Source organism: Pinus tabuliformis, chromosome 2_2 (assembly GCF_031772625.1).
Source record: "Pinus tabuliformis cultivar Carrire ecotype Pingquan chromosome 2_2, CPIR1, whole genome shotgun sequence".
NCBI lineage: Eukaryota > Viridiplantae > Streptophyta > Pinopsida > Pinales > Pinaceae > Pinus > Pinus tabuliformis.
In genome coordinates, this window is record NC_142300.1 from 17,836,816 (window position 1) to 17,980,994 (window position 144,179).

At 37.1% G+C, this 144,179-nt stretch overlaps 3 pseudogenes; all 3 read left to right on the forward strand.

The window, feature by feature from the left end:
* The first annotated feature begins 21,268 nt into the window (after positions 1 to 21,268).
* On the forward strand, positions 21,269 to 38,964 carry LOC149191322 (asparagine synthetase [glutamine-hydrolyzing] 1-like; annotated as a pseudogene).
* A 5,052-nt stretch (positions 38,965 to 44,016) lies between these two features.
* On the forward strand, positions 44,017 to 93,258 carry LOC149191323 (asparagine synthetase [glutamine-hydrolyzing] 1-like; annotated as a pseudogene).
* A 2,144-nt stretch (positions 93,259 to 95,402) lies between these two features.
* Positions 95,403 to 104,406, forward strand: LOC149191324 (asparagine synthetase [glutamine-hydrolyzing] 1-like; annotated as a pseudogene).
* The last annotated feature ends 39,773 nt before the right edge of the window (positions 104,407 to 144,179 follow it).

The following is a 144,179-nucleotide window of genomic DNA, read 5'->3' on the forward strand; positions in this document are numbered from 1 at the left end:
AGTTTTCTAGTTGGTAAGGGCTTTTTTGTCTTTGTTTTTTATTCGATAGAAGACATAAATCTCATTTTTAGGAATGGACCATATTTCATGGGCCCTTAGGGTCTGTATTTAAACTCATGGTCACCAAACTTTAATCCGACACAAGATGTTCCGTCAGCAGTTCTAGTGTGGGTGCGCCTCCCGCATTTACCACTGCACTGATGGAACCTGAAGTCACTAGAATTGATTGGCAACACCCTGGAAAAATACATAGACCAAGCAAAGAGAAAGGATTAGTACTCATGTGCAAGAATATGCGTCGAAGTCGACTTGGAAATAGGGTTACCTAAAGCCATAAAGTTAACAATAGCAGACTGGTCTTATATTCAAGAGTTAGACTACGAGCAGCTTCCATTCAAATGCAGACATTGCCATGACTATGGGCATTTCACAAGATACTCCAAAAAAAAGGCGGAGGAAGACCTAGAGAAGTCGAAAGGAGAAAAATGGACCCAGGTACAGAAAGTAGTCCCGGCCAAGGCGAGTAACAGAAATAAAGGGAAAGAGGTACCATCGAAGTCTGGTGCTCCCTTAACAGGAATGGTACAAGCGGAAGGAAGAGGAGAACAGCCAAGGACAACAGCTTCAATAAACCCATTCAAAACCCTCAACACATCAATAGAAATTCCAGAATCAGTGATAGAGGAGATTGAACACCAAGTTCCTCCACCTGAAGTAGAAAAGGATAACGTAGAAGTAACCCATCTTGACTCCCCAGCAGGAACCTCCTCCTCACCTACCTATGCAGAAATGACAAGGAAAAAACCTCCGGAAACCTCTGGGTCATCGGAAGATGAGACATTCGAGAGACCCTCGAAAAGAGTTGGGAGGAAATCTCATAAGGAAGCCAGGGAAGAAGAAGCGGAGAGGCAAAAAATGCAAGGCAGCCAATCCACCATTGAAATGTCCATCGGGAGAAACACCAGAGCAAGGCCCCCTAAGGGGGGCCCAACCCACTCCACTCCCGTTAAATAATGAGATTAGTCTCTTGGAATTGTAGAGGCTTGGGGAACCCTGCGAAGGCTGAAGCAGTTAAAGACCTTCTGAAAATAGAAACTCCCGAGATCCTCATGCTCCAAGAGACTAAGATTGAAGGGGAAACCCTTCTTGAGATCAGCAAATTAAAATGGAAAAAAAATGCAGGAAAGGCCATTAGTGCAAGAGGTTCCTCTGGTGGCCTAGCAACATTGTGGTCAGAGGACAAGTTTCAGTTAGAAAGTTCCTTTGAGACCCAACACTGGATTTACACCGAACTCCGACACCTCTCTAGTAAGCTCACCATCTCTCTCTTCAACCTTTATGTTCCAGTCCTCCTTACCGAGAAGAAAGAATGTTGGCAGACCTTGTCTGATTTCTTAGACATTTACTCCCCTCATAATATAATAGTGGTTGGAGATCTCAACCTCATCTTTGATCCAAAAGAAAAGAGAGGTGGCAATAGTGGTAGGGACCAAATGCTTCCATTTGTAGAGGAGCTAATACTTCATTGGGATCTTCTTGACTTCAAACCTATGAAAGGTCTTTACACTTGGACAAATAATAGAGTTGGGGCAGATCACATCTCTGCTCGCCTAGATCAATTCCTAGCATAGAGCTCTTTGTTGCTAGAAAAAAGGTTGATCTCCTCGAAAATTCTCCCAAAGCTGGCCTCAGACCACAAACCTATCCTCTTACAGCTAGAAGAGGAAGAAAATTTGGGCCCTATCCCTTTTAGATTCAACCCGCTTTGGTCAAGGAAAGAAGGGTTCATGGAAATTGTTCTGGGGGCATGGTCCACACCTATGACAGGATCTCCCAGCTTCGTGTGGGAGCAGAAACTGAAAGCAACCAAGAGAGCTTTGAAAAAATGGATTAAAAAACCCTCAAAATCTCCTACCAACAACAGAAAGGAGACAGTTCAACTTTTATCAAATCTGCAAATGGATTTGGAAAGTAAGGAGATCTCTTCTTCAGATTTAGAAAAAGAACAAGCTACCCAAATCAAATCATTCCACGCTTTTCGCCAAGAAGAAGAGTTTTGGAGGCTTAAGTCTCATAGCTTGTGGCTAAAAGCTGGAGACCGAAACACCTCATTCTTCCACAGGCAATATAGAGCTCGTCTATCCCGAAATCATATCTCTGAAATCACTTCTTCAGATGGGACTGTTCTCAAAGGTCAAGAACAGCTTAAAGAGGTAGCAAAAGATCATTTTCAGAATCTTTATAAAGAGGGTGGGAATGGCTGTGAAGAAGTCATCTCTGACTTTCTCTCTCATATTCCATCTTTGGTAAGCAAGGAGGACAACACTGGTCTCTTGAAACCTTTCTCTGAGGAAGAAATCTGCAAAGTAATTTGGTCCATGGAGCCAGACAAGGCACCAGGACCAGATGGCTTCTCAATTCATTTTTATAGAATCTGCTGGGAAATAATAAAAATTGATTTACTGAGGATGATTAAATCTTTTCACCAAAAAGCTAAAGTGGGAGGTAGTACTAATTCTACCTTTCTTGCATTAATACCAAAAGAAGTGAATCCGGGCACTTTTGACAGGTTTAGGCCAATCTTGCTCTGCAATGCATCATACAAAATCCTGACAAAACTGCTGGAAAACAGAATCAAGCCATTGCTTGGGAAACTCATTTCTCCCACCCAAGGTGGCTTTGTCAAAGGGAGACATATCCTGGACAATGTAATACAGGTGCAAGAAGTCATACACTCTAGTTATCTTCGGTAGGAGCAAGGTATGCTCATAAAGCTAGACATGGCAAACGCATTCGACCGAGTAAATCTTTCTTTCCTGTACAAAGTCCTCCTTTCCTTTGGTTTCAGCTCTAACTTTGTCAATTTGATTAAAGCTTGTACTGAAAAGCCATGGATAGCTCCATTAGTTAATGGCAGGCCAGCAAACTATTTTCAAGCCTCGAGGGGAATAAGGCAAGGCTACCCTCTTTCCCCTTTCTTGTACATCCTGATGGCAGACTCGTTAAGTAGAAAACTAACAGCTGAAAAGAAAGTAGGGACAGCTCCAGGCATCAGGCTGATGAAGGGGCTAGAGCCTCTCAACCATGCCTTATTTGCAGATGACTCTCTTCTTCTGGGTGGAGCCTCCATCAAGATAGCCAAAGTCTACAGTGGAATTCTCCAAAAATTTTGCAGCATATCAGGAGCTCTTATAAATAAAAGGAAAAGTGCAATATACAAGTGGAATGTGGATCAACATTCAATCCAGAGAATAGCCCTCTTCTTAGGCTTCTTGGGTTTCTCTTCTTGGGATAAAATCAAATACCTCAGGTTACCAATAACCCTGGGTTCTAACAAATCTTCGTTGTGGACAGATGTAATAAGCAAAATTAAGTCCAAGATTATAGCTTGGGGAGGGCAATGGCTCACCAACACTGGCAAACTCATCCTTATTAAATCTGTTTTATCCTCCCTGCCAATTTATCAGGCTTCCTTTCTTCTGGCTCCAAAGAAGATCATGGACCAGATCTCCAAACTGATCAGGGATTTTCTGTGGAGAGGAGGAAGAGGAAATCAAAGAAAATTTCACTTAGTGAACTGGGACACAGTCAAGCGCCCTATCTCTGAAGGAGGCCTGCAGATAAGAGACCCAGGCCTTGCCAATCTGGCTCTGGGAGGAAAAATCCTCTGGACCCTCTTCTCAAACAGCAAACACCCTGTCAGTCAGGTTCTAAAGAAAAAATATCTAAATGGCTCCACGCTAAGAAACCTTCATATCGATAACAACATCAAAGGGACGATGATATGGCATCTCTGTCGTTGTGGGATCGATTTCTTCCAAAAGCACTTGTATCGTATCCCTGGCAATGGAAAAAACACGATGTTGTGGCAAGACAGTATAATGGGTCAGTCACCTCTTGGCAATTCTGAAGTAATCAAAGAAGTCAGGAATTGGCTCATGCAACAAGGAATTCTCACCCTAGCAGACATTTCAACATGGGACGACTCTGGAAACTGGAGAGATTGGAATATTCCACGAGCTCCAGAGCAGCTGCGCATTCAAAAGACACTCCTGGAAGAAGCTTTAACGGGCCTGGCACTGGTCCACTTGCATTCGACGGACAAATGGGGATGGGGAAAGACTGGAATCTACAAGGTAGCGCATGGATTCGCCTCTCTTCAAGCTCACCAAGCTTCGATCCACACTGCAGCGTTGTGGAAACAGGTCTGGGACCCTCTTGGTCTCCCCAAAATAAACTTCTTCACCTAGGTTTTAATGCATAGGAAAGTGCTAACTAGCGACAATATGAGTAAAAGAGGTATTTACGAGCCACATTGGTGTTCTCTTTGCTACAAAGCCCAAGAAACCATGGAGCACTTGTTCGTGGATTGCTCATTTGCTCAAGAAGTTTGGGATTGCATCCTTCAAGGCCTCAATGTCTCTGCCCCATCACAAGTCACAATAGTAACCCTCTTCAGCACCTGGAGAATGTGATACCCCCACATGACCCAAAGAAAGACAGCATGGAACAAAATCTGGAAAGCATTACCTAAATACATCTGCTGGAAAATATGGCTCACCAAAAATGATCAGATCTTCAACAGCATTTTGAATTCCCCTTTGAAGGTGGCAGCAAAAGCAAAAGCACTACTCCTCGAGACTGTGGCCAATCACCCCTTTAAAAACGATAACTCGCTCCTCCCTGAAGAAAAGAAATGGTTGGGAACTTATATATTCCGAGACAGGATAAAGGACACTACTCGCCCCAGTAAAACTCTTGTATGGAGATTATGAGATACAGACACAGATTTTCAAGCTTGGTGGAGGAAACAGGGTAAAACAACAATCTTTTTTTATGGTGCCTCCAAAGGCAATCCAGGGACAACAGGAGCAGGCAGAGTGATCTACTCCCCGGATGGTATCCGAGAAGATAGCTTCAGCTGGGGTCTTGGACAGAGAACCAACAACCAGGCAGAAATCCTTGGGCTGCTAAAAGCCTGTCAGATAGCACGTGAAAAAGGCAATAAGGAAATACAAGTCTTCGGGGATTCAGAAATTCTGATAAAGATATTAAATTCGGAGGACCACTTCAGCAATCCGACGCTTAACAAGACACTTCAAAGGTTGTGATACGTGCTTCAAGATTTCTCCTCCTACCTTCTTTTCCATATCCTACGTGGTTCAAATAAGGAAGCAGACGCAAAAGAAAACCTGGCATGCCTCCTACCTCAAGGAGCATTTAGCAAGAATGATGAAGAACCTACATGGATCCTGATCCCATAATCTAGAGTATATCTACACCTTTGTAAGGAAAAGGATAGCGGCAACTAAAAGTACTTCTGAATATTGTAATGATGGTTGTTTTGGTTTCGGCCCAACCGGTTTTTAAATAATTAATATAACCATTATATATATATATATATATATATATATATATATATATATATATATATATATATATATATATATATATCACACCTTTGAAAAGTCTTAAAATTCCAACAATTTTTAGGCATGGTGTTAAAGAAAAAATACTTATAATTGTTTTCAACCATAGCATTAAAGATAAAATATCATGACTTAGAGAAACATTAAAATTTTGACAAATTTTCAACCATGAAATTAAAACCAAAGATTATGACTACAAAAAAAACTTAAGTTTTCAAAATATTTCAAGCATAGCATTATGGAATAAAGTTATGACTAAAAAATCTTAAAAATCAACACATGAATGAAAAAGTGATTATACCAAGAGTAACTTGTTTTTAAAATGCTAAATGTATAACGATTTTAAAATCTTACCCTAAGACAACTTGATACATTGCATCAAAAATTTAAAAATCAACTATCAAATTGACATGTAGTGGAGGTGAACTCGACCCATTGTAATGAAAACTTAAAGACCAACCATGAAATTGACACATTGTGGGGGCAGACTCAACTCATTATAACGAAAATTTTAAAATCAACTATCAAATTGCACATAATGGGACAGAGTTGATAGACGAGCATCGACACAAACCCTGCAAACAATAATAATAAAATCAAAATCAAAATAATAAATAAATAAAAATGAAAAATACAAAAGAAAACAAAAATTCAAATATTGAGAAAAAAAAACAATAAAAAAACACAAAGAAATTAAAAATAATAACAAATAAGAAAACATAAAAATTAAATTAAAAACATGACAAAAAAATCAAATATAAAAAAAATGAAAAAAATTATAAAATGTAAAAAAATCAAAATTAACTCGTAAAAAAATATGCGGAAAATATTTCAAAAATACACATAATCTAAGAAAAATAAATAAACAAAAAGCAAAAAATCAAAAACAATTTTTTTAAGTTAAAAAAAAATAAAATAAAAACAAATAATAAAAAATTAAAAATTAATATAAAACATTAAAAAAACAAAAAAAATCCATCCTCGCCTACCCCACAGTCCAACCGGCCAGAGGTGGCAGACGCTGATTTTTATGGCCCAACCTGCCTGGGGTGGCAGGGGCCAATTTCGGGAATCGGCCCCTACAACAATCGATCGTCGGCAAGGCAGGGTCCTGGGGACCACCCCAGTGCTGACTCAGCTAGCCTCCAGGCTGCTCGGCCGGCCGTCAAGCCCCTGCCTAGTTGAGGGCCAATTTCCGAAATTGGCCCTTGGCCAGGCGGGGGCCTGAGGGCCGACCGAACGACTTAATTTAATTTTTATTTTTTTATTTTTAAATATTTTTGTTTTATTTTAATATTTTTTTTTTGTAATTATTTTATTTTTTTTACTGAAGGGATGCTTATATTTCTTTTTGAACGTTTGGAATTTATCATTGCATCTCTAGTATAAATTCATGGTTTGTTGATCTTGCTCCTCATCCTTGTCTTGATGATGAACCTAGATAAAGGTTCGAAACATGTCAACCCTAAATTTGCTACATGATTTCTCTAGAAGATCTTAGCTTATATCATGAATCACAAAAGCATCCAATCTGAGGTTTTTTTTTTTTTTAAATGCTGAAGATTATTTAATTTTTTGTTATTTTTTATTAATTTGCCCTTAAATTATATATATATTTGAAATATTTTCCTTTTTTTAATTTATTTTTTGATATTTTTTATTTGTTTGTTTGTTTGTTTCTTTTTGTTTATTTTTGTTTTTATTTATTTATTTTTTTTTAATAAATTAATTTTTGTTTTTGTTTTTTATTTTATTTTTTATGTTTTATTACCAATATGAAAATCACCAACATTTAAAAAAAAATATCCACACTTAATACATTAGAAAATTTAAAGTGTAAAAAACAAGCCCTCTAAACAAAAGGGTTGAGGTTGCATCAGCACTTTTCAGAATCAAGATGAAAATCACTAAAAAGAATGTTCATACTTGATACATAAGGCCCTCTAAAAAAATGTGTTGATGCTGCATCAACACTTTTCAAAATCAGCATGAAAATCACTAACATTTAAAAAAAATTGTTCATACTTGATATGTAAGAAAATTTAAAGTGCCAAAAATATGCCAAAAAAAGTGTATTTGAATCACCACTTCTCAAAATCGAGTGATTTTTTGCTACCTCAAAAAAACGGGTACTAGGTAATTTTCTCGTTTGATCGGTAACTATGTTTTTTCTCTTTTTGACACAAAGATCCCAATAAGGGTCTCTTACATTATGACTTAGATTTTTACTTAAGACATAACCCTATGGTCCAACCGACCTAAGGTGGCAGACACTAATTATCATGGCCCAACTCGCCCGGGTGGCAGGGGCCAATTCTGGGAATCGACCCCTACCACAATCGGCCGTCGGCAAAGTAGGGTCCTAGGGGCCGCCCTAGTGCTGATTGAGCTAGCCTCCAAGCTGCTCGGCCGGCCATCAGGCCCCTGCCTAGTTGAGGGCCAACCAAACGACTTAATTTAATTTTTATTTTTTTAATTTAATTCTTTAATTTTTAATTTTTAGTTTTTAAATATTTTTATTTTATATTAAAATTTATTATTTTTTTTTGTAATTATTATTTTTTTTTTCACTGAAGGGATGCTTATATTTCTTTTTGAGCGTTGTAAATTTATCGTTGCATCTCTAGTATACATTCATGGTTTGTTGATCTTGCTCCTCATCCTTGTCTTGATGATGAACCTAGATAAAGGTTCGAAACATGTCGACCCTAAATTTGCTATCTGATTTCTTTAGAAGATCTTAGCTTATATCATGAATCACAGAAGCATCCAATTTGAGGGTTTTTTTTTTTTTTTTTTTTTTAAGATTATTTATTTTTTTGTTATTTTTTATTAATTTGCCCTTAAATTATATATATTTTTGAAATATTTTCTTTTTTTTAATTTATTTTTTGATATTTTTTATTTGTTTGTTTGTTTGTTTTTTTTTTTTAATAAATTGATTTTTGTTTTTGTTTTTGATTTTTTTTTTTATGTTTTATTACCAATATGAAAATCACCAACATTTAAAAAAAATATCCACACTTAATACATTAGAAAATTTAAAGTGTAAAAAACAAGCCCTCTAAACAAAAAGGGTTGATGTTGCATCAGCACTTTTCAAAATCAAGATGAAAATCACTAAAAAAAGAATGTTCATACTTGATACATAAGGCCCTCTAAAAAAATGTATTGATATTGCATCAACACTTTTCAAAATCAGCATGAAAATCACTAACATTTAAAAAAATTGTTCATACTTGATACATAAGAAAATTTAAAGTGTCAAAAATATGCCAAAAAAAAGTGTATTTGAATCACCACTTCTCAAAATTGAGTGATTTTTTGCTACCTCAAAAAAACGGGTACTAGGTAATTTTCTCATTTGATCGGTAACTATGTTTTTTCTCTTTTTGACACAAAGATCCCAATAAGGGTCTCTTACATCATGACTTAGATTTTTACTTAAGACATAACCCTAGAGCACTCAATGGGTGCTTTTGACCTAAATAAAATAAACAAAGCATGAAATATCATGACTCAAGTACAACAATGAAGACCGATACTAGTTACATTTCTCAACATATTCATGGTAGTTGAGAGGTTCAACAAGATGTGCATTCTCATGCCCTATAAGATATATTATTAGTGGGAAAGAAGTAACAAACTTGTTCTTTGCACTAGTTTGGGTGTGTTTTGGGATACCAAGGACCATTGTTTCAAAGAGGGACAATAAATTTCTTAGTGAATTTTGGACTACATTGTGCAAGAGGATGGACACAAAGTTGAAGAGGTCTACAACACTCCATCCACGGACAGATGAGAAAGTAGAAGTAGTCAACAAGGCATTGGTGCAACTTTTTAGGAGTTACAATCATAAGCATCTTGAAGGTTTGGGAAGAAAATTGGTATATAAATAACACTCTTATAATATAATAGTCCACACTTCTACTAATAAGTCCTTATTTGAAACTTATTTTGGATATTTTGCACCTTCACCTTTGGACATTACATATGGACAACAAGGAGGAATGAAGGAGAGTCTCACATGGATGCTTTAAGGGAACATAAATTTTTTGAGAAAATCAAGAAGGTCCATCTACAAGTATAGGATACATTGAAGAAGTAACATAAAATGTACAAGGCTAGGAATTATCAACATAGAATAGAGAATTTATTTAGAGTGGCAGACAGAGTATGGTTACAATTGAACAAGGGGAGGCTATATGGTCCTAGTAAGAGAATCAAGGCTCTACGATATGGTCCTTTTGAAATATTGGAAAAGGTGGGAGATAATTCCCATTGATTCAGTGTATCCCTATACATACACATTCACTCAGAAGTGAATCTGAAAAATCTAAAACTCTATGAGCCATCCATGTTGGATAAGGAAGAGGAGAAGCATGTACTTTCCATAGAGGACTTAGCTTCATATGATCACGTAGAGTAGACATAGGATACCGTTTTGTAGAAGAGGTACCAAAATTCAAGACAGGTTAGCATGACCTTTGGCTAATTAGGTTGAAAGGATAACTTATGGGCAAGGATAAAAGGTACTTGAGGGAGAAGGTAGAGGAAAATTTTCCTTACTTTAGTCAATAAAATATTTTTGGGACCAAAAGCCTTCGAAAATGGGGAGGCGTGATCAAGATTATATCACTATATAAATTTCCATCCATCCCAATGCTTTAGAAGTGGAAAAATTGAAGGAATCTACTTATGGGAGCAATTTTGGAGGTGGGACCTAGTTTGGAGAATTGGGGTCTGAAACCTTATAGGGCTAATTTGAAGCTTTAAGTTTTGTTTTTTTGGGATAAAACTTTGTTGATTAAGTGTAGCACTCTGTGGCGCTATTCTACACACAAAAACCTTTCCAACAATCCAAGAATGATGTCAATCAAAATTTAGATACAAAGCTTATGCTCCCTAGAAGTTGACCTATCACGATTGACCAATATGATTTGAGAGGATGCCATGTCAACCGCCATTACTTATGGAAAATGGGTTAGCCACATGGAGACTATGAAGAGGAATCTAGAAGGGTGAATATTATAACTCTATTTTATAGTTGAAGGAGTCAAGATTAACCCCTAGTTAGCTATCGAGGTGTGTATGATAATTGGGTTACTATGAGGAAAAGGGGTTCCATTCTATTTGAGTGCATTTTATTCCATAGTAATGCAAAGTAGTTGAAAGTGGATAGAGAGAAAGCAAAATAGAGGGGGTTTGCATCAAGTAGCAACATATCGACCACTAGTGTGAGGTAACTTCATAGAGAGTGCCTTCTCATTTGTATTTGCATAATTTCCATTTAGACAAAAGAGAGTAGAGTACCCTCACCTTCCAACCGGGTTTTCTCTCGAAAGGGTTTCCTAGATCATATTTTGGTGTGCATTATGATTGGTGTGTGTTTGTATTTCATCTTTCTCTATTTTTTGCATTTTATCAATTGCATGCATAAGCAAAAAAAACAACTAAGGAAAAGTAACCCTCATACTATATATTTTAGATTTTGGTCTATTTTTATCATATTTATTGTGACGAACTATCTAGTGGAATATCCACAATAGTTTAAAAATAAGATGAGGCATCCTGAGGCACACCAAAGTGGACCTCTATCCTAGGGGGTGTCTACCCCTCTATCCTTATCACAGTAGGCCAAGATGTCACTCGTGAGAATTGAACCTAGGTTGGAAGGAAAACAAATAATTCACCCAACCACCCTAGCTATGAACCTTGGACAATATATAAAATTGAAAGACAGAGGAGCATGTAGCTATTACTGACATCTTGTAATCTAGTACTAGACTTGTGACTTGGAAAATGGTCAAGACCTCTGAAGACACTTCCATATGGGGGTCCCACTATAGGGTGGTACCTACTCTTCAAGTCTCATCATAGCATACCAATATTAATCATTCAACATGTACAAATTCTACCCTCTCTAATTTTGAACCCATGATTTCTAAGGAGAAGACACGTGTTCCTAACCATTAGATCCACTCAAACTATATATTCTTGATAAGTAACTTGCTTAACTAAACACTTTACATCCCTTATACAACTATACTATCATAGAACCTAATGATTAATCTATTATCATATTTTTAAAATAAAAGTATTGGGTTTTATTTTTCTTAAATGATCTAACAAAATTTATAGATTTTAAATTAAGATTTGAAAAACTATATATGAGTTGTAAATATAAACTCATTATTATTATATGAAAACCAATATATTAATTTATAGAATATTTTTTTCCAAACGAATATTCTAAAACATATTTCCAAGTTTAATAAATATGTCCAAATATGTTGAAAATTTTAACTATCTTTAGTGAAATAAAACTAACATATATTAATAAAATTCAAGTAAATTAATTAAACATTCCAAACATCAAAATAATTAATTAAATTAATCCTTAATTTTATAAGACAATTTGAAATTAATAATTTAAATTTAAATATTTGTTAGAATGGCGGGTACACACCATCACAAAATAATTAATGAAATTAATCCTTAATTTTATCAAAAACTTACTTATTAGATAAGTCAATTTGAAATTAATAATTAAAATTTAAATATTTGTTACAATGGCGGGTACACACCATCACAATTTTGTTTCATTTTTATAAGTTTCTTCCTAAGGCGTGTCGTGGTGAGGTAATGACGTTTACCTAATTCTTGGTCACTTTTGAGCGGTAAACTCAGAGTCCTTTTGGCGAGGATGGTTGGTTAGGTATCTTCTGTTAATTACAATAACTTTTATGGTTTGAATTTGGGGGATTCTCAACATTAATGCGAGTAAATTATCTACTTTAACTATATCACGAGTTATGTACATGGCTTCTCCACGTAAGTAAGTCGACAGACGTAACTAAATGCAATAATATTATTTATGGTAGTTCATATAAAATTTTTGCATAGTTGGGGTGGTTAGAGTTAGGTTGTTATTAGAGCAGGGAGGAAGGACATTTGTTGTTGGATGAATAGGGAGAGTAGAACCTAATTGTTATTAGATAAGATTCTAGTAATTGATTTGTTTTGAACTATTAATTAGTTGAGTTTTCACCAATATATTCTAATATATATATATATATTATTGAAAAAATTAATTTGTAATTATCCCATTTGTTTATATTTTGAAGGTCTTATTTGACGCTTACATTGGAACATAATGACTTAATCATTCTTTCAAATGAATTTTATGCCACCCCAGAGTTTTGTGTAACTTCCATCAATATCATGACTCCTAGTTGTTCTTTCTTGCCAATTCTAAGGAAGAAGTTGACATTTATTCTGGAGGGATGAGATATGCTATTATCAATTCCTTCTCTCTCCACAATAATAAATTTGGGTTTCTTTTTCCTTTCCTTCCTCGTTCTTTGGTTAGTTTATTTAGTTTGTGAGGTTGCATGATCAAATGCAAAAAAAATCTTTGAAAATTATTTCTAGAGTATAAGGAGCATTATTATTCAAATCCATGGAAGGTTGAACCTCTACTCGTTGGGACTTGTATCCTATTAATGAAAATTTTACAGTATGAGGCCTACTATTGTGAGAATGCAATCATGGTTTCTCAATGAAAAAGTCTAAAATCGGGGTAGAGATGATTTCGGGGTAAAAAAGTGTTGGTTGAAAATTCCTAAATATTTTGAAAAGAATTTTTTTTATGTGATTTTAACTTAGTTCTTTTTAGTCAAATTTCTAAAATTAACAAATTGGTTGCAGATGCATTTTCAAGGTCTGTAGTGAATTTCAATGCAAGATATAAAACAACATTCTCAACAATAATAATGGCCATTATCGTAATGATAACTCTTATGTTTCTAAATTTTCTCTTCTATTACACTTCTACTAAGGTATTTTCATCCATAGTCATCTCGACCATGTTCGGCTTGATCGACATCCATAGTGCTTATAATCTATGGAATGTATTGAACAACTATTGCAATAATTGTTTGGTTTGCATCGAAGATGAAATCTTTGCATGATGATTATGAACGTTTTGAGACCTTTCCCTCTGGGCATATATACTCTAGCAAACAAGGTAAATAAAGGTTACTTCTTAACACTGAAGTTATGTGAGTTAGTCATTTGAGTTCTGCAACGAATATAATAAAGTTTGTTTCAAACTCTTTTGTTGTTAATTGATTGTATTAGGAGATGGTATAGCCCGCCTTGGTATTCAGAAAATCTTATACCGTCCACTCCATATGGCCCTTTGGTTTTAAGAAGAGCATTCGAGAAAGTATAGTCATTTTCATCCTCGTGTTGCTTTCTCATATCAATTCTAACGTTGGTGTGGTCGCATAAAAAAAATATATCACAATTTTTATCCATGTGAAAATAGTGATATGATATGTTTGAATGATTCAAGTAGTCATAAAATAGTTGATGACCGATGTTCCATTTGGAGTAAGCTTATCAGGAGGGCTTGATACATCCTTAGTTATGGTTGTTGCGGCTCACCATTTGGCTGCTACCAATGTTGCAAAACAGTGGGGAGAGAAACTACACTATTTCTATGTTAGATTACAGGGATCTTCATTAACCAACTTTGGGTGAACCCTTGTTTGGAAAACAGATATGTGTTGAAGCAACTCGGATGATCATTGACACTTAGTCCCTTATTAATATACTGAAAGATCATGAGTGTATGTTTTTACACAAGTATATCAAATAGGAAAAAAAATCCATGAAGAGGAATCATCTCATGTTAATATAATCACCATTGGAATAGTTGAAACAAACCTCTTTTATACTTTGTTTCTTTGTGTCTGAGTAGGGTTCTCTAGATTTAATGTTTGCAAAAGAGGTAGCAGAGTATCTTGGTAATTTTCATCATGAATTCCATTTCGTTGTGTAGGTATTTGTTTGGACATTGTTGTAGCGGCTACAACCACCCTCCAAAATTTTGCATATGCTTCGATTTTGGAGCCTTTATTCTTAACCACAACAACTCATCTCGCACTAATCCAGGTATTTGTGCTTCAATTGGGACTCATTATTTTCATTTTATCTTGTGTTTGCTTGCTTAGTTGATTTTCTAACTCACAAGTTGATCTCCTAACTTGGTCCCACAACAGTTCTGGGTTTGCCCCAAGAAACTATGCAATCCTTTAGGGCAACCAACCTTGCTAATGGGAATTGCACAGTCCTGACTGCTAGTGATACTTAAGCTCAAAAAATGTGCAGTCAAGAGGAGGCAGCCTAGCACTAAGCCCAGAAATTGTGCAACCCTCACTGAGCTCAGAAACTGTGCAGTGAACTGAGTCGAAAATTTGTCGAGTTCCTAGAACTGCGTTGTCTTTCCCGATAGTGTGCATGACAAGTTTCCCCGAAAAAGCAAAAAACAAAAAGCATCCCTAAAAATAGGGATCTATTTTTAGTATCCTGAAGGAGGCACTTTTGCCAAGTGTTGCTTTTTCTTGATTTTAGGCATGCATGTCGTAAACCCTAATTTGTCCAAATCTATTTAATTGACACTACTAAAGCTCATTTGTACATTCGATCTTGGATCTCTAGCAATCCCGAGGAGATCAAAGAACCTTCGGTGCGATTGTCATCGCTTTTCTGGGTGAGTTTTTCTTTTGTCATCTTTTGCCACTTTTTCTATTTCTTTTGTGATTGTTGTTTCACTTGTTTCTCTGCATGGTTGCTGCCATTTTATCTTGTAGAAGTGTTGTTTCAAGTTATAGATTTCCTTTCCCAAGTGTCGCATGAGTTTTCATGTTTTTGCACCAACAGTCGTTGTTGCAGCAACTCTCCTCAGATACTTCATTTTCCTTTTGTTTAATCAATTGTTGCACTTGATTCACATTCATGAATCTACACTTAGTCAAATTTTCACTCAACTTCACACTATCTCTCAGATCTTCTTGTTTTCACACTTCCCTTGGGCAGATCTGGGTTTCCATTGCCTCGATATCACTTTGGACAGCTTGCACTGCGCAATCTGGAGGCTCAAGCCACAATATTGGCCTTTGGAATTGCGCAAAGTATAGCCTAAGCTAGCTCCAACTATAGACTACGCAGTTCCAGGAGCCAACCTCCTAGCTCGGCAAATGAGACTGTGCGATGCACAGTCTCTCCCAGGCCTTTTCTCAAGATGAACTGCGCATTATGTAGTTCCAATCATCAGGATTCCACCTTGACTGCTAGGATTTCATAGTGCGTAGTTCCCACAATCATCCTTTCACTCCTGTTAATAAAAAAATGCTCAATCCCTCACATCTAGTACCTGGCTTGCTGCTTGAACTTTCCTTGAAGTTGTTTTGGTTTTAAACTAACATCTTCTCTCCATGAGTGTCCTCTTTGTCCCATGGGTATAACAGTTGTTGAGCATCTCACTAACAGTCACTGTTAACATGGCATCAAAGGAAACCATTGAGATCGGTATTTGGGAAGCAATTGAGTAGAAATTAGTTGATTTACTAGTATATGTTGATACTCAGTTGTTTATTGAGAAGGGAACAACACCGACATGGCAACAGATCAAAGATACTTTTGCAAAGGACTTTGATGAAAATTTGGAGGACCAACACGTTTATCTTAGCATCCGACAGTTAGGGTTATACAAGGTTGCATGCAACACTCTGCCTTCACGTGTGCGTACATCATCAGCTCGATTGTCTCATATATGAATGAATAGACTATGACATTGAGAAGTACCAACGGGCATAAGATTGCCACCTTCAAGGAAGAATACTTTCAGCAGATGTGTCGTTTTCCCGAGTGGGTGAAGCACATGGACTCACTCTTCTATGCCACCCACAACTATTTGAACACAAGAGACATTTTCAAGCGTTAGGTGAAAGAGCCATTGAAGTTTAAACGGACACCCACCCATGTGTACAAGACAAAGTCCCTTAGGAAGGCTTACCAGTTCTTGATCATCTTTGCTTGCAGAATATATGGTCAAGAGAGCACATAAACCTTTCTTGAAGGGTGGGCAGTCTTATTGGACCAGTTGGTAAGTGATGGGAGGCCATTCAACTGGTCAAATATGTTGGCTCAATAATTGAAGTCCCATGTAGCACAACCTCAGAATCTGCCCAAGGATGAGAGAGAAAGGATTTCTATGTCTACATACTTACTAGATGCAATCTGTGCACAACAACAGTTCCCTGGCATGAACTGGATATGGACACCACAAGATACTATCATGAACATCTATTGCAAGTTTCTTTCCAACTACAGTTATCGAGGAGTGATGGCAAGGCTAACTGGCCACTTTATCATCCCATTATACAAGCTTATATTTGAAGAAGATCCACCTTCCATGTCCCGAGAAGAAATGGAGACGATAATAGACATTGCAAATTGGCATGCCTCACCAGGTGGCATATTCATCAGAGTGTTTGGTGGAGATAAGCCTTCGCATGTCTTAACAAGCTATGCAACTGACAAGTTGATAATGCAACAAGTATCTTACCACCTCGCTACAGGGTTGGCAACAATACTCCATAGGAATACGAAAGCACCATGACCCACACTTCCTTTGTGGATCAGAGTATACAAGATTAAGAACCTCAAAGATGAAAATGTCGAGGCTAAGGATATAGTGAAGTTCAAGTTCCGCACAAAGGACTTTAATCCGTATGATCCCCGTAGTATTTGCAAGGACCACTATACAGGAGTCTACTTTATGTGGATCAATGGGGCATTTCATTGGCCAGAGGAGGATCCTTGGAGGTACTGGCATAATTCCTCTAGACTCAATGATTCGGTAAGTATAGAAAGGACTTTGAAGACTACGCCATAAACAACAACAACTCCAGAAGCAACAACAAAAGAAGGCAGCAATCCTATGCAGGACAACTAAAAGAGGAAGATTGATGACACTCAAGAGGGAGAGAAAAATTGCAAAATGATGGCGGATCCCATTATCGTGAAGGCATCTTTAGCAGCAGAAGAAAAGAGGGATAAAAGGATGAAGAGTGCATAGCGGAGGAAGAGAGAAAACCAAAGGTTGCAGGAAGCAGAACTGAAGCTATAGGAGATAGAGAAGAAGTTGAAGGACGAATAGGAGTTGAGGAGGAGAGAACAAGAAGAGAAGAAGAATCAAGAAGAAGAACAAAGGCAAGGTGTAACGATGGTGGAAACAATGTCGATACAGGTTGAAGAGCCAGAACAATCAGCAGCTGATGAGGAAGGTGAACAGATGTAGGATCAGGAGATTTCTCAGCATATTAAGCAATTGATCCAAGTGACAAACATGGAGTTGGGATAGGAGTCGTAGCATGAACATGTTGACCTGATTCCGAGACCACCACAGGTCATCCCTTAGTCTCCACCACCTCCAGTAGCAGAGCCAACACTGAGCGAGCAAGGAGATGTTGTTATCCTTTATGATGATCGCGTCATGGATGTGTACAATCTATCATTCGATGAGTTGCATAAGAGGATTGTACAGGCGTGGAGGAATCACTTTCTGGATGATCACACATCACCTGCATTCATCAAAGAAAGGGTGATAGTGTCGAACACCAAGAAGCATCCAACTGCCATTGTCGAAGCCAGCTTGGCCTATGCAGGAGCAACAAGCTCAAATGTTCAGTATCTGACGGCCGAGAATGAGCAACTGGAAAAGAACTTGTAGGCTACCAGGAAAGAGGCAGAACAACTCCGAACAATAGCACATAATGCAGTTTCCGCATTGGGGGAGATGAGGACAACAATACTTGCTGAAGTATCAACACTTGGAGAAACCATGCAGAAGCTCTATGATGGATTTTTCACCATGCATAAAGAATTTGTGGGTGTACATGTCCTACAACAGCGGAGCAAAGAGTTTGTTAAAACTCTAAAAAACATACATGCTACCATTGCCTATGTACAAGAGTGAACAATGCGGTACAAAGGGGCCCCACTTGACTTAGTGAAGAAGATGAAACCACATGCCAAGCTATAGAAAGCAAAGGTTCAAATGTTGATTCAGAACAATGAGAAGCTCACCTCATTCATCGGCAGCATACAAGCATCATATGTGTGGTTGTATAGTAGTTTGGATGTCTTGGTGAGAACACACCAGATCCCATCAATCGATTCCCTCACCAATGCTAAACCCAAGAACCACGTCTAGCAGGAGGTCGAAAAGTACTTGGAGCAGTTAAGATAAGAAGCCACCAGGGAATACTTGGAGCTGAACACACACAACATGTAGAAGTTCATCGGTGGTCCTGCCAAGGTCAAGACAATGCTTCTCATGCTTCAAAATGAGTCGGATATAGGTTCCAAGACGGTGTACCTAGATGCCATGGAGGTTAGAATCTACTTCCAGAAAGACAGAGTTAAGAAGTTTGGGGACACCATCACACAGTACCAAGCTTGGCACCAATATGTGACCAAGAAGTAGCAAGTGGAGGTTGTTGAGCTGGACTTCCCCCAAACTTCAGAATCATAGTGTTGTGTCTTGTTAGGCTATCTCTACCCTATTTTGTCTTATATGGGTACGAGTGGAAAATGTAATATTGTTTGTAATTAGGTTGTAAGTGAAATTCCAAGTGTGAATATTGGAATATAAAAATCACCTTGTAATGTAATGTGTCATTTAGTGAAGAAGTTGAAGAGTCACAAGGGTAGTCCAAAGGTCAAAAAGGGGAGTTGAAGATTCACCCCCTCTTGTTATAAATATAACCTCATAACTCATGTACCTGGCTTTTGGGAGCCAAACGTTTGGCTAGGCTTAGGCTTAGGAAGAGCATGGGAGTATTGTGAAGAGCCTTGGCTTCTTCATAGCATAGAGAAAGTATAATTCTTTGGAGCAGCAGGTGTTGTTGACTATAATGTTCCACTATTGGGGCTAGTGGTTGTCAATGGTGTATGTATGGATGGAACTTTCACTTATAATATTAAAATCAAATCTGTAGAATTTCCCACTATAGATCAACAGATTATGCAATATACTAAAGCAAAATACAAGTTCTACAACAAGCTTGCGGAAGCTTAATCGAATATGAGCAAGATCAAATAGAACACATATAACTTAGAATGATAAATCAATCACCCATGAATACAGAAGAATACTCTGGGGAAAGCCTCAGCTAAAAACCTCGATCTCTATATTATCATACAAGTGGAAATATGTTCATATTACAAAAAGAATTAGCTTACAAGCTATCTTGCTCTCTCTGCAATCAAACAATACAGCTCACAGATTGAATAGACACAAGATATGCCTTCCCTCAGCCCTCCAAGCCTCCTATTTCCTTGCGCAGTTTTCCTTGGGGTCCAGTGATGCCACCTGTGTGAATTGACCTCATCACACACTCACTAAACTAAAGAAGTAACTCCACAATCTCCAAGGAATGAATTCCTTCTGCATGCAAGAGATATTCAAAATGGAATATTCCTACAACTGATAGTACACTATCCCTCCATCTGATCTCAACTGGGTCTCTGACTGAACTGACATGCATGAGTTATTTATGAGAGAATATTCAGTTATCTGAAGTGCAGCAGTTACATGCATGCATGCATTAACTAACTGAACTCACAATTAGTTCAACAAAATATTTGAACTAATCTAATTGGACTTAACTCAGTTAACTGATTTAACTAATTACAACTCATCCTTATCTCTTTAACTAAGGGATAAATTCCTCAATCAATGGGATAATTGTTGCATGTCCTCACATAGACTTCATGTTTGATTTTCTACAACTAATTAACTCAAGATGAATTAATTAATTATTTTACAAACAGCTGCTAAGATCAAATTCGAATTTTACTTCTCTATTTTAGTTCAGGGACTAACTAAAATAGGAAGGTATCCCGAAATGCTATTTATAGCAGTGCTATTTTTAGCACTTCTATATTTAGCATTTCCTGTTGCTATTTTCAACAAGATCCAACACGCTTGCATGCATATGTTGTTAATATAGTAGGACTATTCTTGTTATATTGTAAATGTATGTTATTTAACTTACGCATCTTCTTATGAACTAATTTGTTTGAATTTGTACGAATCATGTTGAATGTGTGTGGTTGGATTAACTCATCACTTTAATTTATGGACTATTCTGCATTTTATCTTGTGATGTCATTTCGCTCGTGTGTTACTTTCACGATGCATAATATTATAGGCTTCCAAGGGGCGCACTTCCTTTTCCCTTCGTGTGTTGAAACCTTCATGCAACGCACTTAACTATCCGCGGGGTCACACAATTGCTCTCACCCAAAGATATCATACTTTCCTCTATGTGTTTCTGCGGTCAAGGGACAACATTACCATGCATTGTTGGGACTCCTACTCCAAACAGTGTGAGGTCTAGTTGGGACTTCATATCGGGGAGATCCCCTTAATGTTGGCGGGTCTAGCAGCATCAACAGATACCCATCTCTGTGTGTGAATTTGAGACTAAACGGAAGTTTTTATTTTAATGTATTGAACATTTTCTTGTGTTTGAGGTGATCGTAACATGATGGTATAGGTGTAATCAAGGATGTTATATACCACGTCGAAACATACGACGTGACAACTATCAGAGAGAGCATGCCCATGTTCTTAATGTCCCTTGAAATGAAGACTCTAGGAGTGAAGATTGTTCTTTCTAGAGAAGGATCAGATGAGATATTTGGGGCCTATTTGTGTTTCCGCAAGGCTCCTAACAAAGAAGAATTCCATTAGGAAAACTGTCGTAAGGTGGCTAACTAGCAACTCTATTTTCATGGATTGTAGATAATATAATCTTCTAATTTAGGGACTATTGATTTCATCATCTATTTGGGAGGCTACTTGGTCATTGTTCTTGCCAATGTTAAAGTTGGCCTTGTAATTGTGGTACTTTATAGACACAAGAATTTCTCAAATGATATCATAAATTAATTAAACCATTGAAATCCGGTATGTTTCAATGGACGAATATGATGATTATTATCTTGCAGATATCCATGTCATTGGTAATATTATTGATGCACATCATGAGGCCTCATACCATATCTATGGAAACATTTTAGATCATATATGTACCGAAGCATTGATCAATACCCTCATTCAACTAGAGTTCTGGGCATTCTCATATTGTGCATCGATTCTCCAAGTTTGTTCGCCAACTCTACTTATTTGAAGGACATGTTTGTCCATGGCTATGGGTTTTGATAGAAATCCATTTTAAATAAATAAATTAGTATTAAGCCAAAACCAGAACTTCAAAGGATAACTTTTTTTTAGTAAGAAAATAAAAATAACAATGGTTTCTAGTAGTGTTCTAAATTAAAATAAAAATAATAATGAATGATGGTAGTGAAATGAAATAGTATGTAAATTTATGAGAGGGATGTATTTAACACCCATAGAATTAGAACCAATAACCAATCTCAAGGAGTGTCTTAACAATACACCTATTCATCATCAATCCAAAATCCCATAGAGTTCATTTAAACAATTTTAATGTTTCATATTTTTTCAAATATTAAATACATTTATACATTCACAAATATATTTTAAATGACAAAAGTTGCATTCTCTTGAAAATTTACTTTTTAAAACAATGTATAATTTTTTTTATGTACAAATTCAAAGAAAATAAAAAACACCATAATTTATTAACAATTTAAAATAATTGTCACCTCATTGATAGTTATGATAATGGAAGTTGTGTATTAAAATACGCAAAAATAAATTTCTTTATTATCGGGTATGGTGTATATTAAAATAGGCAAAGATAGTTATTAATAAGGTAGGCATGTTTATTTTGGAAAAGGGACTTCCAAAATTTTAATTTTGTTATTAACAATTATGCGGCAAATGGTTGGGATTTAACCTCCATGAAAGATTCTAGAATATTCATAGTAGTATACGCAAATCAATGGTTGAGATTTATCTTCAAAGTATTAAGGCTCTTTTTACCTTTTTAATTAAATTGATTAATTAAAAAGAATGCAATATAAAAATGTGATATGGAGTGACTTATGATTTTTTAGACATGTGGTATGGATAAGCCATGGTATTGTAATAAAGTGAGATGTGAAATGATCTAATTGTTTGATGCTTATTAGTCCCTGCGAAGGTCGGGCTCAAGTTACTGTGGAATAAATGGCATTCATTTCACTTAGCTTTTCTATGTACATTTTGTGTTGAATTTGGTCTCAACTATTTCTAAAGTTAAAATTATCAAAATTTATCTCCAAGATTTGAATATTTTTACAATATTCTAAATTTCAAGAATTTATTTGGTTAAAGTTAACAAAACAAATAGGACTTTAATAAAGCAGGGCTGGCCTGAAATGCCCCTAACAGATGTTTCTCATGGGCAACAAACAATCAACAAAAGAAACTAGAAACTATTGAGTAATTTCTTATTTGGAAAACATTCATTTTGGATGATTATTAGTAATTATAAAAAGTAGGACTATAGTAATGAATTTGTTCTTAACCATTATTGATTTGCATTTCAATCATTTTCAATGGTGGGGACTAACATTGCCTTCAGCACTTAAGTGACCAAATGTTGGAGATGGAGGTAAGAAAGGTTAAAGTAGGTGATTTTCTATTAAGATTAAATATGTGGAAGATGGTACATCAATAAAACATGATCACCTCTTCTAATTTTATAATCATCTAACATTGTTCTGCAATCAAGAGCTAGACATTTAACATGTGAAATAGTGCCCTTGATGCCTTCACATTTTCTTTTGCATTTCTTTATGTAGTATTTGAAGACATTGGATTTCCTTTTCCAAAAAATGGTGGTAACAAGTATGAATTGTAGAAATGGCAATGTGTGCATACACAAGGAGGAAGCATCACAACAGTTTTTTTACACCAATGTTAGGAGCGACAAAGAGATCACTCAGAGATGGAGGAGACAAATGATGTGAAGGAGAGTGTAAAGGGAAAAGAAAATAAAGGGTTGGTGGAAGACAACATTGACTCTCCCTTCAACCTTATCCATGCAAAGGGATGGTCGAGTTGGCAAGATGATGTGTAATAAAGCCCGCCTTTGCTCTTTTACATGATGTGATTTGGTAGGAAGAATACCTCCCTTTGAAATCTTTCATATGTTACCCATCCAAGAGAGGTCATGGATCAGGATAAATGCAAAAATGCACTAGGTCATTTTCATTGGCGACGACTCGACATTTGTTTATCATGAGGCCCTAGTTGACCATTTCATCTCCAATGAAATCGTTTCCGTAAAGAACATTAAAGAAGGATACTTTATTCAAATTTCTTGATAAGAAATTAGGGTCATTGTGTAATGTGTGAAAGGATGGAGAGGAGGTTGCATTAATTCATTTCCATGTAATGATGACAAGCATAGAGTTCCCTAAAATAGACATTCCCTCATGAATTCAAGAATTGAGAAGAGGAAGACCCTGTCGGAGTGTCGAAACTTCTACTTTATTGTTTGAAACTATGTTCACCACCTATATATATATATATATATTTCATCGATGTTAATGATGACCCTTTCATACTCCTAGCATTACATAAACACATCTTGAAAGAGGAAAAAAATTAAAAATTTGGAAATGACCTTAAAAAAATCCATAGATAAATGGAATACGGGATACTAAAATAATATTCATTTTCAAAAAATAATATTTATAGATTATGTCTCACAAGTTTTTGTATACTATAAATACCCAAAACCTCTTATATATATGATTGGATTCCAACATCATTCAAGGTTAGAGTATCATTTGCATATATATATTTTTGGGCATTTAAGTGTATGAGTTTTTTTTTGAAAATGGTAAAATCTATATTAACTTAATTCGGAGTGAGTATAATGAATAGAATATTGGTTGTTATCCATCAATATTCACTAACCCATCATTTTTATTTAAGAAAATCATATCATTTAAAATGATTACTTTTTGTATGTATACAATTTTTTTTTCATTTAAAATGTAACTTGTCTTTTGAAAATGGAAAAGATCTATTGTAATTGAATTTTTAATTGGTAGTAAGCAAAATAATTATCAGTTACTATTCACAAATACCCACTAACTCATTATATTATATTATTTAAGAAAACCATATTATTTAAAATCATCACTTGGGAATTAATATGTATGTAAATTTTCATTCTTACCAAGTATTTCTATCACTTGGTAATTAATATGTATGTAAATTTTCATTCTTACCAAGTATTTCTATTAATATGTATGTAAATTTTCATTCTTACCAAGTATTTCTAATTTCGAGTTGTTTTACTTTCAAGAAAGACAAAATTTTAATAAATAAATAAATCCAATTTATTTTAAAACAAAATTAGCGAAGGAACAACTTTCCATATCGTCAACATTAAAATTATAATAATGAAATTAATCATTCTTTCAAATGAATTTTATGCCACCCCAGAGTTTTGTGTAACTTCCATCAATATCATGACTCCTAGTTGTTCTTTCTTGCCAATTCTAAGGAAGAAGTTGACATTTATTCTGGAGGGATGAGATATGCTATTATCAATTCCTTCTCTCTCCACAATAATAAATTTGGGTTTCTTTTTCCTTTCCTTCCTCGTTCTTTGGTTAGTTTATTTCGTTAGTATGTATGTGATGTTGCATGATCAAATGCAAAAAAAATCTTTGACTATTATTTCAAGAGTATAAGGAGCATTATTATTCAAATCCATGGAAGGTTGAACCTCTGCTAGTTGGGACTTGTATCCTATTAATTAAAATTTTACAGTATGAGACCTACTGTTGTGAGAATGCAATAATGGTTTCTCAATGAAAAAGTCTAAAATCGGGGTAGAGATGATTTCGGGGTAAAAAAGTGTTTGTTGAAAATTCCTAAATATTTTGAAAAGAAATTTTTTTTGTGATTTTAACTTAGTTCCTTTTAGTCAAATTTCTAAAATTAACAAATTGGTTGCAGATGCGTTTTCAAGGTCTGCAATGAATTTCAATGCAAGATGTAAAACAACATTCTCAATGATAATAATGGCCATTGTTGTAATGATAACTCTTATGTTTCTGAATTTTCTCTTCTATTACACTTCTACTAAGGTATTTTCATCCATAGTCATCTTGATCATGTTTGGCTTGATCGACATCCATAGTGCCTATAATCTATGGAATGTATTGAACAACTATTGCAAGAATTGTTTGGTTTGCATCGAAGATGAAATCTTTGCATGATGATTATGAACATTTTGAGACTTTTCCCCCTGGGCATATATACTCTAGCAAACAAGGTAAATAAAGGTTACTTCTTAACACTGAAGTTATGTGAGTTAGTCATTTGAGTTCTGCAACGAATATAATAAAGTTTGTTTCAAACTCTTTTGTTGTTAATTGATTGTATTAGGAGATGGTATAGCCCGCCTTAGTATTCAGAAAATCTTATACCGTCCACTCCATATGGCCCTTTGGTTTTAAGAAGAGAATTCGAGAAAGTATAGTCATTTTCATCCTCGTGCTGCTTTCTCATATCAATTCTAACCTTGGTGTGGTCGCATAAAAAAAATATAGCACAATTTTTATCCATGTGAAAATAGTGATATGATATGTTTGAATGATTCGGGTAGTCATAAAATAGTTGATGACCGATGTTCCATTTGGAGTAAGCTTATCAGGAGGGCTTGATACATCCTTAGTTATGGTTGTTGCAGCTCACCATTTGGCTGCTACCAATGCTGCAAAACAGTGGGGAGAGAAGCTACACTATTTCTGTGTTAGATTACAGGGATCTTCATTAACCAACTTTGGGTGAACCCTTGTTTGGAAAACGGATATGTGTTGAAGCAACTCAGATGATCATTGACACTTAGTCCCTTATTAATATATTGAAAGATCATGAGTGTATATTTTTACACAAGTATATCAAATAGGACAAAAATCCATGAAGAGGAATCATCTCATGTTAATATAATCACCATTGGAATAGTTGAAACAAACCTCTTTTATACTTTGTTTCTTTGTGTCTGAGTAGGGTTCTCTAGATTTAATGTTTGCAAAAGAGGTAGCAAAGTATCTTGGTAATTTTCATCATGAATTCCATTTCGTTGTGTAGGTATTTGCTTGGACATTGTTGTAGCGGCTACAACCACCCTCCAAAATTTTGCATATGCTTCAATTTCGGAGCCTTTATTCTTAACTACAACAACTCATCTCGCACTAATCCAGGTATTTTTGCTTCAATTGAGACTTATTATTTTCATTTTATCTTGTGTTTTCTTGATTAGTTGATTTTCTAACTCACAAGTTGATCTCCTAATTTGGTCCCACAACAGTTCTGGGTTTACCCCAAGAAACTATGCAATCCTTTAGGGCAACCAACCTTACTGGCGGGAATTACACAGTCTTGACTACTAGTGATACTTGAGCTCAAAAAATGCATAGTCAAGAGGAGGCAGCCCAACACTGAGCCCAGAAATTGTGCAACCCTCACTGAGCTCAGAAACTGTGTAGTGAACTGAGTAGAAAATTTGTTGAGTTCCTAGAACTGTGTTGTCTTTCCCGGTAGTGTGCGTGACAAGCTTCCCTGAAAAAGCAAAAAACAAAAAGCATCCCTAAAAATAGTGATCTATTTTTAGTGTCCTGAAGGAGGCACTTCTGCCAAGTGTCGCTTTTTCTTGATTTTAAGCATGCATGTCATAAACCCTAATTTGTCCAAATCTATTTAATTGAAACTACTAAAGCTCATTTGTAGAGTCGATCTTGGATCTATAGCAATCCTGAGGAGATCAAAGAACCCTCGGTGTGATCGTCATCGCTTTTCCGGGTGAGTTTTTCTTTTGTCGTCTTTTGCCACTTTTTCTATTTCTTTTGTTGTTTGGCTTGTGTGATTGTTTTGCACTTGTTTCTCTGCATGGTTTCTGTTGTTTTAACTTGTAGAAGTGTTGTTTCAAGTTATAGATTTCCTTTCCTAAGTGTCGCATGAGTTTTCCTATTTTTGCACCAACAGTCATCGTTGCAGAAACTCTCCTCAGATACTTCATTTTCCTTTTGTTTAATCAATTGTTGCACTTGATTCACATTCATGAATCTACACTTAGTCAAATTTTCACTCAACTTCACACTATCTCTCAAATCTTCTTGTTTTCACACTTCCCTTGGGCAGATCTGGGTTTCCCTTGCCTTGATATCACTTTGAAAAGCTTGCACTGCGCAATCTGGAGGCTCAAGCCACAATATTGGCCTTTGGAATTGCGCAAAGTGTAGCTTAAGCTGGCTCCAACTACAGACTACGCAGTTCTAGGAGCCAACATCCTAGCTCAACAAATGAGACTGTGCAATGCGCAGTCACTCCCAGGCCTTTTCTCAAGATGAACTGTGCATTGTGTAGTTCAATTCATCAGGATTCCACCTTGACTGCTAGGATTTCATAGTGCGTAGTTCCCACAACCATCCTTTCACCCCTGTTAATAAAAAATGTGCAATCCCTCACATCTAGTACCTGGCTTGCTACTTGAACTTTCCTTGAAGTTGTTTTGGTTTTAAACTAACATCTTCTCTCCATGAGTGTCCTCTTTGTCCCACGGGTATAACAGTTGTTGAGAATCTCACTAACAGTCACTGTTAACATGGCGTCAAAGAGAGTTGCATCAAAGGAAACCACTGAGATCGGTATTTGGGAAGCAATTGAGTATAAATTAGTTGATTTACTAGTATATGTTGATACTCAGTTGTTTATTGAGAAGGGAACAACACTGACATGGCAACAGATCAAAGATACTTTTGCAAAGGACTTTGATGCAAATTTGGAGGACCGACAGGTCTATCTTAGTATCGGACAGTTAGGGTTATACAAGGTTGCATGCAGTACCCTGCCTTCACATGTGCATACATCATCAGCTCGATTGTCTCATATACAAATGAACAGACTATGACATTGAGCAGTACCAACAGGCATAAGATTGCCACCTTTATGGAAGAATACTTTCAGCAGATGTATCATTTTCCCGAGTGGGTGAAGCACATGGACTCACTCTTCTATGCCACCCACAACTATGTGAACACAAGAGACATTTTCAAGCGTTAGGTGAAAGATCCATTGAAGTTTAAACGGACACCGACCCATGTGTACAAGACAAAGTACCTTAGGAAGGCTTACCAGTTCTTGATCATCTTTGCTTGCAGAATATATGGTAAAGAGAGCACATAAACCTTTCTTGAATGGTGGACAATCTTATTGGACCAGTTGGTAAGTGATGGGAGGCCATTGAATTGGTCAAATATGTTGGCTCAATAATTCAAGTCCCATGTAGCACAACCTCAGAATCTGCCCAAGGATAAGAGAGAAAGGTTTTATATGTCTACATACTTACTAGATGCAATCTGTGCACAACAACAGTTCCCTGGCATGAACTGGATATGGACACCACGAGATACTATCGTGAACATCTATTGCAAGTTTCTTTCCAACTACAATTATCGAGGAGTGATGGCAAGTCTAATTGACCACTTTATCATCCCATTATACAAGCTTATATTTGAAGAAGATCCACCTTGCATGTCCCGAGAAGTAATGGAGACGATACTAGACATTGCAAATTGGTATGCCTCACCAGGTGGCATCTTCATCAGAGTGTTTGGTGGAGATAAGCCTCCGCATGTCTTACCAAGCTATGCCACTGACAAGTTGATAACTCAACAAGTATCTTACCACCTCGCTACAGGGTTGTCAACAACACTCCATAGGAACAAGAAAGCACCATGGCCCACACTTCCTTTGCGAATCAGATTATATGAGATTAAGAACCTCAAAGATGCAAATGTCGAGGCTAATGATATAGTGAAGTTCGAGTTCGGCACCAAGGACTTTAATCCGTATGATCCCCATAGTATTTTCAAGGATCACTATACAAGAGTCTAATTTATGTGGGTCAATGGGGCATTTCATTGGCCAGAGGAGGATCCTTGGAGGTATTGCCATAATTCCTCTAGACTCAATGATTCAGTAAGTATAGAAAGGACTTTGAAGACTATGCCATAAACAACAACAACTCCGGAAGAAACAACAACAGAAGGCAGCAATCCTATACAGGACAACGATTCATTTTGGATGATTATTAGTAATTATAAAAAGTAGGGCTATAGTAATGAATTTGTTCTTAACCATTATTGATTTGCATTTCAATCATTTTCAATGGTGGGGACTAACATTGCCTTCAGCACTTAAGTGACCAAATGTTGGAGATGGAGGTAAGAAAGGTTAAAGCAGGTGATTTTCTATTAATATTAAATATGTGGAAGATGGTACATCAATAAAACATGTTCACCTCTTTGAATTTTATAATCATCTAACATTGTTCGGCAATAAAGAGCTAGACATTTAACATGTGAAATAGTGCCCTTGATGCCTTCACATTTTCTTTTGCATTTCTTTATGTAGTATTTGAAGACATTGGATTTCATTTTCCAAACAATGGTGGTAACAAGTATGAATTGTAGAAATGACAATGTGTGCATACACAAGGAGGAAGCATCACAACAGTTTTTTTACACCAAAGTTAGGAGCGACAAAGAGATCACTCAGAGATGGAGGAGACAAATGATGTGAAGGAGAGTGTAAATGGAAAAGAAAATAAGGGGTTGGTGGAAGACAACATTGACTCTCCCTTCAACCTTATCCATGCAAAGGGATGGTCGAGTTGGCAAGATGATGTTTAATAAAGCCCGCCTTTGCTCTTTTACATGATGTGATTTGGTAGGAAGAATTCCTCCCTTTGAAACCTTTCATATGTTACCCATCCAAGAGAGGTCATGGATCAGGATAAATGCAAAAATGCACTAGGTCATTTTCATTGGCGACGACTCGACATTTGTTTATCATGAGGCCCTAGTTGACCATTTCATCTCCAATGAAATCGTTTCTGTAAAGAACATTAAAGAAGGATACTTTATTCAAATTTCTTGATAAGCAATTAGGGTCATTGTGTAATGTGTGAAAGGATGGAGAAGAGGTTGCATTAATTCATTTCCATGCAATGATGACAAGCATAGAGTTCCCTAAAATAGACATTCCCTCATGGATTCAAGAATTTAGAAGAGTAAGACCCTGTCGGAGTATCGAAACTTCTACTTTATTGTTTGAAACTATGTTCACCACCTATATATATATATATATATATATATATATATATTTCATCGACGTTAATGATGACCCTTTCATATATATAAATATATATATATATATATATATATATATATAGATATATATATATATATATATATATATTTCATCGACGTTAATGATGACCCTTTCATACTCCTAGCATTACATAAACACATTTTGAAAGAGGAAAAAAATTAAAAATTTGGAAATGACCTTAAAAAAATCCATAGATAAATGGAATACGGGACACTAAAATAATATTCATTTTCAAAAAATAATATTTATAGATTATGTCTCACAAGTTTTTGCATATTATAAATACCCAAAACCTCTTATATATATGATTGGATTCTAACATCATTCAAGGTTAGAGTATCATTTGCATATATATATTTTTGGGCATTTAAGTGTATGAGTTTTTTTTTAAATGGTATAATCTATGTTAACTTAATTCTTAATTGGGAGTGAGTATAATGAATAAAATATTGGTTGTTATCCATCAATATTCACTAACCCATCATTTTTATTTAAGAAAATCATACTATTTAAAATGATTACTTTTTGTATGTATACATTTTTTTTTCATTTAAAATGTAACTTTTCTTTTGAAAATGGAAAAGATCTATTCTAATTGAATTTCTAATTGGTAGTAAGCAAAATAACTATTAGTTACTATTCACAAATACCCACTAACTCATTATATTATATTATTTAAGAAAACCATATTATTTAAAATCATCACTTGGGAATTAATATGTATGTAAATTTTCATTCTTACCAAGTATTTCTATCACTTGGTAATTAATATGTATGTAAATTTTCATTCTTACCAAGTATTTCTAATAATATGTATGTAAATTTTCATTCTTACCAAGTATTTCTAATTTCGAGTTGTTTTACTTTCAAGAAAGACAAATTTTTAATAAATAAATAAATAAATAAAAATCCAATTTATTTTAAAACAAAATTAGCGAAGGAACAACTTTCCATATCGTCAACATTAAAATTATAATAATGAAATTAATCATTCTTTCAAATGAATTTTATGCCACCCCAGAGTTTTGTGTAACTTCCATCAATATCATGACTCCTAGTCGTTCTTTCTTGCCAATTCTAAGGAAGAAGTTGACATTTATTCTGGAGGGATGAGATATGCTATTATCAATTCCTTCCCTCTCCACAATAATAAATTTGGGTTTCTTTTTCCTTTCCTTCCTCGTTCTTTGGTTAGCTTATTTCATTAGTATGTATGTGATGTTGCATGATCAAATGCAAAAAAAATCTTTGAAAATTATTTCAAGAGTATAAGGAGCATTATTATTCAAATCCATGGAAGGTTGAACCTCTGCTGGTTGGGACTTGTATCCTATTAACGAAAATTTTACAGTATGAGACCTACTGTTGTGAGAATGCAATAATGGTTTCTCAATGAAAAAGTCTAAAATCGAGGTAGAGATGATTTCGGGGTAAAAAAGTGTTGGTTGAAAATTCCTAAATATTTTGAAAAGAATTTTTTTTTGTGATTTTAACTTAGTTCCTTTTAGTCAAATTTCTAAAATTAACAAATTGGTTGCAGATGCATTTTCAAGGTCTGCATTGAATTTCAATGCAAGATGTAAAACAACATTCTCAACGATAATAATGGCCATTGTCGTAATGATAACTCTTATGTTTCTGAATTTTCTCTTCTGTTACACTTCTACTAAGATATTTTCATCCATAGTCATCTTGACCATGTTTGGCTTGATCGACATCCATAGTGCCTATAATCTATGGAATGTGTTGAACAACTATTGCAAGAATTGTTTGGTTTGCATCGAAGATGAAATCTTTGCATGATGATTATGAACGTTTTGAGACTTTTCCCCCTGGGCATATATACTCTAGAAAACAAGGTAAATAAAGGTTACTTCTTAACACTGAAGTTATGTGAGTTAGTCATTTGAGTTCTGCAACGAATATAATAAAGTTTGTTTCAAACTCTTTTGTTGTTAATTGATTGTATTAGGAGATGGTATAGCCCACCTTGGTATTCAGAAAATCTTATACCGTCCAACCATATGGCCCTTTGGTTTTAAGAAGAGAATTCGAGAAGGTATAGTCATTTTCATCCTCGTGCTGCTTTCTCATATCAATTCTAACCTTGGTGTGGTCGCATAAAAAAAATATAGCACAATTTTTATCCATGTGAAAATAGTGATATGATATGTTTGAATGATTCGGGTAGTCATAAAATAGTTGATGACCGATGTTCCATTTGGAGTAAGCTTATCAGGAGGGCTTGATACATCCTTAGTTATGGTTGTTGCAGCTCACCATTTGGCTGCTACCAATGCTGCAAAACAGTGGGGAGAGAAACTACACTATTTCTGTGTTAGATTACAGGGCTCTTCATTAACCAACTTTGGGTGAACCCTTGTTTGGAAAACGGATATGTGTTGAAGCAACTCAGATGATCATTGACACTTAGTCCCTTATTAATATATTGAAAGATCATGAGTGTATAATTTTACACAAGTATATCAAATAGGAAAAAAATCCATGAAGAGGAATCATCTCATGTTAATATAATCACCATTGGAATAGTTGAAACAAACCTCTTTTATACTTTGTTTCTTTGTGTCTGAGTAGGGTTCTCTAGATTTAATGTTTGCAAAAGAGGTAGCAGAGTATCTTCGTAATTTTCATCATGAATTCCATTTCGTTGTGTAGGTATTTGCTTGGACATTGTTATAGCGGCTACAACCACCCTCCAAAATTTTGCATATGCTTCGATTTTGGAGCCTTTATTCTTAACTACAACAACTCATCTCGCACTAATCCAGGTATTTGTGCTTCAATTGAGACTTATTATTTTCATTTTATCTTGTATTTTCTTGCTTAGTTGATTTTCTAACTCACAAGTTGATCTCCTAATTTGGTCCCACAACAGTTCTGGGTTTGCCCCAAGAAACTATGCAATCCTTTAGGGCAACCAACCTTGCTGATGGGAATTGCACAGTCCTGACTGCTAGTGATACTTGAGCTCAAAAAATGCGTAGTCAAGAGGAGGCAGCCCAGCACTGAGCCCAAAAATTGTGCAACCCTCACTGAGCTCAGAAACTGTGTAGTGAACTGAGTCGAAAATTTGCCGAGTTCCTAGAACTGTGTTGTCTTTCCCGGTAGTGTGCATGACACGTTTCCCCGAAAAGCAAAAAAACAAAAAGCATCCCTAAAAATAGGGATCTATTTTTAGTATCTTGAAGGTGACACTTCCGCTAAGTGTCACTTTTTATTTTTATTTTAAGCATGCATGTCATAAACCCTAATTTGTCCAAATCTATTTAATTGACACTACAAAAGCTCATTTGTACATTCGATCTTGGATCTCTAGCAATCCTGAGGAGATCAAAGAACCTTCGGTGTGATCGTCATAGCTTTTCCGGGTGAGTTTTTCTTTTGTCGTCTTTTGCCACTTTTTCTATTTCTTTTGTTGTTTGGCTTGTGTGGTTGTTGTTTCACTTGTTTCTCTGCACGGTTGCTTCTTTTTTAACTTGTAGAAGTGTTGTTTCAAGTTATAGATTTCCTTTCCCAAGTGTCGCATGAGTTTTCCTATTTTTGCACCAACAGTGGTAATTGCAGAAACTCTCCTCAGATACTTCATTTTCCTTTTGTTTAATCAATTGTTGCACTTGATTCACATTCATGAATCTACACTTAGTCAAATTTTCACTCAACTTGACACTATCTCTCAGATCTTCTTGTTTTCACACTTCCCTTGGGCAGATCTGGGTTTCCCTTGCCTCGATATCATTTTGCACAGCTTGCACTGCGCAATCTGGAGGCTCAAGCCACAATATTGGCCTTTGGAATTACGCAGAGTATAGCCTAAGCTAGCTCCAACTGTAGACTACGCAATTCCAAGAGCCAACCTCCTAGCTCGGCAAATGAGACTGTGCAATGTGCAGTCTCTCCCAGGCCTTTTCTCAAGATGAACTACGCATTATGTAGTTCCAATCATTAGGATTCCACCTTGAATGCTAGGATTTCATATTGCGTAGTTCCCACATTCATCCTTTCACCCCTGTTAATAAAAAATGCGCAATCCCTCACATATAGTACTTGGCTTGCTGCTTGAACTTTCCTTGAAGTTGTTTTGGTTTTAAACTAACATCTTCTCTCCATGAGTGTCCTCTTTGTCCCACGGGTATAACAGTTGTTGAGCATCTCACTAACAGTCACTGTTAACATGGCATCAAAGAGAGTTGCATCAAAGGAAACCACTGAGATCAATATTTGGGAAGCAATTGAGTAGAAATTAGTTGATTTACTAGTATATGTTGATATTCAGTTGTTTATTGAGAAGGGAACAACACTGACATGGCAACAGATCAAAGATACTTTTGCAAAGGGCTTTGATGCAAATTTGGAGGACCGACAGGTCTATCTTAGTATCTGACAGTTAGGGTTATACAAGGTTGTATGCAGGTACCCTGCCTTCGTGTGTGCGTACATCATCAACTTAATTGTCTCATATACGAATGAACAAACTATGACATTGAGCGGTACCAATGGGCATAAGATTGCCACCTTCAGGGAAGAATACTTTCAACAGATGTATCATTTTCCCGAGCGGGTGAAGCACATGGACTCACTCTTCTATGCCACCCACAACTATCTGAACACAAGAGACATTTTCAAGCATTGGGTGAAAGAGCCATTGAGGTTTAAACGGACACCCACCCATGTGTACAAGAAAAGTCCCTTAGGAAGGCTTACTAGTTCTTGATCATCTTTGCTTGCAGAATATATGGTAAAGAGAGCACATAAACCTTTCTTGAAGGGTGGACAGTCTTATTGGACCAGTTGGTAAGTGATGGGAGGCCATTCAACTGGTCAAATATGTTGGTTCAATAATTGAAGTCCCATGTATCACAACCTCAGAATCTTCCCAAGGATGAGAGAGAAAGGTTTTATATGTCTGCATACTTACTAGATGCAATCTGTGCACAACAACAGTTCCCTGGCATGAACTAGATATGGACACCACGAGATACTATCTTGAACATCTATTGCAAGTTTCTTTCCAACTACAGTTATCGAGGAGTGATGGCAAGTCTAATTGACCACTTTATCATCCCATTATATAGGCTTATATTTGAAGAAGATCCACCTTGCATGTCCCGAGAAGTAATGGAGATGATACTAGACATTGCAAATTGGTATGCCTCACCAGGTGGCATCTTCATCAGAGTGTTTGGTGGAGATAAGCCTTCGCATGTCTTACCAAGCTATGCCACTGACAAGTTGATAATTCAACAAGTATCTTACCACCTCGCTACAGGGTTGTCAACAACACTCCATAGGAACAAGAAAGCACCATGGCCCACACTTCCTTTGCGAATCAGATTATACGAGATTAAGAACCTCAAAGATGCAAATGTCGAGGCTAAGGATATAGTGAAGTTCGAGTTCGGCACCAAGGACTTTAATCCATATGATCCCCATAGTATTTTCAAGGACCACTATACAAGAGTCTAATTTATGTGGGTCAATGGGGCATTTCATTGGCCAGAGGAGGATCCTTGGAGGCATTGCCATAATTCCTCTAGACTCAATGATTCGGTAAGTATAGAAAGGACTTTGAAGACTATGCCATAAACAACAACAACTCCGGAAGAAACAACAACAGAAGGCAGCAATCCTATACAGGACAACGAAAAGAGGAAGATTGATGACACTCAAGAGGGAGAGAAAAGTTGCAAAATGATGGCAGATCCCATTGTCGCAAAGGCATCTTTAGCAGCAGAAGCAAAGAGGGAGAAAAGGATGAAGAGTGCAGAGCAGAGGAAGAGAGAAAAGCAAAGGTTTTAGGAAGCAGAACTGAAGCTATAGGAGACAAAGAAGAAGCTGAAGGACGAATAGGAGTTGAGGAGGAGAGAACAAGAAGAGAAGCAGAATCAAGAAGAAGAACAAGGCAAGGCGTAATGTCGGAGGAAACAATGTCGATACAGGTTGAAGAGCCAAAACAATCAGCAGTTGAGGGGGAAGGTGAACAGATGTAGGATCGGGAGCTTTCTCAGCATATTGAGCAATTGATCCAAGTGATAGACATGGAGATGGGATAGGAGTCGTAGCATGAAGATGTTGACCTGATGCCGAGACCACCACAGGTCATCCCTCAGTATCCACCACCTCTAGTAACAGAGCCAACACTGAGCGAGCAAGGAGATGTTGTTCTCCTTTATGATTATCTCGTCATGGATGTGTACAATCTATTATTCGATGAGTTCCAAAAGAGGATGGTACAGGCGTGGAGGAATCACTTTCCGGATGATCACACATCACCTACATTCATCAAAGAAAGCGTGATAGTGTCGAACACCAGGAAGCATCCAACTGCCATTGTCGAAGCCAGCTTAGCCTATGCAGCAACAACAAGCTCAAATGTTCAGTATCTGACAGCCGAGAATGAGAAACTGGAAAAGAACTTGCAGGCTACCAAGAAAGAGGCAGAACAACTCCGAACAATAGCGCATAATGAAGTTTCCGCATTAGGGAGATGAGGACAACAATACTTGCTGAAGTATCAACACTTGGAGAAACCATGCAGAAGCTCTATGATGGATTTGTCACCATGCATAAAGAATTTGTTGGTGTGTTGTCCTACAACAGCGGAGCAAAGAGTTTATTAAAACTCTAAAAAACATACATGCTACCATTGCCTATGTACAAGAGTGAATAATGCGGTACAAAGGGGCCGCACTTGACTTAGTGAAGAAGATGAAGCCACAGACAAAGCTATAGAAAGAAAAGGTTGGAATGTTGATTCGGAACAACGAGAAGCTCACCTCATTCATCAGCAGCATACAAGCATCATATGTGTGGTTGTGTAGTAGTTTGGATGTCTTGGTGAGAACACACCATATCCCATCAATCGATTCCCTCACCGATGCTAAACCTAATAACCACGCCTGGCAGGAGGTCGAAAAGTACTTGGAGCAGTTAAGATAAGAAGCCACCAGGGAATACTTGGAGCTGAACACACACAACATGTAGAAGTTCATTGGTGGTCCTACCAAGGTCAAGACAATGCTTCTCATGATTCAAAACAAGTTGGATATAGGTTCCAAGATGGTGTACCTAGATGCCATGGAGGTTAGAGTCTAATTCTAGAAAGACACAGTTAAGCAATTTGGGGACACCATCACACAGTACCAAGCTTGGCACAAATATGTGATCGAGAAGTAGCAAGTGGAGTTTGTTGAGATGGACTTCCCCCAAACTTCAAAATCATAGTGTTGTGCCTTGTTAGGCTATCTCTACCATATTTTGTCTTATATGGGTACGAGTGGAAAATGTAATATTGTTTGTAATTATGTTGTATGTGAAATTCCAAGTGTGGATATTGGAATATAAAAAATCACCTTGTAATGTAATGTGTCATTTAGTGAAGAAGTTGAAGAGTCACGAGGGTAGTCCAAAGGTCAAAAAGGGGAGTTGAAGAGTCACCCCCTCTTGTTATAAATAGAACCTCATAACTCATGTACCTGGCTTTTGGGAGCCAAACTTTTGGCTAGGCTTAGGCTTAGGAAGAGCTTAGGAGTATTGTGAAGAGCCTTGGCTTCTTCATAGCATAGAGCGAGTATACTTCTTTGGAGGAGCAGGTGTTGTTGACTATAATGTTCCATTATTGGGGCTAGTGGTTGTCAATGGTGTATGTATGGATGGAACTTTCACTTATAATAATAAAATCAAATCCAACACGCTTTCATGCATATGTTGTCAATATAGTAGGACTATTCTTGTTGTATTGTAAATGTATGTTATTTAACTTACACATCTTCTTATGAACTAATTTGTTTGAATTTGTACGAATCATGTTGAATCTGTGTTGTTGGATTAACTCATCACTTTAATTTATGGATTGTTCTGCATTTTAGCTTGTGATGTCATTTCGCTCGTGTGTTACTTTCACGATGCATACTATTACAAGCTTCCAAGGGGTGCGCTTCCTTTTCCCTTCGTGTGTTGGAACCTTCATGCATCGCACTTAACTATCCGCGGGGTCACACACTTGCTCTCACCCAAAGTTTTCCTCTATGCATTTCCGCAGTCAAGGCACAACATTACCACGCACTGTTGGGACTCCTACTCCAAACGGTGTGAGGTCTAGTTGGGACTTCATATCGGGGAGATCCCCTTAATGTTGGCGGGTCCAGTACCGTCAACAGATACCCATCTGTGTGTGTGAATTTGAGACTAACTGGAAGTTTTTCTTTTAATGTATTGAACATTTTCTTGTGTTTGAGGTGATTGTAACATGATGGTATAGATGTAATCAAGGATGTTATATACCACGTCGAAACATATGACGTGACAACTATCAGAGAGAGCATGCCCATGTTCTTAATGTCCTGTAAAATCAAGTCTCTAGGAGTGAAGATTGTTCTTTCTAGAGAAGGATCAGATGAGATATTTGAGGCCTATTTGTGTTTCCGCAAGGCTCCTAACAAAGAAGAATTCCATTAGGAAACCTGTCGTAAGGTGACTAACTAGCAGCTCTATTTTCATGGATTGTAGATCATATAATCTTCTGATTTAGGGACTATCGATTTCATCATCTGTTTGGGAGGCTACTTGGTCATTGTTCTTTCCAATGTTAAAGTTGGCCTTGTAATTGTGGTACTTTATAGACACTAGAATTTCTTGAATGATATCAAAAATTAATTAAACCATTGAAATCCAGTAATGTTTCAATGGACGAATATGATGATTATTATCTTGCAGATATCCATGTCATTGGTACAATTATTGATGCACATCATGAGGCCTCATACCATATCTATGGAAACATTCTAGATCATATATATACCGAAGCATTGATCAATACCCTCATTCAACTAGAGTTCTGGGCATTCTCACATTATGCATCGATTCTCCAAGTTTGTTCGCCAACTCTACTTATTTGAAGGACATGTTTGTCCATGGTTATGGGTTTTGATAGAAATCCATTTTAAATAAATAAATTAGTATTAAGCCAAAACCATAACTTCAAAGGAGAACATTTTTTTAGTAAGCAAATAAAAATAACAATGGTTGCTAGTAGTGTTCTAAATTAAAATAAAAATAATAATGAATGATGGTATTGAAACGAAATAGTATGTAAATTTATGAGAGAGATGTATTTAACACCCATACAATTAGAACCATTAACCAATCTCAGGAGTGTCTTAACAATACACCTATTCATCATCAATCCAAAATCCCATAGAGTTCATTTAAACAATTTTAATGTTTCATATTTTTTCAAATATTAAATACATTTATACATTCACAAATATATTTTAAATGACAAAAGTTACAATCTCTTGAAAATTTACTTTTTAAAACAATGTATAATTTTTTTATGTACAAATTCAAAGAAAATAAAAAACACCATAATTTATTAACAATTTAAAATAATTGTCACCTCATTGATAGTAATGATAATGGAAGTTGTGTATTAAAATATGCAAAAATAAATTTCTTTATTATCGGGTATGGTGTATATTAAAATAGACAAAGATAGTTATTAATAAGGTAGGCATGTTTATTTTGGAAAAGGGGCTTCCAAAATTTTAATTTTGTTATTAACAATTATGCGGCGGATGGTTGGGATTTAACCTCCTCCATGAAAGATTTTAGAATATTCATAGTAGTATACGCAAATCAATGGTTGAGATTTATCTTCAAAGTATTAAGGCTCTTTTTACCTTTTTAATTAAATTGATTAATTAAAAAGAATGCAATATAAAAATGTGATATGGAGTGACTTATGATTTTTTAGACATGTGGTATGGATAAGCCGTGGTATTGTAATAAAGTGAGATGTGAAATGATCTAATTGTTTTGATGCTTATTAGTCCTTGTGAAGGTCAGGCTCAAGTTACTGTGGAATAAATGGCATTCATTTCACTTAGCTTTTCTATGTACATTTTGTGTTGAATTTGGTCTCAACTATTTCTAAAGTTAAAATTATCAAAATTTATCTCCAAGATTTGAATATTTTTACAATATTCTAAATTTCAAGAATTTATCTGGTTAAAGTAAATAAAACAAATAGGACTTTAATAAAGCAGAGGTAGCCTGAAATGCCCCTAACAGATGTTTCTCATGGGCAAAAAACAATCAACAAAAGCAACTGGAAACTATTGAGTAATTTCTTATTTGGAAAACATTCATTTTAGATGATTATTAGTAATTATAAAAAGTAGGACTATAGTAATGAATTTGTTCTTAACCATTATTGCTTTGCATTTCAATCATTTTCAATGGTGGGGACTAACATTTCCTTGAGCGCCTAAGTGACCAAATGTTGGAGATGGAGGTAAGAAAGGTTAAAGTAGGTGATTTTCTATTAAGATTAAATATGTGGAAGATGGTACATCAATAAAAAATGTTCACCTCTTCTAATTTTATAATCATCTAACATTGTTCTGCAACCAAGAGCTAGACATTTAACATGTGAAATAGTGCCCTTGATGCCTTCACATTTTCTTTTGCATTTCTTTATGTAGCATTTGAAGACATTGGTTTCCTTTTCCAAACAATGGTGGTAACAAGTATGAATTGTAGAAATGGGAATGTGTGCATACGCAAGGAGGAAGCATCACAACATTTTTTTTGCACCAAAGTTAGGAGAGACAAAGAGATCACTCAGAGATGGAGGAGAAAAATGATGTGAAGGAGAGTGTAAAGGGCAAAGAAAATAAGGGGTTGGTGGAAGACAACATTGACTCTCCCTTCAACCTTATCCATGCAGAGGGATGGTCGTGTTGGCAAGATGATGTGTAATAAAGCTTGCTTGTGCTCTTTTACATGATGTGATTTGGTAGGAAGAATCCCTCCCTTTGAAACCTTTCATATATTATTCATCCAAGATAGGTAATGGATCAGGATAAACGGAAAAATGCACCAGGTAATTTTCATTGGCGACGACTCAACATTTGTTTATCATGAGGCCCTAGTTGACCATTTCATCTCCAATGAAATCGTTTCCGTAAAGAATATTAAAGAATGATACTTTATTCAAATTTCTTGATAACCAATTAGGGTCATTGTGTAATGTGTGAAAGGATGGAGAGGACGTTGCATTAATTCATTTCCATGCAATGATGACAAACATAGAGTTCCCTAAAATAGACATTCCCTCATGAATTCAAGAGTTGAGAAGAGTAAGACCCTATTGGAGTGTCGAAACTTCTACTTTATTGTTTGAAACTATGTTCACCACCTATGCAAAAGCATATATATATATATATATATATATATATATATATATATATATATTCCATCAACGTTAATGATGACCCTTTCATACTCCTAGCATTACATAAACACATTTTGAAAGAGGAAAAAAATTAAAAATTTGGAAATGAACTTAAAAAAATCCATAGACAAATGGAATATGGGATACTAAAATAATATCCACTTTCAAAAAATAATATTTATAGATTATGTCTCACAAGTTTTTGTATGCTATAAATACCCAAAACCTCTTATATATATGATTGGATTCCAACATCATTCAAGGTTAGAGTATCATTTGCATATATATATTTTTGGGCATATAAGTGAGAGTTTTTTTTGAAAATGGTAAAATCTATGTTAACTTAATTCTTAATTGGGAGTGAGTATAATGAATAGAATATTGGTTGTTATCCATCAATATTCACTAACCTATCATTTTTATTTAAGAAAATCATACCATTTAAAATGATTACTTTTTGTATGTATACTTTTTTTCATTTAAGATGTAACTTTTCTTTTGAAAATGGAAAAGATCTATTGTAATTGAATTTTTAATTGGTAGTAAGCAAAATAATTATCAGTTACTATTCACAAATAGCCACTAACTCATTATATTATATTATTTAAGAAAACCATATTCTTTAAAATCATCACTTGCGAATTAATATGTATGTAAATTTTCATTTTTACCCAGTATTTCTATCACTTGGTAATTAATATATATGTAAATTTTCATTCTTACCCAGTATTTCTAATAATATGTATGTAAATTTTCATTCTTACCCAGTATTTCTAATTTCGAGTTGTTTTACTTTCAAGAAAGACGAATTTTTAATAAATAAAAAATATAATCCAATTTATTTTAAAACAAAATTAGCGAAGGAATAACTTTCCATATCGTCAATATTAAAATTATAATAATGAAATTAAATGTTATCAAATATCATATAACCTCGACACCAGACAATCCCATTGGAATTTAATTTTGTTATCTAAAAAAATCAAAACATGGAAGTTGCTCATATAGCCTCAAGACCATACAATCCCATTGCAATTTAATTTTGTTATCTAAAAAAATCAAACATGGAAGTTGCTCGGCCACGAGTGATGTCTATCCCGAAGGAATTAATAAAAATAAATAAAATTAAAGAATCCATATCTGCGAGGAAGAAAAAAAAATAGAATCCATTTGGAAAGCAGACTATTCCAACGAGTGGTGAAAGAGTCGGTAATCTCGAATTGCTTGCACGACTCATTCCACCAATTACCAGAACCCACGTCTCCTCCGCAATCAGTCGGCGCGTCTGTCTGGTATTAATAATGTTTCGCAGTCCACCACAGATAACTGAATGACCCCATAACACAGAAATTGGGAATGGCTCGATTGAAGCTGAACCTCCGCTCCCACCAATGGCGCCGCCTGTCCGCGGATACTTCCGGCAAAAGCAAAATTGAAGTCGCAGAGGTCCAGGAAAAATCAAATGAAGAGACTGCAACAACCGATAAGTTCTGCCTTTCGCTTTTGAATGACAAAAGCTTCGAAATTGCTTACCCATCAAAGAATCAACAACAGGGGAAATCGCGTGCCACCAGAGAGGCTGAGGTTGTGTCGGACGTCGGCTGCAGATGCCGAAGACCATCCAGCAATTCGCACCGGCTCCGCACAGAAGAAGAAGAAAAACCAGTCAGGGTTAATAAAAGCCGCGCTCGGAAAAAAGAAAATACCAAGGGGGAAGGCACTGCGGATCATGGTAATAATAATTCAGTGCCTTCGTTTGTTTCTTCCCCCATGAATTCTCGTTTTTCTAGCGCTGCAGCTAATTCGCCTGCGCCTAAACCCCCAATTTCAAATGGTAAAAAATCCAGCGGTTCCGCCGCCGGTTTCGAACCAGGGACCTGCGGTGCACTGGATAATAAGAATTATAATATTAATTCAGCAGCTCGCAGCAGGGAGAACGCTGAAAATGAGACTGAGAATGATTTAGTAAATTGTAATTGGTGGGCGCGAAAATGCGAAGAATGTGCATGCAGTCATGATGTTGGAGGGAATCTTGGGATATTGCAGGGACGTTGCTGCAGCGTCCATGGTAAAGCTTGCCAAAGCTTTGCAGAGGTGAAAAGGTCAGAGGATCCATACTCTGATTTCAGGTGTTCCATGGTTCAGATGATTCTTGAAAAGAATATCTATCAGCCCTCCGAATTGAGAGGGCTTCTGGAATGCTTCCTGTCCTTGAATTCTCCAGAGCACCATGGGATTATCGTGGAGGCTTTCACGGAAGTTTGTGTCAATATTTCGTGTATTCTGTCGGAAGGAACTTGATGGATGGACTGCCATTGCCAAGCGCGGCAGTAATTGGTCATATGTATATTGTGGATCACTGTGTTTTTGGTTTTGTCAAAAGAGCATCAATGTCAGATTTGCATAACAACTCTGGGAAGGAGGAGGTTGGTCTTTCGCTATTAAATTTTCTCAGAAGTCAGAACATCATGAGTGTAAGTTATTGACATTATCTTCTACTTTGAATGGCAAACATGAATTGCGGAGGAAAAAAATATATATATAATAGATGGTGATGTGTTATCTGCATCTGTACGAGCGGCCATTGGTGATGGTGTTATCTGCATCTGAAGAAGCGGTCATCTTTTCTCTCTGTTGTAGATTCAGAGCATATCTCAGAATCCAACTAACAGTGGCATTCAGAGCATATCTCAGAATCCAACTAACAAGGGCAAGGTTGGTATGATTCCACGATATTTTTGGAATCTGCAATGCTATAAATTCAGTTCATGTTCATTGAGTTTAGAGTTTAATAATAACATATTTATTTTGAAAGGATAGGTCACTTACCTGTTATAATTTTTGAATTTTATAAGAACATCAGAGAGGAAAGTTGACAAAGTTTCAATTTCTTTAAAGTATGGAGTGCTGGAAGATACAACAATATGAAAGCATGTTTCATCACCAATTTTGCTTTTAGAAATTTCATGTTTTAAATAGATTTGCAGGAGCTTCATTGATTAGATATAAGTTTACACAAAAAAAATTATATTTTGAAAAAAATTAATAATTTCCTTAAAGATCAAAATAAATCTGATCTTTAATAAAATGAGTGTTTAGAATTTGATTTAATATATTTATTTTGTAAGAGGTGTAATAAAATTATCATGTATTTATTTTAATTTTTGTAGGAGAGGGTTCCAATTTGTTTTTGGATGTAAATATATTTTTTGGATTTAAATATTTTGATACTACATAAATATAAAAAATAAAAAATATATGTTTTGAAAAAGTTAATTATTTTATTAAAAGATTAAGGATCAAAATATCTTTATAAATCTTGGATTCCAAAATAATAAATTTAAATTTATCACAATCATCTTATAAATTAATCGAAGTCAACTATATAATAATTGAGTATTTATATTTATCTATTTATTTATATAAAATAATAATTGAATAAATTATATTAATAAAAATGCTATAGTGCAGAAGAATCTCTCAAGAGACAACTAGAAGAATGGTTGAGTGCAGAAGAATCTCTCAAGAGACAACTAGAAGAATGGTTGAGGCAAGAGGAAATTTTATATGAGCAAAAATCTAGAGTGAAAAAAATCTAAAGTGAAATGGTTGAAAGAAGGAGAGCGCAACTCAAAATTCTTTCACAAGTCCATGATCAACTATAGATAGCAAACCCTATAACTCATCTACGCAATGAGCCACATCAACCAATGGAGGACCACAAGGACATCTCTTGACTTCTCACTCAACATTTTGGCGCTCTCCTAACAGAGTTAATCCATGACAAGAGAATCAATATACAAAAGGTAACTCAACACATCCCTTGTTTGGTCTCTCCATAACAAAATGCTTTACTTCTCAAAGAAATTTCATTTCAAGAAGTAGACCAACTTAAATCCATCTAACACCGGATCTATCATGCGCCGAGAGGGATCAAATCCCTCGAGGTGCAAACCTTCTTTTTGGTGTGTAGAACTTGAGGAAAGGTTTGCACCTCAAGGGATTTGATCCCTCTCGGCGCATGATAGATCCGGTGTTAGATGGATCTAAGCTGGTTCCAATTGAGGGCAACAATGTCACATTTTTAGATTATCATTATTATGTATATGTTTGAGATAAAATTCAAAATTCACATTATGTTTTCTTTTCTTGGCATGACCATATCATTCTCTTCTTTATTTTGGTTTGTGTTGCTTTCCTTGAATGATTTGTACGTCTGTGTTTGGATACTTTGAGTGGTTTGTGTGTTTATGTGTTTGGATTTGGATGGTAATGTTTGTGAATGTTACAGTTGTTGTGTTATATTTTTATGTGTATGTAATTTTTTATTAGTAATTAGTTGGTGATGAAGAAGGGAGACAATCTTGTCAATAGTTTGCAGGAGGATTGATATTGCACATCTATTTCATTTAATTTTAGGTATCACAACTTTTGAAAACTAATTAATTCTAAATAGTGTTCCTCCAAATATTACAAAATGTATCTTGAAGAGTAGTTTTAATAATTTACTGTATCAAGATTACTCTTGAAAGAATTTTTTTTTTGTTTATGTTGGAAATAATTTATTTCCTTCAAGAATATTTTGATGATTTTTTTTATCTATAGTCTATTTTGCAAAGTCAAGAAATAATGTATTTTTGAATTTTTTTTAATGAGTGGCCATATTTATAAAATCTTTACATTATTTGTTTCTCCAAACAATTATCACATCTCCTTCAAGAATATTTTGATTTGTTTTGATGTTTATAAATATACATTTTCTTCTTATAAATATTTTGAATACATTGTTGTATGCAATTACTCTATTAGTAATTTTGAATATATATAATTGTCTATTAGTAATTAGTTGGTGATGAAAAAGGGACACGATCTTGTCAAGGATTAATTTTCACTTTGCTAGAGGATTGATTACGCACATCTTTTTCATTTTAAGGTGATGAAAAAGGGACACGATCTTGTCAAGGATTAATTTTCACTCTGCTAGAGGATTGATTATGCACATCTTTTTCATTTTAATTCTAGGTACCGCAACTTTTGACAGCCAATTATTTCTTAATAGTGTCCCTTTACGTATTACTAAATATATATTGATTTTTTTTTAATAATCTACAACCTCAAGATTAACAACATTTAATGCATCTAATGCAAACAATCAAATAGGATTAGAAAACAACGTCTACACTGAAATCAATGCATCTAATGCAAACAATCAAATGAGATTAGAAATCAACATATACACTGAAATCAATGCATCTAGTGCAAGAAATCAAATAGGATTAGAAATTCACATCTACACTAAAATCCATGCATCTAATGCAAGTAATCAAATATGATTAGAAATCCACATCTACATTGAAATCCATGCATCTAGTGCAAGCAATGAAATAGGATTAGCAATCCACATCTACACTGAAATCAATGCATCTAGTGCATACAATCAAATATAATTAGAAACCAACATCTACACTGAAATCATTGCATCTAGTGTAAGCAATTAGATAGGATTAGAAATCATCATCTACACTGAAATCAATGCATCTTATGCAAGAAATTTTCTTCCCTCTCTCCCCCATCCATCTAATCTTGAAAAATATTTTTAATAATTTACAGTCTCAAGATTAACAACACCTAATCCATCTAATGCGGGCAATCAAATAGGATTAGCAAATAACATCTACGTTGAAATCAATGCATATAATGCAAGCAATCAAATAAGATTAGAAACCAACATCTACACTGAAAGCAATACATCTAGTGAAAGAAATCAAATATAATTAGAAATCAACATCTACACTAAAATCAATGCGTCTAGCGCAAGCAACCAACGAAGATTAGAAATCACCATCTACGTTGAAATAAATGCATCTAGAGAAAGCCATCAAATAGGATTGGAAATCAACATCTAAACTGAAATCAATGCATCTAGTGCAAGCAATCAAATATAATAAAAAATCAACATCTACATTGAAATCAATGCATCTAGTGCAAGCAATCAAATAGGATTAGAAATCATCATCTATGTTGAAATCAATGCATATAGTACAAGAAATATTCTTCCCTATCTCTCCCCTCCATCTATATCTATATCTCCCTCCATCTCTCCTTTGTATCTCTATCTCACCCCCCAAACACACACACACTCTTTCTCCATATCTATCTCTCCCTCCCTCTCCCTATCTCTCTATTCTTCCCTCTCTTCACCTCCCATCTATATCTCTATCTCCCTTTGCCTCTCCTTTGTCTCTCTATATCACCCCCAAAACATACACACCCTTTCTCCATATCTATATATATCTCCCTCCCTCTTCCTCTCCCTCTCTCTTCCCCTTCACTCTCTCTCTCCCTCATCTATCTCTCTTCCCTCCTACTCTCCTCTCTCCCTCTCTCTCTATCTCCCTTATCACTCCCTCTCTCTCTATCTCCCTTATCACCCCCCCTCTCTCTCTCTCCACCTTTCTCTCTCTCTGTATTTATTCTTACCTCCCTCTCTCTTTCCCTACAACTCCATCTCTCTCTCTCCCTCCCTCTCTCCTTCTATCTCTCACGTTCTCTCTCTCTCTTTTCCTTCCTCTCTCCCCCTTTCTCTCTCACCTCCCTCTATCTCTTTCCTCCCCCTCTCTCTTCACCCTCCAACCCCGTCACTATCTCCCTCCCTCTCTTCTTCTCTCCCCTTCTCTTCCCCCTTCCTTCCATCTCTCCTTCTTTGTCTCTGTATCTCACCCCAAAACATACACACTCTCTCTCCATCTCTCCCTTGTCACTCTCTCTCTGTCTCTCTCTCTCTCCACTCTTCTCTCTCTATGTCTTTCTTCTTCATTTTATCTCCATATCTCCCTTGTCACTCCCTCTATCTCTCCACCTCTATCACTTTATGTCTTTGTTCATCCCTCCATATATATGTCTAGAGTCAATATATATCATGATATATTAATATATATTATAATACAACAAATTGAATATCATAGTAAATTTATTATTGTATTAGTAATCCAAAGTTATTAAGTTTAATAATATTAATATTAGATTTAATAATGTTTTTTATGGCATGATAACAAAAATTATAATAAAACTACATCAAATTAATATTTTCAAATATTAGAACTTTGATGTGGAAATATTTATGTCTTTAAAGACTTTAATATATCCATAGGATATGGTTTTTCCCTTTAAAGATTCATTTTACAAATATTTAATCAAAAAAATATTAAAATATTTTGGAGCAAGATTTTCGATTCTTTGTGTTGAATTAACTTTATTCTTTGATTTAAGAGATGTTATTAGCTTTAGTAAATCTGAGTAAAGATGTTTAATATTTTACCTAATTTGAAATTTTAATGTGGTAATTTTTTTTGTTAAAAGTAAATTTATGATCCATTCAAATTCATGTATATGATAAAGGAACTATTAAATGCATGAGATAATTTATTATCCATTCAAATTGTATATAATAATACGTAGTTATATTTTAATAATTAATCTTTGTCCGTTAATAAGATTAAAAAGTTATATATAATTTAAGATTCAAGCTAATGTTTTGGCCTACATTAGTAAAAAATATTTTTATTGTCTTTTTTAGGGTGTGACATTCTTACACATCAGGGTCATACTGGGTTGTAGAAGGTGCCTCTCGACTCAAAGAAGTAGTCATGGGTATGCCAAGAAATAAAGCTCCTTGTCGGGATGGCTTCACAACTAAGTTTTTCAAGCGTGCTAGGCTATTGTGGGAAGAGATGTATGGAAAGTAGTAGAGGACTCTTGTTGTTCTACCTCTTTGCTCTCTGCCTTCGATGCCATCTTTATATACCTTATGCCTAAGTCCTCAACTGCTTATTCCCCTGCTGATTATAGACGCATTGCCCTGTGTAACGTCATTTATAAGATCATCTCCAAAATAGTTTCCAATAGACTCAAGCTTCTCCTTCCCACACTAATATCCCCTAATCAAACCGGCTATGTAGAGGGAAGGAAAATCCTTGATAGCATTATCCTTACTCAAGAGCACATCCATTCCCTTCGTTCCTCCAAGCAACCTGGGATGATTCTAAAACTTTACATGTCAAAAGCCTTTGATAAAGTGAGATAGCAATTTATCTATCATATTCTTGTGCCCTTTGGCTTCCATGAAAAATGGATCTCTTTGGTAATGGCCCTTATCTCCAAAGAATTTTTCTCCATCCTAGTCAATGGCTCTCCCTCTCCAACCTTTACTACCTCAAGAGTTATTAGGCAAGGAGACCCATCTCTCCCTATATAGTTTTGTTGGTAGTTACAGGTTTGAGCCCTTCCATTAAATCTACACCCTCACAACAACGTCTTAAAGGTTTTCCCCCTTGAACCAATCATCAACGCTCTATGCATCAAAAATACATAGATGATACCTTTCTTTTAGTTCATCCTTCTATTCAGGAAGCTCTGGAGTTCAAAATCATTCTTGATGACTTTGTTTCAACCCCTCGCATGGATATCAACATAAGCAAATCCCAAATCTTCTTCTTTAACACCTCGCAAGCCATCCAAATCCATATCTCCCATCTACTAGGTTTTAAGAAGAGCTCCATTCCATCCAAATACTTAGGGGCCCCGTTAACCTCCAACCCTCTTCACTAATTAGTGTGGGAAGACTTGTTGCTTAAAATTGAGGCAAAACTCTCAAGCTAGATTTTAAAGCCCTGAATCTTGTTGGTCGTTTTACCCTTCTAAAATCAGTGCTTCAGTCCATGCCTACCTACCTCCTCTCTACCCTTGCTTCTCCTAAATCCATTCTTAACAAGCTTTGAAACCTTTAGCATTCTTTTCTCTGGGATGGAGCCAAATTGGATCGAAAATGGACGTTGGTAGCCTGGGACAAGCTTTGTCTTCCCAAGTCTATAGGGAGTATGGGATTAACAAACCTGGTGATTCTAAGTAAAGATCTAAGTGCAAAAATATGGTGGAGGTGGCTAAAAACCCCTGAACTTTGTGGTGCCAAATGTTGACTAAACAATATGAACTCGGCATGCACTATCCTCAGCTGGCTAGAATGTCAGAAAATACTTCCAGATCTCATATATGGAATGCAACTTGGTGAAGTAAACCCTTAATCCAAGACCATTTCTTTTGCGAAGTACGTAGTAGAAATTCAGCCCTGTTTTGGGAAGACTCATGGAATCAGTGACCTAAACTTTCTTTTGAGACCAACCTTCATCAAATTAGAGATAGTCACCATCAAAGAGGTTTAAATCTGGTCACTCAGTATTGGGACAACCCTTTTGTTGATTCACCATAGCGCCCATAGAAGCTTCAATCATTGGCACACATAGACACTCATGCAGAGGAGAAACTACTTTTAAAACCCATCTTGGACACTTGCAACATAGTTTTGCAGTCAGATGATGACGTCTTATGATGGGGATTGGTCCATTAGGGAATTTTAATCTAAAGGAAGCTTGCATAATTCTACAACACACTCAGCTCATTGATCCAAATCAAACATAGAAACATCTCTGGAAGTTTAAGCACTTGCCAAAAATCACCCTTTTCCTCTTGCTACTTCTTAAAAATAAAACCCTCACTTGGGATAAGTTGCAAAAGCATGGATTCTTGGGTCCCTCTATTTGTATTATGTGTTCTGCTGAATTAGAGGACCACAACCATTTATTCCTTTCCTATTCCTTCTCTCACCTTCTTTGGGAATGGATGGTTATTTCCTTTGCCAGATCAAACTTAGTTACTCCCTTTGTCGTTGCCTCTCTAAAGGATTGGTTTGACCCCTCTTTTCACAACCCTATACTCAATTGAGCCTAGCTCCTGATGTTGGGGTTCATCACTTGGAATATTTGGAAAGAAAGTAATAAACGTATCTTTAGCAACGCCACATCTACCCTGGATGTAGTATGGAGCCTCATCCTTTCACAAATCAAAGGGACTATTAAATATATGCATTGGTCCCCTCAGGATTGGGATTTCCCTCTTGTTGAGCAGAACATCTTGCGTCTTCTTGGTATCAAATCTAGCTTCTCACTTTCCTCTAATTTATCTCTCTCTTCCAGGTCTATTAGTCCTTCTTCTTAGTCCCCCCCTACCCCATTCTTTATAAATCTTAACTTTGATGGGGCTTCCTGAGGAAAAGCTTCGAAGGAGCCTTCAATGATAACTCTGGTCAAATGGGTTCACTAACAACAATGAAGCCGAGCTGTGGGGTTTGGAAATGGGCCTGGCCATTTCTTTAAGCCATAACCATCATTAGCTACTCATTGAAGGGGATTCATTGATTATTATCTCCATTCTAAAGAAACTTCAATGTGGCTCGCCCCTCTCCAAAATTTTAGGCAGTTGGCACATCGAGTCCCACATCTCCAAAGGTTCCTCACTTATTAGGTCCATTCAAGCTCCCCTGCTCTCTCATGTTTGTCGAATGGGTAACAAATTAGCTGATTACTTATCCAATCACACATTGGATTCAGAAGGCCCCTCTCCAAAATTTGAGGCAGTTGGCACATTGAGTCCCACATATTGAAAGGTTCCTCACTTCTTAGGTCCATTCAAGCTCCCATGCTCTCTCATGTTTATCGAACGAGTAACAAATTAGCTGATTACTTATCCAATCATACAGTGGATTCAGAAGGCACCTTACTAAATGTAGAATGGTCCCAATCACTTCTGAATCAACTAAAAATGCTTGTCTCTCCATCGCATATCAGGACTTCCCCGGCACGACGGGTGAATGATTTAGACGTCTGTCACGACAATGATCATGATCTTTATAACAATTTGCCACCTAGTTAGACCCGTGCTCCAAGCCCACTATAGTTGTCTTGGTTTAAATGCTTGAGTGAGGTGATGTTTTATGTACTCCCAACTATCATACACCATTCTCTCCTACTTCCCTCATTGCACTATGATCTCATCCTTCCCTGGTAGTATTATGATTTCCTACGATAATTATTTGGGTGAGATTCTTATTTCCATGACTGGGCATGGTGTCATAGCACGCACGCTCCCTCATTTAGGTATCTCCTTGATCTCCGCAAGCTACTTTCAAAATAATTCTGTTTCTTAAGATATGCCTTCTCATCATCATCATTCCTACCTTCTTGCTTACTATGGCGCATACCCACATCAGCCTGACCTTGGGTTTGTAACTTTGTACTACCTCTCTCAAAGGTGGTGTATTTGTTTTTCAATTCATACCTTCTTGCTTATTATGGCGCATACCCACATCAGCCTGACCTTGGGTTTGTACTACCTCTCTCAAAGGTGGCGTATTTGTTTTTCAATTCACGTTGCATTAGGCACTGCCCCATTCCCAGTCTTTCCTTTGTGGCTTGGAGTAGGTCGATGGCCTTCATGACTTACGCTCATGTTACACCTCTCCCATCGAGTTTCATGCATCCTTTCGATACGCAGACTTCTATGAGGCGATCTCATGCTTGTTTCAAATCCCTACTGGAAAAGATCTGGTCTCTCTCCTCTTGTCGCGCATTCAATTGCACTCTTGGGCACCCTATTTTGTTTCATTTGTGGTCATTTCTTAAGAGGTTATTTCCCCATAATTAGCTTAAAGTAAGCCCCCAAAAGGTCGTTGCATTAGGTCATTGCATTTGGTTTGTCATTGTTCGGGGGTGGTCGTTGTTCGTGGCTTAGTGTAACCAATGGCTCGTTGGGGCTATGGGTGGCTCGTTCAAGAATTTCGTCATCGGTGCACATGGCTTTATGTTTTACTAGGTCCCTTTGTCATAACAATTGTGTTTAGGAAGAAAGAAAGAAAGAAATTATTTTAACGTCCACGAGGCTAAAGATAGCTTATGGGACAGATTTTTTCTTCATCTGCTTGATGTATTTGGCCCTTTTTTTGTGAAGATTCACTCTAAATGCTCCCAGCTTCTCGACAAACCCCTCGCTAAATAGATTATCCCAAGAGCTCGCTGCCAGCATATCTGCATAACTTTCCATGTTGACTTTGAAGGCCTCACATTCTAAAATGAAATGTTTTTTTTTTTTTCTTTTTTTTTTCTTTTTCCACTTTTCTGGAAGAACAAAAAATGCATACCCTTTCCTCCCACACTTCCTTTGGCCTTTTCTAGCGCCTAGTTTCACAACGGAGTTGATGAGAATTAGTCCTTAACTGAGCAATAAGAATTTTGGCTCTCCAAGAGATATTTGCCTCTATGTATGCTTTTGGTTGATGATTATGAGTGGGATTAAACACTTCAATATAGTAATTTTTCTTTCTGCCTAGCTCCTTATCCCAAATACGTTTGTGGAACTTTTCCATAACAAAAGCTTTTATCTCTTTGTTGTTTATGGGACACGCATTCAAGCAAATACCCCATTTACTAAACCATTTGTTATTTTGCTGCATCCAAGTTTTTTTTCTCTTGCACAATTTATCATTAAAGACAACCTTAGGCCATCTACCATCTTCCATTTGCTCAATTTTTTTTAAATACCTTATGACTCGCACCATAGCAATTTCTTCAATAGGAGCAATCCCTATTTCACTTAACAAGATATCATAAGGAACTGCACTTTTCATCTTAAATTTGTTTGTAATCAAATGCTTATGAATATTCTCAATTTGTCTCCATTGCATGTCGGAGGTACTGCTAGCCCATAGTTCACAACCATAGAGAATCACTGGAATCACTAGAAGCCCAAAAAGAGTTTGAGTGGTTTTCCAATCCCATAACTCTACCTCTCTACACCTATTTTGAAAAGCATAAAATGCTTTCCAACCCCCCAAAGTTCTTTTCTTTCAACAACCATTCCAGCTTAGATTTTTGTTGAAGTCAATCCCGAGGTATTTGTAATCCGCAACTTCTTCCAGAAGGTGCCTTCAAAGTTGAACTGATGCTGGTTATGTTTTCTTTTCTTAGAGAAGACCACCACTTTCGTTTTGTTGATATTGACTTGCATCCCCACACTTCTACAAAAACTCTCAAGGGATAGTAAGTGCTCTTGCAAACCAAGAGCCAATTTAGCAATCAGAATAAGGTCATCTACATACAAAAGAAGCCTTATAACAAAATTGCACAAATAGATACCATCACCCACTTGCGAATTTAACCACTCCTCAAGCTTGTCGATATATAAACCAAAAAGGGTAGGAGACAGTGGGCAACCTTGCTTGACCCCGATATCACTTCTAAAACTTTCAGAAATGCCTGCTGAAGTTCTAATTTTGACTTTCACATCTTCATACAACCTATGCACAGCTGCTCTCAAATGTTTAGGAACCCCAAGTTCCTCCATTCTCTACTAAATTTTATCCCTAGGAACCGAGTCAAACGCTTTTCTGAAATCAACAAAGCAACAAAAGGCTTCTTCCTTTTTCACCCAAACTTTTTCAATGATGTGCCTTAAAGTTATGCAATGATCATCTGTGGAATGTTTAGGTCTAAAACCTGCTTTCCCTTTAGCACGCTTATCTCTTTCTTCTGCCCACTTGCTAATTTTTTTTTCTAGCATGTTTCCAAATAGCTTTGCAAACAAAGGGTTTATCATGATGGTCCTATAATTGGAGGGATTATTGACGTCACCACTCTTGAAAAGAGGTATTGCCAGACTAGTTGACCAATCTGTGGGGAGCCCTTGTTGTATGATGTGTTGAAGATTTTTGTAATGCGAGGTGCAAGAATCTTTGAGCCCCACTTTAGATATTCTGCTTGGAGTTCAGCTATGTCTTTTGCTTTTCCAACGCCCAACTTCTTGATACCCGTCTCTACCTCTTGTACCATGAAGAGTTCAGTATCAGTGTTGACCAAGGGGGGAGGGTTAACCTTGGGAACCTGCTCATAGAGTTGTCTTGCATAATCAAACCATTTAGAAGCTGTAATATTATTTCCAATTTCTATCTTTTTCGGTTGGAGCTCCTTCCAAAATAATTTGGGATTATTTTTCCCAAGGAAGATTAGTTCTTTCCTCCTTGAAACCATGAAATCGGCCTTTTTCTTGCTTAATAACTACGTGTACAATTTGAGCTTTATGTTATCCTTGTTTGACTCTTTCCACATTCTCCTTGCCTTTTTGCATTCCTCGTCAAACCAAGCATTAACCGGAAAGCAATTTGTTTCAGACTTCTTAATTTTTGTTCTTTTGCACTTTGCAAGTGTGCATTGAATTAAATGTGTTAATTCATGACTATGAAGGCTGTGAATTGTAATTTTCTCATTCTCAAAGAGCCTCTCTAGCGTCATTTTGAAGGTATTACAATTTTCTGGCGTCAAAAGAATTCTGCCCTGTGGGAGATTTTGTTGGACATGCTGAATTTTTTACTCTAATTGTTTTTTTCCAATCCAAGAGAAACATAAATAAATTGGCTTGTGATCTTATTTCAAATCCCACAGCTAATCTCCAACCAAAACTTCTTCCATTTTCTCACACAAACCATGCGAGCAAATTACATAATCTACCACACTTGCTCCATTGTAAGCATTGCAAGTGAAATTATCGGACTTTGCCCATCTAGTCAAGCCATTACAAATGACTAAATCAAAGGCCCCACATAGAGTAAGCAATTGTTCACCAAAGAGATTGTAGCCCTTGTCCTCTGAAATTGTTTCCCACTGATGATTACTTTTTTCTGTAAGCCAAATAGGGTCACAATCATCTTTACAACAAAGAATGCTAGCTTGCTCACTTGCAGTCCTAGCATTGAAATCACCCACTATAAGGATTTCACCTAGCTATGAATATGTTGCAATATCCACTTTTAAAGCTGCAAATGGATCTTTGTGGTCAAGCCCTCTACCTTTGTAGACTTTTGAAACCTATGGTGCAAAATAGCATGCTGCAATTCTGATGTGGTTTCCATTTTCTGATATTTTAAACCAAATGAATTGCTTATTTGAGTCTTGTTTTTCTAACTGAATAAGATGACCTTCTTTCTCCCTTACTAAAACCATGATACCCCCATGCCCTTTGCCATTCCCTGTTGCCTTGTTCCACACTGCCATCTTCCAGTATCCTTCAAACAAAGGTGTCTTGCACCCTTCATGCTCATTTGTTTCTATGAGGCAAATTATGTCTCTATTTTCCGCAATAGTCCCTAACCAAGGTCCTCATCTCCATGGGTAACCTTTGCAGTTCCAACAAACTAATCTTAAGGAAACCTGGGTATGACTTGATTGCTATTTATTTTGACATGCAAGACTCACATTTGAGTCTTTGTCCCTATTTTCCCATGCCAACCTTTCTTTCTGATTTCCTATTGAAGAGTTTGTTGTGTCTTCTTTATCCATCTTGCTGCTCTGTTCTGGAAGGAAGTCCAAATTGCGCTATCACAGCTTTGCCTTTATAAATCCACGCTCTCTTTCCTTCATCTCTTGTTGCCCTAACCTTTAAAATTTCCTCCCTTCTTTCCTCCTGTTGTTTTACAGTTAAATCTTCTTCTAGGAAAAAACGAGAACCCCTCAAGAGATGTTTCTTGCTTAGAATAATATATTTATCACGCAAGCTAGGCATAATGACTTTTATGGGCCTGGCTCCCTCCCCGTTAAACTTACCCACCCTCCATGCTTGACATATTTGTCCTTGCCATAGCAACTTGTCTTTCAAGAAGTCCCTTGCAAGGTCAACAGTGCATTCATTTTTCCCATAGTCTTTCACCTCTTTAATAATTATGTTTGCTGCCCTATTTTGTCTTTCCTTGCCTTCACTATCTTGCATGTTGTCAACCTAAATATTTGTTTCTCCTTCCTTATTAGCAGAATTGCTAATAATTGGAGCCCAAGTTTTGGAAACTTTGGTGGAATCTCCTTTCGTTTCTTCTCTTGTGTTCTCTTCATAGTTGTTTATTTGGGCAATCATTTTCCCTTTATCCTGGGATGATTTCACATTCACCACCTCTGTACTTTCCACTACAGATTTATTTATGTTTTGCACATCCGCCTTCATGTGTTGCCATTCTGTCTTCCCTATCAAGGGAGCTTCCTGTAGCAATGTCACTTGTTCTTTTAAAATTTTATTGCTTTCTTCTAACGCATTGTTCTCAGCCGTTATTATATGATCTCTTTCCTGCCCTTTATCTTCTAAAACCTCCAACCTTTGTTTTGCATTTAACAATTCTTTCACATAAAGATCAGATGACCAGGTGAGAGGTGTGGATGTGGGACTATATAAGACAAAATCATCAATGACTTTTCCTTTGGACTTCTTGTTGCCACGTGCTTGTGGAGGAGACTTGTTTGAGTGCTTTTTGAGAAGGGCTCGATTACTTTTCTTTTGAGACCGTTTCTTCCTTGCTTGCTCCCATTTTAGACGGGCTATTCTTCATTTTAAAATGCCCCGATATTGTTTGGCATTGACCCAAACCCACTTCCCAGCTTTGGCGGATGAGGCAATTTTCACTTGTCCTAAATCATTTGTCTCCACATGTTCTGAAATTTCTGGTTCCTTTGTCATGTTTGAATGCATTTGCTACTGCTTGCTCGCTGCTCGATACTTCTGCTGCATAAAAACTCCATGCTCTCACACTGCTCACACTACTCTGCTCTGCTCATACTATTGACCACACTGCTCGCACTGCTCACCACGCTGCTCAATGGTTGGACAAAAACCTCCAGCCAATTCAAACCCAACTGCTCAATAATTCTTCCATTGTTTTCTTGGAATTTTTTATGGTTTAGCGATGTCCTTTGCACTGCTTGCGAATAGTTAATTCCGTTGTCATTTATGTACACAGTGTGTATGTAAGAGTAATGCTATTCACCGTGTTATATGACTTTCGATGTCAAAACTGGGTAAGTAAAAACAAAGTCGTTTACAAAGTTTCAGCACGCAGAATCCCTCCAAAATCCATGCATATATCATTGCTCTGGATATGAAGTGAGTGATCAAAAGTACTACACTACTCTGTGTTTATAAAAACAAGAAGCCACAAATATGCGTTTAACCCCTTCAATCAATTTATCTCTCAACTCTCACCAGTTTTTTAAGTGGAGTACCCAATTATGCCCGGGCCAGCATCAAATATTGCAAGGTGTTTCTCGGTCCATTCCATTTATACTGACTTTGTGTTTAGATGGTTTGGAAAGTTTTTTTTAAAATAGATGTGGCTCTATAGAATAAGCACTTGGTTTTGTAATTAGGAAAACTAGGGTATAGTCCTCTTTTTATCAGTGGCTCTGATAAGATATAGTATTTGTAATCTTAAGTTGCTTGACTTGTGTTTCTGGTCTGGTTTCCTGACGGACATACCAACTGTAAAACAGACTACCACTTGTATTGGCTCTCTTAGATAATGAAAGGTAGAACTCCACCAAAAAAAAGAAGCTATATTAAATAATGTAATGGAAGTTACATTGTTGTATAATTTTTAAAAGTTAAATAACAAGATCACAATTCAAGAAAAGTAAAATTACAAGCTAAAAACAGAGGTTCACTTTTTCTTTATATAAAAATACTAATGCTCCTTCATGCTATACATTCTATAATATATACTTAATATTTTAATAAGTAGCACAGTAACAAGTGTCATCATCTAGAATGGTACTTGTTAGCATAATCCTTTCCTACTTTAAATCTCCCCTAGATGAGTGTAGCCATGGATTAGTTTCCCCTTATGCAGATTGAATGCTAAATTTCAAAGAAGATTACATCATCATCCAAAACTACAACCATTGCTTCAATTCCAATGTTAAATTTCAAAGAAGATTACATCAACTTCCAAAACTACAACCATTGCTTAATTCCATGAAATCCCATGATTATTACTCTATGGATTGTAATTTAACATTTAATTTCATGAATTTTAAAGCAATATTAAAGCTTAAAAAATGTTGCAGTGAATTTGTTCCTCATGGCTTCTAAGAAAACTGTGTATTTCTTCTAATATTTTATAATGCAAATATCCTTTACAAACATGAAATATTAGACGCTTCATGGTTTCGTTTTTCTAAGAATAGGAAGTTGGTAACACTTCCCAAAGCTCATATTCAAATACCACCAAATCCTAAGAGCCATGTGCTAGTTTGTGCTAGTTTAGCCAATTGTTTCTAATGTTGATATTGTAGTGCAAACTTCTAATTCACTTTGAATTAATATCCAACATGGAGGTGCTAACCTTAGAAGTTCCATGGCATAAAGAAATGGTCCAAACACCAACCAAAAAGTAATGAAATTTGTTACTAATGAATAGGATTGGCATACCCATATAGACGTTGAACCACAATACCATTATCCTAAAGTGATTGGGAGAAATAAGAGATTTAATAATAAGCATGCAAGTTCAAATACAAATGAGTGACTCTCGTACCTTTTTATTAATATTCATATATTTGATAAAGCGATTTACATCTTGCAAGATATGATAGATATTGATATTGGAAATAAAGTTTTTTTTTTTTTTACTTCCCTTCATAATTGGAGAAAGAAGATTGTCTTCCAAACTCTACATTATTATTATAGTTTTGGAGTTCCTTATTACTTTAATTATTTTTTGTTATCTTGAATCCTATTTTTTATTATCTTAAATCTTTACTATATTTTTATTATGTTATTGAAAATAATTTTATAATATTTCACAATTACTATCTCTTCTTTATATAGATATTAATTATAATTTTATAATTAATAACTTTATAATTAATATACAGCTTGAGTAGCCTAATGGTTAAGAGCATGTGTTTTCTCCTAAGACGTTACAGGTTCAAAACCAGAGGGGGTAGAGTATGTATGTCTTTGTAGACTTAGCAGTCAAATCGCTGCGCGGAGGTGGTTCCCTTGTCCCACAAACAAGGGGGTCTCATACACCAATTTGGTGTCAAACTTAAAATTTAAAATTTAATTAAGTATAATTTAAAACCAAAATAATTACATTATACATTATGTATGCCTTTGTAGACTTAACAGTGAAATCGCTACGCGGAGGTAAGTCCCTTGTCCCACAAACAAAAGGGTCTCATACACCAATTTGATGTCAAACTTAAAATTTAAAATTTAATTAAATATAATTTAAAACCAAAATAATCACATTGTAATTTCAAATCAAAGCTATAATACTATTTGAATTTGTTAATAATCTAAACCATTACGTATAATTGAATCAAACTTAAAAACCAAAACAATGGCGGTGTATGTGACAACATTTTATATGTTTTCATGCGGATTCAAATCAAAGTAAAAAACGAAATTTCAATTAAAAATATATTAATTAATATATACTTTAATTTTAAATTTATTAATGTTTTTCGGTAAAAAAACATATAAATATTTATATTTATAAAAATAAAAATAAAAATAATTTTTTATATATATTAAAGATTAAAAAAAAAAAAATTAATTTATTAATTTTTTTTTTAATTTGTCTATGTAATTAATTTATGATTTAATAGAATATAATTTAGAGGTATTTAAGTTGTTTAAACTATTTAGGGATCATATAATTAATTTATGATTTAATAGAATATAATTTAGGGGTATTTAAATTGTTTATATTATTTACGGATTATATTTTTTTGGATCACATCAATATTATTATTATTGGAATTTTTTTGGTGTCTTTTACTTATTTCTATGGGTTTTGAATTTTCATTATTTTATAGAACAAAATTCTCATAATATAATCACCCTAACAAGATTTGACAAATCTTAAAGGCATGGGGTGGAATGTGATCCACTTATATGTGGATGGGTCATAAGACCATTAATATAATTTCTTTGGGTGCAACCACATGTTTGACCACTATTTTAAGTTGTCTCTTGGTTTTAGGGTGAGTAGCCATTATAAAAATTAAACCTTACCAATGATGAAAAAGTTCTCGTTTTTCACCATTAAATCTAATCTATTTAAACTAAGACTTTAAACTTAACTTATATATAAATTAAATCTTCACACAAATATTACATGATCATTAATCAAAATTGCAAAATATAATGGTCAAACATGAGCCGAGACAAAAAAAATTATATAGGTATAGTCTAACTAATAAAAATGACTTTTTTTTCTAGTGAGTTTGTGATTTTTAGTTGTTTAAAATACACTTTTAAATGCATAAAAGGATTCAACTCCTTGAAAAATCATGAGACACTCCATATTTGTAAATTAAACAACTTAAATTATGATTTTTAAAATTATGTATCAGATTTTGAACAAAATTGACCAAAAAAATATTTAAAAAGGGTCATTTCATCTATTAAATAAACCATTATATATATATAATGGAAAAAGTCATAATACGATGACATCACTACTAATGATTATGCATTTAAGTTTCATTGATCCCAAGGTTATAGATATAGATGATAATTTATATTACTAGTTAAGCCCCGTAGATATAATTAGGCATAGTAAAAAAATATAATTAGGCATTAGATTTGTATTCTTTGAATTATATATATATATATATATATATATATATATATATATATATATATATATATATACACACACACTTTCAAAAAATAAAATTAAATTGTTTAATTAAATTTTGCAGATGTATAGGTTTAATAAGATATTTTATATTTAATTTTAAAAACCATATTTTTTTTTCCCTTGGAAAAAAGTCGTAATTTCTATTAATATATAAGAAATTACATTTTGTAGATGCTTAAGCATATGCATGTGGAGGCATGTTGCCTATCAAGTTCAAAAGAACAAAAAGATCCAAATATGTATTCTCCACGCAGGGAACATTTGGTATCAATTCATCTAATTTCCAGTGTCTGTTCTCTACAAGAGAATCTGTATCAAAATTGTTTCTGTCTCTTCTCAGAGAGAGAAATAAACATCAAAATTGGTGACTAAACGTCTCAAACAGTTGTTCAAGTGCTGTAAAAATAAAATAGCATAATATATACAAGTGTTCATGCAAAAAAGATGGGCCTATAGCCCATAAACTTGGAGATCAATGAAAGGTCTATGATAATGCTGATAGTATGTCCCATCGATCTCTTCCTGAATTAACCAGATTAAAAACCATATATATATATATATATTAAAAAATGGATATCAAAATAAAAAATGTATTATCAAAATCAATTTTAAAATAATTTCATCTTTATGAGCAAATATTTTTGGAGGAAAAAAAAGAAAATTGTCTTTTTTAATCATATTTTAGAGTTACATATTTACAGGTTTACTTAAATGTTAAGTGCAAATACTCACTTTTTGGATGAAAATTTTAATTCCACATATAACAAGATCTTGTACTTGATATTTGAGTAAACTTAAGGAGACAAGTAAAAAATTCAATAAAAAGGTAGTGTTTTCTTTTTTCCTTTCTTTTTTTTCACAATTCTAATTTATTATTTTAATTATTATTTTGTTATTTTCCTTTGCATGTGCATTTTATGCTTCAAAATTCTACTAATAAAAATGAAATGTAAGAAATCTAACTAACCTATGGATTTATATAAATTTTATTTATGAAAATAGACTTAAACACATAAAATTATTTTTTTTAAACAATGATTTTACTTTTTGCTAGAAAAATATAACGTACATGTTAATATTGTTCCATGATGGGTTTGAAATTAATACTGAAAAAATGAAGAAAGTCATGATAATTAAATCTGACACATTTGGCACTTTTGTAAATGAAAACAACAACTTAGAAGAAGTGTCTTACTACAAATATCTCAGAATTGATATCCATCACAATCTCAACTAGGATTATAACATTGATAAAAGGATCAATAGAGGGTGGAAGCTTATTATGGAATTCAAAACAATTGTAAATAAATATATCTTTGTATATGGGATAAAAATAAACTCATCTTTGAATATCTCATTCTCCTATTATCTTATGTGGATATGAGGTTTGGGGATGCAGTATCTCTATAGAGTCATCGAGAAAGATAGAATATATCCAAAATTAATGCATAGCCCGTAATCTCAAAATTAAATAAAATACACCATATCATATCCTCCTCACTAAAGCAAGTCTTTCCTCCATTGAGAGCATGGTTATAACTAGATATCTAAAGTATAAGAAGAGGTTGAATGACATGGAAAAAAAAAAGGATTTCTAAAAATGCTTCAAACTCTAACAAAAACCACCTTCGAATCAAGGGGGTTGGCATAAGGACGTGTAACACCCTCCTCCCAATTCTACCCAAGCAACCGACTAGCCAGGATAAACATGCAACGAGAGGTCACTATGATATGATTTGACCTCCTAAGTCACGTTAAGGAAGTGGAACCGATGGAAACACACCATACAAACATTAATCATCAGCTACAGGACCCTCAGGAACCAATCCAATAATTTAGACAACTTACCTTGGGGTCCCACTGAACTTTTGGACAACTTAAGCCTCAATCACTCCCATGTTATAGGCATGAGGGCGACCAAAAACCCAAAGTCACTCTCACAGGCTTGCCTGCCAGCGACCAGAGAACAAAAATGCTAGTGCTATGTCAGTGACTTTGGGATTTGAGCCACTTTTTCAGGCCCATAGCCCAGGTCACTACCCAGAATTGAACCATCTCTTCAAATCAGTAAAATAACATGGAAATGATAGTACTAAAGAAAATACTTGTTCAAGACCTTGACTGGACCCCTACTAGCCATGAAAGGAATTTCTTCAAACATATCGCGAATATGTAATCTACAGGTGTAAATAACAATTCTGAGCATAGGGGTCTCATACTTCGTTGAGAATCGCTAAGAACCATTGATGCCTCAACACATCAACTTCCATTCCATCCATTCCATCCATTAGGTCATAGATACATTGATCATTCAATTACAAGTACAAACATGATGAGAGCCACACGTGGTTGCTGTCATAAAACATATACATAACCAACATAATAGGGATAGAAATATTAATGAAACCAAAACCATATACACCACATATAATCCACCATAATACTCATAGAAATACCAGGAGAAATAACCTTTCATTAATGATGCAAAATCCAAACCCGGGATGGGACTTCCACGTTGCACACAACCGTAGAATGGTTGAGCTAAATCTCTCTTCAATCATTCACCCCCGTTCCATATTCCAAGCATGAATGTGGGATCTCATAGAACACATCAATAAAAAACCATCCAAGGCTTCCAAAGGCCATCCACCTCAACTCATCAAATAATGATTCTACCTCACGGTCAGACATCACAAAACCATCATCGGATCGGTCTCTATCCCAACCATCTAGGGCTCTAGAGCGTTTGTTCCAACCAAGGCTCTAGGACTAGTAAATCAACCCACAGTTGTCGCCAGGCTCCAGAGAGTTTGTCCAACCAAGGCTCTAGGACTAATAACTCAACTCACCAAGGGCTCCAGGGTGTTTGTCCAACCAAGGCTACGGGACTAGTAACTCAACCCAAGCTGTTACAGGGCTCTAGAGCGTTTGTCCAACCAAGGCTCCAGGAACTAGTAACTCAACCCAAGCTAAGGAAACATGAGAACCAACCAAAAACAAACAATAAAAGTAAACCCACAATCACCATGGATATCCAGGAAATAACAAGGCTAGGTAATCAACTGTCAATCCAGGCGATCCTTCATGCCAATGACAGATCACAACCAAGAAACCACATGCATGTGCTATGTATGCCAAAACTAGTCAAGGAAACATACATGCAACTAGGTACCTGCAAGCAAATATGATGTAGTTGTTGATCCTGATGCCTTCTTGTGCTTTCCTTCTCTTCCTTTGCATTCTTGCTTCAAGAAGCCAAGTATGCCACACCCATGAAGAGTGCTCCAAGAAAACTCTAAGTCTCCAAGAGTATGAGAGATAGAGAGAATAATGAGAGAGCTCCAAAACTGAACTGACAAAAGGTTACCAACTGATCCTCATAATCCTTTTTATGAATGAGGCCTCTACTTTCTTCATTTTCCATTATTTTTCTTGATTTTCCTCCTCACATGCAACCTGTGACATTTCACCTCCCTTTTCTCCTAATTTCCATTATTTTCATAAATAATTGTGCCAAAATGCCATTTTGCCTTTCCAATGCCTTAACCATTTCATTTGCCAATTTTCTTAGCCATAAACAATCACAAGTGATCCCCATCACTAGGATTTTTCCCAGCATTCAGCTTGGAATAAGTGTCCCATCATCCATGGTTATTAGTTTTCCTTTATTTACTTTTGTTACATGGAATTTTCACCAAGGCTATTACAGAACTTTCCCCTTTAGGGGAACACCGTCCTCGGTGTTCAAAACACCTATAAACACAAAACTGTTGTAGAAAAATATATATTGTCATTGGAGCTCTATAACTTATATCGATGCAGTATTTACAATGATCACTCTGCTGAAAAGAAAACCAACATAACAACATAATAACATGACATCATAACAACATACTACATATTGGAGCTTTATAACACAGCTCATGGTGGTATTTAGATCCATATACATATGTAAATAAACCAACATCATCAAACATACACCAAATCATATCCCACAAGATATACCAAAATCACACTAAAACACCAAGCCAAAACTGCTTTGCCTCATCTTGAAAACAAGGATACATAGCCTGCATCTGATCTGCCATCTCCTATGTAGCTTCATCGGGCCCAAAGTGCTTCCACTGCACCTTAGCTTTCTCAATTGCTCGGTTCCAGAGCATGAGCACCTTTTTATGCAATATACACCGAGGCTCCAGCTGGAATTCTCCATCTGCTTCCACCTGCAATACAGACCAATCAATCACATCATCAACATCATTAACATACTTCTTAAGCAAAGATGCATGGAATACATCATGGACTTTCACTGTCGTAGGTAATGCAAGTCAATGGGCTATGGGCCCAATCCTCTCAATGATACTGAAGGGTCCACAAAACTGTGGTGCCAACTTGGCACATGATCTAATCCGAAAGGAGCTCTTCTTCGGTTTGATGCGCAAGTACACATGTTCCCCAACCTGGAACTCCTTGAACAACTTGTTCTAATATGCATAGCTCTTCTTCCTATCCTGTGTTGCCTTTAGATTCCTCTTTATAACCTGCATTTCCTATTCCATGTCTGCCAACATATCTGGTCCAATCAACACCCTGCTAACCAGATCACTCCAACTAATGGGAGTGTTACAACTCCGCCCATACAATGCCTCAAAAGGACTCATTCTCAATGATTCCTGATACCCATTATTGTACGCGAACTCTACCAAGGGGAGATACTCTTCCCATTTCCATTGTTGATGCATCATGTACATCCTCAACGTGTCCTCTGATATCCTGTTGACCCTTTGTCTGTCCATCTGTCTGCGGATGGTAAGTCGTATTGAAGGCCAACTCTGTGACCAAACCTGCAAATAATTCCTTCCAAAACTTGGAAGTGAACTTCTCTCCCTGTCTGACATAATATTCTTTGGAACATCATGCAATTTGACTAGATCTGATGAATACCTATGCTACATCGCTAGCTGAGAATGTAGACTTAACTGGAATGAAGTGTGCAACCTTTGTCAACCTGTCCATAATAACCATGATGGAATCATGATGTCTCATTGTATTTGGAAAACCTGTGATGAAGTCCATGAAAATTAGCTCCCATTTCCATTTTGGAATCGCAATTGGCTGTAACAGTCCACCTGGATGCTTACATTCTACTTTCACTCGCTGACAATAAAAGCATCTAGACACAAACTCTACTACATCCCTCTTCAAATTCAACCAATAATAAAATTTCTTCATTGTTGTCATTTTCTTTTGATACCCTAGGTGACCCGAATACGGTTTTGCATGAAACTCCCTAAAGATCACCTTCTTGAGCTCACTGCTATTTGACACGTATATCCTGTCTTAGAACCTGACCAATCCATCTACCGTAAGACAATAATCCATATCCTGTGCACCTACACCTGTACCTGTATCATCACATGTACCTGTACCTGTACTATCACCTGTACATTACCATCACCTGTACCTATACCTGTGCTCTGCTGCAACCTATGCGCAATATCCATATATATGACATTATGCTGACCTGCCCACAAGGTCCTATCCTGTAAATTTGTCCCATAGGAGTTGATAGTTGCTAAGTAATTTACCTATATCCGCCTGCTAAGAGCATCAACCACTTTGTTCTCTTTACCTTTGATATATCAGATCTCAAAATCAAACTCACTGATCGTGGCCAACCATCTAGCCTACCTAGTGTTCAAATTCAGCCAGTCAAACAAATACCTCAATCCAATATGATCACTCATAAGTAAAAATCTACTTCCAAGAAGATGGTGTCTCCACATCTTCAATGCATGTATGATCACTACTAACTCCAAATCATGTGTGGGATATGTTATCCTCCACAATGTCCCAAGCTGAGAGGAATCGACAGAGGTAACCACAGACCAAGCTTTCATTTTAGTAGTTAGCCCTACCAAACCAGAGATGGCTCTCTCTATGAGGTCATAGCCAAAGAATTGATTGGAATATAAAAGGATTTTAGGCTAGATATGCTAGGTTCATATAGGTTTTGAAAATTTAAGCTTTTGATGTTGGAAAAGGGATGAAAACTAGGTAACTAGGTCAAAAGATCAAAAGGGTAACAACAACAAAGATATAAAGGAGCAAGGTAGCAATAGTTTTGTGCTGGATTAGGGTTTGTCAGTGTAGTGTAGTGTTCAAAAGAAACAAGAGGTCTTAATGATCATATATATCATGAATTCATTAAGCAAGAAAGAAAATAACACATAATAATATTCACATCAAAACAGAGCTTTATGAAAAGAATTTTTCTTATAAACTTTAAGGAAAACCACTGAAGAACTGATGAATGGAAAGAGAAGATGAATTTCTTTCATATAAAACTATAGCAGGGAAAATACAACATCACAAGCTCACTACACATGAATTCCTAGATAATAGTTGCAACTCTTCCTTTGATTTCCTGAAAATGCTCAGGCACAACCTACAAGAGTTCACTCCTCAAATGTCCAACCCCTCTCTCTGACTAAGAAAATGATACATATAGACCAAAATAAATAGTTTTCCCACTCTCAAGGGTCAAATCTATGAGTGGTGGAATAGTTCCCAAGAATATCTCAACCAACAAGTGAGAATGAGAAGGTTGAATACAAACTCTTCATTTAGACTTTGATTTGAGTTTTTCCTCATTAATAGAGGAAAAACTCAAATCAAAGTCTAAACTTTAATACATTAGAAAATTTAAAGTGTAAAAAGCAAGCCCTCTAAACAAAAAGGGTTGATGTTGCATCAACACTTTTCAAAATCAAGATGAAAATCACTAAAAAAAGAATGTTCATACTTGATACATAAGGCCCTCTAAAAAAATGTGTTGATGCTGCATCAACATCTTTCAAAATCAGCATGAAAATCACTAACATTTAAAAAAATTGTTCATACTTGATACGTAAGAAAATTTAAAGTGCCAAAAATATGCCAAAAAAAAGTGTATTTGAATCAAAACTTCTCAAAATCGAGTGATTTTTTGCTACCTCAAAAAAACGAGTACTAGGTAATTTTCTCGTTTGATTGGTAACTATGTTTTTTCTCTTTTTGACACAAAGATCCCAATAAGGGTCTTTTACATCATGACTTCGATTTTTGCTTAAGACATAACCCTAGAGCACTCAATGGGTGCTTTTGACCTAAATAAAATAAACAAAACATGAAATATCATGACTCAACTACAACTATGAAGACTGATACTAGTTACATTTCTCAACATATTCATGGTAGTTGAGAGGTTCAACAAGATGTTCATTCTCATGCCCTATAAGATATATTATCAGTGGGAAAGAAGTAACAAACTTGTTCTTTGCACTAGTTTGGGTGTGTTTTGGGATACCAAGGACCATTGTTTCAAAGAGGGATGATAAATTTCTTAGTGAATTTTGGACTACATTGTGCAAGAGGATGGACACAAAGTTGAAGAGGTCTACAACACTCCATCCACGGACAAATGAGAAAGTAGAAGTAGTCAACAAGGCATTGGTGCAACTTTTGAGGAGTTACAATCATAAGCATCTTGAAGGCTTGGGAAGAAAATTGGTATATAAATAACACTCTTATAATATAATAGTTCACACTTCTACTAATAAGTCCTTATTTGAAACTTATTTTGGATATTTTTCACCTTCACCTTTGGACATTACATATGGACAACAAGGAGGAATGAAGGAGAGCCTCACATGGATGCTTTAAGGGAACATAAATTTTTTGAGAAGATCAAGAATGTCCATCTGCAAGTATAAGATACATTGAAGAAGTAACATAAAATGTACAAGGCTAGGAATTATCAACATAGAATAGAGAATTTATTTAGAGTGGCAGACAGAGTATGGTTACAATTGAACAAGGGGAGGCTATATGGTCCTAGTAAGAGAATCAAGTCTCTACGATATGGTCCTTTTGAAATATTGGAAAAGGTGGGAGATAATTCCCATTGATTCAGTCTATCCCTATACATACACATTCACTCGGAAGTGAATGTGAAAAATCTAAAACTCTATAAGCCATCCACGTTGGATAAGGAAGAGGAGAAGCACGTACCTTCCATAGAGGACTTAGCTTCACATGATCATGTAGAGTAGACATAGATACCGTTTTGTAGAAGAGGTACCAAAATTCAAGACAGGTTAGCATGACCTTTGGCTGATTAGGTTGAAAGGATAACTTAGGGGCAAGGATAAAAGGTACTTGAGGGAGAAGGTAGAGGAAAATTTTCCCTACTTTAGTCAATAAAATATTTTTGGGACCAAAAGCCTTCGAAAATGGGGAGGCGTGATCAAGATTATATCACTATATAAATTTCCATCCATCCCAATGCTTTAAAAGTGGAAAAATTGAAGGAATCTACTTATGGGAGCAATTTTGGAGGTGGGACCTAGTTTGGAGAATTGGGGTCTGAAACCTTCTAGGGCTAATTTGAAGCTTTGAGTTTTGTTTTTTTGGGATAAAACTTTGTTGATTAAGTGTAGCACTCCGTGGCGCTATTCTACACAGAAAAACCTTTCCAACAATCCAAGAATGATGTCAATCAAAATTTAGATAAAAAGCTTATGCTTCCTGGAAGTTGACCTATCACGATTGACCAATATGATTTGAGAGGATGCCACGTCAACCCCAATTACTTATGGAAAATGGGTTAGCCACATGGAGACTATGAAGAGGAATCTAGAAGGGTGAATATTGTAACTCTATTTTATAGTTGAAGGAGTCAAGATTAACCCCTAGTTAGCTGTCGCGGTGTGTATGATAGTTGGGTTACTATGAGGAAAAGGGGTTCCATTCTATTTGAGTGCATTTTATTCCATAGTAATGCAAAGTAGTTGAAAGTGGATAGAGAGAAAGCAAAATAGAGGGGGTTTGCATCAAGTAGCAACACATCGACCACTAGTGTGAGGTAACTTCATAGAGAGTGCCTTCTCATTTGTATTTGCATAATTTCCATTCAGACAAAAGAGAGTAGAGTAGCCTCACCTTCCAACCGGGTTTTCTCTCGAAAGGGTTTCCTAGATCATATTTTGGTGTGCATTATGATTGATGTGTGTTTGTATTTCATCTTTCTCTATTTTTTGCATTTTATCAATTGCATGCATAAGCAAAAAAACAACTAAGGAAAAGTAACCCTCATACTATATATTTTAGATTTTGGTCTATTTTTATCATATTTATTGTGACGAACTATCTAGTGGAATATCCACAATAGTTTAAAAATAAGTTGAGGCATCTTGAGGCACACCAAAGTGGACCTCTATCCTAGGGGGTGTCTACCCCTCTATCCTTATCACAGTAGGCCAAGATGTCACTCGTGAGAATTGAACCTAGGTTGGAAGGAAAACAAATAATTCACCCAACCACCCTAGCTATGAACCTTGGACAATATATAAAATTGAAAGACAGGGGAGCATGTAGCTATTACTGACATCTTGTAATCTAGTACTAGACTTGTGACTTGGAAATGGTCAAGACATCTGAAGACACTTCCATATGGGGGTCCCACTGTAGGGTGGTACCTACTCTTCAAGTCTCATCATAGCAGACCAATATTAATCATTCAACATGTACAAATTCTACCCTCTCTAATTTTGAACCCATGATTTCTAAGGAGAAGACACGTGTTCCTAACCATTAGATCCACTCAAACTATATATTCTTGATAAGTAACTTGCTTAACTAAACACTTTACATCCCTTTTTACAACTATACTATCATAGAACCTAATGATTAATCTATTATCATATTTTTAAAATAAAAGTATTGGGTTTTATTTTTCTTAAATAATTAACAAAATTTATAGATTTTAAATTAAGATTTGAAAAATTATATGTGAGTTGTAAATATAAACTCATTATTATTATATGAAAACCAATGTATTAATTTATAGAATATTTTTTCCCAAACGAATATTCTAAAACATATTTCCAAGTTTAATAAATATGTCCAAATATGTTGAAAATTTCAACTATCTTTAGTGAAATAAAACTAACATAATATTAATTCACTATCTTTAGTGAAATAAAACTAACATAATATTAATAAAATTCAAGTAAATTAATAAAACATTCCAAACATCAAAATAATTAATTAAATTAATCCTTAATTTTATCAAAAACTTACTTATTAGATAAGTCAATTTGAAATTAATAATTTAAATTTAAATATTTGTTAGAATGGCGGGTACACACCATCACAAAATAATTAAATAAATTAATCCTTAATTTTATCAAAAACTTACTTATTAGATAAGTCAATTTGAAGTTAATAATTAAAATTTAAATATTTGTTAGAATGGCGGGTACACACCATCACAATTTTGTTTCATTTTTATAAGTTTCTTCCTAAGGCGTGTCGTGGTGAGGTAATGACGTTTACCTAATTCTTGGTCACTTTTGAGCGGTAAACTCAGAGTCCTTGTGGCGAGGATGGTTGGTTAGGTATCTTCTGTTAATTACAATAACTCTTATGGTTTGAATTTGGGGGATTCTCAACATTAATGTGAGTAAATTATCTACTTTAACTATATCACGAGTTATGTACATGGCTTCTCCACGTAAGTAAGTCGACAGACGTAACTAAATGCAATAATATTATTTATGGTAGTTCATATTAATTTTTGCATAGTTGGGGTGGTTAGAGTTAGGTTGTTATTAGAGCAGGGAGGAAGGACATTTGTTGTTGGATGAATAGGGAGAGTAGAACCTAATTGTTATTAGTCCTCGTTAAGATAGGATTCTAGTAATTGATTTGTTTTGAACTATTAATTAGTTGAGCTTTGACCAATATATTCTATTTTATATATATATATTCTTGAGAAAATTAATTTGTAATTATCTCATTTGTTTATATTTTGAAGGTCTTATTTGAGGCTTACATTAGAACATAATGAATTAATCATTCTTTCAAATGAATTTTATGCCACCCCAGAGTTTTGTGTAACTTCCATCAATATCATGACTCCTAGTCGTTCTTTCTTGCCAATTCTAAGGAAGAAGTTGACATTTATTCTGGAGGGATGAGATATGCTATTATCAATTCCTTCTCTCTCCACAATAATAATTTTGGGTTTCTTTTTCCTTTCCTTCCTCGTTCTTCGGTTAGTTTATTTCGTTAGTATGTTTGTGAGGTTGCATGATCAAATGCAAAAAAAATCTTTGAAAATTATTTCAAGAGTATAAGGAGCATTATTATTCAAGTCCATGGAAGGTTGAACCTCTGCTCGTTGGGACTTGTATCCTATTAATGAAAATTTTACAGTATGAGGCCTAATATTGTGAGAATGCAATCATGGTTTCTCAATGAAAAAGTCTAAAATCGGGGTAGAGATGATTTCGGGGTAAAAAAGTGTTGGTTGAAAATTCCTAAATATTTTGAAAAGAATTTTTTTTTATGTGATTTTAACTTAGTTCTTTTTAGTCAAATTTCTAAAATTAACAAATTGGTTGCAGATGCGTTTTCAAGGTCTGCAGTGAATTTCAATGCAAGATGTAAAACAACATTCTCAACAATAATAATGGCCATTATCGTAATGATAACTCTTATGTTTATGAATTTTCTCTTCTATTACACTTCTACTAAGGTATTTTCATCCATAGTCATCTCGACCATGTTCGGCTTGATCGACATCCATAGTGCTTATAATCTATGCAATGTATTAAACAACTATTGCAATAATTGTTTGGTTTGCATCGAAGATGAAATCTTTGCATGATGATTATGAACGTTTTGAGACCTTTCCCTCTGGGCATATATACTCTAGCAAACAAGGTAAATAAAGGTTACTTCTTAACACTGAAGTTATGTGAGTTAGTCATTTGAGTTCTGCAACGAATATAATAAAGTTTGTTTCAAACTCTTTTGTTGTTAATTGATTGTATTAGGAGATGGTATAGCCCGCCTTGGTATTCAGAAAATCTTATACCGTCCACTCCATATGGCCCTTTGGTTTTAAGAAGAGCATTCGAGAAAGTATAGTCATTTTCATCCTCATGCTGCTTTCTCATATCAATTCTAACGTTGGTCTGGTCGCATAAAAAAAATATATCACAATTTTTATCCATGTGAAAATAGTGATATGATATGTTTGAATGATTCAAGTAGTCATAAAATAGTTGATGACCGATGTTCCATTTGGAGTAAGCTTATCAGAAGGGCTTGATACATCCTTAGTTATGGTTGTTGCGGCTCACCATTTGGCTGCTACCAATGCTGCAAAACAGTGGGGAGAGAAACTACACTATTTCTGTGTTAGATTACAGGGATCTTCATTAACCAACTTTGGGTGAACCCTTGTTTGGAAAACAGATATGTGTTGAAGCAACTCGGATGATCATTGACACTTAGTCCCTTATTAATATACTAAAAGATCATGAGTGTATGTTTTTACACAAGTATATCAAATAGGAAAAAAATCCATGAAGAGGAATCATCTCATGTTAATATAATCACCATTCGAATAGTTGAAACAAACCTCTTTTATACTTTGTTTCTTTGTGTCTGAGTAGGGTTCTCTAGATTTAATGTTTGCAAAAGAGGTAGCAGAGTATCTTGGTAATTTTCATCATGAATTCCATTTCGTTGTGTAGGTATTTGTTTGGACATTGTTGTAGCGGCTACAACCACCCTCCAAAATTTTGCATATGCTTCGATTTTGGAGCCTTTATTCTTAACCACAACAACTCATCTCGCACTAATCTAGGTATTTGTGCTTCAATTGGGACTCATTATTTTCATTTTATCTTGTGTTTGCTTGCTTAGTTGATTTTCTAACTCACAAGTTGATCTCCTAACTTGGTCCCACAACAGTTCTGGGTTTGCCCCAAGAAACTATGCAATCCTTTAGGGCAACCAACCTTGCTAATGGGAATTGCACAGTCCTGACTGCTAGTGATACTTAAGCTCAAAAAATTGGCAGTCAAGAGGAGGCAGCCTAGCACTAAGCCCAGAAATTGTGCAACCCTCACTGAGCTCAGAAACTGTGCAGTGAACTGAGTCGAAAATTTGCCGGGTTCCTAGAACTGCGTTGTCTTTCCCGGTAGTGTGCATGACAAGTTTCCCCGAAAAAGAAAAAAACAAAAAGCATCCCTAAAAATAGGGATCTATTTTTAGTATCCTGAAGGAGGCACTTTTTCCAAGTGTTGCTTTTTCTTGATTTTAGGCATGCATGTCGTAAACCCTAATTTGTCCAAATCTATTTAATTGACACTACTAAAGCTCATTTGTACATTCGATCTTGGATCTCTAGCAATCCCGAGGAGATCAAAGAACCTTCGGTGCGATCGTCATCGCTTTTCTGGGTGAGTTTTTCTTTTGTCGTCTTTTGCCACTTTTTCTATTTCTTTTGTGATTTTTGTTTCACTTGTTTCTCTGCATGGTTGCTGCCATTTTAACTTGTAGAAGTGTTGTTTCAAGTTATAGATTTCCTTTCCCAAGTGTCGCATGAGTTTTCATGTTTTTGCACCAACAGTCGTCGTTGCAGCAACTCTCCTCAGATACTTCATTTTCCTTTTGTTTAATCAATTGTTGCACTTGATTCACATTCATGAATCTACACTTAGTCAAATTTTCACTCAACTTCACACTATCTCTCAGATCTTCTTGTTTTCACATTTCCCTTGGGCAGATCTGGGTTTCCCTTGCCTCGATATCACTTTGCACAGCTTGCACTCTGCAATCTGGAGGCTCAAGCCACAATATTGGCCTTTGGAATTGCGCAAAGTATAGCCTAAGCTAGCTCCAACTATAGACTACGTAGTTCCAGGAGCCAACCTCCTAGCTCGGCAAATGAGACTGTGCGATGCACAGTCTCTCCCAGGTCTTTTTTCAAGATGAACTGCGCATTATGTAGTTCCAATCATCAGGATTCCACCTTGACTGCTAGGATTTCATAGTGCGTAGTTCCCACAATCATCCTTTCACTCATGTTAATAAAAAAATGCTCAATCCCTCACATCTAGTACCTGGCTTGCTGCTTGAACTTTCCTTGAAGTTGTTTTGGTTTTAAACTAACATCTTCTCTCCATGAGTGTCCTCTTTGTCCCATGGGTATAACAGTTGTTGAGCATCTCACTAACAGTCACTGTTAACATGGCATCAAAGAGAGTTGCATCAAAGGAAACCATTGAGATCGGTATTTGGGAAGCAATTGAGTAGAAATTAGTTGATTTACTAGTATATGTTGATACTCAGTTGTTTATTGAGAAGGGAACAACACCGACATGGCAACAGATCAAAGATACTTTTGCAAAGGACTTTGATGCAAATTTGGAGGACCAACACGTTTATCTTAGCATCCGACAGTTAGGGTTATACAAGGTTGCATGCAACACTCTGCCTTCACGTGTGCGTACATCATCACCTCGATTGTCTCATATATGAATGAATAGACTATGACATTGAGAAGTACCAACGGGCATAAGATTGCCACCTTCAGGGAAGAATACTTTCAGCAGATGTGTCGTTTTCCCGAGTGGGTGAAGCACATGGACTCACTCTTCTATGCCACCCACAACTATTTGAACACAAGAGACATTTTCAAGCGTTAGGTGAAAGAGCCATTGAGGTTTAAACGGACACCCACCCATGTGTACAAGACAAAGTCCCTTAGGAAGGCTTACCAGTTCTTGATCATCTTTGCTTGCAGAATATATGGTAAAGAGAGCACATAAACCTTTCTTGAAGGGTGGACAGTCTTATTGGACCAGTTGGTAAGTGATGGGAGGCCATTCAACTGGTCAAATATGTTGGTTCAATAATTCAAGTCCCATGTAGCACAACCTCAGAATCTGCCCAAGGATGAGAGAGAAAGGATTTCTATGTCTACATACTTACTAGATGCAATCTGTGCACAACAACAGTTCCTGGCATGAACTGGATATGGACACCACAAGATACTATCATGAACATCTATTGCAAGTTTCTTTCCAACTACAGTTATCGAGGAGTGATGGCAAGGCTAACTGGCCACTTTATCATCCCATTATACAAGCTTATATTTGAAGAAGATCCACCTTCCATGTCCCAAGAAGAAATGGAGACGATAATAGACATTGCAAATTGGCATGCCTCACCAGGTGGCATATTCATCAGAGTGTTTGGTGGAGATAAGCCTTCGCATGTCTTAACAAGCTATGCCACTGACAAGTTGATAATGCAACAAGTATCTTACCACCTCGCTACAGGGTTGGCAACAATACTCCATAGGAATACGAAAGCACCATGACCCACACTTCCTTTGTGGATCAGAGTATACGAGATTAAGAACCTCAAAGATGAAAATGTCGAGGCTAAGGATATAGTGAAGTTCAAGTTCCGCACAAAGGACTTTAATCCGTATGATCCCCGTAGTATTTGCAAGGACCACTATATAGGAGTCTACTTTATGTGGATCAATGGGGCATTTCATTGGCCAGAGGAGGATCCTTGGAGGTACTGGCATAATTCCTTTAGACTCAATGATTCGGTAAGTATAGAAAGGACTTTGAAGACTACGCCATAAACAACAACAACTCCAGAAGCAACAACAATAGAAGGCAGCAATCCTATGCAGGACAACTAAAAGAGGAAGATTGATGACACTCAAGAGGGAGAGAAAAATTGCAAAATGATGGCGGATCCCATTATCGTGAAGGCATCTTTAGCAGCAGAAGAAAAGAGGGAGAAAAGGATGAAGAGTGCATAGCGAAGGAAGAGAGAAAACCAAAGGTTGCAAGAAGCAGAACTGAAGCTATAGGAGATAGAGAAGAAGTTGAAGGACGAATAGGAGTTGAGGAGGAGAGAACAAGAAGAGAAGAAGAATCAAGAAGAAGAATAAAGGCAAGGTGTAACGATGGTGGAAACAATGTCGATACAGGTTGAAGAGCCAGAACAATCAGCAGCTGATGAGGAAGGTGAACAGATGTAGGATCAGGAGATTTCTCAGCATATTAAGCAATTGATCCAAGTGACAGACATGGAGTTGGGATAGGAGTCGTAGCATGAACATGTTGACCTGATTCCGAGACCACCACAGGTCATCCCTTAGTCTCCACCACCTCCAGTAGCAGAGCCAACACTGAGCGAGCAAGGAGATGTTGTTATCCTTTATGATGATCTCGTCATGGATGTGTACAATCTATCATTCGATGAGTTGCATAAGAGGATTGTACAGGCGTGGAGGAATCACTTTCTGGATGATCACACATCACCTGCATTCATCAAAGAAAGGGTGATAGTGTCGAACACCAAGAAGCATCCAACTGCCATTGTCGAAGCCAGCTTGGCCTATGCAGGAGCAACAAGCTCAAATGTTCAGTATCTGACGGCCGAGAATGAGCAACTGGAAAAGAACTTGTAGGCTACCAGGAAAGAGACAGAACAACTTTGAACAATAGCACATAATGCAGTTTCCGCATTGGGGGAGATGAGGACAACAATACTTGCTGAAGTATCAACACTTGGAGAAACCATGCAGAAGCTCTATGATGGATTTTTCACCATGCATAAAGAATTTGTGGGTGTGCATGTCCTACAACAGCGGAGCAAAGAGTTTGTTAAAACTCTAAAAAACATACATGCTACCATTGCCTATGTACAAGAGTGAACAATGCGGTACAAAGGGGCCCCACTTGACTTAGTGAAGAAGATGAAACCACATGCCAAGCTATAGAAAGCAAAGGTTCGAATGTTGATTCAGAACAATGAGAAGCTCACCTCATTCATTGGCAGCATACAAGCATCATATGTGTGGTTGTATAGTAGTTTGGATGTCTTGGTGAGAACACACCAGATCCCATCAATTGATTCCCTCACCAATGCTAAACCCAAGAACCAAGTCTAGCAGGAGGTCGAAGAGTACTTGGAGCAGCTAAGATAAGAAGCCACCAGGGAATACTTGGAGCTGAACACACACAACATGTAGAAGTTCATCGGTGGTCCTGCCAAGGTCAAGACAATGCTTCTCATGCTTCAAAATGAGTTGGATATAGGTTCCAAGACGGTGTACCTAGATGCCATGGAGGTTAGAATCTACTTCCAGAAAGACACAGTTAAGCAGTTTGGGGACACCATCACACAGTACCAAGCTTGGCACCAATATGTGACCGAGAAGTAGCAAGTGGAGTTTGTTGAGCTGGACTTCCCCCAAACTTCAGAATCATAGTGTTGTGTCTTGTTAGGCTATCTCTACCCTATTTTGTGTTATATGGGTACGAGTGGAAAATGTAATATTGTTTGTAATTAGGTTGTAAGTGAAATTCCAAGTGTGAATATTGGAATATAAAAATCACCTTGTAATGTAATGTGTCATTTAGTGAAGAAGTTGAAGAGTCACAAGGGTAGTCCAAAGGTCAAAAAGGGGAGTTGAAGATTCACCCCCTCTTGTTATAAATATAACCTCATAACTCATGTACCTGGCTTTTGGGAGCCAAACGTTTGGCTAGGCTTAGGCTTAGGAAGAGCATGGGAGTATTGTGAAGAGCCTTGGCTTCTTCATAGCATAGAGAAAGTATAATTCTTTGGAGGAGCAGGTGTTGTTGACTATAATGTTCCACTATTGGGGCTAGTGGTTGTCAATGGTGTATGTATGGATGGAACTTTCACTTATAATATTAAAATCAAATCTGTAGAATTTCCCACTATAGATCAACAGATTATGCAATATACTAAAGCAAAATACAAGTTCTACAACAAGCTTGCGGAAGCTTAATCGAATATGAGCAAGATCAAATAGAACACATATAACTTAGAATGATAAATCAATCACCCATGAATACAGAAGAATACTCTGGGGAAAGCCTCAGCTAAAAACCCCGATCTCTATATTATCATACAAGTGGAAATATGTTCAGATTACAAAAAGAATTAGCTTACAAGCTATCCTGCTCTCTCTGCAATCAAACAATACAGCTCACATATTGAATAGACACAAGATATGCCTTCCCTCAGCCCTCCAAGCCTCCTATTTCCTTGCACAATTTTCCTCGGGGTCCAGTGATGCCACCTGTGTGAATTGGCCTCATCACACACTCACTAAACTAAAGAAGTAACTGCACAATCTCCAAGGAATGAATTCCTTCTACATGCAAGAGATATTCATAATGGAATATTCCTACAACTGATAGTACATTGTCCCTCCATCTGATCACAACTGGGTCTCTGACTGAACTGACATGCATGAGTTATTTATGATAGAATATTCAGTTATCTGAAGTGCAGCAGTTACATGCATGCATGCATTAACTAGCTGAACTCACAATTAGTTCAACAAACTATTTGAACTAATCTAACTGGAATTAACTCAGTTAACTGAGCTAACTAATTACAACTCATCCTTATCTCTTTAACTAAGGGATAAATTCCTCAATCAATGGGATAACTGTTGCATGTCCTCACATAGACTTCATGTTTGATTTTCTACAACTAATTAACTCAAGATGAATTAATTAATTATTTTACAAATAGTTGCTAAGATCAAATTCGAATTTTACTTCTCTATTTTAGTTCAGGGACTAACTAAAACAGGAAGGTATCCTGAAATGCTATTTATAGCAGTGTTATTTTTAGCACTTCTATATTTAGCATTTCTTGTTGCTATTTTCAACACTCTCTCTCAACAAGAAAGGGATTATCAGTAACTCCAATCCTGTCTCTGTGGAACTCGAACTTGCATTTTGACAATGCCTTCGTAAAAATATCTGCATCCTGTTCCGCGGTCAAAACATACAGCAACAACATCATCCTCTTGACCACACAGTCTCGAAGATGGTGATACCGGATATCAATGTGCTTGGACCTGTCATGAAAAACTGGATTCTCGGAGAGTTTTATACAACTCTGATTATCACAGTAGATCACAGTTGGATCCATCCTCTGACCAAAAAATCCCACTAGAATCTTCCACATCCAAATGGCCTCACATGCAGCCTGACTAGCAGCCATGTATTCAGTCTCTGCTGAGCTAAGTGCAACTAACCTCTGTTTCTTGCTGTACCAGGAAACTGCAGCTGAACCAAGGTTGAAGATTCCTCCAGAAGTGCTCTTCTAGTCTGGTGGACTCCCTGCCCAATCCGCATCTGTGAAGCTCTGAAGCTTCACTCCCTCTGTTCGTCTGTACCACAATCCATACTGAGATGTGCCTCTTAGGTATCTCAGCACATGCTTCGTTGCCTTCCAAAATAGCTTGGTAGGATGAACCATAGCTTGACTCAGTTGGTTCACCGCAAAGCATAAGTCTGGCCGTGAGTTCACCAGATACATAAGTGAACCCACAAGTTGGCGAGAAACAATAGCAGCTACTACCTCACCTGAAGTAGCATCCTCCTTCCTCTAATTCCCATCTAGAGGAGTCTGCATGGGCATGCACTTGTTGAGCATCTCACTAACAGTCACTGTTAACATGGCATCAAAGAGAGTTGCATCAAAGGAAACCACTAAGATCGGTATTTGGGAAGCAATTGAGTAGAAATTAGTTGATTTACTAGTATATGTTGATACTCAGTTGTTTATTGAGAAGGGAACAACACTGACATGGCAACAGATCAAAGATACTTTTGCAAAGGACTTTGATGCAAATTTGGAGGACCGACAGGTCTATCTTAGTATCGGACAGTTAGGGTTATACAAGGTTGCATGCAGTACCCTGCCTTCACATGTGCATACATCATCAGCTCGATTGTCTCATATACAAATGAACAGACTATGACATTGAGCAGTACCAACAGGCATAAGATTGCCACCTTTATGGAAGAATACTTTCAGCAGATGTATCATTTTCCCGAGTGGGTGAAGCACATGGACTCACTCTTCTATGCCACCCACAACTATGTGAACACAAGAGACATTTTCAAGCGTTAGGTGAAAGATCCATTGAAGTTTAAACGGACACCGACCCATGTGTACAAGACAAAGTACCTTAGGAAGGCTTACCAGTTCTTGATCATCTTTGCTTGTAGAATATATGGTAAAGAGAGCACATAAACCTTTCTTGAATGGTGGACAATCTTATTGGACCAGTTGGTAAGTGATGGGAGGCCATTGAATTGGTCAAATATGTTGGCTCAATAATTGAAGTCCCATGTAGCACAACCTCAGAATCTGCCCAAGGATAAGAGAGAAAGGTTTTATATGTCTACATACTTACTAGATGCAATCTGTGCACAACAACAGTTCCCTGGCATGAACTGGATATGGACACCACGAGATACTATCGTGAACATCTATTGCAAGTTTCTTTCCAACTACAATTATCGTGGAGTGATGGCAAGGCTAACTGACCACTTTATCATCCCATTATACAAGCTTATATTTGAAGAAGATCCACTTTGCATATCCCGAGAAGAAATGGAGACGATAATAGACATTGCAAATTGGTATGCCTCACCGGGTGGCATCTTCATTAGAGTGTTTGGTGGAGATAAGCCTTCCCATGTCTTACCAAGCTATGCCACTAACAAGTTGATAATGCAACAAGTATCTTACCACCTCGCTACATGGTTGTCAGCAACACTCCATAGGAATAAGAAAGCACCATGGCCCACACTTCCTTTGCGGATCAGATTATATGAGATTAAGAACCTCAAAGATGCAATGTCGAGGCTAAGGATATAGTGAAGTTCGAGTTCGACACCAAGGACTTTAATCCCTATGATCCCCGTAGTATTTGCAAGGACCACTATACAAGAGTCTACTTTATGTGGATCAATGGGGCATTTCATTGGCCAGAGGAGGATCCTTGGAGGTATTGCCATAATTCCTCTAGACTCAATGATTTGGTAAATATAGAAAGGACTTTGAAGACTAAGCCATAAACAACAACAACTCTGGAAGCAACAACAACAGAAGGCAACAATCCTATGCAGGACAACGAAAAGAGGAAGATTGATGACACTCAAGAGGGAGAGAAAAGTTGCAAAATGATGGCAGATCACATTATCACAAAGGCATCTTTAGCAGCAGAAGCAAAGAGGGAGAAAAGGATGAAGAGTGAATAATGGAGGAAGAGAGAAAAGCAAAGGTTGCAGGAAGAAAAACTGAAGCTATAGGAGACAAAGAAGAAGCTGAAGGACGAATAGGAGTTGGGGAGGAGAGAACAAGAAGAGAAGAAGAATCAAGAAGAAGAACAAAGGCAAGGTGTAATGACGGAGGAAACAATGTCGATACAGGTTGAAGAGCCGGAACAATCAGCAGCTGAGGAGGAAGGTGAACAGATGTAGGATCAGGAGCTTTCTCAGCATATTGAGCAATTGATTCAAGTGATAGACATGGAGTTGGGATAGGAGTCGTAGCATGAAGATGTTGACCTGATGCCGAGACCACCATAGGTCATCCCTCAGTCTCCACCACCTCCAATAGTAGAGCCAACACCGAGCGAGCAAGGAGATGTTGTTCTCCTTTATGATGATCTCGTCATGGATGTGTACAATCTACCATTCAATGACTTCCATAAGAGGATTGTATAGGCGTGCAAGAATCACTTTCTGGATGATCACACATCACCTACATTCATCAAAGAAAGGGTGATAGTGTCGAACACCAGGAAGCATCCAACTGCCATTGTCGAAGCTAGCTTGGCCTATGCAGGAGCAACAAGCTCAAATGTTCAGTATCTGACGGCCGAGAATGAGCTACTGCAAAAGAACTCACATGCTACCAGGAAAGAGGCAAAACAACTCCGAACAATAGCGCATAATGCAGTTTCCGCATTGGGGGAGATGAGGACAACAATACTTGCTGAATTATTAACACTTGGAGAAACCATGCAGAAGCTCTATGATGGATTTGTCACCATGCATAAAGAATTTGTTGGTGTGCATGTCCTACAACAACGAAGCAAAGAGTTTGTTAAAACTCTAAAAAACATACATGCTACCATTGCCTATGTACGAGAGTGAACAATGTGGTACAAAGGGGCCCTACTTGACTTAGTGAAGAAGATGAAGCCACAGGCAAAGCTATAGAAAGCAAAGGTTCGAATGTTGATTCAGAACAATGAGAAGCTCACCTCAATCATCGGCAGCATACAAGCATCATATGTGTGATTGTATAGTAGTTTGGATGTCTTGGTGAGTGTTATCACCCCAAGAAACTCACCTAGGTTGTAAATCAGTGATGCTCAGGAACATTACAAATTCAACAATTATGGTTGGATAAGATGATGGATAAATGGAGATATGCTGCACATTTAAGCCAGATAACCACTCCTACTATGACTATCCCCAGACATGGGTGAAGACCCCCAAACTACAAGGCTTTCAACTACCAACTACTCACAGTTTAAGGTAAAGGTGATGATGGAGAAGACTAATTACACCAGCAGATACACAGGACCCTGTGATGGCCAGCTGCAACCAGTTAGAAGATCTGTAGAACTATTGTTTAATACACAGACAGGATGACAGCTCCCTGATGTTAAACAACAACAATCTGCAAGCAATTTTAATGAACCACTAAATTATAATACAGAGGTGGGATGACAGCCCCTCTGATATTAAACATTCACAGCACATCAAATAAATGCCAGCAGGCACAGCCTAGAACAAGAAAGAGAAGTGGAAAGTGAGCAGGTGACAGCAAAAGAAGCTTGTATTAGTTGAAAATCAAGACCAGAAGCTACAGGTCTCATAGTATTTACAGTCTCCAGAAGTTAAAGGCAACAACAAAACTATCATTCATCAAACACTCATCCCTCCCACTACATCGGTTTTTTCAGTATATATGGTGTCTCATTACACAATCTCCCTGTTAGCTATGCGTGGAGGAGCCCATAAATGGCCACCAACCACATTTACATTCAGAAATGGGGCTGCTGATACAACTCTGGCTGTGTTGTAAATGGATTTGACCCTCTCTGGTGCTCTGCGGTCCTGCTTGGGCAGGTGGCGTGAAATACAAATGAAACCATAACCATTGAATGCTCTGAACTCCCCAGAGGTGTCCTGCTTCCTCCTCGGCCATACTGCTGATTAATTTCTGCTGCTGATCATTAAAAACGGCTCCATTATGACTGTGCTACTTTAAAACAGTGAAACGCTGCCCAAACTGTTCATTCCCGCCCATCATTGCTTCAATTTTGGCTTTGAAAAGGTTCAGGCATGGTTTATTTACTATCGGGTCCGCCTCTCGGGTCGCAATACATATTTAAACAGGCCAATCCTTTGTTTTTTAATATTTGAGAAATACACGCAAAACTGCTGCAAAATCATGAAAAATGGCTTTGGCGGATTTGAATCATATATATATTTTGTTTCTGAACCCTTTCTGAACCCTTTCGGACCCGAAAACCCATCGCAATCGGCACTTGCCCAAGCCTCCTTTGTATTTTCTTTTTACATTGAAAATACACAAAAAACATTGAAAACGCGACGGGAGCGGACTTGAAATTTTATAAAATGGAGCGTTGTACATCCATCGGGTCCCGCCCATCCCATCGCAACATAACTTATGTTAAAGCCCCGCCCCTTTAATATCGCCGATAGTGATACGCCGATGCGATATCGGCGATCGCTGCGGACCTGATAATCTATCAGAAATAACTTATAACGCCATCGGGTCCAGCTTATCAGGTCGGAAATATATATATGCGCGAAAGGCCCTGCCCTCTTTGAAAGCGCCGATGCGATATCGGCGATCGCTCATCGGCGATGTCTTGTGCCCCAATCCTTGGTGAAGCGCCGATAGCGATATTGTTGCGGACCCGAACATCTTATCAAAAGGAATTAATAACGCCATCGGGTCCGGCCCATCGGCGATCGCTCATATATATGCAAAAGGCCATGCTCCATTGGAAACGCCGATAGCGATACGCCGATGCGATATCAGCGATCGCTCATCGCACAATAATAAAGCCCCTATTGTAAGTCCTCCATTGCGATACGCCGATGCGATATCGGCGATCGCTCATCGGCGATGTCTCATGTCGCTGCTGCTACCTCCCCCGACTTGCGATATGCCGACGCGATCTGGACCGTTGATCAGCCAGATCCAACGGCTGATATGAATTCAGACCTTTAAGCCTGCGATTTTGATTTTTGCATGGTTTTGGAGTGTTTTTGCCTCCCGATAATGTATTTCCGCCCTCCCAAGGGCTTTTCCTTTGCAACCATTTCGATCGGTGGAGGCCTTAAGAGGATTTTGAAGGCTTTTGGGGCACTTTGTATCCATTTTTGGGCATCCTTCTGTGCGCAAACAACCCAATCAGGACTACATTTGATCCTCAAATGTTGGATTATGTAGCAGAGCTAACACTGGCTCCTTCTGGGGATGAGATCCTCCCTGTGAGGTCTCAAGAACCTGCAGACCAATGCCTTCATACAAAAACAGCTATAAAAACACTTGCCTAGTGTCCATTGGGCATGGAGTCAACTAAGCATACAACATAAAACTGTAAAAGAACTTAATTACAAACATAAAAGCCTGAAAACTTAAACTTCAAAATTTGCCCATTTGCAGGGCAACCAAACTGTTTCTCCTGCTCTCAGCCCGGTTCATCATAGATCAGCAGGACTGGATTGATTTGATCCTCTACCTCAAAGAGTTTAGGACATTTGAGCTTGACAGGTAGGTAGGGATCAAATTTCACTCCCTTTCTGTGTATTTTCCTCCTTGGATGTTCTTCATGGGAGCCTTTGTATACCAGCTGAATATTCGTTTCTGGTGTATACTTGTCTGTGTTATCTGTGGTCTGCACAACTAATATGAATGGTGAACCACAGTGTTCTTGTGCAGGGGACACAAAGACATCATCTGCTCCAGCATCTTTCATAGAACAATCCTCATCCAAGGAGGAGTCCCATGACTGCGCATTTTCTTCCTCTGTTAACTGATAAGCTGCCTCTTCAGTCTGTGTGGAGGCCATCTGAGAAGGTTTCATAATATCAAGACTAAGATGATCAGCTTCAGCCTCGATCATTGAACTATTTCCTGCCTCAGTGTTTAAGGGGCAACTGAGAGGGATTTTCACTTGAGCAGACAGAGAAGCAAAAGATGATGGGGAGCTTTCCTCCCCCTTTTTAATCACTGAACTGGGGACAATAGCAGGCTGGAAAATTTGCAGATCTGCATAGCCATGGAGAGGTGTGCTGACTTCGGGCTCAAATTGCTGGAAGGGGCAGGTGCTTGCTGCAAGCTGCCACTGCTGGTCAACTTGTTGTTCTGCAGCTACAACAAATTGTCGAGCAGCGCTCTTGGCCAATGCCTCTTCATAGGCAGCTCTGGTTAGGAAAGGAGCACCTTCCAAACCAGAGACCTCCTCCTCCTCAGGATACACTTCTTTCATGACTATATTCTGTAAAAGGGGCCTCTCCCCTTTATCTTCATTTGTATCTCTTTTTCTCTCCAAGATCTGCATATGCTCATTGGCTTCTCTATACTGATTTGGAGCTGAAAAAGAAATGGAACAATGAGCTCCTGCTTCTACAAAATGCTGCTAAGCTTTTAACTTGGAAACTTTAGAGGCCAAAAACTCAATCATCATGGCTAACTCTTCAATCTCATGCTCTGAGGATGATGAGAGACCACCCTTATGAAATTTCCCAGACTAAGTATGATCATAGAGTAGATCTTCCTTATCTCCCCAGTGCTTTAAAAACACATCATCTAGGGCCTCAATGTCTGCAATAGTCTTAGGGGGTAATTCATTGAACCATTTTCTAGCGTCCCCATCTAGGCTTTGGACAAAAACCCTCATCCATACATCCTCTTCATAGATATCCAGGTTATCAGCAAAGTTATAAAAGGATTCGAGGTGCTCCTCAGCTGATACTCCTTCTGTACCAGTAAACTTTGGCATGTATTCCTGATAATCGCCTGCAGGCATGGCATTTAGAGGAACAAGAAAGACCAGAGGTCTATACCTAGCAGCAATGATTCTTTCTATTTTTGTGGGAGCTTGCTGGCTTGCCATGACTGAGGTATATGAAAGAATACTGGTAGACTGAGAGGAATTAATCAATGAAAAGCATGACAGAAACAGAGGAATACGAAGGACAGCATGGAAATCTTCTTTCAACTGAGGTCCGAAAGGGAACTGAATGGGTAAGGAGCTAAATGAATCTATGAAGGTGACATTCACTAACAGAGACACATGGAAATTTTAAGGCTTACCTAACCCTGATGCTCCCTACTGCAAAATTTTCTTCTACTGAACGATCTTCTCAGGATCAGGCAATGATTCAGCTAATATTCTGAAGATATCTTCATGCATGTTTCAGCAGCTGCGCCAGAACTTCAATGTGGATTCGCCAAAGGATGGCCTTCCTCCAATGGAGTCGCCAGACAGATGATTACAACCAAAATCTGTGCTCAAACCTTGTCTGTCATCAAAGCTTGAAGCTGTGTCGTCTCCCAGGGAAGCTGAGCTTTGATTCTCTTCTCCCCGGCAACGGCGCCAATTAATGTTATCACCCCAAGAAACTCACCTAGGTTGTAAATCAGTGATGCTCAGGAACATTACAAATTCAACAATTATGGTTGGATAAGATGATGGATAAATGGAGATATGCTGCACATTTAAGCCAGATAACCACTCCTACTATGACTATCCCCAGACATGGGTGAAGACCCCCAAACTACAAGGCTTTCAACTACCAACTACTCACAGTTTAAGGTAAAGGTGATGATGGAGAAGACTAATTACACCAGCAGATACACAGGACCCTGTGATGGCCAGCTGCAACCAGTTAGAAGATCTGTAGAACTATTGTTTAATATACAGACAGGATGATAGCTCCCTGATGTTAAACAACAGCAATCTGCAAGCAATTTTAATGAACCACTAAATTATAATACAGAGGTGGGATGACAGCCCCTCTGATATTAAACATTCACAACACATCAAATAAATGCCAGCAGGCACAGCCTAGAACAAGAAAGAGAAGTGGAAAGTGAGCAGGTGACAGCAAAAGAAGCTTGTATTAGTTGAAAATCAAGACCAGAAGCTGCAGGTCTCATAGTATTTACAGTCTCCAGAAGTTAAAGGCAACAACAAAACTATCATTCATCAAACACTCATCCCTCCCACTACATCGGTTTTTTCAGTATATATGGTGTCTCATTACACAATCTCCCTGTTAGCTATGCGTGGAGCCCATAAATGGCCACCAACCACATTTACATTCAGAAATGGGGCTGCTGATACAACTCTGGCTGTGTTGTAAATGGATTTGACCCTCTCTGGTGCTCTGCGGTCCTGCTTGGGCAGGTGGCGGGAAATACAAATGAAACCATAACCATTGAATGCTCTGAACTCCCCAGAGGTGTCGTGCTTCCTCCTCGGCCATACTGCTGATTAATTTCTGCTGCTGATCATTAAAAACGGCTCCATTATGACTGTGCTACTTTAAAACAGTGAAACGCTGCCCAAACTGCTCATTCCCGCCCATCATTGCTTTAATTTTTGCTTTGAAAAGGTTCAGGCATGGTTTATTTACTATCGGGTCCACCTATCGAGTCGCAATACATATTTAAACAGGCCAATCCTTTGTTTTTTAATATTTGAGAAATACACGCAAAACTGCTGCAAAACCATGAAAAATGGCTTTGGCGGATTTGAATCACATATATATTTTGTTTCTGAACCCTTTCGGATCCGAAAACCCATCGCAATCGGCACTTTCCCAAGGCCTCCTTTGTATTTTCTTTATACATTGAAAATACACAAAAAACATTGAAAACGTGACGGGCGCGGACTTGAAATTTTATAAAATGGAGCGTTGTACATCCATTGGGTCCGGCCCATCGCATCGCAACATAACTTATGTTAAATCCCCGCCCCTTTGAAATCGCCGATAGCGATACGCCGATGCGATATCGGCGATCGCTGCGGACCCGATAATATATCAGAAATAACTTATAACGCCATCGGGTCCGGCTTATCAGGTCGGAAATATATATATGCGCGAAAGGCCCTGCCCTCTTTGAAAGCGCCGATGCGATATCGGTGATCGCTCATCGGCGATGTCTTGTGCCCCAATCCTTGGTGAAGCGCCGATAGCGATATTGCTGCAGACCCGAACATCTTATCAAAAGGAATTAATAACGCCATCGGGTCTGGCCCATTGGCGATCGCTCATATATATGCAAAAGGCCATGCTCCATTGGAAATGCCGATAGTGATACGCCGATGCGATATCAGCGATCGCTCATCACACAATAATAAAGCCCCTATTGTAAGTCCTCCATTGCGATACGCCGATGCGATATCAGTGATCGCTCATCGGCGATGTCTCATGTCGCTGCCGCTGCCTCCCCCGACTTGCGATATGCCGATGTGATCTGGACCGTTGATCAGCCAAATCCAACGGCTGATATGAATTCGGACCTTTAAGCCTGCGATTTTGATTTTTTCATGGTTTTGGAGTGTTTTTGCCTCCCGATAATGTATTTCCGCCCTCCCAAGGGCTTTTCCTTTGCAACCATTTCGATCGCTGGAGGCCTTAAGAGGATTTTGAAGGCTTTTGGGGCACTTTGTATCTGTTTTTGGGCATCCTTTTGTGCACAAACAACCCAATTAGGACTACATTTGATCCTCAAATGTTGGATTATGTAGCAGAGCTAACATTGAGAACACACCAGATCCCATAAATCGATTCCCTCACCGATGCTAAACCCAAGAACCACGTCTGGCAGGAGGTCAAAAAGTACTTGGAGCAGTTAAGATAAGAAGCCACCAGGGAATACTTGGAGCTGAATACACACAACATGTAGAAGTTCATCGGTGGTCCTGCCAAGGTCAAGACAATGCTTCTCATGCTTCAAAACGAGTTGGATATAGGTTCCAAGACGGTGTACCTAGATGCCATGGAGGTTAGAGTCTACTTCCAGAAAGACACAGTTAAGCAGTTTGGGGACACTATCACACAGTACCAAGCTTGGTACCAATATGTGACCGAGAAGTAGCAAGTCGATTTTGTTGAGCTGGACTTCCCCCAAACTTCAGAATCATAGTGTTATGTCTTGTTAGGCTATCTCTACCCTATTTTGTCTTATATGGGTACGAGTGGAAAATGTAATATTGTTTGTAATTAGGTTGTAAGTGAAATTCCAAGTGCGAATATTGGAATATAAAAATCACCATGTAATGTAATGTGTCATTTAGTGAAGAAGTTGAAGAGTCACGAGGGTAGTCCAAAGGTCAAAAAGGGGAGTTGAAGAGTCACAAGGGTAGTCCATCAAAAAGGAGACTTGTTATAAATATAACCTCATAACTCATGTACCTGGCTTTTGGGAGCCAAACTTTTGGCTATGCTTAGGCTTAGGAAGAGCTTGGGAGTATTGTGAAAAGCCTTGGGTTCTTCATAGCATAGAGCGAGTATACTTCTTTGGAGGAGCAGGTGTTGTTGACTATAATGTTCCACTATTGGGGCTAGTGGTTGTCAATGGTGTATGTATGGATGGAACTTTCACTTATAATAATAAAATCAAATTTGTAGAATTTCCCACTATAGATCAACAGATTATGCAATATACTAAAGCAAAATACAAGTTCTACAACAAGCTTGCGGAAGCTTAATCGAATATGAGCAAGATCAAATTGAACACATATAACTTAGAATGAGAAATCAATCACCCATGAATACATAAGAATACTCTAGGGAAAGCCTCAGCTAAAAACCTCGATCTCTATATTATCATACAAGTGGAAATATGTTCAGATTACAAAAAGAATAAGCTTACAAGCTATCTTGCTCTCTCTGCAATCAAACAATACAGCTCACAGATTGAATAGACACAAGATATGCCTTCCCTCAACCCTCCAAGCCTCCTATTTCCTTGCGCAGTTTTCCTTGGGGTCCAGTGATGCCACCTGTGTGAATTGACCTCATCACACACTCACTAAACTAAAGAAGTAACTGCGTAATCTCCAAGGAATGAATTCCTTTTGCATGCAAGAGATATTCACAATGGAATATTCCTGCAACTAATAGTGCATTGTCCCTCCATATGATCGCAACTGGGTCTCTGACTGAACTGACATGCATGAGTTGTTTATGAGAGAATATTCAGTTATCTGAAGTGCAACAGTTACATGCATGCATGCATTAACTAACTGAACTCACAATTAGTTCAACAAACTATTTGAACTAATCTAACTGGACTTAACTCAGTTAACTGAGCTAACTAATTACAACTCATCCTTATCTCTTTAACTAAGGGATAAATTCCTCAATCAATGGGATAACTGTTGCATGTCCTCACATAGACTTCATGTTTGATTTTCTACAACTAATTAACTCAAGATGAATTAATTAATTATTTTACAAACAGCTGCTAAGATCAAATTCGAATTTTACTTCTCTATTTTAGTTCAAGGACTAACTAAAATAGGAAGGTATCCCGAAATGCTATTTATAGTAGTGCTATTTTTAGCACTTCTATATTTAGCATTTCTTGTTGCTATTTTCAACAAGATCCAACACGCTTTCATGCATATGTTGTTAATATAGTAGGACTATTCTTGTTATATTGTAAATGTATGTTATTTAACTTACGCATCTTCTTATGAACTAATTTGTTTGAATTTGTACGAATCATGTTGAATGTGTGTGGTTGGATTAACTCATCACTTTAATTTATGGACTATTCTGCATTTTATCTAGTGATGTCATTTCGCTCATGTGTTACTTTCACGATGCATACTATTATAGGCTTCCAAGGGGTGCACTTCCTTTTCCCTTCGTGTGTTGAAACCTTCATGCATCACACTTAACTATCCGCGGGGTCACACACTTGCTCTCACCCAAAGATATCATACTTTCCTCTATGTGTTTCTGCGGTCAAGGGACAACATTACCACGCATTGTTGGGACTCCTACTCCAAACAGTGTGAGGTCTAGTTGGGACTTCATATCGGGGAGATCCCCTTAATGTTGGCGGGTCCAGCACCGTCAACAGATACCCATCTCTGTGTGTGAATTTGAGACTAAATGGAAGTTTTTCTTTTAATGTATTGAACATTTTCTTGTGTTTGAGGTGATCGTAACATGATGGTATAGGTGTAATCAAGGATGTTATATACCACGTCGAAACATACGACGTGACAACTATCAGAGAGAGCATGCCCATGTTCTTAATGTCCCTTAAAATCAAGACTCTAGGAGTGAAGATTGTTCTTTCTAGAGAAGGATCAGATGAGATATTTGGGGCCTATTTGTGTTTCCACAAGGCTCCTAACAAAGAAGAATTCCATTAGGAAACCTGTCGTAAGGTGGCTAACTAGCAGCTCTATTTTCATGGATTGTAGATCATATAATCTTCTAATATAGGGACTATTGATTTCATCATCTATTTGGGAGGCTACTTGGTCGTTGTTCTTGCCAATGTTAAAGTTGGCCTTGTAATTGTGGTACTTTATAGACACAAGAATTTCTTGAATGATATCATAAATTAATTAAACCATTGAAATCCGGTAATGTTTCAATGGACGAATATGATGATTATTATCTTGCAGATATCCATGTCATTGGAAATATTATTGATGCACATCATGAGGCCTCATACCATATCTATGGAAACATTTTAGATCATATATGTACTGAAGCATTGATCAATACCCTCATTCAACTAGAGTTCTGGGCATTCTCATATTGTGCATCGATTCTCCAAGTTTGTTCGCCAACTCTACTTATTTGAAGGACATGTTTGTCCATGGCTATGGGTTTTGATAGAAATCCATTTTAAATAGATAAATTAGTATTAAGCCAAAACCAGAGCTTCGAAGGAGAACTTTTTTTTAGTAAGAAAATAAAAATAACAATGGTTTCTAGTAGTGTTCTAAATTAAAATTAAAATAATAATGAATGATGGTAGTGAAATGAAATAGTATGTAAATTTATGAGAGGGATGTATTTAACACCCATAGAATTAGAACCAGTAACCAATCTCAAGGAGTGTCTTAACAATACACCTATTCATCATCAATCCAAAATCCCATAAAGTTCATTTAAACAATTTTAATGTTTCATATTTTTTCAAATATTAAATACATTTATACATTCACAAATATATTTTAAATGACAAAAGTTACAATCTCTTGAAAATTTACGTTTTAAAACAATGTATAATTTTTTTATGTACAAATTCAAAGAAAATAAAAAACACCATAATTTATTAACAATTTAAAATAATTGTCACCTCATTGATAGTTATGATAATGGAAGTTGTGTATTAAAATACGCAAAAATAAATTTCTTTATTATCGGGTATGGTGTATATTAAAATAGGCAAAGATAGTTATTAATAAGGTAGGCATGTTTATTTTGGAAAAGGGGCTTCCAAAATTTTAATTTTGTTATTAACAATTATGCGGCGGATGGTTGGGATTTAACCTCCATGAAAGATTCTAGAATATTCATAGCAGTATACACAAATCAATGGTTGAGATTTGTCTTCAAAGTATTAAGGCTCTTTTTACCTTTTTAATTAAATTGATTAATTAAAATGAATGCAATATAAAAATGTGATATGGAGTGACTTATGATTTTTTAGACATGTGGTATGGATAAGCCATGGTATTGTAATAAAGTGAGATGTGAAATGATATAATTGTTTTGATGCTTATTAGTCCCTGCGAAGGTCAGGCTCAAGTTACTGTGGAATAAATGGCATTCATTTCACTTAGCTTTTCTATGTACATTTTGTGTTGAATTTGGTCTCAACTATTTCTAAAGTTAAAATTATCAAAATTTATCTCCAAGATTTGAATATTTTTACAATATTCTAAATTTCAAGAATTTATTTGGTTAAAGTTAACAAAACAAATAGGACTTTAATAAAGCAGGGCTGGCCTGAAATGCCCCTAACAGATGTTTCTCATGGGCAACAAACAATCAACAAAAGCAACTGGAAACTATTGAGTAATTCCTTATTTGGAAAACATTCATTTTGGATGATTATTAGTAATTATAAAAAGTAGGGCTATAGTAATGAATTTGTTCTTAACCATTATTGATTTGCATTTCAATCATTTTCAATGGTGGGGACTAACACCGCCTTGAGCACTTAAGTGATCAAATGTTGGAGATGGAGGTAAGAAAGGTTAAAGTAGGTGATTTTCTATTAATATTAAATATGTGGAAGATGGTACATCAAAAAAACATGTTCACCTCTTTGAATTTTATAATCATCTAACATTGTTCTGCAATCAAGAGCTAGACATTTAACATGTGAAATAGTGCCCTTGATGCCTTCACATTTTCTTTTGCATTTCTTTATGTAGTATTTGAAGACATTGGATTTCATTTTCCAAACAATGGTGGTAACAAGTATGAATTGTAGAAATGGAAATGTGTGCATACACAAGGAGGAAGCATCACAACAATTTTTTTACACCAAAGTTAGGAGCGACAAAGAGATCACTCAGAGATGGAGGAGACAAATGATGTGAAGGAGAGTGTAAAGGGAAAAGAAAATAAGGGGTTGGTGGAAGACAACATTGACTCTCCCTTCAACCTTATCCATGCAAAGGGATGGTCGAGTTGGCAAGATGATGTGTAATAAAGCCCGCCTTTGCTCTTTTACATGATGTGATTTGGTAGGAAGAATTCCTCCCTTTGAAACCTTTCATATGTTACCCATCCAAGAGAGGTCATGGATCAGGATAAATGCAAAAATGCACTAGGTCATTTTCATTGGCGACGACTCGACATTTGTTTATCATGAGGCCCTAGTTGACCATTACAACTCCAATGAAATCGTTTCTGTAAAGAACATTAAAGAAGGATACTTTATTCAAATTTCTTGATAAGCAATTAGGGTCACTGTGTAATGTGCGAAAGGATGGAGAAGAGGTTGCATTAATTCATTTCCATGCAATGATGACAAGCATAGAGTTCCCTAAAATAGACATTCCCTCATGGATTCAAGAATTTAGAAGAGTAAGACCCTATCGGAGTGTCGAAACTTCTACTTTATTGTTTGAAACTATGTTCACCACCTATATATATATATATTTCATCGACGTTAATGATGACCCTTTCATACTCCTAGCATTACATAAACACATTTTGAAAGAGGAAAAAAATTAAAAATTTGGAAATGACCTTAAAAAAATCCATAGATAAATGGAATACGGGACACTAAAATAATATTCATTTTCAAAAAATAATATTTATAGATTATGTCTCACAAGTTTTTGCATACTATAAATACCCAAAACCTCTTATATATATGATTGGATTCTAACATCATTCAAGGTTAGAGTATCATTTGCATATATATATTTTTGGGCATTTAAGTGTATGAGTTTTTTTTTAAATGGTATAATCTATGTTAACTTAATTCTTAATTGGGAGTGAGTATAATGAATAGAATATTGGTTGTTATCCATCAATATTCACTAACCCATCATTTTTATTTAAGAAAATCATACTATTTAAAATGATTACTTTTTGTATGTATACATTTTTTTTTCATTTAAAATGTAACTTTTCTTTTGAAAATGGAAAAGATCTATTCTAATTGAATTTTTAATTGGTAGTAAGAAAAATAACTATCAGTTACTATTCACAAATACCCACTAACTCATTATATTATATTATTTAAGAAAACCATATTATTTAAAATCATCACTTGGGAATTAATATGTATGTAAATTTTCATTCTTACCAAGTATTTCTATCACTTGGTAATTAATATGTATGTAAATTTTCATTCTTACCAAGTATTTCTAATAATATGTATGTAAATTTTCATTCTTACCAAGTATTTCTAATTTCGAGTTGTTTTACTTTCAAGAAAGACAAATTTTTAATAAATAAATTTAAAAAAAAAAAATCCAATTTATTTTAAAACAAAATTAGCGAAGGAACAACTTTCCATATCGTCAACATTAAAATTATAATAATGAAATTAATCATTCTTTCAAATGAATTTTATGCCACCCCAGAGTTTTGTGTAACTTCCATCAATATCATGACTCCTAGTCGTTCTTTCTTGCCAATTCTAAGGAAGAAGTTGACATTTATTCTGGAGGGATGAGATATGCTATTATCAATTCCTTCTCTCTCCACAATAATAAATTTGGGTTTCTTTTTCCTTTCCTTCCTCGTTCTTTGGTTAGTTTATTTCATTAGTATGTATGTGATGTTACATGATCAAATGCAAAAAAAATCTTTGAAAATTATTTCAAGAGTATAAGGAGCATTAGTATTCAAATCCATGGAAGGTTGAACCTCTACTGGTTGGGACTTGTATCCTATTAATGAAAATTTTACAGTATGAGACCTACTGTTGTGAGAATGCAATAATGGTTTCTCAATGAAAAAGTCTAAAATCGGGGTAGAGATGATTTCGGGGTAAAAAAGTGTTGGTTGAAAATTCCTAAATATTTTGAAAAGAATTTTTTTTTGTGATTTTAACTTAGTTCCTTTTAGTCAAATTTCTAAAATTAACAAATTGGTTGCAGATGCGTTTTCAAGGTCTACATTGAATTTCAATGCAAGATGTAAAACAACATTCTCAACGATAATAATGGCCATTGTCGTAATGATAACTCTTATGTTTCTGAATTTTCTCTTCTGTTACACTTCGACTAAGGTATTTTCATCCATAGTCATCTTGACCATGTTCGGCTTGATCGACATCCATAGTGCCTATAATCTATGGAATGTGTTGAACAACTATTGCAAGAATTGTTTGGTTTGCATCGAAGATGAAATCTTTGCATGATGATTATGAACGTTTTGAGACTTTTCCCCCTGGGCATATATACTCTAGCAAACAAGGTAAATAAAGGTTACTTCTTAACACTGAAGTTATGTGAGCTAGTCATTTGAGTTCTGCAACAAATATAATAAAGTTTGTTTCAAACTCTTTTGTTGTTAATTGATTGTATTAGGAGATGGTATAGCCCACCTTGGTATTCAGAAAATCTTATACCGTCCAACCATATGGCCCTTTGGTTTTAAGAAGAGAATTTGAGAAGGTATAGTCATTTTCATCCTCGCGCTGCTTTCTCATATCAATTCTAACCTTGGTGTGTTCGCATAAAAAAAATATAGCACAATTTTTATCCATGTGAAAATAGTGATATGATATGTTTGAATGATTCGGGTAGTCATAAAATAGTTGATGACCGATGTTCCATTTGGAGTAAGCTTATCAGGAGGGCTTGATACATCCTTAGTTATGGTTGTTGCAGCTCACCATTTGGCTGCTACCAATGCTGCAAAACAGTGGGGAGAGAAACTACACTATTTCTGTGTTAGATTACAGGGCTCTTCATTAACCAACTTTGGGTGAACCCCTGTTTGGAAAACGGATATGTGTTGAAGCAACTCAGATGATCATTGACACTTAGTCCCTTATTAATATATTGAAAGATCATGAGTGTATAATTTTACACAAGTATATCAAATAGGAAAAAAATCCATGAAGAGGAATCATCTCATGTTAATATAATCACCATTGGAATAGTTGAAACAAACCTCTTTTATACTTTGTTTCTTTGTGTCTGAGTAGGGTTCTCTAGATTTAATGTTTGCAAAAGAGGTAGCAGAGTATCTTGGTAATTTTCATCATGAATTCCATTTCGTTGTGTAGGTATTTGCTTGGACATTGTTATAGCGGCTACAACCACCCTCCAAAATTTTGCATATGCTTTGATTTTGGAGCCTTTATTCTTAACTACAACAACTCATCTCGCACTAATCCAGGTATTTGTGCTTCGATTGAGACTTATCATTTTCATTTTATCTTGTGTTTTCTTGCTTAGTTGATTTTCTAACTCACAAGTTGATCTCCTAATTTGGTCCCACAACAGTTCTGGGTTTGCCCCAAGAAACTATGCAATCCTTTAGGGCAACCAACCTTGCTGACGGGAATTGCACAGTCCTGACTGCTAGTGATACTTGAGCTCAAAAAATGCGTAGTCAAGAGGAGGCAGCCCAACACTGAGCCCAAAAATTGTGCAACCCTCACTGAGCTCAGAAACTGTGTAGTGAACTGAGTCGAAAATTTGCCGAGTTCCTAGAACTGCGTTGTCTTTCCTGGTAGTGTGCATGACAAGTTTCCCCGAAAAGCAAAAAAACAAAAAGCATCCCTAAAAATAGGGATCTATTTTTAGTATCCTGAAGGAGGCACTTCCACTAAGTGTCACTTTTTATTTTTATTTTAAGCATGCATGTCATAAACCCTAATTTGTCCAAATCTATTTAATTGACACTACTAAAGCTCATTTGTACATTAGATCTTGGATCTCTAGCAATCCTGAGGAGATCAAAGAACCTTCGGTGTGATCGTCATCGCTTTTCCGGGTGAGTTTTTCTTTTGTCATCTTTTGCCACTTTTTCTATTTCTTTTGTTGTTTGGCTTGTGTGATTGTTGTTTCACTTGTTTCTCTGCACGGTTGCTTCTTTTTTAACTTGTAGAAGTGTTGTTTTAGGTTATAGATTTCCTTTCCCAAGTGTCGCATGAGTTTTCCTATTTTTGCACCAACAATCGTAATTGCAGAAACTCTCCTCAGATACTTCATTTTCCTTTTGTTTAATCAATTGTTGCACTTGATTCACATTCGTGAATCTACACTTAGTCAAATTTTCACTCAACTTCACACTATCTCTCAGATCTTCTTGTTTTCACACTTCCCTTGGGCAGATCTAGGTTTCCCTTGCCTCGATATCACTTTGCACAACTTGCACTGCGCAATCTGGAGGCTCAAGCCACAATATTGGCCTTTGGAATTACGCAGAGTATAGCCTAAGCTAGCTCCAACTGTAGACTACGCAATTCCAAGAGCCAACCTCCTAGCTCGACAAATGAGACTGTGCAATGTGCAGTCTCTCCCAGGCCTTTTCTCAAGATGAACTGCGCATTATGTAGTTCCAATCATCAGGATTCCACCTTGACTGCTAGGATTTCATATTGCGTAGTTCCCACATTCATCCTTTCACCCCTGTTAATAAAAAATGCGCAATCCCTCACATCTAGTACCTGGCTTGCTGCTTGAACTTTCCTTGAAGTTGTTTTGGTTTTAAACTAACATCTTCTCTCCATGAGTGTCCTCTTTGTCCCACGGGTATAACAGTTGTTGAGCATCTCACTAACAGTAACTGTTAACATGGCATCAAAGAGAGTTGCATCAGAGGAAACCATTGAGATCAATATTTGGGAAGCAATTGAGTAGAAATTAGTTGATTTACTAGTATATGTTGATACTCAGTTGTTTATTGAGAAGGGAACAACACTGACATGGCAACAGATCAAAGATACTTTTGCAAAGGGCTTTGATGCAAATTTGGAGGACCGGCAGGTCTATCTTAGTATCTGACAGTTAGGGTTATACAAGGTTGCATGCAGGTACCCTGCCTTCGCATGTGCGTACATCATCAGCTTAATTGTCTCATATACGAATGAACAAACTATGACATTGAGCGGTACCAATGGGCATAAGATTGCCACCTTCAAGGAAGAATACTTTCAACAGATGTATCATTTTCCCGAGCGGGTGAAGCACATGGACTCACTCTTCTATGCCACCCACAACTATGTGAACACAAGAGACATTTTCAAGCATCGGGTGAAAGAGCCATTGAGGTTTAAACGGACACCCACCCATGTGTACAAGAAAAGTCCCTTAGGAAGGCTTACTAGTTCTTAATCATCTTTGCTTGTAGAATATATGGTAAAGAGAGCACATAAACCTTTCTTGAAGGGTGGACAGTCTTATTGGACCAGTTGGTAAGTGATGGGAGGCCATTCAACTGGTCAAATATGTTGGTTCAATAATTGAAGTCCCATGTATCACAACCTCAGAATCTTCCCAAGGATGAGAGAGAAAGGTTTTATATGTCTGCATACTTACTAGATGCAATCTGTGCACAACAACAGTTCCCTGGCATGAACTAGATATGGACACCACGAGATACTATCTTGAACATCTATTGCAAGTTTCTTTCCAACTACAGTTATCGAGGAGTGATGGCAAGTCTAACTGACCACTTTATCATCCCATTATACAAGCTTATATTTGAAGAAGATCCACCTTGCATGTCCCGAGAAGTAATGGAGACGATACTAGACATTGCAAATTGGTATGCCTCACCAGGTGGCATCTTCATCAGAGTGTTTGGTGGAGATAAGCCTTCACATGTCTTACCAAGCTATGCCACTGACAAGTTGATAATTCAACAAGTATCTTACCACCTCGCTACAGGGTTGTCAACAACACTCCATAGGAACAAGAAAGCACCATGGCCCACACTTCCTTTGCGAATCAGATTATACGAGATTAAGAACCTCAAAGATGCAAATGTCGAGGCTAAGGATATAGTGAAGTTTGAGTTCGGCACCAAGGACTTTAATCCGTATGATCCCCATAGTATTTTCAAGGACCACTATACAAGAGTCTAATTTATGTGGGTCAATGGGGCATTTCATTGGCCAGAGGAGGATCCTTGGAGGTATTGCCATAATTCCTCTAGACTCAATGATTCGGTAAGTATAGAAAGGACTTTGAAGACTATGCCATAAACAACAACAACTCCGGAAGAAACAACAACAGAAGGCAGCAATCCTATACAGGACAACGAAAAGAGGAAGATTGATGACACTCAAGAGGGAGAGAAAAGTTGCAAAATGATGGCAGATCCCATTGTCGCGAAGGCATCTTTAGCAGCAGAAGCAAAGAGGGAGCAAAGGATGAAGAGTGCAGAGCAGAGGAAGAGAGAAAAGCAAAGGTTTTAGGAAGCAGAACTGAAGCTATAGGAGGCAAAGAAGAAGCTGAAGGACGAATAGGAGTTGAGGAGGAGAGAACAAGAAGAGAAGCAGAATCAAAAAGAAGAACAAAGGCAAGGCGTAATGTCGGAGGAAACAATGTCGATACAGGTTGAAGAGCCAAAACAATCAGCAGCTGAGGGGGAAGGTGAACAAATGTAGGATTGGGAGCTTTCTCAGCATATTGAGCAATTGATCCAAGTGATAGACATGGAGTTGGGATAGGAGTCGTAGCATGAAGATGTTGACCTGATGCCGAGACCACCACAGGTCATCCCTCAGTCTCCACCACCTCCAGTAACAGAGCCAACACTGAGCGAGCAAGGAGATGTTGTTCTCCTTTATGATTATCTCGTCATGGATGTGTACAATCTATTATTCGATGAGTTCCAAAAGAGGATGGTACAGGCGTGGAGGAATCACTTTCCGGATGATCACACATCACCTACATTCATCAAAGAAAGGGTGATAGTGTCGAACACCAGGAAGCATCCAACTGCCATTGTCGAAGCCAGCTTGGCCTATGCAGCAGCAACAAGCTCAAATGTTCAGTATCTGACAGCCGAGAATGAGCAACTGGAAAAGAACTTGCAGGCTACCAAGAAAGAGGCAGAACAACTCCGAACAATAGCGCATAATGAAGTTTCCGCATTAGGGAGATGAGGACAACAATACTTGCTGAAGTATCAACACTTGGAGAAACCATGCAGAAGCTCTATGATGGATTTGTCACCATGCATAAAGAATTTGTTGGTGTGTTGTCCTACAACAGCGGAGCAAAGAGTTTGTTAAAACTCTAAAAAACATACATGCTACCATTGCCTATGTACAAGAGTGAACAATGCGGTACAAAGGGGCCGCACTTGACTTAGTGAAGAAGATGAAGCCACAAACAAAGCTATAGAAAGAAAAGGTTGGAATGTTGATTCGGAACAACGAGAAGCTCACCTCATTCATCGGCAGCATACAAGCATCATATGTGTGGTTGTGTAGTAGTTTGGATGTCTTGGTGAGAACACACCAAATCCCATCAATCGATTCCCTCACCGATGCTAAACCTAAGAACCATGTCTGGCAGGAGGTCAAAAAGTACTTGGAGCAGTTAAGATAAGAAGCCACCAGGGAATACTTGGAGCTGAACACACACAACATGTAGAAGTTCATTGGTGGTCCTACCAAGGTCAAGACAATGCTGCTCATGATTCAAAACAAGTTGGATATAGGTTCCAAGATGGTGTACCTAGATGCCATGGAGGTTAGAGTCTAATTCTAGAAAGACACAGTTAAGCAATTTGGGGACACCATCACACAGTACCAAGCTTGGCACAAATATGTGATCGAGAAGTAGCAAGTGGAGTTTGTTGAGATGGACTTCCCCCAAACTTCAAAATCATAGTGTTGTGCCTTGTTAGGCTATCTCTACCATATTTTGTCTTATATGGGTACGAGTGGAAAATGTAATATTGTTTGTAATTATGTTGTATGTGAAATTCCAAGTGTGGATATTGGAATATAAAAAATCACCTTGTAATGTAATGTGTCATTTAGTGAAGAAGTTGAAGAGTCACGAGGGTAGTCCAAAGGTCAAAAAGGGGAGTTGAAGAGTCACCCCCTCTTGTTATAAATAGAACCTCATAACTCATGTACCTGGCTTTTGGGAGCCAAACTTTTGGCTAGGCTTAGGCTTAGGAAGAGCTTAGGAGTATTGTGAAGAGCCTTGGCTTCTTCATAGCATAGAGCGAGTATACTTCTTTGGAGGAGCAGGTGTTGTTGACTATAATGTTCCATTATTGGGGCTAGTGGTTGTCAATGGTGTATGTATGGATGGAACTTTCACTTATAATAATAAAATCAAATCCAACACGCTTTCATGCATATGTTGTCAATATAGTAGGACTATTCTTGTTGTATTGTAAATGTATGTTATTTAACTTACACATCTTCTTATGAACTAATTTGTTTGAATTTGTACGAATCATGTTGAATCTGTGTTGTTGGATTAACTCATCACTTTAATTTATGGATTGTTCTGCATTTTAGCTTGTGATGTCATTTCGCTCGTGTGTTACTTTCACGATGCATACTATTACAAGCTTCCAAGGGGTGCGCTTCCTTTTCCCTTCGTGTGTTGGAACCTTCATGCATCGCACTTAACTATCCGCGGGGTCACACACTTGCTCTCACCCAAAGTTTTCCTCTATGCATTTCCGCAGTCAAGGCACAACATTACCACGCACTGTTGGGACTCCTACTCCAAACGGTGTGAGGTCTAGTTGGGACTTCATATCGGGGAGATCCCCTTAATGTTGGCGGGTCCAGTACCGTCAACAGATACCCATCTGTGTGTGTGAATTTGAGACTAAATGGAAGTTTTTCTTTTAATGTATTGAACATTTTCTTGTGTTTGAGGTGATTGTAACATGATGGTATAGATGTAATCAAGGATGTTATATACCACGTCGAAACATATGACGTGACAACTATCAGAGAGAGCATGCCCATGTTCTTAATGTCCTGTAAAATCAAGTCTCTAGGAGTGAAGATTGTTCTTTCTAGAGAAGGATCAGATGAGATATTTGAGGCCTATTTGTGTTTCCGCAAGGCTCCTAACAAAGAAGAATTCCATTAGGAAACCTGTCGTAAGGTGACTAACTAGCAGCTCTATTTTCATGGATTGTAGATCATATAATCTTCTGATTTAGGGACTATCGATTTCATCATCTGTTTGGGAGGCTACTTGGTCATTGTTCTTTCCAATGTTAAAGTTGGCCTTGTAATTGTGGTACTTTATAGACACTAGAATTTCTTGAATGATATCAAAAATTAATTAAACCATTGAAATCCAGTAATGTTTCAATGGACGAATATGATGATTATTATCTTGCAGATATCCATGTCATTGGTACAATTATTGATGCACATCATGAGGCCTCATACCATATCTATGGAAACATTCTAGATCATATATATACCGAAGCATTGATCAATACCCTCATTCAACTAGAGTTCTGGGCATTCTCACATTATGCATCGATTCTCCAAGTTTGTTCGCCAACTCTACTTATTTGAAGGACATGTTTGTCCATGGTTATGGGTTTTGATAGAAATCCATTTTAAATAAATAAATTAGTATTAAGCCAAAACCATAACTTCAAAGGAGAACATTTTTTTAGTAAGCAAATAAAAATAACAATGGTTGCTAGTAGTGTTCTAAATTAAAATAAAAATAACAATGAATGATGGTATTGAAACGAAATAGTATGTAAATTTATGAGAGAGATGTATTTAACACCCATACAATTAGAACCATTAACCAATCTCAGGAGTGTCTTAACAATACACCTATTCATCATCAATCCAAAATCCCATAGAGTTCATTTAAACAATTTTAATGTTTCATATTTTTTCAAATATTAAATACATTTATACATTCACAAATATATTTTAAATGACAAAAGTTACAATCTCTTGAAAATTTACTTTTTAAAACAATGTATAATTTTTTTATGTACAAATTCAAAGAAAATAAAAAACACCATAATTTATTAACAATTTAAAATAATTGTCACCTCATTGATAGTAATGATAATGGAAGTTGTGTATTAAAATATGCAAAAATAAATTTCTTTATTATCGGGTATGGTGTATATTAAAATAGACAAAGATAGTTATTAATAAGGTAGGCATGTTTATTTTGGAAAAGGGGCTTCCAAAATTTTAATTTTGTTATTAACAATTATGCGGCGGATGGTTGGGATTTAACCTCCTCCATGAAAGATTTTAGAATATTCATAGTAGTATACGCAAATCAATGGTTGAGATTTATCTTCAAAGTATTAAGGCTCTTTTTACCTTTTTAATTAAATTGATTAATTAAAAAGAATGCAATATAAAAATGTGATATGGAGTGACTTATGATTTTTTAGACATGTGGTATGGATAAGCCGTGGTATTGTAATAAAGTGAGATGTGAAATGATCTAATTGTTTTGATGCTTATTAGTCCTTGTGAAGGTCAGGCTCAAGTTACTGTGGAATAAATGGCATTCATTTCACTTAGCTTTTCTATGTACATTTTGTGTTGAATTTGGTCTCAACTATTTCTAAAGTTAAAATTATCAAAATTTATCTCCAAGATTTGAATATTTTTACAATATTCTAAATTTCAAGAATTTATCTGGTTAAAGTAAATAAAACAAATAGGACTTTAATAAAGCAGAGGTAGCCTGAAATGCCCCTAACAGATGTTTCTCATGGGCAAAAAACAATCAACAAAAGCAACTGGAAACTATTGAGTAATTTCTTATTTGGAAAACATTCATTTTAGATGATTATTAGTAATTATAAAAAGTAGGACTATAGTAATGAATTTGTTCTTAACCATTATTGCTTTGCATTTCAATCATTTTCAATGGTGGGGACTAACATTTCCTTGAGCGCCTAAGTGACCAAATGTTGGAGATGGAGGTAAGAAAGGTTAAAGTAGGTGATTTTCTATTAAGATTAAATATGTGGAAGATGGTACATCAATAAAAAATGTTCACCTCTTCTAATTTTATAATCATCTAACATTGTTCTGCAACCAAGAGCTAGACATTTAACATGTGAAATAGTGCCCTTGATGCCTTCACATTTTCTTTTGCATTTCTTTATGTAGCATTTGAAGACATTGGTTTCCTTTTCCAAACAATGGTGGTAACAAGTATGAATTGTAGAAATGGGAATGTGTGCATACGCAAGGAGGAAGCATCACAACATTTTTTTTGCACCAAAGTTAGGAGAGACAAAGAGATCACTCAGAGATGGAGGAGAAAAATGATGTGAAGGAGAGTGTAAAGGGCAAAGAAAATAAGGGGTTGGTGGAAGACAACATTGACTCTCCCTTCAACCTTATCCATGCAGAGGGATGGTCGTGTTGGCAAGATGATGTGTAATAAAGCTTGCTTGTGCTCTTTTACATGATGTGATTTGGTAGGAAGAATCCCTCCCTTTGAAACCTTTCATATATTATTCATCCAAGATAGGTAATGGATCAGGATAAACGGAAAAATGCACCAGGTAATTTTCATTGGCGACGACTCAACATTTGTTTATCATGAGGCCCTAGTTGACCATTTCATCTCCAATGAAATCGTTTCCGTAAAGAATATTAAAGAATGATACTTTATTCAAATTTCTTGATAACCAATTAGGGTCATTGTGTAATGTGTGAAAGGATGGAGAGGACGTTGCATTAATTCATTTCCATGCAATGATGACAAACATAGAGTTCCCTAAAATAGACATTCCCTCATGAATTCAAGAGTTGAGAAGAGTAAGACCCTATTGGAGTGTCGAAACTTCTACTTTATTGTTTGAAACTATGTTCACCACCTATGCAAAAGCATATATATATATATATATATATATATATATATATATATATATATATTCCATCAACGTTAATGATGACCCTTTCATACTCCTAGCATTACATAAACACATTTTGAAAGAGGAAAAAAATTAAAAATTTGGAAATGAACTTAAAAAAATCCATAGACAAATGGAATATGGGATACTAAAATAATATCCACTTTCAAAAAATAATATTTATAGATTATGTCTCACAAGTTTTTGTATGCTATAAATACCCAAAACCTCTTATATATATGATTGGATTCCAACATCATTCAAGGTTAGAGTATCATTTGCATATATATATTTTTGGGCATATAAGTGAGAGTTTTTTTTGAAAATGGTAAAATCTATGTTAACTTAATTCTTAATTGGGAGTGAGTATAATGAATAGAATATTGGTTGTTATCCATCAATATTCACTAACCTATCATTTTTATTTAAGAAAATCATACCATTTAAAATGATTACTTTTTGTATGTATACTTTTTTTCATTTAAGATGTAACTTTTCTTTTGAAAATGGAAAAGATCTATTGTAATTGAATTTTTAATTGGTAGTAAGCAAAATAATTATCAGTTACTATTCACAAATAGCCACTAACTCATTATATTATATTATTTAAGAAAACCATATTCTTTAAAATCATCACTTGCGAATTAATATGTATGTAAATTTTCATTTTTACCCAGTATTTCTATCACTTGGTAATTAATATATATGTAAATTTTCATTCTTACCCAGTATTTCTAATAATATGTATGTAAATTTTCATTCTTACCCAGTATTTCTAATTTCGAGTTGTTTTACTTTCAAGAAAGACGAATTTTTAATAAATAAAAAATATAATCCAATTTATTTTAAAACAAAATTAGCGAAGGAATAACTTTCCATATCGTCAATATTAAAATTATAATAATGAAATTAAATGTTATCAAATATCATATAACCTCGACACCAGACAATCCCATTGGAATTTAATTTTGTTATCTAAAAAAATCAAAACATGGAAGTTGCTCATATAGCCTCAAGACCATACAATCCCATTGCAATTTAATTTTGTTATCTAAAAAAATCAAACATGGAAGTTGCTCGGCCACGAGTGATGTCTATCCCGAAGGAATTAATAAAAATAAATAAAATTAAAGAATCCATATCTGCGAGGAAGAAAAAAAAATAGAATCCATTTGGAAAGCAGACTATTCCAACGAGTGGTGAAAGAGTCGGTAATCTCGAATTGCTTGCACGACTCATTCCACCAATTACCAGAACCCACGTCTCCTCCGCAATCAGTCGGCGCGTCTGTCTGGTATTAATAATGTTTCGCAGTCCACCACAGATAACTGAATGACCCCATAACACAGAAATTGGGAATGGCTCGATTGAAGCTGAACCTCCGCTCCCACCAATGGCGCCGCCTGTCCGCGGATACTTCCGGCAAAAGCAAAATTGAAGTCGCAGAGGTCCAGGAAAAATCAAATGAAGAGACTGCAACAACCGATAAGTTCTGCCTTTCGCTTTTGAATGACAAAAGCTTCGAAATTGCTTACCCATCAAAGAATCAACAACAGGGGAAATCGCGTGCCACCAGAGAGGCTGAGGTTGTGTCGGACGTCGGCTGCAGATGCCGAAGACCATCCAGCAATTCGCACCGGCTCCGCACAGAAGAAGAAGAAAAACCAGTCAGGGTTAATAAAAGCCGCGCTCGGAAAAAAGAAAATACCAAGGGGGAAGGCACTGCGGATCATGGTAATAATAATTCAGTGCCTTCGTTTGTTTCTTCCCCCATGAATTCTCGTTTTTCTAGCGCTGCAGCTAATTCGCCTGCGCCTAAACCCCCAAGTTCAAATGGTAAAACTTCCAGCGGTTCCGCTGCTGGTTTCGAACCAGGGACCTGCGGTGCACTGGATAATAAGAATTATAATATTTATTCAGCAGCTCGCAGCAGGGAGAACGATGAAAATGAGGCTGAGAATGATTTAGTAAATTGTAATTGGTGGGCGCGAAAATGCGAAGAATGTGCATGCAGTCATGATGTTGGAGGGAATCTTGAGATATTGCAGGGACGTTGCTGCAGCGTCCATGGTAAAGCTTGCCAAAGTTTTGCAGAGGTGAAAAGGTCAGAGGATCCATACTCTGATTTCAGGTGTTCCATGGTTCAGATGATTCTTGAAAAGAATATATATCAGCTCTCTGAATTGAGAGGGCTTCTGGAATGCTTCCTGTCCTTGAATTCTCCAGAGCACCACGGGATTATCGTCGAGGCTTTCACGGAAGTTTGTGTCAATATTTCGTGTATTCTTTCCGAAGGAACTTGATGAATGGACTGCCATTGCCAAGCACGGCAGTGATCGGTGTTATGTATATTGTGGATCACTGTGTTTTTGGTTTTTTCAAAGAGCATCAATGTCAGATTTGCATAACAACTCTGGGAAGGAGGAGGTTGGTCTTTCGCTATTAAATTTTCTCAGAAGTCAGAACATCATGAGGGTAAGTTATTGACATTATCTTCTACTTTGAATGGCAAACATGAATTGCGGAGGAAAAAAATATATATATAATAGATGGTGATGTGTTATCTGCATCTGTACGAGCGGCCATTGGTGATGGTGTTATCTGCATCTGAAGAAGCGGTCATCTTTTCTCTCTGTTGTAGATTCAGAGCATATCTCAGAATCCAACTAACAGTGGCATTCAGAGCATATCTCAGAATCCAACTAACAAGGGCAAGGTTGGTATGATTCCACGATATTTTTGGAATCTGCAATGCTATAAATTCAGTTCATGTTCATTGAGTTTAGAGTTTAATAATAACATATTTATTTTGAAAGGATAGGTCACTTACCTGTTATAATTTTTGAATTTTATAAGAACATCAGAGAGGAAAGTTGACAAAGTTTCAATTTCTTTAAAGTATGGAGTGCTGGAAGATACAACAATATGAAAGCATGTTTCATCACCAATTTTGCTTTTAGAAATTTCATGTTTTAAATAGATTTGCAGGAGCTTCATTGATTAGATATAAGTTTACACAAAAAAAATTATATTTTGAAAAAAATTAATAATTTCCTTAAAGATCAAAATAAATCTGATCTTTAATAAAATGAGTGTTTAGAATTTGATTTAATATATTTATTTTGTAAGAGGTGTAATAAAATTATCATGTATTTATTTTAATTTTTGTAGGAGAGGGTTCCAATTTGTTTTTGGATGTAAATATATTTTTTGGATTTAAATATTTTGATACTACATAAATATAAAAAATAAAAAATATATGTTTTGAAAAAGTTAATTATTTTATTAAAAGATTAAGGATCAAAATATCTTTATAAATCTTGGATTCCAAAATAATAAATTTAAATTTATCACAATCATCTTATAAATTAATCGAAGTCAACTATATAATAATTGAGTATTTATATTTATCTATTTATTTATATAAAATAATAATTGAATAAATTATATTAATAAAAATGCTATAGTGCAGAAGAATCTCTCAAGAGACAACTAGAAGAATGGTTGAGTGCAGAAGAATCTCTCAAGAGACAACTAGAAGAATGGTTGAGGCAAGAGGAAATTTTATATGAGCAAAAATCTAGAGTGAAAAAAATCTAAAGTGAAATGGTTGAAAGAAGGAGAGCGCAACTCAAAATTCTTTCACAAGTCCATGATCAACTATAGATAGCAAACCCTATAACTCATCTACGCAATGAGCCACATCAACCAATGGAGGACCACAAGGACATCTCTTGACTTCTCACTCAACATTTTGGCGCTCTCCTAACAGAGTTAATCCATGACAAGAGAATCAATATACAAAAGGTAACTCAACACATCCCTTGTTTGGTCTCTCCATAACAAAATGCTTTACTTCTCAAAGAAATTTCATTTCAAGAAGTAGACCAACTTAGATCCATCTAACATCGGATCTATCATGCGCCGAGAGGGATCAAATCCCTCGAGGTGCAAACCTTCTTTTTGGTGTGTAGAACTTGAGGAAAGGTTTGCACCTCAAGGGATTTGATCCCTCTCGGCGCATGATAGATCCGGTGTTAGATGGATCTAAGCTGGTTCCAATTGAGGGCAACAATGTCACATTTTTAGATTATCATTATTATGTATATGTTTGAGATAAAATTCAAAATTCACATTATGTTTTCTTTTCTTGGCATGACCATATCATTCTCTTCTTTATTTTGGTTTGTGTTTCTTTCCTTGAATGATTTGTACGTCTGTGTTTGGATACTTTGAGTGGTTTGTGTGTTTATGTGTTTGGATTTGGATGGTAATGTTTGTGAATGTTACAGTTGTTGTGTTATATTTTTATGTGTATGTAATTTTTTATTAGTAATTAGTTGGTGATGAAGAAGGGAGACAATCTTGTCAATAGTTTGCAGGAGGATTGATATTGCACATCTATTTCATTTAATTTTAGGTATCACAACTTTTGAAAACTAATTAATTCTAAATAGTGTTCCTCCAAATATTACAAAATATATCTTGAAGAGTAGTTTTAATAATTTACTGTATCAAGATTACTCTTGAAATAATTTTTTTTTTGTTTATGTTTGAAATAATTTATTTCCTTCAAGAATATTTTGATGATTTTTTTTATCTATAGTCTATTTTGCAAAGTCAAGAAATAATGTATTTTTGAATTTTTTTTAATGAGTGGCCAGATTTATAAAATCTTTACATTATTTGTTTCTCCAAACAATTATCACATCTCCTTCAAGAATATTTTGATTTGTTTTGATGTTTATAAATATACATTTTCCTCTTATAAATATTTTGAATACATTGTTGTATGCAATTACTCTATTAGTAATTTTGAATATATGTAATTGTCTATTAGTAATTAGTTGGTGATGAAAAAGGGAGACGATCTTGTCAAGGATTAATTTTCACTTTGCAAGAGGATTGATTATGCACATCTTTTTCATTTTAAGGTGATGAAGAAGGGAGACGATCTTGTCAAGGATTAATTTTCACTTTGCAAGAGGATTGATTATGCACATCTTTTTCATTTTAATTCTAGGTATCGCAACTTTTGACAGCTAATTATTTCTTAATAGTGTCCCTTTACGTATTACTAAATATATCTTGATTTTTTTTTAATAATCTACAACCTCAAGATTAACAACATCTAATGCATCTAATGCAAACAATCAAATAGGATTAGAAAACAACATCTACACTGAAATCAATGCATCTAATGCAAACAATCAAATGAGATTAGAAATCAACATCTACACTGAAATCAATGCATCTAGTGCAAGAAATCAAATAGGATTAGAAATCCACATCTACACTAAAATCCATGCATCTAGTGCAAGTAATCAAATAGGATTAGAAATCCACATCTACATTGAAATCCATGCATCTAGTGCAAGCAATGAAATAGGATTAGAAATCCACATCTACACTGAAATCAATGCATCTAGTGCAAACAATCAAATATAATTAGAAACCAACATCTACACTGAAATCAATGCATCTAGTGTAAGCAATTAGATAGGATTAGAAATCATCATCTACACTGAAATCAATGCATCTAGTGCAAGAAATATTCTTCCCTCTCTCCCCCATCCATCTAATCTTGAAAAATATTTTTAATAATTTACAGTCTCAAGATTAACAACATCTAATCCATCTAATGCGGGCAATCAAATAGGATTAGCAAATAACATCTACGTTGAAATCAATGCATATAATGCAAGCAATCAAATAAGATTAGAAACCAACATCTACACTGAAAGCAATACATCTAGTGAAAGAAATCAAATATAATTAGAAATCAACATCTACACTAAAATCAATGCGTCTAGCGCAAGCAACCAACGAAGATTAGAAATCACCATCTACGTTGAAATAAATGCATCTAGAGAAAGCCATCAAATAGGATTGGAAATCAACATCTAAACTGAAATCAATGCATCTAGTGCAAGCAATCAAATATAATAAAAAATCAACATCTACATTGAAATCAATGCATCTAGTGCAAGCAATCAAATAGGATTAGAAATCATCATCTATGTTGAAATCAATGCATATAGTACAAGAAATATTCTTCCCTATCTCTCCCCTCCATCTATATCTATATCTCCCTCCATCTCTCCTTTGTATCTCTATCTCACCCCCCAAACACACACACACTCTTTCTCCATATCTATCTCTCCCTCCCTCTCTCTATCTCTCTATTCTTCCCTCTCTTCACCTCCCATCTATATCTCTATCTCCCTTTGCCTCTCCTTTGTCTCTCTATATCACCCCCAAAACATACACACCCTTTCTCCATATCTATATATATCTCCCTCCCTCTTCCTCTCCCTCTCTCTTCCCCTTCACTCTCTCTCTCCCTCATCTATCTCTCTTCCCTCCTACTCTCCTCTCTCCCTCTCTCTCTATCTCCCTTATCACTCCCTCTCTCTCTATCTCCCTTATCACCCCCCCTCTCTCTCTCTCCACCTTTCTCTCTCTATGTATTTATTCTTACCTCCCTCTCTCTTTCCCTACAACTCCATCTCTCTCTCCCTCCCTCTCTCCTTCTATCTCTCACGTTCTCTCTCTCTCTTTTCCTTCCTCTCTCCCCCTTTCTCTCTCACCTCCCTCTATCTCTTTCCTCCCCCTCTCTCTTCACCCTCCAACCCCGTCACTATCTCCCTCCCTCTCTTCTTCTCTCCCCTTCTCTTCCCCCTTCCTTCCATCTCTCCTTCTTTGTCTCTGTATCTCACCACAAAACATACACACTCTCTTTCCATCTCTCCCTTGTCACTCTCTCTCTGTCTCTCTCTCTCTCCACTCTTCTCTCTCTATGTCTTTCATCTTCATTTTATCTCCATATCTCCCTTGTCACTCCCTCTATCTCTCCACCTCTATCACTTTATGTCTTTGTTCTTCCCTCCATATATATATCTAGAGTTAATATATATCATGATATATTAATATATATTATAATACAACAAATTGAATATCATAGTAAATTTATTATTGTATTAGTAATCCAAAGTTATTAAGTTTAATAATATTAATATTAGAATTAATAATGTTTTTTATGGCATGATACTAAAAATTATAATAAAACTACATCAAATTAATATTTTCAAATATTAGAACTTTGATGTGGAAATATTTATGTCTTTAAAGACTTTAATATATCCATAGGATATGGTTTTTCCCTTTAAAGATTCATTTTACAAATATTTAATCAAAAAAATATTAAAATATTTTGGAGCAAGATTTTCGATTCTTTGTGTTGAATTAACTTGATTCTTTGATTTAAGAGATGTTATTAGCTTTAGTAAATCTGAGTAAAGATGTTTAATATTTTACCTAATTTGAAATTTTAATGTGGTAATTTTTTTTGTTAAAAGTAAATTTATGATCCATTGAAATTCATGTATATGATAAAGGAACTATTAAATGCATGAGATAATTTATTATCCATTCAAATTGTATATAATAATACGTAGTTATATTTTAATAATTAATCTTTGTCCGTTAATAAGATTAAAAAGTTATATATAATTTAAGATTCAAGCTAATGTTTTGGCCTACATTAGTAAAAAATATTTTTATTGTCTTTTTTAGGGTGTGACATTCTTACACATCAGGGTCATACTGGGTTGTAGAAGGTGCCTCTCGACTCAAAGAAGTAGTCATGGGTATGCCAAGAAATAAAGCTCCTCGTCGGGATGGCTTCACAACTAAGTTTTTCAAGCGTGCTAGGCTATTGTGGGAAGAGATGTATGGAAAGTAGTAGAGGACTCTTGTTGTTCTACCTCTTTGCTCTCTGCCTTCGATGCCATCTTTATATACCTTATGCCTAAGTCCTCAACTACTTATTCCCCTGCTGATTATAGACGCATTGCCCTGTGTAACGTCATTTATAAGGTCATCTCCAAAATAGTTTCCAATAGACTCAAGCTTCTCCTTCCCACACTAATATCCCCTAATCAAACCGGCTATGTAGAGGGAAGGAAAATCCTTGATAGCATTATCCTTACTCAAGAGCACATCCATTCCCTTCGTTCCTCCAAGCAACCTGGGATGATTCTAAAACTTTACATGTCAAAAGCCTTTGATAAAGTGAGATAGCAATTTATCTATCATATTCTTGTGCCCTTTGGCTTCCATGAAAAATGGATCTCTTTGGTAATGGCCCTTATCTCCAAAGAATTTTTCTCCATCCTAGTCAATGGCTCTCCCTCTCCAACCTTTACTACCTCAAGAGTTATTAGGCAAGGAGACCCATCTCTCCCTATATAGTTTTGTTGGTAGTTACAGGTTTGAGCCCTTCCATTAAATCTACACCCTCACAACAACGTCTTAAAGGTTTTCCCCCTTGAACCAATCATCAACGCTCTATGCATCAAAAATACATAGATGATACCTTTCTTTTAGTTCATCCTTCTATTCAGGAAGCTCTGGAGTTCAAAATCATTCTTGATGACTTTGTTTCAACCCCTCGCATGGATATCAACATAAGCAAATCCCAAATCTTCTTCTTTAACACCTCGCAAGCCATCCAAATCCATATCTCCCATCTACTAGGTTTTAAGAAGAGCTCCATTCCATCCAAATACTTAGGGGCCCTGTTAACCTCCAACCCTCTTCACTAATTAGTGTGGGAAGACTTGTTGCTTAAAATTGAGGCAAAACTCTCAAGCTAGATTTTAAAGCCCTGAATCTTGTTGGTCGTTTTACCCTTCTAAAATCAGTGCTTCAGTCCATTCCTACCTACCTCCTCTCTACCCTTGCTTCTCCTAAATCCATTCTTAACAAGCTTTGAAACCTTTAGCATTCTTTTCTCTGGGATGGAGCGAAATTGGATCGAAAATGGACGTTGGTAGCCTGGGACAAGCTTTGTCTTCCCAAGTCTATAGGGGGTATGGGATTAACAAACCTGGTGATTCTAAGTAAAGATCTGAGTGCAAAAATATGGTGGAGGTGGCTAAAAACCCCTGAACTTTGTGGTGCCAAATGTTGACTAAACAATATGAACTCGGCATGCACTATCCTCAGCTGGCTAGAATGTCAGAAAATACTTCCAGATCTCATATATGGAATGCAACTTGGTGAAGTAAACCCTTAATCCAAGACCATTTCTTTTGCGAAGTACGTAGTAGAAATTCAGCCCTGTTTTGGGAAGACTCGTGGAATCAGTGACCTAAACTTTCTTTTGAGACCAACCTTCATCAAATTAGAGATAGTCACCATCAAAGAGGTTTAAATCTGGTCACTCAGTATTGGGACAACCCTTTTGTTGATTCACCATAGCGCCCATAGAAGCTTCAATCATTGGCACACATAGACACCCATGCAGAGGAGCAACTACTTTTAAAACCCATCTTGGACACTTGCAACATAGTTTTGCAGTCAGATGATGACGTCTTATGATGGGGATTGGTCCATTAGGGAATTTTAATCTAAAGGAAGCTTGCATAATTCTACAACACACTCAGCTCATTGATCCAAATCAAACATAGAAACATCTCTGGAAGTTTAAGCACTTGCCAAAAATCACCCTTTTCCTCTTGCTACTTCTTAAAAATAAAACCCTCACTTGGGATAAGTTGCAAAAGCATGGATTCTTGGGTCCCTCTATTTGTATTATGTGTTCTGCTAAATTAGAGGACCACAACCATTTATTCCTTTCCTATTCCTTCTCTCACCTTCTTTGGGAATGGATGGTTATTTCCTTTGCCAGATCAAACTTAGTTACTCCCTTTGTCGTTGCCTCTCTAAACGATTGGTTTGACCCCTCTTTTCACAACCCTATACTCAATTGAGCCTAGCTCCTGATGTTGGGGTTCATCACTTGGAATATTTGGAAAGAAAGTAATAAACGTATCTTTAGCAACGCCACATCTACCCTGGATGTAGTATGGGGCCTCATCCTTTCACAAATCAAAGGGACTATTAAATATATGCATTGGTCCCCTCAGGATTGGGATTTCCCTCTTGTTGAGCAGAACATCTTGCGTCTTCTTGGTATCAAATCTAGCTTCTCACTTTCCTCTAATTTATCTCTCTCTTCCAGGTCTATTAGTCCTTCTTCTTAGTCCCCCCCTACCCCATTCTTTATAAATCTTAACTTTGATGGGGCTTCCTGAGGAAAAGCTTCGAAGGAGCCTTCAATGATAACTCTGGTCAAATGGGTTCACTATCAACAATGAAGCCGAGCTGTGGGGTTTGGAAATGGGCCTGGCCATTTCTTTAAGCCATAACCATCATTAGCTACTCATTGAAGGGGATTCATTGATTATTATCTCCATTCTAAAGAAACTTCAATGTGGCTCGCCCCTCTCCAAAATTTTAGGCAGTTGGCACATCGAGTCCCACATCTCCAAAGGTTCCTCACTTATTAGGTCCATTCAAGCTCCCTTGCTCTCTCATGTTTGTTGAATGGGTAACAAATTAGCTGATTACTTATCCAATCACACATTGGATTCAGAAGGCCCCTCTCCAAAATTTGAGGCAGTTGGCACATCGAGTCCCACATCTTGAAAGGTTCCTCACTTCTTAGGTCCATTCAAGCTCCCCTGCTCTCTCATGTTTATCGAACGAGTAACAAATTAGCTGATTACTTATCCAATCATACAGTGGATTCAGAAGGCACCTTACTAAATGTAGAATGGTCCCAATCACTTCTGAATCAACTAAAAATGCTTGTCTCTCCATCGCATATCAGGACTTCCCCGGCACGACGGGTGAATGATTCAGACGTCTGTCACGACAATGATCATGATCTTTAGAACAATTTGCCACCTAGTTAGACCCGTGCTCCAAGCCCACTATAGTTGTCTTGGTTTAAATGCTTGAGTGAGGTGATGTTTTATGTACTCCCAACTATCATACACCATTCTCTCCTACTTCCCTCATTGCACTATGATCTCATCCTTCCCTGGTAGTATTATGATTTCCTACGATAATTATTTGGGTGAGATTCTTATTTCCATGACTGGGCATGGTGTCATAGCACGCACGCTCCCTCATTTAGGTATCTCCTTGATCTCCGCAAGCTACTTTCAAAATAATTCTGTTTCTTAAGATATGCCTTCTCATCATCATCATTCCTACCTTCTTGCTTACTATGGCGCATACCCACATCAGCCTGACCTTGGGTTTGTAACTTTGTACTACCTCTCTCAAAGGTGGCGTATTTGTTTTTCAATTCATACCTTCTTGCTTATTATGGCGCATACCCACATCAGCCTGACCTTGGGTTTGTACTACCTCTCTCAAAGGTGGCGTATTTGTTTTTCAATTCACGTTGCATTAGGCACTGCCCCATTCCCAGTCTTTCCTTTGTGGCTTGGAGTAGGTCGATGGCCTTCATGACTTACGCTCATGTTACACCTCTCCCATCGAGTTTCATGCATCCTTTCGATACGCAGACTTCTATAAGGGGATCTCATGCTTGTTTCAAATCCCTACTGGAAAAGATCTGGTCTCTCTCCTCTTGTTGCGCATTCAATTGCACTCTTGGGCACCCTATTTTGTTTCATTTGTGGTCATTTCTTAAGAGGTTATTTCCCCATAATTAGCTTAAAGTAAGCCCCCAAAAGGTCGTTGCATTAGGTCATTGCATTTGGTTTGTCATTGTTCGGGGGTGGTCGTTGTTCGTGGCTTAGTGTATCCAATGGCTTGTTGGGGCTATGGGTGGTTCGTTCAAGAATTTCGTCATCGGTACACATGGCTTTATGTTTTACTAGGTCCCTTTGTCATAACAATTGTGTTTAGGAAGAAAGAAAGAAAGAAATTATTTTAATGTCCACGAGGCTAAAGATAGCTTATGGGACAGATTTTTTCTTCATCTGCTTGATGTATTTGGCCCTTTTTTGTGAAGCTTCACACTAAATGCTCCCAGCTTCTCGACAAACCCCTCGCTAAATAGATTATCCCAAGAGCTCACTGCCAGCATATCTGCATAACTTTTCATGTTGTCTTTGAAGGCCTCACATTCTAAAATGAATTTTTTTTTTTTTTCTTTTTCCACTTTTCTGGAAGAACAAAAAATGCATACCCTTTCCTCCCACACTTCCTTTGGCCTTTTCTAGCGCCTAGTTTCACAACGGAGTTGATGAGAATTAGTCCTTAACTGAGCAATAAGAATTTTGGCTCTCCAAGAGATATTTGCCTCTATGTATGCTTTTGGTTGATGATTATGAGTGGGATTAAACACTTCAATATAGTAATTTTTCTTTCTGCCTAGCTCCTTATCCCAAATACGTTTGTGGAACTTTTCCATAACAAAAGCTTTTATCTCTTTGTTGTTTATGGGACAAGCATTCAAGCAAATACCCCATTTACTAAACCATTTGTTATTTTGCTGCATCCAAGTTTTTTTTCTCTTGCACAATTTATCATTAAAGACAACCTTAGGCCATCTACCATCTTCCATTTGCTCAATTTTTTTTAAATACCTTATGACTCGCACCATAGCAATTTCTTCAATAGGAGCAATCCCTATTTCACTTAACAAGATATCATAAGGAACTGCACTTTTCATCTTAAATTTGTTTGTAATCAAATGCTTATGAATATTCTCAATTTGTCTCCATTGCATGTCGGAGGTACTGCTAGCCCATAGTTCACAACCATAGAGAATCACTGGAATCACTAGAAGCCCAAAAAGAGTTTGAGTGGTTTTCCAGTCCCATAACTCTGCCTCTCTACACCTATTTTGAAAAGCATAAAATGCTTTCCAACCCCCCAAAGTTATTTTCTTTCTACAACCATTCCAGCTTAGATTTTTGTTGAAGTCAATCCCGAGGTATTTGTAATCCGCAACTTCTTCTAGAATGTGCCTTCAAAGTAGAACTGATGTTGGTTATGTTTTCTTTTCTTAGAGAAGACCACCACTTTCGTTTTGTTGATATTGACTTGCATCCCCACACTTCTACTAAAATTCTCAAGGGATAGTAAGTGCTCTTGCAAACCAAGAGCCAATTTAGCAATCAGAATAAGGTCATCTGCATACAAAAGAAGCCTTATAACAAAATTGCACAAATAGATACCATCACCCCCTTGCGAATTTAACCACTCCTCAAGCTTGTCGATATATAAAGCAAAAAGGGTAGGAGACAGTGGGCAACCTTGCTTGACCCCGATATCACTTCTAAAACTTTTAGAAACGCCTGCTGAAGTTCTAATTTTGACTTTCACATCTTCATACAACCTATGCACAGTTGCTCTCAAATGTTTAGGAACCCCAAGTTCCTCCATTCTCTACCAAATTTTATCCCTAGGAACCGAGTCAAACGCTTTTCTGAAATCAACAAAGCAACAAAAGGCTTCTTCCTTTTTCTCCCAAACTTTTTCAATGATGTGCCTTAAAGTTATGCAATGATCAACTGTGGAATGTTTAGGTCTAAAACCTGCTTTCCCTTTAGCACGCTTATCTCTTTCTTCTGCCCACTTGCTAATTTTGTTTTCTAGCATGCTTCCAAATAGCTTTGCAAACAAAGGGTTTATCATGATGGTCCTATAATTGGAGGGATTATTGACGTCACCACTCTTGAAAAGAGGTATTGCCAGACTAGTTGACCAATCTGTGGGGAGCCCTTGTTGTATGATGTTGTTGAAGATTTTTGTAATGTGAGGTGCAAGAATCTTTGAGCCCCACTTTAGATATTCTGCTTGGAGTTCAGCTAAGTCTTTTGCTTTTCCAACGCCCAACTTCTTGATACCCGTCTCTACCTCTTGTACCATGAAGAGTTCAGTATCAGTGTTGACCAAGGGGGGAGGGTCAACCTTGGGAACCTGCTCATAGAGTTGTCTTGCATAATCAAACCATTTAGAAGCTGTAATATTATTTCCAATTTGTATCTTTTTCGGTTGGAGCTCCTTCCAAAATAATTTGGGATTATTTTTCCCAAGGAAGATTAGTTCTTTCCTCCTTGAAACCATGAAATCAGCCTTTTTCTTGCTTAATAACTGTGTGTACAATTTGAGCTTTATGTTATCCTTGTTTGACTCTTTCCACATTCTCCTTGCCTTTTTGCATTCCTCGTCAAACCAAGCATTAACCGAAAAGCAATTTGTTTCATACTTCTTAACTTTTGTTCTTTTGCACTTTGCAAGTGTGCATTGAATTAAATGTGTTAATTCATGACTATGAAGGCTATGAATTGTAATTTTCTCATTCTCAAAGAGCCTCTCTAGCATCATTTTGAAGGTATTACAATTTTCTGGCGTCAAAAGAATTGTGCCCTGTGGGAGATTTTGTTGGACATGCTGAATTTTTTACTCTAATTGTTTTTTTCCAATCCAAGAGAAACATAAATAAATTGGCTTGTGACCTTATTTCAAATCCCACAGCTAATCTCCAACCAAAACTTCTTCCATTTTCTCACACAAACCATGCGAGCAAATTACATAATCTACCACACTTGCTCCATTGTAAGCATTGCAAGTGAAATTATCGGACTTTGCCCATCTAGTCAAGCCATTACAAATGACTAAATCAAAGGCCCCACATAGAGTAAGCAATTGTTCACCAAAGAGATTGCAGCCCTTGTCCTCTGAAATTGTTTCCCACTGATGATTACCTTTTTCTGTAAGCCAAATAGGGTCACAATCATCTTTACAACAAAGAATGCTAGCTTGCTCACTTGCAGTCCTAGCATTGAAATCACCCACTATAAGGACTTCACCTAGCTATGAATATGTTGCAATATCCGCTTTTAAAGCTGGAAATGGATCTTTGTGGTCAAGCCCTCTACCTTTGTAGACTTTTGAAACCTGTGGTGCAAAATAGCATGCTGCAATTCTGATGTGGTTTCCATTTTTTGATATTTTAAACCAAATGAATTGCTTATTTGAGTGTTGTGGGGAAAAGTATCCGACTCGGATGACCCTATCCCTACTCTAAGGGTGACAGTCCTTAGCAACAACTGAAAGTAAAGCTTTGATATTTTCCTTTATGAAAGTACAGAGAAGGAGGAAAAGATTAACCAACCGGTGTCTTTCGCTTTTGTCGATCTTGTCCTCTCTCTTTGTCTCTTGTTCTCAGCTCCTTGCTCTCTTTGCCGGCCCAGCTACACATAGATCCTGCACAAACAAGAGAGGGAAACTACAAGAAACATGTACTCATAACTGATGCATGGATTAGAGTGAATCAGATATACAAGTAAATACAATACATCAATGCAATACAAGTATATAGGAGAACATTCAAAGCTTTATTGATAGAAGTAAAAGGGTTCTGAGGAGATTACAACCATCAATGGCTCCAATCCAGCAGCACCTCCCCAGCAGCAAGAAATCTCCTCTTCACCTCTATAAAAGCAATCACCCAATAGCTCTAACTGTAAACCAACAGCACTTCCTTGCTTTGCACAAAATTCCAACCTCCCTAGACCTCATAGAAGAGCTCTATATATAGGAGAGAAGAAGAAAGGATGAGTCAGCTTGAGACTGACATAAAGCTGCCTTGTGTCCTCTCCCTCTTCAGTTAAACTTCAGTTCTTGAGTCCACTTGGAGATCCTTGCTTACACATGGAGATCAAGTACCTCTTACTCATCACAGGGCGAATCCCATGAACCAAGTGTCAGTTTGGAAGCTTCCTGGGCAATTGACACCTTGCAGAATGACTGTGCCACTTGGCCAATCTCGCCCAGCGCAGGTAGCCTTCATTAGATTTGACTTTCAGCGCAGGTACAAGGAGGAGCAGTTGCATTCCAGCGCAGATGCTCAATGGAGCAGCTGACATGATCCAAAAATAGCCTGTTTTTTAGTGTTTTCAGGTGGAGAACTGATGGGAAGTGCTGTGGTTTGCTGACCTTGTTCTTCTAGGGGTAAGAACAACATGTTTAGGGACTGAGGATCCCTGTAATTATCGACATTTCATGCTCCATGTTACGAGGCACAAAAATGTCTATAACAGTTGCCCCCTAAAGTATGAGGCCGTTTATCGGGTGAAATGCTTTATCCAGAGGGTCCGAAGTTCATTCAAGCGCTGAGAGGTGCCCTGTAATACAATACAATACAATACAATACATTATTTTTCATTCTGTTTTCATGATCTAGCTGAGGCGGGCATTCCCATGCTCAGCTTTATAAATACATTTTGGTACATAGAACAGACGATCGTCTGGTGGTAGACTGATAATTTTCTGCTGAAATTATCATCCTTTGAGGAGGATGATCATCTGCTGCAATGATGTACATGACAAATGCTTTTATATTTCCTGAATATGTATCGCAGCCCGGATGGATGAAACTAGATCCGGGGTCTTCAAACTCATTCGATCTTCACTCTAAGTACAAGTCGATCCATGTGAGAATTTCGCTGAAGTCGAACATGGAAAGACATCGCTTGATTACCGGTCAATGATGAAAACCGTTAACAAGCGCGAGAGGAATCACCGATAATGATAATGACCCTCAAGGTACTGCAGTACAATTCACGTGGCGTGAATAAAGGACTTGGCGTCGAACGCCACGCAAAATCTTCTGGTCGAAGGTCATTGATGTATACCTGTCGCTGGAAGTGAGAAACTTGCCAATGAGGCATGCAAGCTTCAAAGTACTGATGGGGTTGTTCCTAGATCAACTTCTTGGATAATGAGCTGAAGTCGACAAGAAGCGATCCGTCAAAGGAGGGCCTTAATGAATCCCACATCAATGACACGGAACGGAGCTAATGATTTTAGTGGAGGTGAAAACAAACTGTGATATATGATTCAGGGTGGCGATCATGAATGGATGAAGGATAATGTATGGCAGTGGATGGGACACGGTTGACACTTTCAGAATGACCCCTCTTGAACATATAACGACACTGATGCGATGGATCAGTAGCATTACCCCAAATGTGGATGGTTTGGCGAAGACCATGGTGATGAGACCGGTGAACGAAACAACCCAACCCGATGTGGAACGGAGGAAAAGTGTCATGTTCAAGAGTGACTTGCTACCATTAAGCTTTGATGTTCTCCCAATTTTTCCCCAGTCATTTCTGACCAGTACCTCTTTATTTTTGTCAAGCTTGAGGAGGATAACATATGCTTGTTCTATAACCTGCCCTTCAGGCAAGCCCATCGCTATGATTTAACGAGCTTAGCGATAGGGAAACTCGTTCTCGTCTAAAGACAAGTTTGTCGCTATTTAATCATTTTAACGAGTCTAACGACAATGAAAACTCGGTCCTTTTCATTTTTAGAGAGTCTGAAAAGGTACAGAAAGTTAACTCCATAATTCTTTTTTCGTCATCTAATCCCTTAAGTCCGAAAAAGTATAAAACAATACAGAAGGGATGAATTTTCGATTGCTTTAACGAGCCGAACAAAACAAGCGCTCGATCTTTTTGTGCAATAATCCCTCAGGTCCAAAAAGATTAAAATCTAGAGGAGGGATAGCGTTCCGGTCGTTTAACGAGCTGGAAGGCCAAAACTCGGCAAACTTTTCATATTTTACGAGTCAGTGAAAAGAGCTCAAAGAAGACTCGTCTTTTGAGGAACGAGTGATAAACAGGGATAGCAACTGATTCCAGGTACAAGTTGGAATTTTCCAATCACGGTAGTGTCACAAGGATGGCTAGGTGAAATCACTCTTTGCAGCTGTTCCTCAAAATGGGTAAACACACATATGGGGGTGAACGACCGGCCAAATGAGATGGAGGTGATGGATGAAAACACGACCAAGGCTTTTAAGGCTTATAAATTTACGATCGCAATGGTTATTTACCGAGATAGGTTCATTTTTTAATGAGCTTGAACTCTGGTGGAAACTTTTGCTCACACTTTTCTATTTTTTAACGAGCATAAATTCCGTGGTAAAACTGCTCGATTCATGGTCAAATTTGATTTTTTATTTTTACTAGCTTTTCTCTTTTCAAATGTAGTACTTCACATTCAATTGCTGCAACAAACTTTGTTAGAAATGGACAATATTTGCATGAAAAGGAGATTATAACCCTAATATTTAACTTTAAACTGTGTAAAAAGTCATAAAAAGGTGTTTTTACCTCTCATTTACCATTTCATTTGCATTTTTTCTTGTTGGAGCTCTGGAGGTGCCTCTTCTTCCTTGATTTTCACCAGCTGATTCCGGGAGATTCTGTGGACGATTTTCGGTGCCGTTTGGACCAGGTAGGAGCTAAACCTTAGCCCTTCACTTTCATGGTTTCCTTTTTCAGTTTCATGCACATTTTTCAGGGTTTCAGAGCCCCAGGGGTTTCATCAGGGCGCCCTGGCATCAGCGCAGGTTCTCCTTTCGAAACTTGCGCTGTATTTCAGGTGGTCTTAAGGCAGACTGCCTCTCAGCGCAAGGGGGAGACTCTCTGCCTGCGCTGGGCCTAGAAAACTGATCCTGCATGCGTTTTTTGATGATTTTTCGCCAGTTTTTCATCAAAATTAGGAACTTACTCCTTCTCTTGTTTGCTTGCAGGGAACTTTGAACAAAATGTCCCTTACATGGCGAGAACGAGAACATGAAGCAGAGGACATGGTTGCACTCCATGACCCGGTCACGGTGAGCGCGCTTCGGAACTGTGGCCTACTGAAGTTCTTCCGTATCTCTAGCATGAGAGCACATATTTCTTTACTGCAGTATATGCTTGATGCTTGGGATCCTGTTAACCAAGTATTCCAGATTAGGGGGAAAACTATCCCCTTGACCATAGAGGACATGTACTTCTTGACTGGGTTGTCAAGGCGGGGTGCCCCCATTTCTTTGTCAGGTACGGCTCGAGGGACTACTTCCACCAGAGACTATATCCGTCAGTATTGCCGGGAAGGTTCACAGCCGAGCAAAGACGGCAAGATCAATATCCGTGACATCACTGACAGGTCTCTTAGGTCCATTCTGTTTACTATTGGTAGGATGGCCGGTAGCGCAGCTTTACATGTTGCCAACAGATCTTACATGCAGCACGCTTTGGAGTGTCTCCAACCGAAAGTGTTTAACTGGTGTGATGCAGTACTTGTTCAGATGAAAGGTCAATTGACCAAGGTAAAGGACGGGAGGCTCAAGAACTTTGGTTTTGGTTCTATTCTGACTGCCTTTGCCTTGGAGAAAATCCCATTGATGCAGCCTCAGTACATCATACTTGACTTGCCTTCTCCGACCGAGCCACGCATGCAGAGGTGGGTTGACCACATGTCCCGACATGCTGGTCAACCTCAGATTACTTTCACTGAGGCCTTCTTTAGGTGGTTCGAGTGTCAGGAGATGGCGTTTTCTGAGTATCCATATGTGGGTATGGACTACCGAGGTGATCCAGACTTGGTGCTACCGGATGGCGAGCAATGGGGCGCTATTGGTAAAATCTCTGACCATGTTACTGTTTATTGTTTTTACTCATGATGTTACTGTGAAAAACTGATCAAACTCTTGGGTGCATGCAGATGTTGGTCCTGTTCGTCCAGTAGCTCGTCCACGATCGCCAGTTGCTGCCCCAGCAGCAGAGCCTGCTAGGCGAGTTGTTATTCGCGACCTTGGTGATACTGAGATACTTGCAGCTGTGCAGGAGCAGGTTGAGAGCCTTACTCGTGGTCTTCCGGATGTACAGATTGACGAGTTACCTTTACAGTTGCAGCGGCACACTATTGGCGTGCCTAGACGATGGACTCGTCTCTTGCGCATGATAGCACAGACCGTGACGTACTTTCATGAGCACCACTAGGCTAGGGTGCCCCCTAGCATCTTTTTGAGTTCTAGGTCATACGACCAATTTTGTTTTGATTACAGCACATCATGTACAAACTATAAACAGCTTTATATATTTTGATTTTCGGGGTTTATTCTGGTTTATTTGCGATCCACTTGCATAGCACCGATGCATCTCTTTTTATATATGTCGTAAATGTCTATCTAATACATAGTTTGCTAATGAATCTGTTAATGTGTTCAAGTTTCTGGAAATATGTTGGTATTGAATTGAATCAAACTCTCTTTCCAAAATCTTAACCCTCAGAAACATTCGATAAATAGCTGGATTGCGGACTGAATATATACCAGTGAGTTGTAGTATCACAAGCTATGAGTCTAGCCTAACAATTAGTCGGCGTATACCATGAGCGATGGTATCAGAGAGGAGTTCAATCAACGCGCTATACTCAGCGATGTTGTTCGTTGACTGCCCAATACACACCCCTCTGAAACTCACTAACTCGCCGCTTGGATCAAAAATGGCCCAGGCTGCGGAGGACAAATTCCGCGTACTACGACTCGCTCCGTCGGCATATCCTACATACGTCTCAGAAAAATTCGACATCTGCAACAAACGAGAAGGGTGGATTACTAAACCGAAACAAACACTTTAGCGAAAACAAAATACAACAAAAGCACTCAGGTTACTATTCAGGCATAGTAACGCTTGAGGTACAACCCGTTGCGGGGTTGCGCCAGTGGTATCCCGTCATAATCCATTAACTCGTAGGCTCCTTTTGCTAACACCCTTTTAACAATATAGGGACCCATCCATAAGGACTTAAATTTTCCTGCTCCTAATTTGTCGGATTCTTGGTCGTAAAGCAAAACCAAGTCACCTTCAGAGAAGATACGAGGTTTGACATTCTTGTCGAACTGCGCCTTGACTCGTTTCTTATGGGCTTCGTTTGCCAAAGCGGCGTCACGACGGTTTTCATCCAACTGGATCAATTCCAAGAAACGAGCCTCTTCTTCTGAGGTTCCGGGGAGGAGGTCAATTGCGAGTTTAAGAGACGAAATTTCGCACTGGATCGGTAAGACTGCCTCCAGGCCATACACCAATTGGAATGGTGTGAACCCAGTGGCGTTTTTTACCGAGGTTCGGTAAGCCCACAATGCTGAGTACAGGAGTAGGTGCCATCTTCTTTTGTGAACCCCGATCATCCTTTGCAACATACGCTTCAGGACTTTGTTGATTGCCTCAACTTGTCCGTTGGCTTGTGGATAATATGGGGTAGAGCTGTCGTGCGATAGCCCTAATTTGGCAGCTAACTCTACCATCATGTGATTGCGAAAATGCGATCCATGATCTGTCACTATAGCCTGCGGAACGCCGAACCTGGCGACTACATGATTAAAAAAGAAAAGGGCAGCTGTTTCACCAGTGTTATCCAATGTAGGCATCGCCTCGGCCCATTTGGTAAAATAGTCAACAGCGACTATAATATACCCATGCCCCCGGTCGAGGTGGGGTTACATTGCATGAAATCGATGCCCCACTTGGCGAAAGGCCCAACAGCAACTATAGGCTGCAATGGTGTGGGCGGTCTCCTGGTTTTGCTATCAAAGATCTGACACGCATGACAACTTCTGACAGCTATTATGCAATCTTTAAACATAGTTGGCCAGAAATATCCTGCTCGTAAGATTCTTTGTGCTGTTGCATATCCAGATTGATGCCCCCCGCACGCGCCTGAATGATAATCATTCAGGGCTTTCTCGGCCTCCTCATGGGTAAGGCACCTTCTCAGAACTGTATCGACACCACGACGGTAAAGTGTATCACCGACGATCATGTAGTCTTTAGATTGGTATCGTATACGCTTCTGTTCCGAGTGTGAGGTATTAGGCCTAAATTTTTGGGTTTGGAGATAAACAATGATGTCTCCATACCACTCATCGCTTACTGATATCAGAAACAAATTTTCATCCACGATTGACTCTTCTGATGTTTCATCGTTGGACGACGATGGGAGATCGCATAATAATTCCGCGAAAACTAGAGCTTTCTTCGATTTGGATTTTACAAAATCCAGATCAAACTCTTGAAGGATCGCTATCCATTTTGAATATTTGCCCCCAAGCAACTGTCGCGACAGTATATACGTCATGGGGTTGCAATCTGACAGAATAGTAGTTTTCCTAAAGAGGACATAATGTCGAAACCTTTGAATCGCTTGAACAGCAGCAAGCGCTAGTTTTTCAACATAGGAATATTTACTTTTCGTGTCATTTAAGTTTTTACTTAAATAATAAATAGGATGTTCAATTCCATCGACTTCTTGCACTAAGACCATCGCAATGGTCGTATCTGCTGCAGCTAGATACAGGTTAAAATCTCTTTGATAGTCCGGGGCGTACATTAATGACGCTCTTACTAGGGAATCTTTCAGAGCGTCAAAGGAAGCTTGCGCAACCTGGTCCCAGACAAAAGGTACATCTTTTTTCAAAAGATGAGTATAACCTTTGGCAAGTTCTGCGTAATTTGGAATGAACCTCCTCAGAAAGTTTGCTTTCCCTTGGAGTTTCTGAATCTGAAGCAAATTTGAAGGTGGAGGCAAATTAATGATTGCCTGAACCTTACAGGGGTCGAGACGAATCCCATCCTTAGAGACTACAAAGCCAAGTAAACGACCAGAACCGACACAAAACACACACTTGTGCGGATTGAGTCTTATCTTGTAGTGTCGGCAACATAGAAATATCGCTCTCAAATGCCACGGATGATCAGTCCGCTTCCGCGAATGAGCCGGAAGATCGTCGAGGTAAGGTTGAACGATGTTCTTGATGTCATGGAAGGCATAACTCATTGCCCTCTGAAACGTCGCCCCTGCGTTCTTCAACCCAAAGGGTAATTTTCGATAAGCGAATGTGCCCCACGGACAAATAAATGCAGTCTTAGACTGGTCCTGTGGGCGGATATTTATTTGATTATACCCGGAAAATCCATCCATAAAGGAAAAGATTTCACATCCGGCGCATTCATCAATTATCTGGTCGATGAAGGGTGTAGGGTAGTTGTCCTTTGGACAAGCTTGGTTTACATCCCTATAGTCGACGCACACTCTTATCGTCCCTTGTTTTTTCATAACAGGGACAATATTCGATACCCAATCGGTTAGAGGAACCGGGTAGATGAATCCAGCATGGAGAAGTTTTTCAACTTCTGCCTTAATGGCAGCGGCTTTCTTGGGGTGCACCTGCCGAAGCCGTTGTCTTACTGGTTTGACATCAGGATACATTTTAATCTCATGTTCAACTATGCTCGAGTCAATGCCTGGCATTTCATCATATGACCATGCAAAGACATCTCTAAATTCGCGAAAGAGAGCACCATATATTTCCAGTTCTGAAGGGGAACAACTTTTGCCGACATGAATATTCTCTACAACATCAGGTTTTGTCGAGATGTTTATGGCTACGGTCTCTTCAATATTGGATAGGTTTCGCTCTGAATCCACCGTATTTACAGTATTTGTTAGGAATTCAAACACTGAAGGGTGATATAGGTCGTGTTGAGTTTCTTCTTCACACTCTGGAAGAAGGGAACGATGGTGGTGATCATTCCATGGTGCCCCCTCAATCATCATTGATTGTAAGATTCCTTCGTCAGTGCCATGAAATTTTGACCATGGATCTAATGGGGTACCATATTCTCCAGACCTATCTACCCAAACGCTTGACGAGCGTTGATTTGGGCTCGCCTCCCATGCCTGAAACATTGATTGCTACAATATTTCTATAGGGCTAGGTGGCAAAACCACTTGATAATCCATGACGACTTTGTCTCCTGCGACCTTCGAAGAAGATACCATGTTGCATGTTGCTACAAACGGGATATCCCCTACATGGGAAGGAGGTGGCAACGCGAAAGTTCCCATCATTGTGGGATCTTTTAGCAAGCCTACTCCGATATCTTGCACTGAATGGTCGCTCCCATGGATCATGGGAATGCTTCCAGTAACTTGTGAACCATTAGGGAGGAAATTATGTTGGTCGACGATCGTAATCCCTCCTTCAAACGGGAATGCGATCTTCCTAAAATATGTCGACACTACAGCTGCCATGGCATATATCCATGGTCTTCCCAGTAGGATGTTATAGTCAAGATTGCCATCAATGACTTCAACATCAATTTCCACTGTTTTTCCTCCTAGTTCAACCTTAAAGTTATTTAGGATACCGTACGGAGTGTACGTCCTACCGTCAAATGCTTTCAATGTCGTCGAAGATCGCGACAAGGTTGGAGATCCAAGAGTTTTCCAGCAACTCATCGACATGATACATGTCGATGCTCCCTCATCAATAATCGTTCTATGAACTGTTTTGTTGAGTGCTTTCACTTGAATAAGGAAAGCTAGTTGCGCTGGTAACCGAGGATCATATCCTCTGTGATCAAAGGATACAAGATTGGAATCTTTAGGATCCACTCCACCAATTGCTGATAACAATGCCTGCCTTTGGGATGGACAATTTTGCAGTACCTCAAGAGCCGACATAGCAGATGGCGATTGGGCCAAATCTTCCACTATGTTATAATGTTGCGCCGCTCTGGCGCGAGGATTAAATGTCGACTTGTGTACTACTCCCTTAGGTGGCTTTATTGTTAATTCATGCGTGAGGGGGGGTACAGCTTCTGCCGAAGTTGTTGTCGAACTACTGGGTTGATCTTTCCCTTTGTCGTTCGACACCGGCGGATTCCCATAATCTTTATTCCTGGTCGAGATCAAAGCATCATTCTGCTTAGAAACCGACAACATAAGCACTTGTGACGGGGAAGCATTTCCACTATCAACCATATTTTGACCTGGGGTGGGAAATGGATCAGTCAACACAGCTGAAGTCTGGGAACTTTTAAAGAACCTCTTTAACTCAGCTTTGAACAGACAGTTGTTTGTCGAATGATCCTCATCGCATATATGACATGGATAATTTTGTTTCCCTTGCCCAGGAGGGTTCGAAGAAGTTTTTTGAGGGGATGAGTCACCCTGTTTCTTCTTCTTCCCTTTGTTTTGTTTCTTCCTGCTTCCTGGTTGATTGGAGTTTTTGCCTTTATCCGTAGATACAGCATTCACCTCCGAAGCAAGAATCTCTTGATTTGCTTTTTGATTCGAAGTCTTACGGGCTTTCTTATTTGAATCCTTTGTCGACTTAGCGTTTGCAGTTCCAATCACGCCATCACCGGCATGAGAGTCACTATTCGATCCGGGAGGAGGAGGGATTGAAAATTCCAGTCTGGGGGCGTCAGGTATCTTATCATAGAGCGTGCCCGACTGAGTATATACTAAGTCCAAATATTGAGCACGAGCAATAACCTGCTCCTCTGTTACGACGCCTCCCTTGGCCACATCTTCTGTTATAGCAGGAAGAAGCGACTTTATAAACCACTCAGCTAATAGCTGATCTGGAACATAGGTCTTTACCATTCTGCGACGACGACGCCACTCATGTATATGATCTGATATATGTGTGGCCGTTGTCTGCTTGAAATTGGTCAAGATCTCTGTTCCAGTTTCGTACCTTATAGGTAACTGAAAGTGTGTTAAGAAAGTCGTGGCTAGGGAACTAAAATTGTCGAAAGAGGCTCTAGGTAATTCAATATACCATTTAGCCGCCGGACCAGTCAATGTCCTCTGGAAAAGGCGAAGCCTTATCGAATCATCATTCAAGGTATTCGACGAACACCACAGATGGAATGTCATCACATGATTCGACGGGTCTTCGCTAGGATTTCCATTGAATTTAGGAATGTCCGAAGGAAGTTTGTGAGGAATCGCTGGCCACCAATGGGCATAGGCGATTGGATCATTCGTCAATCGATGTAAATCTGGTAATTCTAGAGTTGCCACGAATGGCAACTGCTGACTCAGGTTTGGCGAGGCGTACCCAGGATACGATGGAATCGCCTGAGCAGTAGGCCTTTGCATACCAGCATAATGCAACTGATGTTGATATGACTGATAGGGCTGGTGGGCTTGGCCACTATAAAGTGGTTGATTTAACCCGTTCTGAATATAGGGTTGCCCACTATTCGCAAAGATCTGTTGTTCAGATCCCTGGTACACCTGTTGAAACTGAGGTTGTTGGTATTGCACCATCCATGGTTGCGAAGCCATGTTTTGCTGTGCGATACTAACCGACGGACCAAGATGCGGGGTTATGGTTCCCGTTTGTGTCTGTGTCGTCCCGGCAGTTGGCGATTGTGGTTGTGTTGCAGGTTCAATGGGCTGTTGCATTACAACTTGGGGTTGACATACAACAGGCATCGATTGAACTTGCGACACGGTTACAATCGCTGGCGTCGTCGGGATACTAGACATAGGTACACACTGTTGCATGGAATATACAACTCTTGGTTGTTGGGGTAACATAGGTACCCAACCACTCGTCGTTACTTCAGTCAAACCTGAATGTTGTTGAAAACTGCCGTATGGGTATCCCCCCGGAAGGGGAAGTGAAAGGGCATATTGCCCCCCATATGGTAACAATCTGGAACTCAAGGGTATAGATTGCCTTTGAGGACTGGATGGCCCAAACTGATTTCCAAAGGGATCAATTTGTCTAGTTTCAACATAAGAATTACCGGGCATTATACCGGAAGAACAAACTGGAACAGACCAAGTTGTCGTAATAGTCCCTGGGTGGACTCCTTCTAGCTGATGAGAGCTAGTCGGGACAGCTGGTATGCCGGCAAACATCGTTGGAGTGACAGCAGGAGTTTCTGCTGTCGCTGTGTCATTTGGCACAGTCCTAGATGTCGACGGTTGTTCAGACATTTTAAGTCTATCCAGCAAACTGCCTAACGATTCTACGGGAACTTCCTGTGGCGATGGACAAACTTCTGATGCAGAAGGAAAAAGAGTGGTGCCTACTCCAAAATGAGTTGGAGTATTTGCTTGCTGGTCCTCTACGATTTCCTCTATTGTGATCAGACCAGGAGGAAGAGGAAGACCGTCAGGTCCGTAAAAGATTTCTGGTGCCGAAGAAGGGGTTGCTTCGACAGCGACAGTTGTTTGAACAACAAGACTCTGTGGACCGGTTTCAGATGGAACTGGTTCAGTTATGCAAGTACTTGTCTTCAGACTAGGATCAGTACAACTGTCCCTCTGTTGCTGTTGAACTTCTTCAATAGAGGCAGGGATTCCAGAAATATTAGGAGTGACCAGAATCTCAGATGTTGTCGGAACTGTTGTTCTAACTTTAATGGGAGATTTCGACCCGGTCAAGCGAGTTCGCTTTGTCCGTACTACTCTCGATTCCGGAGACAAAGACGGTTGACTCGCGAGTCTCCTCGAACGACGGAGTTTTAATTGACTTTCCTCCACGGTTGCGGATTACTTGATCAACTAAAATACAAAAAGGGGAATTATGTTTCCGTATTGAATGAATTTTATTTGACGCTTTTAGACACAACTTTGCTTTTTCATGTTTTAAGAGTCGAGAAAAAGCTAAAGATGACTCTAGTCGCCTTCGATGTATTAACGAGCCCGAAGTGACAAATGCTCGGTTGGACCTTTTCAGTTATAGAGTTTGAAAAGGGCCAAAAGAAACTGCTCTGGAGATCTAGGCATAGGGTGTGCCAAACCTCTCGCGAAACCACAGAATACGTTTTACGGTACGGGTGGTCGATCTTTGTGAATGCTGTGTTCACTGCATCGCGATTAGTAGGGCGGCCGACACGGCTTCCTAAGGATAAAGGATAAATGCCTATAGGGGTCTCCCAATATACGCGACGGTACGCGGGAGCACAAGTCCGTATTAGTGCTATCGTCCCTCAGGAGGAATCACCCACCTTCGTAGAGATCGACAGTCACTACGTTTAATGACGCCGGAACACGTCTCTACCTAGACCTCTATTGTGAGCGTTATGTTACAATGCGTTTTTAGATTCATTCAATATATTTTAAGTTGATCTTGTTTAGCAGTTTGTCTTTCAGGATCACCACGAGATGTATTGGTACAAATTCCTAAATGCAGCTAAAATGATAAGCAAGCTTTATAATCTTTTTAGCTTTGAAAATCCTAACTACTGAGGGGAGAGAAAAACATTATCTTTCCACACAGAGCACCAAGCACAAACTAATGCACTTTCTCCTAGATCAGTCACGCAAACTTATCAAAATATGCAAATGCAAGATGCATGTATTTCTTTTCTTTTCCCTTAATGTTGATGTAGACAAAAAGGAAATTGTCGTATAATTTTCGAATTCAATTTGAAGCGTAAACAAACAAGTTTTGTCTAAAATGAAAAGACGCTTTACAAGCACTTGTTTTGACACTAAAAATGTATGAATTCAAACCATAAAATGAAAAACAAACAAACTCAAACAGCCATGAACAGTAATAAAACTAGCTCTTAAGATCACAAAGACACTTTTACAGTTCAGGATTTAAGAGGTCACAGCTATACTGGTTTGCTTTTCACAATGGGAAACTGTAACTGAAACAAGAAATACTGAAAGAACAATCACAGTTTCATCACACAACTGAGGCGGAATAATGTCAAGGAAAGTTGGTTTATAGCAAGTACAATGACAAGCAATCAGCATCAAAATAACAGTGAAAACAGGGCTCAGACACAGTGGGAAACCTCAGGAAGACATAGACTAACTGGGTCAGCGCAGGCTCTGGTCTGTCAAATTGACTCTCAGCGCAGTTCCCGAAGGGAGTACCTGCGCTGGAATGCAGACTGCCTGTGGACAGCCTGCACTGAGACACGAGAGTTGCGTTTACAAGGATTTCCGGGTCATAAAAAGCTCAAAAATGCACTGTTTTTGCTGAAATAAAAAACTATAGGTCAAGTACAAGCTAAGGGATGATCAAGAGGATGAAAAGCTATCACAAAGAGTACAAGAGTCTTTTGTAGATCAGCTCTTCAAATCATGAATCTGCTCAGAAAATGAGCAAGAGTAGCAGCCCCTCTACTTCGCTTTTGATATAGTCAAAAGCTTTTCGATTTGGTACTCTTTTCTTCAGGAAATGAATAGCAAAGATACTACAAACACCAACAAGATACTAGGCTCCCCAGCGGAGTCGCCAGTTTGTTGTGGGGAAAAGTATCCGACTCGGATGACCCTATCCCTACTCTAAGGGTGACAGTCCTTAGCAACAACTGAAAGTAAAGCTTTGATATTTTCCTTTATGAAAGTACAGAGGAGGAAAAGATTAACCAACCGGTGTCTTTCGCTTTTGTCGATCCTGTCCTCTCTCTTTGTCTCTTGTTCTCAGCTCCTTGCTCTCTTTGCCGGCCCAGCTACACACAGATCCTGCACAAACAAGAGAGGGAAACTACAAGAAACATGTACTCATAACTGATGCATGGATTAGAGTGAATCAGATATACAAGTAAATACAATACATCAATGCAATACAAGTATATAGGAGAACATTCAAAGCTTTATTGATAGAAGTAAAAGGGTTCTGAGGAGATTACAACCATCAATGGCTCCAATCCAGCAACACCTCCCCAGCAGCAAGAAATCTCCTCTTCACCTCTATAAAAGCAATCACCCAATAGCTCTAACTGTAAACCAACAGCACTTCCTTGCTTTGCACAAAATTCCAGCCTCCCTAGACCTCATAGAAGAGCTCTATATATAGGAGAGAAGAAGAAAGGATGAGTCAGCTTGAGACTGACATAAAGCTGCCTTGTGTCCTCTCCCTCTTCAGTTAAACTTCAGTTCTTGAGTCCACTTGGAGATCCTTGCTTACACATGGAGATCAAGTACCTCTTACTCATCACAGGGCGAATCCCATGAACCAAGTGTCAGTTTGGAAGCTTCCTGGGCAATTGACACCTTGCAGAATGACTGTGCCACTTGGCCAATCTCGCCCAGCGCAGGTAGCCTTCATTAGATTTGACTTTCAGCGCAGGTACAAGGAGGAGCAGTTGCATTCCAGCGCAGATGCTCAATGGAGCAGCTGACATGATCCAAAAATAGCCTGTTTTTTAGTGTTTTCAGGTGGAGAACTGATGGGAAGTGCTGTGGTTTGATGACCTTGTTCTTCTAGGGGTAAGAACAACATGTTTAGGGACTGAGGATCCCTATAATTATCGACATTTCATGCTCCATGTTACGAGGCACAAAAATGTCTATAACATTGAGTCTTATTTTTCTAACTGAATAAGACGACCTTCTTTCTCCCTTACTAAAACCATGATACCCCCGTGCCCTTTGTCATTCCCTGTTGCCTTGTTCCACACTGCCATCTTCCAGTGTCCTTCAAACAAAGGTGTCTTGCACCCTTCATGCTCATTTGTTTCTATGAGGCAAATTATGTCTCTATTTTCCGCAATAGTCCCTAACCCAGGTCCTCGTCTCCATGGGTAACCTCTACAGTTCCAACAAACTAATCTTAAGGAAACCTGGGTATGACTTGAGTGCTATTTATTTTGACATGCAAGACTCACATTTGAGTCTTTGTCCCTGTTTTCCCATACCAACCTTGCTTTCTGATTTCCTATTGAAGAGTTTGTTGTGTCTTCTTTATTACCATCTTGCTGCTCTGTTCTGGAAGGAAGTCCAAATTGCGCTATCACAGCTTTGCCTTTATAAATCCACGCTCTCTTTCCTTCATCTCTTGCTGCCCTAACCTTTAAAATTTCCTCCCTTCTTTCCTCCTGTTGTTTTATAGTTAAATCTTCTTCTAGGAAAAAACGAGAACCCCTCAAGAGATGTTTCTTGCTTAGAATAATATATTTATCAAGCAAGCTAGGCATAATGAATTTTATGGGCCTGGCTCCCTCCTCGTTAAACTTACCCACCCTCCATGCTTGACATATTTGTCCTTGCCATAGCAACTTGTCTTTCAAGAAGTCCCTTGCAAGGTCAACAGTACATTCATTTTTCCCATAGTCTTTCACCTCTTTAATAATTATGTTTGCTGCCCTATTTTGTCTTTCCTTGCCTTCACTATCTTGCATGTTGTCAACCTGAATATTTGTTTCTCCTTCCTTATTAGCAGAATTGCTAATAATTGGAGCCCAAGTTTTGGAAACTTTGGTGGAATCTCCTTTCGTTTCTTCTCTTGCGTTCTCTTCATAGTTGTTTATTTGTGCAATCATTTTCCCTTTATCCTGGGATGATTTCACATTCACCACCTCTGTACTTTCCACTACAAATTTCTTTATGTTTTGCACATCCGCCTTCATGTGTTGCCATTCTGTCTTCCCTATCAAGGGAGCTTCCTGTAGCAATGCCACTTGTTCTTTTAAAATTTTATTGCTTTCTTCTAACACATTGTTCTCAGCCGTTATTATATGATCTCTTTCCTGCCCTTTAGCTTCTAAAACCTCCAACCTTTGTTTTGCATTTAACAATTCTTTCACATAAATATCAGATGACCAGGTGAGAGGTGTGGATGTGGGACTATATAAGAAAAAATCATCAATGACTTTTCCTTTGGACTTCTTGTTGCCACGTGCTTGTGGAGGAGACTTGTTTGAGTGCTTTTTGAGAAGGGCTCAATTACTTTTCTTTTGAGACCGTTTCTTCCTTGCTTGCTCCCATTTTAGACGGGTTATTCTTCATTTTAAAATGCCCTGATATTGTTTGGCATTGACCCAAAACCACTTCCCAGCTTTGGCGGATGAGGCAATTTTCACTTGTCCTAAATCATTTGTCTCCACATGTTCTGAAATTTCTGGTTCCTTTGTCATGTTTGAATGCATTTGCTACTGCTTGCTCGCTGCTTGATACTTCTGCTGCATAAAAACTCCCTGCTCTCACACTGCTCACTGCTACCCACACTGCTCACACTGCTCACACTACTCTGCGCTGCTCATACTGTTGACCACACTGCTCGCACTACTCACCATGCTGCTCAATGGTTGGACAAAAACCTCCAACCAATTCAAACCCAATTGCTCAATAATTCTTCCATTGTTTGCTTGGAATTTTTATGGTTTAGCGATGTCCTTTGCACTGCTTGCGAATAGTTAATTCCGTTGTCATTTATGTACACAGTGTGTATGTAAGAGTAATGCTATTCACCGTGTTATATGACTTTCGATGTCAAAACTGGGTAAGTAAAAACAAACTCGTTTACAAAGTTTCAGCACGCAGAATCCCTCCAAAATCCATGCATATATCATTGCTCTGGATATGAAGTGAGTGATCAAAAGTACTACACTACTCTGTGTTCATAAAAACAAGAAGCCACAAATATGCGTTTAACCCCTTCAATCAATTTATCTCTCAACTCTCACCAGTTTTTTAAGTGGAGTACCCAATTATACCCGAGCTAGCATCAAATATTGCAAGGTGTTTCTCGGTCCATTCCATTTATACTGACTTTGTGTTTAGATGGTTTGGAAAGTTTTTTTTTAAATAGATGTGGCTCTATAGAATAAGCACTTGGTTTTGTAATTAGGAAAACTAGGGTATAGTCCTCTTTTTATCAGTGGCTCTGATAAGATATAGTATTTGTAATCTTAAGTTGCTTGACTTGTGTTTGTGGTCTGGTTTCTTGACGGACATACCAACTGTAAAACAGACTACCACTTGTATTGGCTCTCTTAGATAATGAAAGGTAGAACTCCACCAAAAAAAAACAGAAGCTATATTAAATAATGTAATGGAAGTTACATTGTTGTATAATTTTTAAAAGTTAAATAACAAGATCACAATTCAAGAAAAGTAAAATTACAAGCTAAAAACAAAGATTCACTTTTTCTTTATATAAAAATACTAATGCTCCTTCATGCTATACATTCTATAATATATACTTAATATTTTAATATGTAGCACAGTAACAAGTGGCATCATCTAGAATGGTACTTGTTAGCATAATCCTTTCCTACTTTAAATCTCCCCTAGATGAGTGTAGCCATGGGTTAGTTTCCCCTATGCAGATTGAATGCTAAATTTCAAAGAAGATTACATCATCATCCAAAACTACAACCATTGCTTCAATTCCAATGTTAAATTTCAAAGAAGATTACATCAACTTCCAAAACTACAACCATTGCTTAATTCCATCAAATCCCATGATTATTACTCTATGGGTTGTAATTTAACATTTAATTTCGTGAATTTTGAAGCAATATTAAAGCTTAAAAAATGTTGCAGTGAATTTGTTCCTCATGGCTTCTAAGAAAACTATGTATTTCTTCTAATATTTTATATGACAAATATCCTTTACAAACATGAAATATTAGACGCTTCATGGTTTCGTTTTTCTAAGAATAGGAAGTTGGTAACGCTTCCCAAAGCTCATATTCAAATATCACCAAGTCCTAAGAGCCATGTGCTAGTTTAGCCAATTGTTTCTAATGTTGATATTGTAGTGCAAACTTCTAATTCACTTTGAATTAATATCCCACATGGAGGTGCTAACCTTAGAAGTTCCATGGCATAAAGAAATAGTCCAAACACCAACCAAAAAGTAATGAAATTTGTTACCTAATGAATAGGATTGGCATACCCATATAGACGTTGAACCACAATAAGAGATTTAATAATAAGAGATTTAATAATAAGCATGCAAGTTCAAATGCAAATGAGTGAGTCTCGTACCTTTTTATTAATATTCATATATTTGATAAAGCGATTTACATCTTGCAAGATATGATATTAATATTCATATATTTGATAAAGCGATTTACATCTTGCAAGATATGATAGATATTGATATTGGAAATTAAGTTTTTTTTTTACTTCCCTTCATAATTGGAGAAAGAAGATTGTCTTCCAAACTCTACATCATTATTATAGTTTTGGAGTTCCTTATTACTTTGATCATTTTTTGTTATCTTGAATCCTATTTTTTATTATCTTAAATCCTTATTATAAAATATATGTTTTTATTATGTTATTGAAAATAATTTTATAATATTTCACAATTACTATCTCTTCTTTATATATAGATATTAATTATAATTTTATAATTAATAATTTTATAACTTTATAATTAATATACAGTTTGAGTGGGTCTAATGGTTAAGAGCATGTGTTTCCTCCTAAGACGTCACAGGTTCAAAACCAGAGGGGGTAGAGTATGTATGCCTTTGTAGACTTAGCAGTCAAATCGCTGCGCAGAGGTGGTTCCCTTGTCCCACAAACAAGGGGGTCTCATACACCAATTTGGTGTCAAACTTAAAATTTAAAATTTAATTAAATATAATTTAAAACCAAAATAATCACATTATACATTATGTATGCCTTTGTAGACTTAACAATCAAATCGCTGAGCGGAGATAGGTCCCTTGTCCCCCAAACAAAAAGATCTCATACACCAATTTAGTGTCAAACTTAAAATTTAAAATTTAATTAAATATAATTTAAAACCAAAATAATCACATTGTAATTTCAAATCAAAGCTCTAATACTATTTGAATTGGTTAATAATCTAAACCATTACGTTTAATTGAATCAAACTTAAAAACCAAAACAATGGCGGTGTATGTGATAACATTTTATATGTTTTCGTGCGGATTCAAATCAAAGTAAAAAACGAAATTTCAATTAAAAATATATTAATTACTATATATTTTAATTTTAAATTTATTAATGTTTTTCGATAAAAAAAAATAAAAAAAAAAATAAAAATAAATTTTTTATATATATTAAAAATTAAAAAAAAATTAAATTAATTTATTAATTTTTTTTTTAAATTTGTTTATGTAATTAATTTATGATTTAATAGAAATAATTTAGGGGTATTTAAGTTGTTTAAGCCATTTAGGATCATATAATTAATTTATGATTTAATAGAATATAATTTAGGGATATTTAAGTTTATATTATTTACGGATTATATTTTTTTGGATCACATCAATATTATTATTATTGGAATTTTTAAATGTGTCTTTTACTTATTTCTATGGGTTTTGAATTTTCATTATTTTATAGAACAAAATTCTCGTAATATAATCACCCTAACAAGATTTGACGAATTTTAAAGGCATGGGGTGGAATGTGATCCACTTATATGTGGATGGGTCATAAGACCATTAATATAATTACTTTGGGTACAACCACATGTTTGACCACTATCTTAAGTTGTCTCTTGGTTTTTAGGGTAAGTAGCCATTATAAAAATTAAACCTTACCAATGATGAAAAAGTTCTCGTTTTTCACCATTAAATCTAATATATTTAAACTAAGACTTTAAACTTAACTTATATATAAATTAAATCTTCACACAAATATTACATGATCATTAATCAAAATTGCAAAATATAATGGTCAAACATGAGCCGAGACAAAAAAATTATATAGGCATAGTCTAACTAATAGAAATGACTTTTTTTCTAGTGAGTTTGTGATTTTTAGTTGTTTAAAATACACTTTTAAATGCATAAAAGGATTCAACTCCTTGAAAAATCATGAGACACTCCATATTTGTAAATTAAACAACTTAAATTATGATTTTTAAAATTATGTATCAGATTTTGAACAAAATTGACCAAAAAAATATTTAAAAAGGGTCATTTCATCTATTAAATAAACCATTATATATATATAATGGAAAAAGTCATAATACGATGACATCACTACTAATGATTATGCATTTAAAATGCATTTAAGTTTCATTGATCCCAAGGTTATAGATATAGATGATAATTTATATTACTAGTTAAGCCCCGTAGATATAATTAGGCATAGTAAAAAAATATAATTAGGCATTAGATTTGTATTCTTTGAATTATATATATATATATACTTTCAAAAAATAAAATTAAAATGTTTAATTAAATTTTGCATGTATAGGTTTAATAAGATATTTTATATTTAATTTTAAAAACCATATTTTTTTTTCCCTTGGAAAAACGTCGTAATTTCTATTAATATATAAGAAATTACATTTTGTAGATGCTTAAGCATATGCATGTGGAGGCATGTTGCCTATCAAGTTCAAAAGAACAAAAAAGATCCAAATATGTATTCTCCACACAGGGAACATTTGGTATCAATTCATCTAATTTCCAGTGTCTGTTCTCTACAAGAGAATCTGTATCAAAATTGTTTCTGTCTCTTCTCAGAGAGAGAAATAAACATCAAAATTGGTGACTAAACGTCTCAAACAGTTGTTCAAGTGCTGTAAAAATAAAATAGCATAATATATACAAGTGTTCATGCAAAAAAGATGAGCCTATAGCCCATGAACTTGGAGATCAATGAAAGGTCTATGATAATGCTGATAGTATGTCCCATCGATCTCTTCCTGAATTAACCAGATTAAAAACCATATTATATATATATATATATATATATATATATATATATTAAAAAATGGATATCAAAATAAAAAATGTATTATCAAAATCAATTTTAAAATAATTTCATCTTTATGAGCAAATATTTTTGGAGGAAAAAAAAGAAAATTGTCTTTTTTAATCATATTTTAGAGTTACATATTTACAGGTTTACTTAAATGTTAAGTGCAAATACTCACTTTTTGGATGAAAAATTTAATTCGACATATAACAAGATCTTGTACTTGATATTTGAGTAAACTTAAGGAGACAAGTAAAAAATTCAATAAGAAGGTAGTGTTTTCTTTTTTCCTTTCTTTTTTTTCACAATTCTAATTTATTATTTTAATTATTATTTTGTTATTTTCCTTTGCATGTGCATTTTATGCTTCAAAATTCTACTGATAAAAATGAAATGTAAGAAATCTAACTAACCTATGGATTTATATAAATTTTATTTATGAAAATAGACTTAAACACATAAAATTATTTTTTTTAAACAATGATTTTACTTTTTGCTAGAAAAATATAACGTACATGTTAATATTGTTCCAAGATGGGTTTGAAATTAATACTGAAAAAATGAAGAAAGTCATGATAATTAAATCTGACAATATCACATTTGGCACTTTTGTAAATGAAAACAACAACTTAGAAGAAGTGTCTTACTACAAATATCTTAGAATTGATATCCATCACAATCTCAACTAGGATTATAACATTGATAAAAGGATCAATAGAGGGTGGAAGCTTATTATGGAATTCAAAACAATTGTAAATAAATATATCTTTGTATATGGGATAAAAATAAACTCATCTTTGAATATCTCATTCTCCTATTATCTTATGTGGATATGAGATTTGGGGATGCAGTATCTCTATAGAGTCATCGAGAAAGATAGAATATATCCAAAATTAATGCATAGCCCGTAATCTCAAAATTAAATAAAATACACCATATCATATCCTCCTCACTAAAGCAAGTCTTTCCTCCATTGAGAGCATGGTTATAACTAGATATCTAAAGTATAAGAAGAGGTTGAATGACATGGAAAATAAAAGGATTTCTAAAATTGCTTCAAACTCTAACAAAAACCACCTTCGAATCAAGGGGGTTGGCATAAGGACGTGTAACACCCTCCTCCCACGTCTACCCAAGCAACTGACTAGCCAGGATA